Source organism: Vipera berus (genome assembly GCF_964194415.1).
Source record: "Vipera berus genome assembly, chromosome: 1".
Lineage (NCBI taxonomy): Eukaryota > Metazoa > Chordata > Lepidosauria > Squamata > Viperidae > Vipera > Vipera berus.
This window is the reverse complement of record NC_138202.1, coordinates 322,867,206-322,998,789: the sequence shown is the minus strand read 5'-3', so window position 1 is coordinate 322,998,789 and position 131,584 is coordinate 322,867,206. Positions and strand designations below refer to the sequence as shown.

Here is a 131,584-nt window from a genome sequence, read left to right as displayed (position 1 = left end):
TAACTGAATGCTGTGCTGTCCTCTAACAAGATTACAAATTATTTAAAAGATATCTTAACCAAACCCACCCTTGTGTTAAAGGTGAGAAGCAGCTGTCCATATTGCAGGCTGGGGCTTGGAGACATTAAAAGTTCAAGTTGGTAGGTATCAAGAACTGTTCTTAGGGTCAAAGGTAATCAACTCACTATTCAGTCTATTGCCTCACCCATATTAGCTTTGTGCAAAGCTATGTCAGTGTAGACTAACATCTCACTTGGTGTCTATATCTAATACTCAGGCGTGGCACATAGTCATTTCCTTCCCTGTTTGTCTTTAGTAAAATTAGTAACACAGAACAGAGGAATCCTTCTCACCTGACACATATTCACTATTCTCCAAAGCACCTGAAAGCAGGACAAGAAGCAACGGATGGAAACTAGTCAAGGAGAGAAGCAACCTAGAACTAAGGAGAAACTTCCTGACAGTTAGAACAATTAACCGGTGGAACAACCTGCCTCCAGAGGTGGTGAATGCTCCAACACTGGAAGTTTTAAAGAAGAGACTGGACAGCCATTTGCCTGAAATGGTATAGGGTTTCCTGCCTGAGCAGGGGGTTGGACTAGATGACCTCCAAGGTCCCTTCCAACTTTATATATTATTATTATTAAGTATCCAGGGAAATTTTCATTTTTAAATCTTTCTAAGATTCTATTTAGGGAAACTTTAATTAAAAGAGACCTGCTTCTTTATCACAGTGTTTAGGGCGCCATCCTATACTGAGGATCCAGCTGGTAACGGAAATATAGTGTTCAGCAAAACTAACTACATTAATGGAGCTTGAAAGGTGTGGTAGAACACAATACCTGAATTGTTCTTGCAAAGAGATGCCAGTGCAACATACAGAAAGAAAAATGCCATATAACTCATTTAGTCCATAATCAAACCTACTGTAAACTGAAAACAACGTGTGATAGAACTAGTTTAAATGAAGAGACAAAAATAGGAAAAAAATCCATCTAAAAGTATCTAAACTATCTAAAACTTTTCTTGCTATGGCTCAAAAACCCAAGATATGGCTTAATCTACACCCAGATTTGTGGCATGGAATTATATCACTCTGGCATGGCATTACATATCTGGACAGACTTGAACACTGGGCGCTATCTAACAAAACGAAATTCAGTGGTGAAAAAGTAGGGTTCCACATTTAGGCAAGAAAAACCAAATGTACAGGTATAGTATTGGGGTACCTTGCTCAATAGTAGTAACTGTGAGAGGGATCTCAGAGTCCTAACGGACAATCACTTAAATATGAGTCAGCAGTGTGCTGCAGCTGCCAAAAAAGCCAACACAGTGCTAGGCTGCATTAACAGAGGGATAGAATCAAGATCACGTGAAGTGTTAATACCACTTTACAATGCCTTGGTAAGACCACACTTGAAATACTGTATCCAGTTTTGGTCACCACGACATAAAAAAGATGTCAAGACTCTAGAAAGAGTACAGAGAAGAGCAACAAAGATGATTAGGGGTAAAAGGTAAAGGTTCCCCCGTACATGCGTGCTAGTCATTTCCGACTCTAGGGGCCGGTGCTCATCTCCGTTTCAAAGCCGAGGAGCCAGCGTCTAGTCATGTGGCCGGCATGACTAGACACCAAAGGCGTATGGAACGCTGTTACCTTCCCACCGTAGTGGTCCCTATTTTTCTACTTGCATTTTTATGTGCTTTCAAACTGCTAGGTTGGCAGAAGCTGGAACGAGTAAAAGGCGCTCACTCTGCTACGCGGCACTCGGGATTAGGGGACTGGAGGCTAAAATGTATAAGGAACGGCTGCTGGAATTGTATATATGTCTAGTTTAATGAAGAGAAGGACGAGGGGGAATATGATAGCAGTGTTCCAATATCTCGGACTGCCACAAAAAAGAAAGAGTCAAGCTATTTTCCAAAGCGCCCGAAGGCAGGACAAGAAGCAACGGATGAAAACTAATCAAGGAGAGAAGCAACCTAGAACTTAAGGAGAAACCTCCTGACAGTTAGAACAATTAACCAGTGGAACAACCTGCCTCCAGAAGTGGTGAATGCTCCAACACTGGAAATTTTTAAGAAGAGCCTGGACAGCCATTTGTCCGAAATGGTATAGGGTTTCCTGCCTGAGCCATGGTGGCACAGTCGTTAGAATGCAGTATTGCAGGCTAATTCTGTTGACTGCCAGTTCAGTCCTCACTGGCTCAAGGTTAGCTCAGTCTTCCATCCTTCCAAGGTCAGTAAAATGAGGACCCAAATTGTTTGGGGTAATACGCTGACTCTGTAAACTGCTTAGAGAGGGTTGTAAACCGCTGTGAAGCAGTATATAAGACTAAGTGCTATTGGTATTGCTATTTAAAATTCTTTGACTACTGGAGTGCAGGAAGAAAACCTCTGCCGTTGCCCTATCCTGTGGAATATTCTCTCCCTGGAGATGAAAGAGGCCCTCACTTTCCTGGACTTCATGAAAGGAATCAGAACATGGCTCTGCAGCCTTGTGTGGGGAGCACAGAGGATCATACAGTTGTGGGGCTGGCTAGAGCCCTGAAAGCCTTCCTTTCACCTTTCCATTTTATCAGTGTTTAATCATCCTAACTTTTTTCTAAATTTTTAAATTTTATATACTGTTTTTATGTTTTAACATTCCTTTTTCCTTTTTTTTTTTGCTTGATGACAACGCTCATCCATCCAACTGTGTTTGATGGTCAAACTTCAGAGATGTTAACCTTTCAAGCACAAGTTGGAAACCTACATATCAGAGGGGGCACGTTCTATTGAGGAAGACATCAATAAACAAATGAATGATAGTTGGAGTAGCAGTGAAAATCCCAGTTTATGGCAGGTTGTGAACTAGTGTGTGCTGAACCCTGAGTGATTTAGAATATATCTGGCACCTTTGTATTGACTTCTTTATAACATTAAAGGTAAAGGTAAAGGTTCCCCCGCACATGTATGCTAGTTATTTCCAACTCTAGGGGCCGGTGCTCATCTCCGTTTCAAAGCTGAAGAGCCACCGCTTGTCCGAGGACGTCTCCATGGTCATGTGGCCGGCATGACTAGACGCCAAAGGCGCACGGAACACTGTTACCTTCCCACCATAGTGGTCCCTATTTTTCTACTTGCATTTTTGACGTGCTTTCGAACTGCTAGGTTGGCAGAAGCTGGGACGAGCAACAGGCTGTTATGCGGCACTCGGGATTTGACCCGCCAAACTGCCGACCTTCTGATCGACAAGCTCAGCGTCCTAACCCACTGAGCCACTGCGTCCCTTTATAACATTAGCTTGAATTAAATGGTAAATATTATTTGAACCTCTTACATATTTTAAAGAATGATTTTGAAAGCAGTAAATTAATAACGAATGAGCAGACCTTATCAATCTCAAATGAACTGTAAAGAATAAAAAGTTAATATTCTCTTAACATTGATGTTTCTAAGTATGAATAATTTTTACTGCCAGATCTTCAAGAGATTGGACAATCATTTTCTGAAATGATATAGGTCTCTTATTTGAGCAGGGAGTTGAACTAGAAGTCCTCTGAGGTCCTTCCAATGCTATTATTCTATGTTTTTTGACATACGTTAAATTCTCATCCCCAATAGACTGTGTTTTCATTCCTTTCTTTTTATGTGTTGTGTTCTAAAAATTGATAAGAGATAAAGAGACATGAATCTTTACCTATAAGAATACTTCAGAGTCTTACAATGTAGGAGTCATTGATAACTATGACATCCAATGATTAGTTTTGGGTTGAAGAAGAGATGTCTCTTAATTATTGAAACAACAGTGTCTGCTTCCATATTTGTACAATATGTGGTTGTTGTAGCTGGCGGTCTATAATTGATTTGGGTGAGAAGATAGATTGAAGGGGATAGTATGCCTTTTTTCTATTGTTTTTATATACTATATTTTTCACTGATAGGTGAGCTAGCATAAGCTACTGTGGAAATAATATGCTTTGCTTCATCATCATCGTCATTGGTTCCTTTTGTGAAGCAACTCTGCCTGCAGTGAGCACTGAGTGGATTGAGTAACTCATCAGCCACCATAGTGTTATTCCATAATTATTCCTGGAGGATTTCCATAGTTTCTTGAACCATACAAGTTTCTGTGAGATGACTCCTACCTACAACAACCAGCCCTTGATTTACAAAGACGATTGAGATTGGGATTTTGGTCATAGGTTGTTGCAGTCACTAAGCAAGAAACTTACCAAACTGCTTCACACAACAATCACAATCCCAGCTCTCCCACTTGCAGTAGTCAAATGATCCCATGGGTTGTTAAATAGCGTGTGGGGATGCCTTGAGGTGGGAGTATGACTAGCAGAAAAAAACCCGCAGGACTCCTTTACTTTTAGCTGCATAGCATTCTTAAGAATAATAGGCTAATTCTTACAGAAATAAAAACTGTTCCTCTCAACTCCCAAGCTCTTATGTGGAGGTGAGAATATGCTCTTTTGGGGTGATGTACAGAAACCGTATGCAGTCTCTTCAAAACATACATAATGGTTTGGCAAGACATGTAGGCAAGATCATTTCAAATATTTTGTTGCCCATATTGCTCCTCTGTAGACTTTAGGTATTGTTTGTTGAGACTTTTTCTGTCCATATGCTGCAGTTACATAGACAGATACAGAAGACTATTCACAAGGAATAAAAGCCAGTATCAAAATATGGGCCATTACACACCTTCCCCAATCCTGAAAAAACTATCATTGGGAATTCTGGGAACAGCAATCCTAACACATGTTGAGACATTACACTGGGAAAAATTGCCTTTGTTATTTTATGAAAGTAGTGATATGTCTGACAGGCAGTAGACACAAGTCCAATTGTCTTGCCTCATTCTTTAACAGTATCTTCCAGTTTTCATGACTTGTATTAATACAGGCTTTAAATAAGCTATGAAAAGAATATATAAGCTGTAGAATAAATGTAGAACCAATTACAAATGTAGACCCAGTTCCACTCTGTGACTCCTTTCCTTAGTAGCCCTTACAGATTTGGATTAAAATGTATATATATATTAAAAATAATCTGTTTAATTTAATTGCTCTAACTATTCTAGAAAGGCAAAAATTACTCTGCAGTTGCCACTTGAAGACAGTTTTTAATTTGTGATGCAACCAAATTCTTATTAGAAGTAAATGGAAGAGAAAGGTTTAAACTGTGGGCTGCAGTCTAGACAACTGTGACCTCAACAGGAATACAAAAAATGGGTTGTTTCTGCTCTTAAACATGTCAGGCCAGTCTGTCTAAATGTAAAGTTAAAATTTACCACACAAAATGTTAAAGGAATTTTAAAATTGAATTCTCCTCATCAAACAATTGTTGATTAAAACTGCTTGGATGAAATGCTCTTTGTAGCCTTCATTACCACACCACCCTAAAATGCCAAATACATGAAGCAAGTTAAGACTTGACTTGGTAAATAATTTCTATGTTTCAAAGAGGAAGTAGTTGCAAAAGAAGCAAAGGAGAGTTGAAATACACCATTTCTTTCTGTATCAGGAGAGAATAAACTGTATTTCCTGAAACCAGAAGTTCATTAGAGTCAAAGACTAATTTGCAATAAGCTCCTCACTACAAGAAAAGTATACTGACTCACAGGTTATTGTAAAGCAGTTTGTATGTCATGTTTTTAGCTTTTCTATTACTAACAAGAAAACTGCAACAGGGCTTATTTTTTCAGATAAAGTGGAGTAACGTATATGTTGCTATACAAATCAAAATTACAAATAAACTTGTTATACTGTGATCAATCAATTCACCATGTGGTTTGTAATGATTAGTAGCTTCCCAACTGTTTTTAGATCTTAAAGGAAAATACTCATGAATCTTGAAAATATGGATACATATATGCATAAATGTTGTGGGTACTGTTGTATTTCAGCCAGATATCTAGATTCAAATTATAGTTCAGTGATAAGATAATTCTGAGCATCTCGACTGATATTGTAAGAAAATATATAAATGAATGCCACCCTGAGCCTCCCCCAATGGAAAAAACAGAATTAATTAAAATGAAAATAAATGGAGCTGTTCACTGTGGATTGTATTCAAAAATTTCTTCATGTCATTCATAAATGATTGGAGTGAATAAATTAGAACATTTTTCATTTTGTGATTGTAGAGAAGAGCTTTATATCTGAGTTAACATTCTACATTTTATATGCCCAAAGTCCCAAGTTCCATTTCTGGCTTAGGGCTATGAAAACCATTTGGGGAAAAAATCAAGAACATGGGGACATAAGTTTAAATTGACCTGAGGGAAGTTCAAAAATTATGTTAGAATATATTGCTTCACAGAAATAGAGAAAGTGTAAAACCAACTTCCAGCGGAGGTAGCAAGTCATCGGTAACTGAGTTTAAACATGGTTGGGATAAACACATGTCCATCATCCAACAAAAAAATTAAAAATAACAATAAATAAACACATGCACATGCACACACACACACACACACACTGAAAAGGCAAGCTCAATGGACCACTAGGTCTTTTTCTGTCATCAGTTTTCTTAATTTCTATGAAACTATGGAGATCTACAATGCTGCAGTGTAGAATAGTTTTTTTCAACCTGACACTTTCTAAATATGTTAAATGTTGTCTGGGATGTTTGGAATTGTAGGCCTACTGAGTTGGAAGACATCAAATTGGGAAAGGGTTATATAGAAAATGCCAAGCTAAGATATAAGATAGTTTGTGATGCTTCCTGTAGTTAGAAGGTTTTACTTTCAACTATATTGTCTACAATGTCCTTCAGCAAAAGAGAAGTTTGAACTTCTGTTAAAAAAAACGTAATGCTATTTATTCCAAATTATACTTCTGTTGTTATTCTCCCAGTTGTGGGATATCTTATGCCCTTTAAGAAATTTATATAGAACTATTTTTCAACATTACAATAGACAAATCCTTGGAATTTCTGATACCCCCAGTATCATGGAACTTGCCTGTTGCAGTGGTTCTGTTAAGCAGCATATGAAACATGATGTATGTTTACCAAGAACTGAGTCATCCTTTCTGTGGTTAAAACTGGTGATAGCCTGTAAGATAAGTATGTTTCTTTTCTAAATAGAAGGCAAATAAAAGGACTTATCTGTTTATACTAGATGGCTGATATAGTTTATGTAAAATATGAGGCTTATTATTTTTATTTTTTATTTTAATTCCATCTATATCCCGCCCTTCTCCGAAGACTCAGGGCGGCTTACAAGCTTAGCTGTAGCCTTCATTCTATGTATATGCCTGCTTATTAGGGCTTTCACACACCCCACAAGCGGCATTATTACAAAGTCAGCTTAATTGCCCCCAACAATCTGGGTCCTCATTTTACCTACCTCGGAAGGATGAAAGGCTGAGTCAACCTTGAGCCTGGTGGGATGCGAACCTGCACTAATTGCAGGCAGCTGGTGTTACTTAAGGAGGCATTAGCCCACTGCTCCACCAAGGCTGCATTATTATTAGATAGTAGCATTTAAGCTAAAAGAAGAGGAATGAGGCCAGGAAAACAAGAGCAGGTGTTGCCAAAAAACAATTCCCATCTCCCTTATGGATAAGCTAATAACCACAGCAACAGGAATTCCCTCAAGAAGATAAGACAACAAAAGAAAAAATTATGGGAATTCAATTCACAGCTCCGGTTGAAACAGTGGTACTGAATTATACATTGTCTATAGACTAATAGTAGATTGAAAATATTACTCAATTAACCAAAAGAATTCTCATTGATTTCCAGAATAATATTATGTTTTCTAAAGAATGAGCAATGGGGTTTAGTGAAATGCATAAAATATAGAACTTTTGTCTGTGTTTGTATATAGTTAGAAAAGATTCGTATAATAATTCTAAAGAAAAAGAAAGTATTTTTTTCTTTTTGATAATGTGTACAAATATTGTCCAATAAAAAATAAATAAATTATTTTGTTCTGTGTCAATGGAGTTCCACATGATTCAAGCCTGTTTCTTTTAGAAACATCTATTTAAAATAATGTTTTATATTTAAAATAATATAGACTTTTGATTATGAGCTGATTATGCACCAAGTCAGTGTCAACTCATAGCAACTACATGGATTTTCTCCAGTTTCTTTTATCTTCTCCAGAAATTTTGTCTAAAGAAAAAAAGTTATTTTTTTACTCTTCAAGTTCACTATTGTCTTGAATAAATAATCTCTAATAAAAACTTTACTTGCATCCCAAACTATTTTTAAATTGGTGCTTTTACTAAATTATACTCAAAACATTATTTTAATTTCTTTTTACAATCTTCCATTATTGCTTCTTTCCATAACAACTTTTAGTCTTTATTTAAAAGAAATAGATTTTCTTTTATAAATCAAACACATCAGATTATGATCTGAAAAAATCTTTGGTCACCTCTACTTTAGAAACCTTAGTAGTCATGTCTTTTAAAATCCAAATCATGTCTATTCTTGAAAAATATCAGTGTATCAATCAAAAAGTATCAAAAGTATCAACAACTATCAGTCAAAAGGATCGATATCTTTTTGAAAAATAAGTATACGCTCTTCAATTAGCATCTTTCTGTATTGATATATCAATCAACCTGTTCACCAAATCAAAGAATAGAATACAGAATAACAGAGTTGGAAGGGACATTGGGGGTCTTCTAATCCAACGCCCTGCTCAGGCAGGAAACTCTATGACATTCTGAACAAATGGCATCCAATCTCTTTAAAACCTCCAGTGATGGACCCCTCACAACTTCTGGAGGCAAGTCTTTCCATTGGTTACTTGTTCTCACTGTCAGGAATTATTTTCTTAGTTCTAGATTGGATCTTTCTATAAGTTTTCATCCATTACTTCTTGTCTTGCCCTCAGGTGTTTTGGAGAATAGGTTGACCCCTCTCTTCTCTGGTGTCTTCTCTTGGTGTCTCTGCAGACGACACCAAGCTGGCAGGAATAGCCAATACTCCAGAAGATAGGCTTAAGATATAGGAGGATCTGGACAGACTCGAACACTGGGCACTATCTAACAAAATGAAATTCAATTGTGAAAAAAGTAAGGTTCTACATTTGGGCAGGAAAAATCAAATGCACAGGTATAGATAGGTGGTACCTTGTTCAATAGTAGTAACTGTAAGAGAGATCTCGGAGTCCTAGTGGACAATCACTTCAATATGAGCCAGCAGTGTTTAATGAAGAGAAGGGTGAGGGGTGACATGATAGCAGTGTTCCAATATCTCAGGGGCTGCCACAAAGAAGAGGGAGCCAAGCTATTCTCCAAAGCACCTGAAAGCAGGACAAGAAGCAATGGATGGAAACTAGTCAAGGAGAGAAGCAACACAGAACTAAGGAGAAACTTCCTGACAGTTAGAACAACTAACCAGTGGAACAACCTGCCTCCAGAAGTGGTGAATGCTCCAATGCTGGAAGTTTTTAAGAAGAGACTGGCCAGCCATTTGTCTGAAATGGTATAGGGTTTCCTGCCTGAGCAGGGGGTTGGACTAGATGACCTCCAAGGTCCCTTCCAACTTCTTCTTCTTCTTCTTCTTCTTCTTCTTCTTCTTCTTCTTCTTCTTCTTCTTCTTCTTCTTCTTCTTCTTCTTCTTCTTCTTCTTCTTCTTCTTCTTCTTCTTCTTCATTATTAATTAATTAAATATTGGAAGACTGCTATCATGTTACCCCTAGTCCTATTCTAGACATACCTAATTCCTGCAACCTTTCATATCTTTTAGCCTCCATTGAGCCCACTAATCATCTTTGTTACTCTTCTCTACACTCTTTGTAGAATTTCAACATCTTTTATTGTATTGTGGTGACTAAAACTGGACATAATATTCCAAGTGTGGTCTTACCAAAGCAGTATAAAGTGGTACTAACACTTCATGTGACCTGGATTCTACCCTTCTGTTCATGCAGCCTAGGACTTTATTGGCTTTTTTGGCAGCTGCAGCACATTGTTAGCTCCTATTTAAGTGGTTGTTCACTAGGATTCCAAGATCCTTTCACAGTTACTGCTGTCGAACCATGTACAATCTGCTCTATAACTGCATTTGCATTTGATTTTTCTTGCCTGGGTGTAAAAACTGCTCAGAACTGCTGGGAAGTGCTACATTCTGTAAGTTTTGGAAACGCTGCACCAAAAAAGTAGCTAGGGCCCTGATTAGTTTGCATTGTATTTGAACTGCATTTGGGGCCCTGATTGGATCTCCATCGCTTTTCAGCAGAATTTCAACTGCTCAGAGCTGTTTGGAAGTGCTACATTCTGTAAGTTTTGGAAAGGCTGCACCAAAAATGTAGCGGTCCACATCCCCAGGACCAACAAGCACTCCAGCAGCAGGTGCAGGTGGCTCCACTAAGGTTCGAGCTGCCTCCCATCAAGCCCACTTTTGTTGGGGATCCCGAGAAGCTAACCTTCCTAAATCATGTGTGGGCTCATTTAGATCACTATACCTATGCCTACCTGGATGGTGTTATGATGGTGAATGCTGTGGTGGCAAATTTAGAGGGGGAAGCGGCCAACTGGGAGACCAACCTCCACGATGAAGGGGCTCCTGAATTGCACAATGTTAACTTATTCATGAAGCAACTGAGGGGTCGTTTTGAAGATGAATCCCAGGCTGTGCTGGCCGAAAAGGAGATCCACCATCTGAAGCAAAGAGGCCGCCCTGCCAAGGAATATGTTCATGAATTCAGAAGAGTTGCTGGTCAACTAGGGCAATGGCCAGAATGGTCACTGATCAACTACTTTAAGCAGGGGCTGGACAGCGACTTACTTCAAGCCTGCATCATTCAGGGTTTTCCTAACCTATTGCATTAATGGTACAGCATGATGTGATGCTAGACATTGAGTTGGATCAACCCAGAAAGTCAAGCACAGCCAAGTCCAAGTCGCAGTGCATCCAGGAGAAATGCCCTTTTGGCTGACATTTCTGTGACCACCAGTGTCTCCCAAGAGCCAGCCAGGGCTCCTATCAAATGCTACTGATGCATTCGTGCTGTAGAGTGCCCAGCTCCTAAACTCAATCCAGGAGCATGCCAGTCGCCACCGCAAAGCCACGAAGAGCTCCAAGATGGGGAAGAGAAAAGGCAAACTGGGCACATCAGGACTCGATCGTTGAGGCCTCCCCTGATCTGAACCACAGCAGATGCTGGCACCTTATGTCAGTGACGAGTAAGGTGAGGAGGACCCCATGGAGATTCTTTTTTTTGAGATGGGCTGACTGTCAACTCTACAAATGAGCATGGCTGAAGCCATTTTTCTTCTCATTCTAGGTTGCCACATAGAACGGAGGGAGGGGGGGTTGCCCAGGTGCTTCATTAGTCAAAATAATCTTTTTGTCCCATGGAAACCAAGGTCATCAGCTGTTCCCGAGACTGGATGTTGCATAAAAAGCTTATCAAATAATCATACTGGGGAACGTAGTTGCTTGCATAATTTTATGGGTAGGTCATTTAACGTTGTATTGGGAAATTGTTGCTTGTGTATTCACACTTGGTTTCACTCTTGACTGTGCTGATAAGTTGTAACTAATAAACATGTTCTTTCAGGAATTTGCAAGCCTTGGAGTTGTGCTTTATTCATCTCTGTCAGAACCATGACATATACAAAATAACTCAATATATTTTTTGTTTCTGCTGGCATTCTAATTATTTTGAGACTGAACCAGCCATTTTCACATTTTGTTCTTTTCCAAAATGATAGAAAAGAGGTACTTTTACAGACATGTAGAAACCCAACCCAGCTAAGAAATTGGGTGAAAATGTGCTGCTTAAAATGAATTCACTGAGATTTTTTTCCTTTCAGAAAACAGAAATCATATAGAACTTTCAGTCTGGTGAAGTGGTTAGAGACCAAATTCCAGTCCTACCTTTAGGGTTAAAGCCAGCTTTGAGCCAGTCAGATACACTCATCCCTAGAAAGCAAGCAGTGGCAAACCACTTCTGAAATTTTGCCAAGAAAACTACAGGGACTAGTCGGCAATGACTCACAGACCAGCGCATAGAAACTATTTGAAGACTGGTTCATTCTCTGCACGAACATTTTTTCTCTCCTATACTCATCATTTACAGTGCAATCTTACGTTATATTTTGTCAGATTCATCTCTCACGTTTTATAAAGGAACTTTTAAGGCAGCACACATAATACAGGTAGTCCTCAAACTACGGCCACAGTTGAGCCCAAAATTTAGGTTGCCAAGTGAGACATTTGTTGAATTTTGCTCCATTTTACGACTTTTCTTGACACAGGTGTTAAATGAATCTGGCTTCCCCTATTGATTGCTTGTCAGAAGATCGCAAAAGGGGATCACATGACTGCAACTGTCATAAATATGAATCAGTTGCCAAGTTTCTGAATTTTGTTCATGTGATCATGGGGATGCTGCAATGGTCATTAAGTGTGAAAAATGGTCATAAATCACTTTTTTCAGTGATGTTGTAATGGTCACTAAATGAGCTGTTGTAAATCAAGGACTACTTGTATTTCCTCCATTTTTTTTCTCTAGTCAGAAATACGTCCAGGTGAGTTAATAGGTGATTCAGATATTTGCACATCAAGTGTATTTTTGTATATGACTGGGTAGCTTGCATGGTTGTTTTGGTAGTACAATATTGTGTTTCTCAAACCAATGACTTTTCAGTATATGTATCAAAATTTGTATTATCTTCTACTAGAATTTAGAAGGCATCAGTTTGAGGATTGCTAAAATAGAGAAATACATCTGAGAAATATCTATAAGATGCAGACTTTACAGTGATTTTTCAGGAGTCACCATTTACTGCTACAATGTCTGCTGAATACACATCAACAACATGTGTTTTGTTTTGGAGTTTGCCTTAAAGTACTATGAAAGTGGCTGTTTTAAACATCACAAAAGGCAGTGTGCCACGTCACTTAAAATGCTTCTTGCTATTCAGCAGCTCCAAGAAGAATGCTTCTTGCACCCATTGCAGTTTTTTTTTATTCACGTAGCACTGAATAATTAATTGCATTAGTTTTGATAAGACAGGTTTTTTTTGGATAATTTGTGTATATATATGTCATCACACCCACTGCACAGCAATAAAATGTTTTGTTCTCAGAAAGAATTAGCACAGAATATTAAACAGCTTGAGCTCACATTTTTGTTTTTGCTACAACTAGATGCATATGCTACACATGTAAAGAAAAATACTAGAGACCCAGTTTGATGTAATGGTTAAGGTGATGGTCTAGAAACCAAGATACTAAGTTTTAGGCCTATCTTAGATATCAAAGCCAAATGGGGGATTTGGGGCCGTCATTTTCCTTCCACAAAGTAGTGGTTGTGAGGAAAATAGGTGGGAGCATTATTGAATGTTTGGCCTTGAGTCAACACACACATGCATACACAGAGATACAGAGTTGCCTTATTGGGAGATAGGGAGCACATAAATTTAATAAATAATACCCCAAACAACTTTCATAAGACTCTAAAAAATTTGATATTAAAAACCGTGCTTGTTTCATTAGTGCAACCTATGCTTTTTGGTTTTTCAAAACTGAACTGAAATGGGAATCTGTCTTATCAGTTTAAGCATCAGTTAAATCCAAGTTTTGTTTTTAAATTCTTCATTGGGGAGCACTGTTGTTACTGCTTAAAATAAATTAAATTTTTAAGAAAATGCACATTCTTTTGTGGAGCTTGTTTATACTTTGCTGCCTGATAGCTTTAAGATTGCTGTGTGCAAAAACTCCACCTTTTCCAACGGTAATGTTTGGTTTTGGGGTGGAGATCTACCATGAGTCACTAAGTCCAGCTGGATTTTCCAGGGACATGAAACAGGTAGCTAACTCCTTAGTGCCACACACTGTATAACTGCTGTTATAACCAAGTAAGGAAACTTGATAAACCACTTGTGAATTTCAAAGCATATATATACTCAGAACTACTTGGGTTGTGATATTAACTAAACAAGTTATTTTCATACATTTATTTGGTTTCTCCGTCCATGAACGGGTGAGTCTTTAAATTTTGTTCAAATTCTGCTAACATGCCTACCAATTGAAATAGTAGTATTAGGATTTCCTTAGTAATTTTCCAGTTAAGCTTTTGAAACCAAATTCTACATTTAAAAAACTGTAACACATAGAAAAATCCAAAGAGTGCTTGTGGATTTTTAAAATTAATAAAGCAAAAATGTACAGCATTTCCTCTAAATATTTTTATTTAGAGTGTATCTCTTCGATCTTGCTTCTGAGCAATAACAAATTTATTTCACAATCTTTCTGACCATATCAGTCAAAAATAGATTATGCAGCAATATAAAAGTGGATACATGTATTTAGTCCTGACACCTTCAATATTTAGTTAACTTTTATTTTAAAAAAGTGCAGCAGAAAAAATACACTTCTCATTCTGCGCGTTTCCTCTTTGCTAGCAATTTTTTAAAATCAGTAAATTCTGGGTAATTTGCATGTTGGTCAACATGATTCTCATGCCTGCAAGATGCATTTGCCAGAAAAAGGTTTTCCCCTGAATTATGCTGCATTAAAACAGAAGAAAAATAACCTTGATAGGGAAAAGAACTAGTTTATTTATTTATTTATTTTAATTCCATTTATATCCCGCCCTTGATTTTTTTTCTCCCCTTTTTGCATGAAAACACTGCAAGTTCAGTTCTGAAATTGGAAAACATTCTGTTGGGCTGTTCTCAGAAGTACCTTGTTCCCAAAGAGTGGATTTATTTAAGTCAAAACCAAATGAAGTATATTATGGTTTAGCGTATTATGTCAATAGTGCTGGGAATAAAAAATTAAAGCTCTCTCAAGGTTGATGAATTAAAACTCAATATTAGTTGGGACTACTAGGTATTATGGTCAACATTTGGCACGGTACACTTTCCCCCCCCTTTTGCACCATGGTAGATTTCAGGAATGTTTTGTTTGCTCATCACTACTATAAACAGTGATTTACAAAAGGTAGGACTTAAAAGTAGACCAATGGGTGGTAACAAGTGGCTGATCTTGAAATATTGTAGTTAAGCAAGAATGACTTGATTAGTATTGGATGAAGACCAGAGAACATTATTTTGTCAGGTACTGGCATTTTCCCTAGCGAGCTCAAAATTTGTTATCTCTTGCTTCCAAAATCCATGTTTGTTGAGTTATTGGATGTTGCATTTGTTATAATTCCTACTCTTTCCCCTCTTGGTTGCTAGGCAAAACACTGTCCTCTGGAGAATTCTGGAACTCTCACTCCACAAAAACTATATTGGTCTCTACTAGCTTTCTACCCAGGGAATGAAATGGATGTTTTGAAACAATCCTTCCTTCCTCTCACTTGTGTGTTAAGCTCAAATGCAGGACTTAGGAACCATCTGCAACCTAGAAGAACCTGTTTGCCTCTTTGGTTTGTTTGGTTTTTTTGATGTGTGTGGGGGTTTATGTAAGTAAAGCATGCAGGTCTTTTCTGCAGATGACGCTCCCTGTCTGAAAAGCAGCACCAGAAAAATATGCATTCTGAATATGAAGTTCAATTCAACATCCAGTTTATTTTTGTTATCTTTGGATTGTGAGTTCCTCCTGGGCTGTTTGGGGGATGGGAGGGATGTGTGAGATGGAACTGGTCAAATGAAACAACACAATATATGCATGAGTTTTTTTATACTGATTTTTAAATTCTTTATGTTAACATTTTTTTAAAAAAACCGTTCATACATAATGTAAGCACTTAATTTTATAATGCCAAATCTTTTTAATAAAAATATGTTTTGGGTAACCAAGATTAGTTTCTTATCTATCTGAAAATTATAATTAACAGACTTTTGATTAAACCTCATATTTAATATTAAATTAATGAAGTTTTGATCAGCTGATAAGAGGCATAATGGCTTCTTTGGAGAAATGACAATATCCTACATTTTACTGGACTGCAATTTTAAATAACCCTTACCACGTCTGTTGGATTGAGAGCTATATTCAGCAGCATTAGGGGTGTTCCCTTATTTAAAAGCTAGGGCTACTAAATGGATTTATGCAGTTGACAGATAAAAAAATGTCACCACATTCATCTGACCACAGCCCCATCAATTTTTAATATACATAGTGACACACTTTAAAAAAACAGTAGAGCTTTGACTGCATATTATGGCTGCCATCCTGATTTTTTTTACACCACCCCAATATTAAAACTTCCCTCTGTCTGAAGGAGTTGTGCCAATGATTAAATAGAGGAACAACAGGATAGTCGAACCAGATTTTCCTAAATTAGTTACATTAGTCTCAGATTTCCTTACAAGTAATTTCATGTGTTTAAAACCATCCATACAGAAAATAGCATTGACTGGAAATGGAATTATAGCTGCAGTATGTTGAATTTATTAAGACAACTATAAATTGCATTGCTATTATAATGGGCATGCATTATAGTGATCCAAATTGGAAATAAGTTTACTGCATTAGATCATCTAAGATTAGCAACTTCAGAGCAATGATGCATTTACAGGACAAAAATTGGAACTTTGGAAAGCTGACCACATACACATGATAGATTTGAATAGCATTTCTAAAATATTAAATGCAACAAATATTGTTTCATGAGGTAATTTTGTTTTTTATTTACCTTCTGGAAAGGTAATAAAGGTGCTAGAGAGAGGGTACAGTGCACCAAAAACATCTACACAGCCCACCATTTTGAAGAGAATTTAAACAAGGTAATTCACAGGTTTTAAGTATGGCATGCCTAATAAGGACTAATTCTGCACCCTGCTACTTAAACAGTGTTACAGTGCTCATGACTGACTGTGCTTCCATTCTTCATTTTTGTCCAAAATGTATGTTTCATCCATGTCATTTGAGTAAATCAAGGCGACAGCAATAATGCTTTCAACTCAGAATTAGACATCCTTAAGGTCCAACCTACAAATAAAAGGGGATTGGAAAGATCCCAAATACAGATGTCCATTATATTCATGTGCTTCACTTATATGGGTTGCCACCATTCCATTTGGATCGTGGAAGCTTCTTCTGTAGGATCCAGTATCACTTAATTCTACCACAAGGCTGTACTTGGGCACAAATTTTATCACAGTTTCTTGACTGAGCAGCTGCAACACAAACAATCATGTTATAGACAGTTTTCTTTTAATCATCAACATTACAACATTTGAGGTGATTGAATCAATTACTGTCATCTGTTTCATTATTAGATGTTTTAAATACCTGGATATGCATAATGCCAAAATTAAGCACTCTGGAATATAAGTGATAATAATTGTTACTGTTAATCAATGGAAGTTTATTGAAATAGATTTAATTAGAAAAGTTCAATACTAGTTGGAATATTTTTACATTAGGGTTATATTTATGGCATTATCAAATACATAATTGGAGAATACCCTAGGATATTACACAACGTTAAGTACAACTTACATAACTATCACTTGGAATTGTCTAACTTTTTAAAATAATTATAGTAGAAATATGAAAAATAGCAATTTACATCTTACAAAAATTATTTATTATAAGTATGATACACAAAAATAATGTTTAATATATCACAACATTAAGTAGGACATTCTTTTTGCTCCATTTCAAGCTACATGACTTTTGCAGAGATCCGTTATATAGTTCAGTTTATGAACAAAATTGAGCTGGAATCTCAATCAATGACCAATGTGGTTATTAAATGTGATGCTACATGACTGCCCATGAGACTGCTTTGGTTCAACAACTGCAATCCCAGCACTGGTCATTAAGCAATTGTGTGGGTTAAGTGATCACAAGTGGATTGTTAAGTGGACAAGGTGCTTGGGACCTAAATAGAAGAGACCCTAGAAGGCTTTGCTCAGAAGCTGAAAATCCTCTAAGATGAAATCCACTTGAGACACCTTGCACTGTTTACCTTATTGTGCTGGCTCTATGCTTGGGTTTGGCTTCCTCTCATCTCATCTCCAGGGGCTGGCTGAAAGAGCTACCTGCCAAAATCTATCTGAATGCAGAAGGGAATGCCTTCCACAGAGTGATGGGAAGATGTCATCTCTCCTCTGCATGCAGAAGAGGACTTCTGCAGGTGCACAAACAGAGCTGAAATCATCAGGATCCAAGTTCCATTTCTGCACCCTGTGGGAGGATGTCATTTGTCCGAGCAGAAGAGAATACCTTCCGTGGAGTGCAGAAGTCTCAGATCATCTCCACACCAGTGAAGTAATTCAGCTCCCCTTAGTAGGTAGCTCTTTCACTCAGCCCCCACAAAATGAGAGGGGAATCCCCTTGCCAAGCAGCAGCAGCAGCTTGCAACCTTCTCTGCCAACTTCTCCACTGACTTTCTAGGGAAGCCTGCAGAGGATTGAAAATAATAATCACATGACTGGGGTGGGTGGGATTACTTAGCAACCAATTGTAAATGCTAATAGGTTGCCAACTACCCAAACTGCTAAGCTTGTAAGCCGCCCTGAGTCTTCGGAGAACGGTGGGATATAAATGGAATTAAAATTAAAAAAAATCGTAATCATGCAACTGTGGGTGAGGGCAGGGCAACGTGATGTTTTCCAACACTCAGAAGTTGATGCAAAATGTCAGTAAAAGCAACAGAAACATCTACTGAATTAGAGAGTGAAAATATCTCATTTGCCAAACTTTCTTTTAACTGCGATCTTTGTATGGCCAAGCAAGGAGCCAAACAATAATTGCCACTACTGACAAACTGAGTGTCTGGTAGTATGATTTTCATTTTTTCTTCATCCTGAAATTCAGTGTTAAAAATACAAACTCATACAAGCCTTTTTGTGTGTGCATATACCAATTCCAAAGATAAGGAATGCATACTTTTCAGTGTGTTTGCATTGACTGCAACATTAAAAAATGATTACAACGATTGTTGCATTCCTTTTATTTCCTCCCTACTTTTTATTATTTTATTCTTTCTCTCTTGTTCTGCATTATTAAACAAATAAAGTATTTTTAGAAAAATTGCAATGGCTGGATCTGAAACAGGACAGGGAGAAGAAATAAATTCTCTTCAAAGGGAGCCTATTCAAAAGAATTTCAGTTAGAGGAGGCTGAGCTCAGTCTTGTATATGAATACATAAGATTTGTTACTGCTGTTTCTTACCTTAAATATGATTCTTTTAATCCATGGTTTTTCAGCTAAGAAATCCACCATAGAAAATCCAGGATTTGCTCTAATAGCTGACATAGCTACCCAATAACCTCCAGAGCTGCTTAAACGAATGTTGTCTGGAAAACCAGGCATATTTTCGACAAACATATCCTCTCCACCTTTCATCAGTCCGGATATATAATATCTAAAAATGCATAACATTTTACAAATCTGCTGTATGAAACAAAGAATGTATTAATATCTTATGCTATATTTCTAACCTACTACCCTAATGATCAGAATGCAGTTGGAAGTATAAAACATGTATAAAGAACACAGAATACATTAAAGCAATAGCAATCAAGAACAAAGGATGGGATAAATTTGTGCTTACTAAAAACTAAACAAAGATCACAAAACCTACATAGCATCTCAGTTGGCCAGTAACATTCTTTAGAAATTACAGAACACAGTCACTTAGTAAAAAAATCCTCCTTGCTTAGAAAGGACAATACATAAATAGGAACAGTTTCTACTCATTTACCCAGACAAATAAACTAAACTAGCATTTAGTCAATTCTATCCATATAGCATCCTTACAAGCATCTCATCTACCTTCGTATTCTTGCCATAACTGTTTCGGCCACCAACACAAAGTCTTCAGCAGGAGAGAGCTGGACTCCATTTGGAAATCTGAGTCCTTCCATTAAGACTTTGACTTCCTTTGTCACTGTGTCATATTCAAGTAAGCTAAAGACAGAACAATTAAAGGGTATTACTAATCTCTCAATCTCAATATGTTCTTTGACAATCCTATGTCAATATATATATATATGAATTACTCTTATTATGCATAAGAACAAAACTATAGCTGAATATATTAAAAAAAATAGCACTGATGGAACAATTGGCCTCCCAAACTAGGAAGCTTCAGAGCTTAGTTATACTACTAAGAAGGCCTTTTAACTTGCCCAAACCAGATATGCCTCACCAATCATCAGATTTTAAGGCTGACACAGATTAATATGGAACACAGTGGTCCCTGAGGTATCTTGAAAACTACATTTATCTCCAACACTTGAATTGTACCAAGAAACAAAGTGGTATTTAGGGTTATAACAGGGCCAATAGCACCAAACTACCACTTTGCCCCTGCACATACCCATCATATTATTCTCCTTAAGGATAAGCAACTATGTAGAGAATAGAAAATTTCCTGTGTCGAGGAAGGATAAGGAAATATACCTCAATTAAGAATGTCAACAGATGAAGTTTAAACATTACTTCACTATTTTAACATTTTAATAATAACCACAAAATACTTGCTTCTAGAAATGCCATCCCCATCATCCCAAAAAAATCTTCTTGTGATACTTGATCACAATTTTGTTATATAATTTACAACTCAGTCTAGAACATTTACCGTCCATCATCTGAAGCCTCCATGATTAATAAAGAATAATCTTTTCTCTGCCATTTACTACTAGAATCTGTAAAATAGATTTTCCTTCCATCTCGAGTCATTGTAAGATCGTTCACAAAGGATATGTTCTTCCCTTCAATAGGAATCTTTGAAGACACAAGTGGCCTGACTGCACCTGGTCACAGAAAAACAAATTTTTAAAAACTCTTTGCTCTTTTGTACTTGTATGAGTGTATCATTTCTACTTATGCCTATACTGAATTTATTTAATATTAAGGATTCAAAACAATTAGCAGATTCTTAAGCAGAATTCAAAATAGCTATCACTTGCATATCATGGTTTACAGCTTATCATTCAAACTATAATTAAAACCAACTAGGATTTGGTGCAATGTGTATGTGGGGGGAAGGAGAGGTAGACTTGCCTGACATAGGATTTATTTCAAACAGCCCATAATAGGCATCTACAACAAAAAGAGTATTGTTTGGTCCAACACGGATTCCTAGTGGTCTCCCACATGTAGGCTCATCTTCTCTTGTACCTTTTAGAAAATACAAATAAATATAAAGTATGCAGCTTCTAAACAGAAGTTTCTATTGTGCTTCTAAAACAGAATATCAATAATCTTGAATTTGACCAATAAAAGATAAATTTTGAACATTCAAAAACATCTCTGCTTAGTTTATATCCTTTTTCTTCATATAATTAATAACAAAACCCACATTCTGATGTAGTTAAAAACAATGCATCTTGCTAGACTTGAAGGGATGGGCAATGCATTATCTTCCAAATACTGGAATGCAACTCTTTATTACCTCTCTTTCCTGATCAGGTTGGTTAAGTCTGAAGGGAACTGAGTTCAGTATAACACCTGGAGAATCATTCACTGCCCATCTCTGTATAAATAAATATTCTTTTTTTCTTCTGTTCAATTCTCAGATACATAATGATGAATATTGTATCACAATACTTAATGTTAAGCAGAAATATCATCAAGATTTTATTACAGAGGAAGATTCCTATCGTGCTATTTTTCACTTTAAAAGGAGTTTGTTAACCAAATATCCATAGGTTTTTTTCACAACCACACAACCAAAATTACCACTCCAACATGCACAAACAACATATCATGAATTTTTTTTTCATATATTTAAAAATGTTGAGTTGGAAGGTATGCAACAAGTCTGAAATGGTTTACTAGAAAAGTCAAACCACAATATAAAAGAAATAACAAAATAAGTAGTTTGTTTACCACAAGGACCATGGCCAAGACGAGCTAAAGTGGAAATTTTCCCATTTTCAATCTTCAGAATTTTTCCATCAGCAGTACCAGTAAACAACACATCTATAAGAGAAAAGCAGTGACACGAGCTATGCATTTATTTAACACATAAGGCTTATCTAAGACTTCAGAACACTCAAAATGCTTTTTATACAGTGATGTCACAAAACCCTCAAAGTTTGCCTTTCATTATATTTGTATTGGCATATTTTATGTTATAGAATATAACATAGAATTATCACTGAAATGCATTTGTCTCCATCAGCAATAAGCTTTATTTATTATTTATAGACCACCCTGTTTATAGACCAAGGGGGGGCAGCAACAATGCAAAGTATATTACAATTAAAACAGTAATGTAAGTAAGAAGTAATATATGATGGTTGCCTGAACACCAAGGGCCAAAAACTCGCTGAAAGAGTTCTAATACAACTTGCTTCCAGAAAATAAAGAATGGGTTCAGGGGTCTCCTACTTCCAGGGGGAACATATTCACAGAGTGGAAGGCTGCTACTAAGAAGGCCCATCACCTCGTCCATATCTCATATACCTTCCTAGTAGGGTGATTCTTCAACAGAACCTCCCTAAATATTTCCAAGGAATGGAAAATATAACTTGGGTGCTGTACTATTAAGGGCCTTATGACCTTCAGCATTATGAATTGGGCTGGAAACCTACAATAACTTCAAATCAATGGAAGTCTACACTGACAGGATTTATTGATATAGTTCTTCTATTTAAATATTACAAACGTGTGGCTGTTTTCAGTAACAATTAACAGTAAAAGCCCACATTATATAATGTGTCAGTAGTCTTGATGCTACATTTTGTACCAGCTGCAACTTCAGACTTGTTATTAAAGACTGCCTTACATAGAGGTGATAATGAAAGAAAGAGTTCACATATTGTATAAAGTTCTAACACATGGAATAGCGAGTTTCATACATGGAACAGCAAGTCTCAAATGGTCTGTTTGGACCATATTATTAGCATCTTTAATTTTATCAGATGATAATACCTTGTCACTATGATGGCTATTATCTATCATAGTTTTCTAAAAATTACTTTCTTAGCTCTACTGAAATTGCTGAGAAGACTGTTGAGAAACTTGCTGGCTTCCCATAAAACACATTAAAGGGTTGTTATAAAAGACAACTATAATTACTTTTTCTTAATTTTATTTTCTCTTAGTCAGCCTTATCTAACTTCTTTTAATCTTTTTTCAAACAACCAAATCATCTATGGTAACATGGATGAGCCTAGAGGGTGGCATGATGGAAGGTTTCAAGCTTCCTCTTCTGAGAAACCTTGTTTTTTCCTGGCACCATCTGTTATCTTGGAATAGTAACTCGGTAGGTCCCTGCCACTGCTTATCTTTCAAGGAATGCCTTGCCTAGCATTCCTCTAACTACCACAGTGCATAAGACCGATAGTGTTTTTACCACCTGGGCTGCCTTTATGGCAAGATAAAACTAGTGGGGAAAATAACTTCATATCTCTATTGCAGCCTCCCTGCGCTGTAGGGGGAAGGCATGGGATTAGGACATTCATTCAAGAATGGAGATATAGAAGGTTTATTACTTTAAAAGGAAAATTACTTTAAAAAGAGAACATGCAAAGTTCCAGATTACAAGATGAAAAATTACAAATACCTAATACAGTTTTTTGGATAGACATCTTTATCGATGTTGGAAGGACTGTGGAAAGGAAATCAAGTCCTTCCTTTACACGTCTGTTCCTCAGAAATAAATAGATTTCTGAAGCAAAAGTTCTCTGCTTGGTTTCCTGACTTTTCCAGGAAAATAGATGAAATGATCTTATCGATACCTTATGAGAGTCTTTACATTTAGTACACTAACCAAAAACAAAAACTTAATCTGCTCGAGAATTCAGAATACAATTTAAGATTTTTTAAAATGTCAATAGTAAATCTAGAATCTGTATGTACTTTTCTATGTATATCATACTATGATACTTGATTAATTTAAATCTAAAAGCCAAAGGTTTACTAAGTTATTTACCCCCACCCCCCCTTTCAGTATATTTTTCTGGCATAATGTAGTCAAAATTCAGTTTTAGAGACGTTACGTTTATTGAGTTATTGGGCTTGTAATTAGCAAAAATCAGAAACCTGTATTGCTGCACAAGGATTAACTATTACTTTAACTCCCCAAAATATACACTTAACTGCTGCTTTAAAAAAAAAAAAGAATATGGAGCAATGCAAGCTTGAATAATTATTTATACAATATCTAAATTAGAACAATTCTATAAAGCAATCTAAACTACGTGGTTGTTCCCAAGACTGATTTAAAAGATTTCCATCTTGACTGTAATTGTTTAGCAATGGACCAGGTTAGTGCTCAGTTTGAACTATGACCACCAGGGACTAGGGTTCTCCTGCTTCTTGCCCCTCTCATTCATGCACGGAGGGCAAGCCTCACAGAGAGGGCAAGTCTATAACTGCCTGCCTTTTTTAAAGAACAGTTCTCTCTTCACTAGTCCTTCGCCTTTTTCATGGCTTTCCCAAGTTTGCAGGCACTGATTTCTTAACACTTCCTTTCCATATTCTCCCCTTTGACACCATTGCACATTCTTCCTCCTACCTTTATTGCATAGTCATTACTTTGATGCCAGAATGATCAAAGCAGAACAAGTTTTTCTTCGGTTTCTGTGTTCTACTGTGGCTCTACCGAAACTTTGTGGCAATGAGGAACTAATGGCTCAGCTTCACAGAAACAAAGGAAAATAGCTTCAAATATGATAGCATTCCAGTACAAGATGCACAGGGTGAAAAACAAAGTACCGTATGCTTCATCCAGCCTGGGGAAAAACCAAAAGGACACCCTACTGGAAGATGAGAGTGCAATGCAAGTGTGCTGTCAAAACATGTAAAGAAAACATGGTGACTAAAACACTTTACTTGATTTCATGGGCTTTTAGAGTCACTGATAGATCAAATGGAAGGAAAAAAGTGCTGCTGGTCAAATGAGAACACAGCAGCCCAGGATGAAGTGGGTTTATAGGCAGTGACTAACCCCTGGAGAGGAAGGGATATATCTGGTACTGTGGCCAACTGGATTTGAAGATTTCCCTAGAATGGAATGAAACAAGGTAGACTAATTGCTCACAAACACTTCAGATAACTTAGGGTAGAAAGTATTATTTCTGAACCAGAATTTCAAAACATGAGCAACGGGTGCATTTGCAACGGATTGGGAATGCATGGAGGATGGTACTGGCCGATCCTGCACTCAAGATACAGTAGGTAGCCTGTACAGGCAATAATATAAGTAGAATCTAGTATTCCGTAAAGTTGAAACTGAGTTCCTGCTATATTTGTTCAATAAAAACATTATGATTTACAAGCCATACATTCAGGAATTTTTTTATAAGATGTATTTATATTATTGTTCTAAGGTTATAACTTATAATGCATAAATAAGGAGAAAAAAGATATTCATGATGGAAAATTTAAAATAGGCTGAATAATCACTGGATTAAATCTGTACATATATTCCTGCAAAATATTGCACATTTGAAAGCATAATTTATATACGGTGTTATAATTTGGAAAGGGATCCCAGAGTTATGTTCATTTTTCTAGTTATATAATTACATAATTAATTATATCTATAATAATTATATCTAATCATTATATACAAATGCTCAAAAATATCCTGCAATATAAATAAAGTTTTTTCCAAATACCTCTCTCACCCAACCATTCTGCAAGTACTCTTTAAATTATGGAAGAATATTAGTCTCTTGCATAAGAGCAATTTCACTTCCTCTTTTGTTTAAAATGTAGGTAAGATTTGTCTATGTAAGCCCCTTAACATTCCATGTTATAAGAAAAAGTGATGTGAAAATAATTAACACTCATTTTATAATCTAATTAGTATTTTTATAACCTTTGAAATAAAGAGCTTGAAGGTTCTATTACAGTAAATCAGCATAAGGTACTTTAAAAATAAAATTAAGTTTCTTGCTCAATAGTTTGTGTTACAAGGGAAACATGTTCCATATTGTTAGCTCATTCAGTTGTGTCCTTTAGTTAAAAAAAAAGCTATTATGACAGTTTTCAGATCTGGGTAGTATAAAACAGGGGTCCCCAACCCCTGATCTGCAGCATGCCAGCAAGCGGGCCGCACAAACAAGCAAAGCTCCATCCTTGGGATGCAGGCAGTATTCAAACCACACCCCCATGGGTCCGTGGAAAAACCTTTCTCCATGGCACTGGTCCCTGGTGCCCAAAAGGTTGGGGACTTCTGGTATAAAATGTGAATACAGAAATATTATTTAATTGTATTTGACATGTTTGATTGTTAAAAATACAATTCTAGAGGTCAAATATTAATTCACATAGTTTGTGCTTATCCTACTGCCAGATTTTGGACTAAAATTCAAATTTAACAAATTAACATGATTTTAAATTAAAATGCATACTTTCCTCTTGATTGTATCCTCAGTATCTGGACTCTATGAAGACTGGTAAACTCTTTGCACATGAACAATGAAAGGGTTTTTGTTTTCTGTAATATCACATTTAATCAGAAATATGTGTATGATTTTTGCTAATTTGTGTAATACAATAATATTATATCAGCATATATCTGGACTTTATTGGATACAAATTATTTTATGTTACTAGAATTTTTTTATAGTTTAGAATCCAGAAGTGATTTCTAGGGAAAAAATGTAAACTTATTAAGCAGATATTAAAAATACCCTATCAAATATCTGTGCTTACCACCAATATTTGTAATAGATTCTGGTCCAACAAGCTGGTTTTCAAATAATCTTTCTGCTTGTCGAAGCTTAACATTTGGCTCTAAAGCACCAGTAAGAGGAGGAGGTTCTTTAAAGCTGTCAAGAAGAAAGATTTTCATAAGCATACAGAAGAGATTAATACAAATTAATGTTTGGGTTTACCAAGTAACTTAGATGTATCAGATATTTTTCAAAACAGTGTAGTTCAATTTATCCAAAGCAATTTATGCAATTATTGATTTCATATTTGGTAACAGTTTCTGTTAGCTTAAGGATCAAACCAATGAAGTGGGTAACAATTTTAACATCATTAAACATTACAATTAAAAAGATAAAAAGTAATGCAAACTGAAAAAAATAATGAGTAAAAAGAAAAAATAGAAAAGAATTGAAAGAAAAACAGAAAAGGAAAAATATATTAAAGAAAAAATATATTAAGAAATGATTTCTGCCTTCATCACAACTATAAATGATTTTAGTAACTTATCCACTTCTGTTAAAATACAACAAATGATCTCTTCTTCCCGTATCCCACCTCTTATCTATAAACAAATCCTTAAAGCCTTATCATTCAGTCCAGGTCAGCAAAAGTTCATTAAGAATTACCAGAAATAGCAACATATCTACTTTAACCTTGATCAAATAAACCATATTTATATTCCTTCCTTTTACTTTTGACAACTTTGGTTTTTGATCCTTTCACATATTGTCCTAAATTTGATTTCATTTCATTTTTTATTTCTTCTTTCCCTCAAAATCCTTCAAAACATTAATAAGTCTCTTTTGTAAATCCAACATGGAAGAGTTATCGGGTGTTTTTATTTATACACATACATACACACGCACACACACACACATATATATAAAAATCATTTTCCAAATTATTCTTGTCACCTAGCATTTTTAAATCCCTGTTCATATCCAGTCTTGTGTTAATTGACCTCTTGGTGGGTTTTGGTACCAGCGACCGTTGTATCCTTCTGAATAGATTCAGAGAACTGAGGGTGGTTGGCATGCTATTGTGTTGGTTCATCTCCTTTCTTTGGAATCAATTCCAATTGTGGTGATTGGGATCTCACCTTCGGCCCCTTCAGCGTGGTGTGCCCCGGGGTTCAGTGCTCTCTCCTCTCCTATTTTACATCTATATGATGCTATTAGATGAGGTTATCTGTCACTATCGGGTGAGGTACCATCAGTACACTGATAATATCCAGTTATATATCAATGCCTCTTGTTGTGACAGTCTTATGCCAGTGTAAGTCTGTAAGGGTCTGGATGGGGAACAATAGGCATTAGCTAAACTTTGAGTGGCTTTTGGTTTGGGGGCCTATGGTTTTTGGACTGTAGTAGATAGCTATTTATTTACTTATTTATTTAATAATACGCAATGCAGGCTAAAGAAAGTAATTATATTACTGAAAGTAATTATATTACAAAAAAATGCTTATAGTGTTAAAGAGCTGATATCCCCCAAGGTCATCCACATATTTCTTTACACTTTTCTACTGACTTTGGTTGCAGAAAAACGGCAAAAAGTTGCCTTGCTTAACAACTGTAGGATTCAATTAACAATGGAACTACAGGGATTGCTGTTGCTAAGCGATGAGATTGTGCTTTACAACTGGATCGCTTAAGACAGAGATTCTGGTCCCAACTGTTATCGTAAGTCAAACACAACTAGTATCGGATTAAAGATTGGCTACTGAATGCAAGTAGTGCAGGATGAATGAATAATTGAATGCTTAGCAAAATATTCAAAATGAGCAGAAAATAAGAGAAGAATGAGAAGCGTCTCCCGATGATTTAATATATTTATGGATAAATGTACAGGAAATGTTTCTGGTCTCACCTGAGATGCACGGGTGAGGATATGATTACCTTAATTACCTTAATATGGCAGAATGCTCTGTTACTAGGTGAGAAGCTGAATGAACTACAGTGAATGCTACACAGAAGATGACAGTTGCGTTTGGCAGGGAAAATAGAGAGAATGATTGCAAATTATATATAAATAGCAAACACTAGAAAAATATATGAATTTATGTACTGTATGTTGGTAGAATATTTACTGGAGTTGAGAAAATAGATGGAAAAGAAGTAAAATGAAATTTAAAATGCTAAAGCTAATGTGTCTATATTGAGGAAATGGATATTTATTAAAAGAAGCAAAGATTGCTGTGTATAAAACTGCTTCCTCCTATTTTGTTATCTGAAAGTGAGGTCAGGTATGTCAGAAGAAACATAAAAGTAAATTGAATGCAATGGGAATAGGAATGGAGCATTTAAGGTGTATGGTGAAATATAACATAGTGGATGAGTGTGAACTGAATACAAAAGTAAGTGATCCATATGAAATAAATACATTGAGATGGTTTAATCATTACCCATATTGAAAATGCAGGTAGTCCTCAAACTTACAATCATTCATTTAGTGACCATCTGAAGTTACAACAGCACTGAAAAAAGTGACTCAGAACCAGTCTTCACACTTACAACCATCATAGTATTCCCTGTGGTCATATGATTAAAATTAAGGTAACGGACAATCGGCATGTATTTATGATGGTTGCAGCATCCCGTTGTCCTGGGATTGCCATTTGTGACCGTCTCAGCTGGCTTCCAATGAGCAGAGTAAATGGGGGAGGCCTGATTCACTTAATGAGTGCCTGATTTACTTAATTGCTGTGATTCACTTAACAGCCATAGCATAAAAGTCATATAATCAAGCATGAGTCATGTAATAACTGCCTTGCTTAACAACAAATTCTGTTCCCAATTGTAGTCATAAGTCAAGAACTACATGATCTTCATTATAATTGCTCCCTAAAGACTTGTAGTCTCCAAAAGGGGATATGAAGCTTAATAGATCACATTAAAATATACATACAAAATAACATCATGATGCTATTTCTTTCTGGGATAGGTAACAAAAGGCCAAAAAGGAATGAGAAATAATAAGCTGGATTTTTAAAAAGAGAAGAAAATATATTTACAGTGGTATCTCAGTACTCATCGTTAATTGGTTCTGGGAGGCATGATGAGTACCAAAATTGATGAGTGCCAAACAAAATTTTCCCATAAGAAATAATGTAAATAAATTAATGCATTCCGAAACCAAAGACAATGCACATTTTAAGGCAATGTGTAAAAAGATAGTTTATTTCTCATTACTTCACATGAGAAATAAACCTAAAAATTAATATGTAGATTAAATGAAAAACTGCACTTTACCTATATTGATGAGAAAAAAAAGTGCAAAAATACACAAATAACCAGAGAAGCTAAGATAAGACTGCAAAGGGATGTGCACAGAGCAAGAGCTACTACTGTGTGACTAATATGTCACCCTATGTTTTGGCTGGAAAAGGTAGTCATGAGACAACTGAAAATGTCAAGTTCTAGCTTGTACATTGAGTATCAAAGAACATGGTTAAAAACAATGACAACTTTTTAAATTAAATATATTGTATCTTGTTAAAATGTAACGTTTAGGAAGGAGCACCATAAGTTCATCTGTTAATTTAGAAGATACAAAACAGTTGTCTTTTCATTTCTGTACAACTGTAAATAATGGCACAACAGTTTTTCTAAACAATTGACTACAGCACTGCTCTATTCATAAAAACTAAAACTAAAAGGTCTTCGTAACATTGTCCACAGTGAACATTTAAGTCACATGCAAAATTCTGATATTAAAGATGCTTATGTACTCACCTAATAGGCTGAGGGTCTATTGGACATTCCAGAAAAATGAGCGCTCCAAATAATAGGATAATTAATGACACAGCTAAAGTCATGAAAGTTACACGAAATACCCTGCTGCTGTAAGTACTGTAAAAATAAACAAAACCATACATTAGAACATGAATATACAAGAGCAACTAACAATGTAAGAGTCCACCTATATCAGGCCAGTAGCTATTCCAGTATTCTAGTTTGTATCATTCAGTAGCTAACAAGATGCACTCTGCATGCTCAACAAGATGGATAATAGAAAGACAGTGTTGTTCACCAATAAAGTATTTAAATTATGCTATCCCAATTTTTTAAACCATTCTTCTAGCACCCTTAAATATATTTCAGTAAATTGCCTTACCAATTTCAGGACAAGATTACTTTGTCAAGAAGTAAATTTCTACTATGCAAATGTGCATTAGAATTTGCAGTTGTGCATGTTTATTTTTCCAGATGAGCCAAATAATTATCTCAAAATATGCTAAGTAGGAATCTGGGAGTTGAAATGTAAAAAATTTAGAGAACATCCTGTTGGGAAAGATTGCTTTATAAATTATATAATTTGAGGTTAGACTTCAAACCTCAATATAGATGCTGAAAAAGAGTTTAAGAATAAGTGGGAAAAACAGAAATTCTGTGGATAAAATCAGCTTAAATCTCACTCTTCTAAAGTAAATATTCCTTTAATAATTTCAAGATTTTTTAAAAACACCAGCAATCGTTAGTAAATGCAAAAAGTATATAAAATATCCAAATCCTACTTGATACGCTATTTTCTGTGCCTCTAGATACTGTATGGTCACAAAGCTTCCTTCCTTAACAAGTAGTATGCAGTCTTTGTTCAAGTAAAACAAATTTCTCCAATATATAATTTCAGTTCTAAGGCATGGGGGTACTACAATACTTTGGATGCTAGTTTTGTATGGGGTATAATTATGTGTTTGTTGGAGTTTTTTCAGATAAAAATGCAGTCTACTCTGCTTAAAGCATAGTAAAATTGCAAGGATTTGAAGTATAATTAAAAAGTTGAAATATGTGTAGAATACAAGGTGGACAACCTGAAGTCTCAGAACCACACCAGTCTCTCAAATTCTCTTTTTGCAACTGTTGGAGACCACTCTATCAAGACTGCTGAAAACTAATAGCTTTCAAGTATGAAATGAGTGAAAATTTCTTGCAATCCTCAGAGGCATCCCTGCCCAACATAAAAAACAATTTACAAATCTTGTGTTACCATATTTCCAAATCAATAGGTTATCTATTTCACAAACAGCTGCCATTTATAGAAAGTTCAGGGTTGTTTTTTTACAGAGATATATAAATGGAACAGGCACCAAATTTGTAATATTCTGTTAGTGTAGAAGATGGATACAAGCCTATGATACAACAGCTTTAGCATTAGCTAAATATTACAGAAAAATTACAAAGATTACAGCCCTTCTCTTAAGAAGTATGTCTATAAGGTTCTTGATTCTGGGTAGGCTATGAAAAATAGCTTTGAGCAAACTACTTGAGCTTTGAACAAAACTGAGAAGCTTTTCTCAGTTTTGTGGCTGGATTAAAATAGACATAATATATTGAACTATTAGATATGACATTTAAATCATCGCTTTCACAATATGAAAATTGCAAACAGCATAAAAACTGTCTGAACAAGCCAAATATAAAATTTCATTCACAAGAAATATGGTTAAAATTCTATGCATCCTTGGAAATAGTCACTGTCTTATTTCCACATAAATAATGCAAAATTGGCATGTAAAGTTATAACATGGTGCCTGTATTAGTTCCCAAAAATAACAAAGAAAGGGGGCAGGGAGTTTTTAATGTAACACTCATAATGATTATGCTATTTGAGGATTCTGAAAAATTCATATAGGTAGTCCTCAACTTACAACCACAATCGAACCCAACATTTCTGTTGCTAAGCAAGGCAGTTGTTACGTGAGACATGCCCCATTTTACTAGATTTTTTTGCCATGACTGTTAAGCAACTCAGTACAGTTGTTAAATGAATCACATGGTCATTAAGCGAATCCCACTGACTTTGCTGGTCAGAAGATGCCTAGGAATGTTGCAAGTGATAACTACAGAATCCTACGATGTGAATACATGCCAGTTGCCAAGCATCCAAAGTTTGATCATGTGACTGTGGGAACTGGTCATAAGTCACCTTTTTCAGTGCCACTGTAACTTTGGTCATTAAATGAATGGTTGTAAGTTGAGGACAACCTAGTAGAATGTTTCCCTAATTCACTTCTCCCATCTCAAGTTTACAACATAAACAAGTACCAATTAGTAAGCTATTTCTTGCAGATCGCCAAAAGGCAATGACAATGCAACACACAAAATTAACATTTTTGCAAGAACATGTTTACTCTTAGAAAAAGAGAATAGTCCCTCCTACTACCTTGTCATAGTAGCTCTTGATACATGAGTTGGGCTGTGAGTGAATGATTGGTTACCCAACCAGCTTGTGTGTGTAAGAGGATTAGGATTCATAACCCCCCACTTTCTAATCCAGTACCTTTAACACTACCACAAAGTGGCTCCTGATAACTAATTCCATATATTATATTAAGAAAGCCACACATTTCCTCAAATATGTATATATGTATTCTACCTCTGTGAAGATCGGACCTGGAAAGTTAACACAACCCAGGTGGCTAGAAAGGCCCAACAGAGGCTTCACTTTCTTAGGGTCTTGCGGAAGAACAGGGTAGAACAACAGCTAATGACCCTCTTTTACCGGTCTACTATAGAGAGCGTCCTCTCATATGGTATTGTGGTTTGGTATGCTGGTCTGACAGCCGCGGACAGGAAAGTATTACAGAGGGTAGTGAGCACAGCACAAGACATTGTGGGCTGTCCCCTGACACCACTGGATGACATCGCCAGGGTTCGTTGCCTTGGAAGAGTGAGGAAAATTCTCAGGGATGACTCACACCCTGGATGGTATCTCTTTACGGTAGGAGATATAGGAGTATAGCCAGCCATACCAACAGGCTGAAAAACAGCTTTTATCGGTGGGCTGTTAGGCTTTTGAATGGGATATAATCTCTGTGAACTTATGCAGAATTGACTTGGGAGGCCGGTGTGTGGTGTAGTTGGTTCACATGGTGTGGTAGGATGGAGGGTTTGTTGTCACTGTGTGTTGGGGGGAGGGAGCACGGGGAGAGGCTCAGCTAATCTCAATGTACACATGTTGTACTTTGACAATAAAGGTTTATTTATTTAACTGCAATGCAAATTTACACCAGCTGCAACTATATATTAAGAAGCTATTATATGTCCTCTAGACTGAGAAACAAGGTAGTAAATATATTAAACATGATTTAACTTTAATTTTATTATAGCACTTATATATGTACTAAAGTACATAAGATATCACATTCTTCTCTTGAAAGCACAGAAACTTACAAATATCTAATACTACTATTTGAAACACTGAAATACCTAGAGGTTTTAAATACAGTATAATTGTATCCTGCATCTTGATGATCATCCTTTTCCAAAGAAAGGTTTTTTAATAATGCATAAAAGTATTAAATGTTAACTTGTACACTTTTAAAAGAAAACATCTGATAGATTCAGCCAATATTCATAGTTTTGCAAGAAGAAATTAGTTACATTTAGTGATGCTTCAGATACAAATCTCGTTTTTTTTTAAAATCAACTTATAATCGATGCTCTTGCAAAGTAGTTCCAGTTATCTGTACATTAAGTTTCTAAACTTTTCACTTTTTCTATCTAGTTAACCACTCTCTCTATATATTTCCTGTTCAGAAAAGTTTATTAGGTACGATTGCTTAACCCACATCTAACTCCAGAACCTTACCAAGAGAGCCAGTTTGGTCCAGTGGTTAAGGCAACAGATTAGAAAGCAAGAGGCCACAAGTTTGTGTCTTGCCTTAGCCATGAACGCCAACTGGGTGACCTCAGGCCAGTCACTCTCTCTCAGCCCAACTTACCTCACCAGGATTGTAGTTGTAGGGAAAATAGGAGGAGGAAAGTGTGTTGGATATGTTCACTGCTTTGAGTTATTTGTAAAAATAATAAAGGTGGGATATAAATAAATATACTATTTCTTAGTAAATGCAAGTTTTTAAGTACCTATGCAACCACAACTAATTACTGTACATCTTAGAAGGAAAAATTATTGCTTTTGTTAGTCTCCATCGTAAGAAAATTTTCTTTGCATACCATTAGGGCTTTTACATTTTACAGAGAAAGGTGAAGAGAATGGGGGGAAAACAAACTATGAACACTGGCTATAAGTTAAAATTGCTTAATGTAAGAAAAACATTCTACCACCCATCTGAAGGATAATCCTTTTCATCAGCTGTATGTGTATGCAAATATATAAAAACTGTTGCAAGAAAAAAATGACATATGACATACTGCCCTTAAGTGCATTTTGTTTATTTTGTAGAGGTCGTTTTAAAAATAACGGTCAAGAATAATGATATTGACTGTTGTGGGTTTTTTTGCAAAGTCAGAGAAAGAAAAGAAAGATATTTTCATCCTGTGACCCATTCCACTTCTCATAAAAATCCAGACCTACCCTTCCGGACCTCATTGAGTTGCAATTCCCACCTATTTCAATCGAGCCTAGTCACATCAAAAGCCTGTATTGCCCCTCTGGATCTTTGTTGTTGTTGTTAGTTGCGAAGTCATGTCTGACCCATCGCGACCCTATGGACAACGTTCCTCCAGGCCTTCCTGTCCTCTACCATCTTCTGGAGTCCATTTAAGCTCACGCCTACTGCTTCAGTGACTCCATCCAGCCACCTCATTCTCTGTCGTCCCCTTCTTCTAGTGAGTCCTTCCTTCTCATTAGGTGGCCAAAGTATTTGAGTTTTAGCTTCAGGATCTGGCCTTCTAAAGAGCAGTCAGGGTTGATCTCCTCTAGGACTGACCGGTTTGATCGCCTTGCAGTCCAAGGGACTCGCAGGAGTCTTCCCCAGCACCGGAGTTCAAAGGTTTCAATTCTTTGGCGCTCAGCCTTTCTTATGGTCCAGCTTTCACTGCCATACATTGCAACTGGGAAGACCATAGCCTTGACTATACGCACTTTTGTTGACAGGGTGATGTCTCTGCTTTTTAGTGTGCTGTCTAGATTTGCCATGGCTTTCCTCCCCAGGAGCAAGCGTCTTTTAATTTCTTGGCTACAGTCCCCATCTGCAGTGATCTTTAGAGGCCACTTATTTTTATTTTTAATGCCATTCCATTAAAGGCCTTTGACTTCAGCGTGCCTTTTTCCCCCCGTAGAGCATTCTTAGCAGCAAAGGCTATGGAATATTTATTATTCCTAAACGCCAACGGACCTCCCAAGAGACCTAGACCCAGGGGTAGGCAACCTCGGCTCTTTTATGACTCATGGACTTCAACTCCCAGAATTCCTGAGCCAGCATAGCTGGCTCAGGAATTCTGGGAGTTGAAGTCCATGAGTCATAAAAGAGCCGAGGTTGCCTACCCCTGACCTAGACCGTGAGAATCCAGCAGGGAAAGGTTAGCGCTTATCTCGCTCGGTGCCCTCCCGCCGTATTATTGTCGGTAAGCGGGGCGCGGGGGAGGGGGGAAAGAAACGACGCCGCCCTCCAAATCTTCGCCCTTTCCGAAAGCCGCGGTGGTGCCTCCCATCCTCCCCGGCAAGAGGGAACGCCGAGAGAGCAGCAAAGCCTTCCCACGCACCTGCTATCCTTGACTGCCTGCGCCGCGTTCTCCTCGGTGAGCACTCGCGGCCGGGCGGGCCGACGCTGCCGCAGGCCTTCAGCCTCATTCATGTTGCGATGAAGGGCCCTCCGAGATCCAGAGACCGAGCGCGGTGGCTCAACCAAGCTCGCTCCGGAAAGCCGAGGAGCAGCGCCGCTTCCCGGCCCGCACCGCCAAGCCCCGCCTCCGGCGTGCCACAGAGAAGCCACGCCCCCAGCTCGACTTGCGTCCCAAGGCCGCCCTACCGCCCCACCCCCTCGGCTGAGCTTGGCCAATAATTGTCGCGCCACAGAGCCGCCCCTCCCATCAGAAACGCCCAGCCACGAGCTCGTCCTAAAGTAGCAGCGGCGGCAGCTCCGCGCGGCCCACCGAGGGCTTTCATGGGGGGCTACGCAGGTCTGGGCCTGCTTCAGAGGTGGCCCCAGCTTCTCCCGTACCCATCCTCCCCGAGAAGCCACCAACAACCTCCACAGAGCCATGCCCCATCGCTCTTTTGGCGAGTCACTGCTGCCTATACATCAACCGCCCCGTTTCCTCTTTAATTCTCTAACGATGCAATTCTCTCTTGCCCCCTTCAGGCGGACGCCGCCATCCTTAACCGCTCAAGTTCGACAGACGAATCAGCTACGCCCACGTCCCGCTTCCCCGCTCGCTTGGAGCGAGAGTTGCTTCCTCCAGGGGGCGGGGTCAGTAGAACACCCGCTTACTTTCACTTTCCGCGTGAAAAGAACGCTGGAAACGCGCTTGTTCCGAAAGGCTGATTATGTGTGGAGAGAATCCTGTGGTGGAAAAAAAAAATTGAGCGAGGAAGGGTGTCAAACCGCCGGGCCCGCGGGCCGGTTTCATCATACCGCCCGCCCCATTGCCGGCAATGCGAAAAGAGTCGCGATGATACGTTCCGACACGTTACGTGACGAGTTTGACACCCGTGTAGAATCTAGGACAGGGGTCTTCAAACTTGGCCCTTTTATGACTTGTGGACTTCAACTCCCAGAATTCCTCAGCCAGCTGGCTGAGGAATTCTGGGAGTTGAAGTCCACAAGTCATAAAAGGGCCAAGTTTGAAGACCCCTGATCTAGGAGGAAGGGATATTGGCGTGAATTGGAAAGGGGAGAATCTCTGTAGGAAAGACAATACGTGTTTTGCTGACGAGTTTGAAGTGAGGTGGAATGTAGAGTAATAGGGTAATCTTGCTGTGATTTGTACGATTTTGAATGTGTTAGGACATTGTATTGAAAAGACAATTAAGAGACACATCAGATGACTCTAATAGGTGCAGCATTATTGCACCTCTAAGCGCTAAAGATGAAGCCCAAGCTACTAATATTAGGCAAGATAAAATGTCAATTTCCATCACTTACGTTGTAAAAGGTTGATTCTTATTGAGACTGGCATTTGCCATAGAATTTTACCACTGTCTGTGCGTGCCTTTGAGTCAGTGTTGCTTCTTGGAGGTTGCTTGGACTAGTCTCTGCAATTTCCTTGGCAAGGTCTTTCAGAAGCAGATTGCTCTTGCCCGCTTCCTAGAGTTGAAAGAGTGACTGGGCCAAGCTCACCCAACTTGGTGCCCAAAACAGGGACTAGAGTTTTTAGCCTTTAGCCACTACACCAAACTAGCTTGCAGTTTTATCATTGGGGAAGTGCAGTAATGACCTCAGGTGGCAAATGTTGGGGAACAGGATGTTTCTAAAGTTCTCCAGAAATTCCTGCTGAGCCTTTTTCTGAGATAGACCTATGCATGCCATAGTCTGTCTTGAGCTTGCTAAACAAGTCAGTTCTCAATTGAATAGGAATTTTAAGACCTGTTTGGTGGTTTAGTTCTTGTCTTTATGACTGGAAAGTAGAAACCATGTGCTAAATTGTTTTCAGATAGTATTTTTTGTAAATATTGTTATATTGCTAACCCTGAGTTATACTCCTATGAAATGGCTGGCTACCTATGTACATAGTTTAAATAAAATTAACTTATTCCTAGTTTTGGAATGAACTGGACTGCTAATCCAAATGCTTTTTGTACATGGAATGGAGGTATCACCTTGCCCTTCTTCCCAACAATTTAAAAGTTCACTAGTGATGAGCTTCTGGGCTAATAGGCTGTGTTCTAATGATCTGGTATCCTATCATTTCACCAGCAACCATGGCAAAAGATTGTTCGAATTTACTGGTTTGCAAGTCAGAACAAATGTATTGTTGCAATGCTCACTCACCAGTATCAAAACAAACCACCCAATCTCAGCATTCCAGAAACCAATCCAATAATAACTGAGTGTCTTTCTTATACTAGATCTTCCCTTTTCTTCAATTCCATCACATAATTCAAATATGAAGTGTAATTGAGTTGGTTTGGTGCCTGAATTTGGAGCCCTAAATCAGATGTTTTGCACTGAATTCATAAAATTGTTTCTTTGTTACTGTATTGTACATGCTCAGGCTCATGCATATCAGCAATATCTAGACACATAAAAAGAAAGATAGTCTGGTGTGCTGGCCTAAAAAGGTGCTGGCTAGGTGCTGGCCTAGAAAGCAGGAGGTTATGAGCCCCAGCTGGGTGACTTTGGCGCAGTCACATCAGCTCAACTTACAAAGTTATTGTGTGGAAAATAGGCAGAGGAAGGAGTGGTATGTTTACTTCCTTGAGCAATATATGAAAAAATATAAAAATGTACATGTTTAATAAAGAATACTATTTGCCTACTCATAATTATATGCAAATGCAACATTGTAACAATTCAGTTTGTAAAACTGCAGACAAACAGATAATTTCCCACGTTATACGTAAGTAGTGATAAAACAGTTTTGACTTTAATTTGGCTTTCAATTTTTGTAAATTGAAAATTGTATCATACAAAAAAGGTCACTGATTTTTTTAAAGAAATTCACATAATTTAAGGTATGGAGAGCTTCAGTTCATCTGCTAAGACAAAATTAGGAAAAAAGTACAGTAAGACTGATTTTAAAAGAATGCTTTATGTCTGTGGAAAAAATATTAAGGCTAAATTCAAACTTACTCCTTAAGTTTCTACACTCTGTTTAACAAAGGCAGAATATGTCTTAAACAGCAGTTTGAAAATGATTTTTCCATGCTTTCAAAGAAAGATAAAATATAAATTCAATGTGGCAAGAGATAAACTGTTACAATACACATTCCTTTTAGGAAAAAATATTTGGATTTTACATGAATAAGTATAGCTCTTTAATATATCAAGAATAAATCTGATAGTTCCTTTTGCTCCTTCAGCTTCTTAACAGAACTCATCTTCACAATCGTCCTTTCATCATAGAGTAGGGTGCTTAAGTTTGTATTTCTTATACATTTCAAGTATTTCCTCTATGACACTGGGATCGTCTAGTGTAGTAATATCTCCCATATCACTAATATTATCTGTCACTATTCTCCGTAGCAACCGTCTCATGATTTTCCCTGATCGAGTTTTGGGAAGACGTTTCACTACCTGTTTGAGAAATAAAAAATCATTATAAGTAATATTACTTTAAATAAAGACAGCTGAATATCTAAATAGTTACTTCCTTGAGTTTTTCTTCTGTGCATTCACTTATATCAATGTGTGGCTATGCAGAATCTTGTAGAACCTTTCAAAACTAACAAGGTAAACAGCCCGTACCCCAGCTGCTCATTCCTATTCAGCTGTTCTGAAATCTTCACAGCCTTGAAAAAAAAGGAATACTCATTAACAGATGAAAGACAGGATGGACGAGTGAATTTAAAGGTAAAGGTTCCCCCGCACATGCGTGCTAGTCGTTTCCGACTCTAGGGGCCGGTGCTCATCTCCGTTTCAAAGCCGAAGAGCCAGCGCTTGTCCGAGGACGTCTCCGTGGTCATGTGGTTGGCATGACTATACGCCAGAGGCGCACGGAACGCTGTTACTTTCCCACCGTAGTGGTCCCTATTTTTCTACTTGCATTTTTACGTGCTTTCGAACTGCTAGGTTGGCAGAAGCTGGGACGAGTAACAGGCGCTCTGTTACGCGGCACTCGGGATTCGACCCGCCAAACTGCCGACCTTCTGATCGACAAGCTCAGCGTCCTAACCCACTGAGCCACCGCATCCCTTTTGAGTGAATTTACAGATGACCAATTGAAGAATCACTACTAAAAGTAAGTAAAGGCTGCCAAAGCCTCAAATAGGGCCTCCTATCTAAACAAGTTAGATTATTACTATCACAAATTGATAAAGCTAATAGTCCTAACACAACATTAAGTTTATTGAGAAAATTAAGTATCTAAAACAGTATACAAATTGTCAAATCAGGAGGCAAAGCAAATAAGACAGTGTTCTTGTAGTACTGAATCAGCTTTACCATAAGCAGATTGCTTCCTAAATACCTGCTTGAACACTGCTGGCCTTGATCACGTTTTGCATTCTAAACACCAGTTACTCCTATGGCTCTGTTTTCTCAGTTTTATTCTCAGACATCAGCATTCTCAAGGACTAAGTAGAGGAAGCTTCTGGTCTCGGTCAGAGTCTCCTCTGTCCAAGCTAGGGATTAGGGATATTATAATAATTAGCATAATTATTATAAAATGGAAATACTAGTTTGGCTCTTTGGTTATCTTTTCCTGGCTTTTCTCCTAACCTGAGAAGACTATGATAATCCCCCAAGTTAGTAAAGTACAACACCCTAAGGCAAAATGGCTTCCAATAAATGAAATGTTGGCAATGTGCATCCTTCACTACATACAGTAAATGAATCAGAGGGTGAACCCATTGATGAGAAGCTTCATGTAATTTAAGCAAAGCAAAGAAAAACCACAAGAATTGTGGAAGTGAAACTGTTTTCCAGCTAAGGAAAGGTCACCGTCACTGCTACAGAATTGCAAAACAAATGAAATGGACATCCATGGAGGGAAAGGGGTGTCAAAAACATCAAGATGGCAACTGCAACCTCATGATTAAAGCCACCATTTCCACAGCCCCTGGCCTCAACGCAGATCCCTGATATTAAGGCATCTGTACAATAAGAGCTGCAAATTCTACTATCTAATATCATCCTTATATGTGGTGCACTTTTTAAAGATTTTTTTTAATAGCTTAAGACACTAACAGTTCAGATACGCTGGGAACATTTTCCATTTCAAGTGTTTAGATGCTTCAGTCTGCAGTTTGGAATAAAGATCACATATTAACTAAAATCCTATTGGAGTAGAGACTGCAGTTACTCTCTCAGGACAGCCCTCCCAAAGCTATAAAATTCACCACTACAGAATTCTATGCTACCTCCTCAAGTTATCTTCCTTTCTCTTATGTATAGTTGCTATTATTTTAATAATATACACGAAGGCACTTAAATATACCCAGAAGGGAGAGAAGGCTACCATTAAAAAAAGGTAAAGGTAAAGGTTCCCCCGCACATGTGTGCTAGTCGTTTCCGACTCTAGGGGCCGGTGCTCATCTCCGTTTCATAGCCGAAGAGCCAGCGCTTGTCCGAGGACATCTCCGTGGTCATGTGGCCGGCATGACTAGACGCCAAAGGCGCACGGAACGCTGTTACCTTCCCACCGTAGTGGTCCCTATTTTTCTACTTGCATTTTTACATGCTTTCGAACTGCTAGGTGGGCAGAAGCTGGGACGAGTAACAGGCGCTCACTCTGCTACGCGGCACTCGGGATTCGACCCGCCAAACTGCCGACCTTCCGATCGACAAGCTCAGCGTCCTAACCCACTGAGCCACCGCGTCCCTAGGCTACCATTACCCCTACTCAAAATTGATAATAGCAGATTTTCATTACAAGAAATCATGGTTTTCTAAAATTAAAAAGATTGTCCATTTGAACTGGAATGCTTATATAAAACAATCATTGTTTTAATATTAAATATTTTACTTACATTTATATGCCACCCATCTCACTATCCAAAGTGACTCTGGGTGGCTAGAAATAGCATGAAAGCATAAAGCACATTAAAACAATAAAATTAACTATTAAATAAACTTTAAAAACCAAGAGCACAGATGGAATGGAGGTGGGGTTATGTCTCTCATTGAACCAACCACTTCCAGCATAGCACACTCCTGTTGAAGGCAGCCAAGCCAACAGGCAAAGTTAGGTTTTAAGGCCCTTCTGGAAGGCCAGAAAGGAGGAGGTAGATCTCACTTCCAGTGGCAAGATGTTCCAGAGGGCAGGAACAACAGTAGAGAAGGCTCTTCTACACCCTGTTAGCTGGAATTCCTTGGTCATATCCCATAATGAAGAGATTCTTTTCAGATGTTTTTCCTTATAAAAATGTACAATATTGAAATACTTACCAGAACATGTTCAGGAACAGCGTATTTTGCTATCTTGGTGGCAACTATTGTCTTTACCTCTTTGATAATTATATCTTTATCTGCCATGTCATCTTTTAACACTATGAAAGCTAATGCAACTGGAAAAAAGGAATACATTTATTATTTATTTGATTTTAACGCCACCTTTATTATTTTGTAAGTAATTCATGACCCTGAACATACATACTACTACTACTACTGCTTTTCCCCCCAGAAAAACAACCCTGTGAGGTGGGTTGGGCTAAGAGAGAGACTGGGTCAAAGTCATCCTGCTGGTTTTCATACATAAGCTGGTACTAGAACTCACAGTCTCTTGGTTTCTAGATCAACATTTAACCATTACCCCAAACTGGCTCTTCATTAGCTTTCTACACTCACATTTACTATATATTGATGTGCATTAACGTCTATTAATGCATATACAGTAGCTAGATGTAACTTTATCATTATACTAGAGAACAACTATTTTTCAGATTGCACCAAGAATAGTCATCTGATCTGAGAGCTTTAGGTCCAACAACCTTTTCAAGGTGGTTGAAAAGTAATGATACTACAGTACTACGATTATTTTGATTCAAAATTTTAAACTTAAATTACATTCCTTTGCAATACAGTTTCCATGCATGTAATACTGTTATGTATATGCTTTGAAAAAACATTATTCAAGTATCAGTTTCTGCCAAACATCCTTGTTCATTTTCTCTTCAATTGTATCAGTAAAAGTCCTGACATAAACAAAGCAATTCATAAATATACAGTTAAATGTTTTCCTAATTATTTTAAAACATTTCAACCACTTACCTTCCCCTTTGATATCATGAGGATAGCTAATCACAGCTGTTTCTGGAACTGCAGGATGTTCATCCTTTTGAAAAAGATGATTTGGAAAGAAATAGTAAACTGATATAGTAATGTATGCAGAAAATATTTAAAACGCAAATATTAATGAAACCTGAAGCCTTTCTTCCAAGTATTATGGATAAACTGATAGAAAAACAACTTGGGACTTTATTTTTGTACATGGTTACTGCTGCAAGAATTGCATATGCCAAATACTGAGACTTGAAAAATGGATCCTGAAATTGACCAAGCTGGCAGACATGGTGAAATTAACTGTGCTAATTAGAGACAATGATTTGGACAAGTTTATAAAAGATTGGCGACCATTTGTGGAGTTTCTCCGTGTTAAATACTACAATGGACTGTTAATAGTTTTGAAGATTAGTTTAACTTTTGGGTTACCAGTTAACAGCCTTTTTACAGTGAACAGAAACTGGTCAATTTGATTGATAGATAACAGAATTTTTATATTTGGGATATTTGTGTGATTTAAAATAGTAACTTAGTAAGTGTAAATGGGAAAATTTATTAGACTTGTTTCAGTTATATTTATCAACATTCAGTTAGAGTGGACAATGTATGATTAGTGTTAATTATATATCTGTTATATATACATTTTTTCTTTTTTACCCAGTGTTATTTTTTTTCGTCTTGTAGCTTTTGTTATTCTTTATTCTTATTGTTTTTTATTTGTATTTTGTATGTTATCCTATCTTTTGAAATCAATATAAATTTAAAAAATAGTAAACAAAACTAGGCATTGTTCCTGGCATAATGTCAAAGCTTTTGAAAAATGTCTATGAGCTGAGCCAATCTCAGATTCGTATGTATGCATGGAATCATATGTGTGTAATACAAGCTCACAAATAAGGTGATAAATCTGTGATTATAGACCTATAATGTCACTATAGGTGAGATTCACATATCACAAACTCTTGTAGGAATATGCCCTGCCATGCAGTCTGTCACAGTTTGGGTAGATACAGGCCTGCCATACAATTTACCGTATATACTTGAGTATAAGCCGACTCGAGTATAAGCCGAGACCCCTTATTTTACCCCCCAAAACTGGAAAAAGTTATGACTCGAGTATAAGCCGAGTATAAGTATAAGCTTGGCCCCTTCTTAGCAACATACCTATCTATATTCTGTGCCACCACGAGCCGCTCGTTGACTCTGGCAGCATCCCGGAGCTGGCTCGGCCGCGGTTCGCAGGGTCCGCTCATCAGGCTGCCAGGCTTCCTGGCAGCACATCCCGCAGGGAAGGTCTGCTAGGGAGGCGGCAGTCAAGCGTTGTTTCCCTCCTCGTGCTCGCGTGTGTCTGTGTGTTTGTGTGTGTATGTGAGACCTGCGGGAACGGCTGGTAGAGGTGGCGGCAGTCCGGCGTTTCCCCCCCTCATGCATGCGTGCGTGTGTCAGACCTGCGGGAATGGCTGGTAAGGAAGCGGCGTCCCCCCCCCTCCTGTGTGTCAGGCCCACGGGGCTTGACACACAGAGAAACGCAAATGCCGGACTGCCACCACCTTTACTAGCCATTCCTGCGGGTCTGACACACACACACACACACACACACGCACGAGGGGGAGAAACAACGCTGGACTGCCGCCACCTCTGCCAGCCCTGCAAGCCTCTGCTTGCAGGGCTGGAAGAGGTGGCGGCAGTCCAGCGTTGTTTCTCCCCCTCGTGCGTGCGTGTGTGTGTCAGACCCACGGGAATGGCTGGTAGGGAAGCGGCATTCCGGCATTCCCCCCCTTCCTGTGTGTTGAGCCCACAGAGAAACGCAAATGCGGGACTGCCGCCACCTTTACTAGCCATTCCTGCGGGTCTGACACACACACACACGCCGCCGGGCTCGGCTCCTCGGCAGGAGGGGCAGCCCCCGCCGCGCCCCCCTCCCCTCCCGGCCCGCAGCGCCGCGCCGCTGCCGCCGCTTCCTCCAGGCAAGTCGGGGGGGACTTGCGGGGCGAAGGCACCGGCCGGGGGGCAGGCAGGGCGGGAGGGCGGCCGCGCAGCTCAGCGCCGCCCCGAAGCCACAGCCAGCCGCCGCCGCCCGCGTCCCGACGGAGAGAGCCTGCCCTGCGGAGCGCGCTCGCTCGCCCGCTGCCTCGCCCGGGACCAGCGGCGCCGCCCCGAAGCCACAGCCAGCCACCGCCGCCCGCGTCCCGGCGGAGAGAGCCTGCCCTGCGGAGCACGCTCGCTCGCTCGCCCGCTGCCTCGCTCGGGACCAGCGGCGCCGCCCCGAAGCCACAGCCAGCCGCCGCCGCCCGCGTCCCAGCGGAGAGAGCCTGCCCTGCGGAGCACGCTCGCTCGCCTGCTGCCTCGTCCGGGACCAGCGGCGCCGCCCCGAAGCCACAGCCAGCCGCCGCCGCCTGCGTCCCGGCGGAGAGAGCCTGCCCTGCGGAGCGCGCTCGCTCGCTCGCCCGCTGCCTCGCCCGGGCTTCGGGGCGGCGCCGCTGGTCCCGGGCGAGGCAGTGGGCGAGTGAGCGAGCGCGCTCCGCAGGGCAGGCTCTCTCCGCCGGGACGCGGGCGGCGGCGGCTGGCTGTGGCTTCGGGGCGGCGCCGCTGGTCCCGGGCGAGGCAGCGGGCGAGCGAGCGAGCGCGCTCCGCAGGGCAGGCTCTCTCCGCCGGGACGCGGGCGGCGGCGGCTGGCTGTGGCTTCGGGGCGGCGCTGAGCTGCACGGCCGCCCTCCCGCCCTGCCTGCCCCCCGGCCGGTGCCTTCGCCCCGCAAGCCCCGACTTGCCCGGAGGAAGCGGCGGCAGCGGCGCGGCGCTGCGGGCCGGGAGGGGAGGGGGGCGCGGCGGGGGCTGCCCCTCCTGCCGAGGAGCCGAGCCCGGCGGCGTGTGTGTGTTTGTGTGTGTGTGTGTGTCAGACCCGCAGGAATGGCTAGTAAAGGTGGCGGCAGTCCGGCATTTACGTTTCTCTGTGTGTCCAGCCCCGTGGGCTCGACACACAGGAAGGGGGGGGAATGCCGGAATGCCGCTTCCCTACCAGCCATTCCCGTGGGTCTGACACACACACGCACGCACGAGGGGGAGAAACAACGCTGGACTGCCGCCACCTCTACCAGCTCTGCAAGGCTCTGCCGCTCCCTTCTCTCAGCAGCCTGGCCCGAACGAAGGGACAGTTCTTTTTTTTGTTCACTGGAGTATAAGCTGAAGTGGATTTTTTCAGCCCAAAAAGTGGGCTGAAAAATTCGGCTTATACTCAAGTATATACGGTATTTTGAAAACCAGGCCTTCATTTTACATAAACTAAAGAAACTTGACTAAATTGATGAACTGTTTTCACTGTATATACTGCACTTTTATTAGTATCAGATGAAAGAACCCTCTGTGGTGACTAATCCATAATGGTTGCAAGAGGTCTCTCTTAGTGCCATATTCAAATCTAAATTAACCATGGGAGCCAGCCATTCAAATCTTCTCATTGTTCTAAATCAGGGCTTTTCAACCTTTTCACCCATTGTACCACTTTTAGGATAAGGCAATATCCGAGTACCACCAGTCACCCAGCAAGGTGTCAAAAACTTGACCAAAAAAAAGAGGAAAAAAATGATAAAGTACAAGTACCGTATTTTCCGGCGTATAAGACAACCCGGCGTATAAGACGACCCCCGACTTTTAAGAAGATTTTCAAGGTTTTTCGTCTTATACGCCGGAAAATACTTACATGCCAGTTGCCAAGTGTCCGACACAAGCCCGATTCAGCCCCGTCTGATGCAGATGGTGCAAAGCCTCCCTTTTGAAGCCCAAAGGGGCTTTTCCTTCCACCCACCCATTTGAGAGCACATTTGCAGACGGAGCAGCCGCGTGTCTGGAGCCAAGCCCCGCCCAGGAGGCAGTCAGCCAGCTGGGCTCGGAAGACGTGCTGGAGAGGCGGGCTTGGGGCGGCCATGCCGAGGCCGGCTGGTGAGGGCCGCTGCGTGGTCTGCGGGCGAGAGGGGCGCCAGGCCCGCCGGAAGTCCCTGGAAGTTCCTGGAACAGGCTGGCAGACACGCTCTTCCCCGGCCCGCTGGAAGTCCCCGGAAGTTCCCCAAACTTGGAACGGCCTGGCGGCGGGCGGGTGCTCCCTCCCCGATCCACCGGGGAGCGTCTCCCAAAGCCGTCGCGAAGGGAGCGGGAAGGCAGCCAGGGGCGGTGGGCCCCGACACGCGGAAATAGCGACCCTCGGCCGGCTCCCCTGAGATCCCCCCCCGACCCTGTCCGCTGAAGCCCGCTCTCCACAAGGGCAGGTGCCACTACGTTCTCAACCCCCCAAACCCGGCAGCGCTCCTTGATCCGCGGCCACGCCTCCTCCGAAATACCAATGCGTTTGATTGGCTCGTCCCCTTCTCAAGGCGTTTTATATACGAAGCTCTTCCCGCCCGCCTCCAGCAGTGGCCAGTCCGTCGGCCTGGTCGCTGGCGAGCTGGCCCGCGGCTAGGGCCGGGGCCCAGGAACAGGTAGCCGGGTGCGGGTGTGGGGAAGGAAAGCCGGGCGCGGGCTTCTGCGGCTGGTTGCGAGGCTGGATGCGGGCGTCTGCCGGGAGAGATAGCGGGTAGCAGGGCGCGCTCTGCTTATGCTCAGATGCCGCTTGGGTGAGGGGGAGGGGCTTCCTGCCACTCCCGGGGTCTGGCATTTGCAAGGGGGAGGGGAAGGGGCTTAGAGGCTCTTGGGGATGGGAGAGTCACGATGGAGGGGGGACTGGACTAAGGAGGCTTGAAGTTGCTTTGCAAGAACGGGGACGCTCGACTGATTTATGTTTTTTCCCGGCGTATAAGACAACCCGGCGTATAAGACGACCCCCCAACTTTTGAGAAGATTTTCAGGGGTTCAAAAGTCGTCTTATACGCCGGAAAATACGGTAGTCTTCGACTTACAGCAATTCACTTAGTGACTGTTCGAAGTTACAATGGCACTGAAAAGTGAATTATGACCATTTTTCACACTTATGACTGTTGAAGCATCCCCAGGGTCATGTGATTTACATTCAGATGCTTGGCAACTGATTCATACTTATAACATTCAGTGTCCCAGGGTCATGTGATCAATGGCCAGGTCATCACTCAGATTGTGGGGTGCCTGTGGGGGGGATCCGTGGTTCTCTGATGGAGGGGAGTGGGACTGGGATGGGTGCCTTCCCTCTCTCCCATTGTCCCTTCCTTCCTTCCTTCCTTCCTTCCTTCCTTCCTTCCTTCCTTCCTTCCTTCCTTCCTTCCCTCCCTCCCTCCCTCCCTCCCTCCCTCCCTCCCTCCCTCCCTCCCTCCCTCCCTCCCTCCGTCCTGTGCTACACCACTCAGATCCCAGCCTGGTTTTGGCAGGTAGCAGCGCATTCTCATCCACACTGAGTGGCCGGGCAAAGTAAAACCACTGACATCATGGCCCTGCCTGTGCACGCACAAAGGCAGAGGAGAGCGCATGCGCCTCAGCCACTGCACGCGCACACAGGCAGGGTGGGGATGTCACTGGTTTCTCTTCTTTTTTCAGGCACGTACATTACGAATTGGCTACTTCTCCCAGTCATTTTTCCCCTACCGGAGCCCAGCGTTTGAGCCGGGTTCCCCAATCCTCTCCGTGTACATCGTTCTTCCCATAGGTCTCCCCAGCACTGTCAAGAGATATCCATTTCTGGCCGCATTGGTACCGTTCTTAAGCTACATTTGCACCCTCCCAAAGGAAGAGTGACGCTTTTCTCCCTCCTCCAAAGGAAACAAACCCGCATCGCCACCAATTCACACTTCCTTCAGGCCAAGTAATCTCTGGGCCCAACTTTGAGACTGTTTTAGCCGGAAACAGAGAGTCAGAGAGCTGCGTCACTCTCACCATTTGGATTCTACTTTTAGGCCCTGGGAGCAGCTTGCATTCCAAACCTCTTATAACAGAAGGGGAAACGCGCTGCAAAGGCGCGTCTCGCAGTCTTTCCCAAGCGACGCCTGCGCTCCACCTCTGCAGAAAAAGAACCGCTGCATTTCCCACCAGTGCAGGTAGCCCGGGGCCTGTGAGAGGACGAGTGGGAACGAAGCAGCCCTCAGGTCTGTGCTGCGGAAAAGCCGCAAGTGCTGGTGTCGCCTGGGCTCCTGCCCAGCTCACTTGCCTGCGAAAAAGAGGCTGCTTGCTAAATGAGCTGGGCAGCAGCCCAGGATCAGCGTTTCTGAGCGGGATTTCTAAGCGCGACTTAGCTGATCCCGGGCTCCTGCCCGGCTCACTTGCCTGCGAAAAAGAGGCTGCTTGCTAAGTGAGCCTGGGATCAGCTGAGTTGCGCTCAGAAATCGCACTCAGAAACGCTGATCAGGGCTCCTGCCTGGCTCACTTGCTTGTGGAAAATAAGCTGCTTGCTAAGTGAGCTGGGCAGCAGCCCGGGAACAGAGTTCTGAGTGTGGCTTCTGAGCGCGACTCAGCTGATCCTGGGCTCACTTAGCAAGCAGCCTCTTTTCTGCAAGCAAGCCGGGCAGGAGCCCAGGATCAGCTGAGTCGCGCTTAGAAATCCCATTCAGAAACGCTGATCCCGGGCTCCTGCCTGCTGAGACTCCGGATTTGAACCGCAGACCAGAGGAGAACACTGCTGATAAGGTGGGAGGCTGGGAGTCCAGATCCGACACCGCCGGCCAGCTGGAAGTCCCGGCAGGTGGCCCCGCTGCCACTGAACAGCCGGGAGCATCGGCAACCTTCTCTCATGGCTGCCAATCACCTGGGAGTGCTGGTGCTTTTGAGCAGGAGCGGCTGTCAAGCCCCGGGCTCCCAGCTGACTGGCAGCCCCCAGAGAAGGTTGCTGACGCTCCCGGCTGTTTGGCGGTGTCGAGGCCACCCACCAGGACTTCCAGCTGGCTGGTGGCGTCGGATCCGGAGTCCCAGCCTCCCAGCTGATCAGCGGTGTTCTCCTCTGGTCCACGGCTCAAATCCGGTGTCTCAGCCTCCCAGCTGATCGGCGGAGCAACGAGCAGCTGGCAGGCCAGGTAGCCGGGTTGCTGCACAGATCCCCCCCCTCGGTTGATTGTCGAGCCCGGGTCTTGATAGCCGCTCCTGCTTGAAAGGCAGGGTTCGGAGGCCGGAGAGGCGCTCGCGTGGGGCTCTCCCAGGGCTGGTGGGCAATGGGGGAGGAGCAGACCAATTGCCTTACAGGTACCTGGGACTCCTACATGCCTTCCCAGCCATGTGTGCCCTGAAGAAGCGCCGATCAGAAGTCAATCTGGTTGCTGCACAAAAAGTCCCTGGGGAGGGCGGGGCCTCGCTCTGCGCCTGCACGGGCCTTCTGTAGGGTTCCTGCAGGCCGCTGCCAAGCAGCATGCTTTCCAGCAGCAAGTGAGCTGGGAAGGAGTGGAGCGTGGGGGGGAGGAAGGCGACGCCGTGTACCACCAGCCAGGTGCTCGCGTACCACTAGTGGTACGCATACCACCACTTGAAAAGCCCTGTTCTAAATAAATATGTTTCAATTAGTTTACAAGAATACATTATTGGAGCCTACACTTTTCTTTGACCCAATAATTACCATGGCATCTTCAATTTCTGCAGTTCCAAGCCTGTGTCCACTGATGTTTAGAACATCATCCATTCTCCCTGTTAGCTGATAATAACCTTCCTTAGTTCTATAAGCAGCATCTCCTGTGAAATAATATCCTGTGGGAATAATAGGTTTAGTAAATGTGGAGGTTCGCTTTTTCTGAAGAGAAAAATACAGTCAACAGACATAGTTCATTATCTATGGGAAAATAATGTATGTATATTGCATATCACCACTCGCTGTTATGCAATTATAACAGAACATAGCACACTGCATTTACAATACACATCTATTAATTTTTCTGAGTATGAAAGAAACATTTAATAAGATATGCATTATATGGAAATGTGTGCAATGAATCGGAATACTGGGAGTGGAATTCAGGTGCATTGCAGAAATTGATTCTACTTGATTATGGTATTTGCTCAGTGTTATCACTTTAGATGCTTGAAAATAAAAGACAATGTTGGATGCCAGACTTCATTCTGCAGCACGCTGGCTTTCTATTTTTCTTAAATTGAAGTATTTTTAAATATAAAATATAACTGAGGCAGGAAATCTGCGGGAAATAATGGATCAGTCCATTGGGAATATTGTTGAGAACCCAGGATGTGTGTCAACATCTATGGAGATTCATTGTGATTAGTCTTCACTTACCAACAGTAATTGGGATTGGAATTTCCATTGCTAAGCAATGCAATCAGAAAACATCACATATGTGACTGTGCCGCTTAGCAATACCAGTTCCAGCAGTCTCCAGTTACTGTTAAGCGAGGATCTCATGGTTTCATTAAGCAAAGACCTCATGTGACTGTGATTTCCAATTTCCTGCCAGCTTTCCCATTGATTTTGCCTGGGAGAATCTGGAGGGAAAGTCACAGATTGCAATCATGTGACTGCAGGATGCAGTAACAGTTGGAAATCCAGGCTAGTTGCCAAGTGTGCAGATTGCACTCATGTTACAGTGGCAGTAGTAGAACAACCGGAACTTCAAGGGCCAGTCATATAGAACTGCTTGTACAGTACCATTGCAAATTTAAATGGTCAATAAACAAGAGGCTGTTAACCAAGGAACACCTGTGTTATTAATATATTGCAACTATTTTGGAATTCAATTCATTTTTATACTTTAGCATTTAGGCCCGTATGAATGGTAAAGTAAGAAAATTAGCAAAGATGTTCCAGAAAGGTCATTCAATTAACATTTGCTATGCATGTAGAAGTGTGCATGAATACTTCTTTGGTGTACAGACTGTTGCTACACTATTTTTAAATGATGCAAAGAAAGTATAACATAACAATATAGCTATTGTCAATGTACTAAAAACTGCATTTAATATAAAGCATCAGCTTCAGTGCATTAGTTCAACCAATATTACTTTCTCATCATTCTTTACCTGGGTAAGGTTTAAAATAAGCTTCTACAAAACGATGATGGTCTTCATAGATAGTTCGTGCTATACCAGGCCAGGGTTGTGCAATGCAGAGAGCACCAGAGATATCATTGCCTTCTAAAACTTTTCCCTAGGAAATCAAATAAAAAACCTCTCTCAATCCATCAATAAAAGAGAATTTCCCCAGAAATTGAATTTAATTTCATATTTATTCTTTCCCTTAATACTTTGATCAAACCCTTGATAAAGACAATTAATTCAATATGCCTGCAAACACAGGTAGTCCTTGTTGGATGATTGCATTGTTTTAGCAACCATTTGCAATCACACCAGTGATAAAAAAGTAACACGACTAATTCTTGCATTTATGATCTTTGCAGATCTGTAAAGCAAAGGAAAGCTGAAGTAAGATAGAGGTAAGAAAGCTGAAGCAAGCATAGTCAGGGTTTCAATTAGAAACCACTTCACTTAACAACCAAGTTGCCAGTCCCAATTGTGGTTGCTAAACAAGGACTCCTGTATAAATAAGGAAGATTTTTGTGGTGGATAGAAGGGAAAGGATGGGCATTTAGAACTGACAAGCACAGAGCTTCCTCTCTGATGGACCTCTTTGACAGTTTCCCAGCTGTTCTGATAGAAGACTGGCTCATGTCTGTGATTAATTATGCTAACATTAAGAAGCGAAATATGTTTTCTACATAAATCAATAAAGAGCCAATATAACAATTAAGTGGGAGCAATACATAATGCTAATAGTATGCCTATTTATAATGATCCCTAACAGTTATACAACTCACAGTTTAACATTTGCATTTTTAAAGTTTAGGAAAATTTTTGAGACAAATATACATTTTGATTGCACAGAAGTCAGTGATTTTTCTACCATGATTTTAGAAAACTGATGTAGTTTTGGTAGACAGCAGGACAGAAAATTCATATTAGTTTCTTGAAATGAGTACCTATTTATTTCTTGATGTTTTTATCCATATGTCAAAAATTGCACCTCTTCCCTTTTCTGACCCTTTTCTGCCTCAGACCTTATTCAGAATAATGCAGGTCCTTGAAGCTACTCTTTAAAAGTTACCTACTGATTTTTGTAAGAGCCTTCTTACCAAAAGAAGGCATGGTTAGGTGGTTTAACTCTCTCCATAATCTTTTCAAAGCTGTTCTGGACTTTGGCCTCTACAACTATCAGCAGTCTAATAATTATATTTTTTGAATGTTATTAAATTTTTTAAAAATATCCTTTAAAAATATTTAGCAGTTTAGGAACAGTTCAGATCATACTCCAGAACTTTTCAGTATTTTAGCTTACATTCTCGCCCATTAGCACTGGGGTAATTCCATAGAAAGGCCGCATTGCTATAGCTGGAATGATCTCAGCTCCTTCTTCTGAAGGCCGAGGAGCAATGCAAATGCCACCAGTTTCTGGAATGATAAATGAGAAAGAAACACTACTAAAAATGAATGCAATCTCTGTTTTCTGGAATTAAATGAACATAAACAACATTTCTGGACTGAGGGCAGCTTCATTCTCCATTAATATATATATATATATATATCCTTATTTACCCCCACAAAGCCCTAAACTGATTATGTTCAACAAAATTACTTAGCAAGTAATTTCAGCCGCAAATGATAGAAATGCAGGAAAATTATGGAATATATTTCCTTGTGTTGTTTTGATAACGCTTCTGTTTGCTTAAAAGCGGTTTATGAGACTTATGAGATATAAGTAGTTCAAATGTATAGTTATATCCTAGATTAATATAGGTACTAAAAAAATAAGTAGGAAATAAATGCAAACACAAAATTAGGATTAAGACTAAAAGTAAAGCATAAGACTTTAATTTTGTATAATAAAGCAACCCCTTATTGGAGCAAAATCCAAGTTTGTATCCTTGAGGTTCTAACAGACCACAATTCAGAGGTCTACCATGAAGCTTTTCGTACAGAAGGTCACCGGTCTTGATTTCTAAAATCTGATCAAGCTTTATAGGGATACTGGATTTGAGAATGATGCTATTACACTAAGCCTGATCAACTTTTAAAATATATTTATACATAAGAATCTGCATAGTGAATTTCCCCTACCTCTCCCATAATCTCCCTTTCTCTTATCCACTCAAATGCTTTCAAATATATTTGCAAAAAACTGATTTGCTAATCTTTATGCATGTCTGAGTTGATTATTTGTGACATGTCACTGCTTCCAAGAGCTATGTTTGAGAAAGATAAGCTGCAATAATTATGCTATTTTTAAACCAAATATAAGATCTACAACTGGCCCAACACCAGGTAATAAATCAATATCCTTGCAAATTCTTTGAAGAATGATTGTTATTCATATCACAAGAATATAATAAATCTCACAAGTGGATGCATTGTTTTTGTATCAAGTGATCTGCTTTTGAGAAAATATAGCATTATCTGAAAACATCACTAATTTAACTAGAATGACCAACATTATGATGTTATATGGGGAATTTGAATTGAAATGTTCCCAGAAACTAACAGGATTATTTCTGGAAAAGGAGTCTTGTAATATTACAAGTAGTCCTAGTTAAACATCCACTTGTTCAGCAACCATTTGAAGTTAGCGAATGATATTGAACAAGGGGGATCTATGACTATCACTGGTAGTTGCAGCTGATGCAGCAGCTTCCCTGTAGTCATGTGATCAGAATTCAAGCACTCAAGCAACATCCCAATTACAATTTTGCAGCATCTCACAGTCACATGATCATAATTTGAAATCTTCACTGCCAGCTTCCGACAGGCAAAGTCAATGAGGAAGCTGGCAGGAGATCAGAAACTGTGATTACATGACTATGAGAAGCTGTCACCACATGAGGTTCACCTAACAATTGTAACTTGGATTGCCGCAACTGCCATTTTAAGTCAGTGTGGTTATGTGACATCACAGTTTATAACCATGTCTCTTATGACAGGGTTCCTGGTCCAATTTCTGTTGGTAAGTAAAAGCTACCTGTAATTAGACTTTGTGGGAGGTGTTGGAACAAGGCTGCTTCAGGAAAAAGGAAAAAAATAATATTTCTTTCTTTCCTCTTTCCCTATGCATAATGTAATGATGTTTTTGAGTCAAATATTTGATTTTATCAATGTGTAGGTCTCTGTGTGTATGTATGTATGCTAACATTTCTCCTGGGAAATTACTCTTAGAACAGCTTTCAAAAATCTGTAACTTGCCAGAGGATTTCATGCAGCCTTTCACCTAATTACAAAAGTCATATTTAAGTGATCAGTTCATATCTCTGTCACCTTGTTTATAAGCAGTGTCTTGGAGAAAGAAATGTCACAAAGAGAAATGACGTTAGAGAGAGAAAGGAGGGGAAATATAATAGAGGTGATCCTGCTCACTTCTGGCGTTGGCCAAGTTTCTCCAGACCAGTCTTTCTTCTCTCTGGCAACTACCATATACTTTCCAAGTAAAAAAAGTCCTCCCACCCCTTATAAGAAACTAATATTTACACCTGCCAAATTCAGCAAGAAACACATCCCTAATTTTCTCCCTAGAATTTGCTTGCTACAAGTGGCACCCTGCCATGCCATGAAATTCAATGGTAACAATAGAGGCTCCAAAGTCACATTAAAGAATGAAGTTCATAAGTTGATGATTGTGCATATTTCCCTAGTCTGGTGTAATATTAGTTAAAAGATCACTTACATGTGTGTGAGCTTGTCAAAGAATCAATACTGGAAATTTTACTTGTTCTACCATATTGTCACCTTCTACTAGAAGTTTTTTTTTTATGATGAATTCATATATTTGGAATTTTCTCCTCATGGAGATATAAATGTATGATCTCAAGATTGATGGCATAAAAACCTGAACATTTATTTCAATCTTCCATTCAATATTTAAAAATACTATGCCTTGGGGTTTTATTCTTAGCTGTATTTTCACATTTTGAATTCTTTTAGGCTGCACTGTCTTCAAATTGTTAGCTTATTTGTGTTTGGCTGAGCAACTCTACGTGAACAGGGAAGAGTTAACTGTAGCAGCTAATACCATGTTAATACGTGCAAGTTAGGTGATCCCTTGGTGATTGTGAGTGTTGTGTTCGGATCGGCAACATTAACAACGAGACAGATTGTGACTACATTGTTTATTTGATTACACGTGGAGAGAACTGAGAGTGACCAGTCCAGGGTAGCTTTATATATGCCCAGCAGCCGCTGGACGCTAGCCAACCCCCTGGCAGGAATCTCCCGCCTTACCACAAACACCCAACCCAGTGTCCGGGAATTCCCGCCGGTAGAATGACCACTCCCAGGCTGATTAACTATGCAGGCTGGTTACTTCGTACATAACAGTGAGGTTCTGGAAAATTCTATTAACCTTGCTCTGTTTGTTGACCCTGTTACTGTTCCTTCATTTTCTCTTGTGGTATGTGATCACACAGAATATTTTTCTCCTATCATAGGAACTGTAAGTAAATATTTGCTTATATGAAGATGGTGTACTTTTTTTAAAAGGTTCAGTTGGCTCAAGGAGGAGGAGAAAAGAGAACAAAAGAAATGAAAATCAAAAGTGGAGCTGAAGCCAGTTAAAAGTAGTAATCACAAGACTGTCCAATAATTTTGGTTCTTTGCCATACCTTTTGCTACATAGAATAATTTATACCATGCAAAGACACTAGCCAAAAGCAGAAGAGACTATGGCTCAATAAGGAATGGAGGGGAAAAGTCAAGAATGACATAAAACTAAAAAGGGAAAGTCTGGGAGAGAGAAAAGGAACCTGCTTCTGAATAGTAAGGCTTAAAGAAATACAGATTTTATTTTCCTGGGCTCCAAGATCACTGCAGATGGGAACTGTAGCCAAGAAATTAAAAGACGCTTGCTCCTCGGGAGGAAAGCCATGGCAAATCTAGACAGCACACTAAAAAGCAGAGACATCACCCTGTCAACAAAAGTGCGTATAGTCAAGGCTATGGTCTTCCCAGTTGCAATGTATGGCAGTGAAAGTTGGACCATAAAAAAGCCTGAGCGCCAAAGAATTGAGGCCTTTGAGCTATGGTGCTGGAGAAGACTCCTGCGAGTCCCTTGGACTGCAAGGCGATCAAACCGGTCAGTCCTAGAGGAGATCAACCCTGACTGCTCTTTAGAAGGCCAGATCCTGAAGCTAAAACTCAAATACTTTGGCCACCTAATGAGAAGGAAGGACTCACTGGAGAAGAGCCTAATGCTGGGAAAGATTGAGGGCAAGAGAAGAAGGGGACGACAGAGAATGAGGTGGCTGGATGGAGTCACTGAAGCAGTAGGCGTGAGCTTAAATGGACTCCAGAAGATGGTAGAGGACAGGAAAGCCTGGAGGAACATTGTCCATAGGGTCGCGATGGGTCGGACACGACTTCGCTACTAACAACAACAACAAAGAAATACAGTTGTAGCTCTTGAGGTGAGATTTTAAAGAGCAAAAAGCAGATTATATATGAACATACTCAGAAAGGTCAAAATTCAGAAGTCATTAGAAAAAAAATGAACATAAGATTTTTGAGAAATTAAATCTTATTACAGATAATACAGTTACAGGAAACCAGATCAGATAGGGTAATGTTTCTTAGCCTATTTCTATGTTACAGCTAAACATAGCACCATATTTTAACTATTTTGAGTTACACATTGCATTTCTTTTTTCAGTGTCATAAACCTATCTAGAATCCAAGGCCCAGAAATTCTTATTTGTAAAATTTATGTGTTTTAAAAACATATTTCACACAATTCTTTTACTGAAGATTACAAACATAAATGAAATAAATGTGCAGTACATATACAAAGCATGAATGTAAATGAATGCAATTCAGAACTTTTTAAGAAGATACACATGCAATTATTTTAGTTTGGGGAAAAATGCCACAATTATCAATCTGCAAAATCTTTAGCAACCTTAATGTCTGAAACCAGACTATACTGTTACTTTTGTGGTGATATCTTTCCATTCACTATATTGATTTTACCTGTTTGCCACCAAGTGTCCACAAGGGTACACCTTTTGTCCCCTACCACACTGTAGTACCAGTGCCAAGCTTCATGATTTATCGGTTCTCCCACTACAATTCAAAACAGCAAAATAAATAATTATGATATTTACAGTATTAATGATATTTTATAGCTGGTAACAAAGCAACTTAACTTGAAGACTGGTTAAAGAAACTGGGTGTGACCAATCCTATAAAATAAATGACTGAGAAAAGGATAACCTGTTGACACTACTCAATGCTATGAGTAGTGGGGGGGGGGGAAGAATAACAGAAAGAAATAACAGCTTTGAAAGGAGGAACAGATACTACAAAATCAACAGTCAGATAAAATAACCTAACCCTGGTCAAGAAAGTAACGTAATAAAATGTGTCAGACAAACCCCATTTTAGTCTTGGTCTTTGCAAGAATCACTGAAAAGGAAAAGAAATTTCCTGCAAAAGGCTCAGTCTTCCTTCCGCAGAAAACTAGCAAATGCCTTGATTTTAAATAGACATAAAATTTAGTTTGTTCATTCTCACCTGATCCAAGAGTAGTAAGAGAAGATCTGTCATATTTCTTCACATATTCATCACCATACTTCAGCAACAAACGTAATGCAGTTGGAGCACAATAAAATTGGTTAATTTTTAATCTTTCTACAGTTTCCCAATAGCGACCTTAAAACAATATATATTAAGAAATAAGCTCCAGAAGTCTTATAAGCTCAGAATATTTCATTTTAAATGAGAATGAATATCTGGAACACACACACATTTTGAAATAAACAACTACCCCCTTATTTTCAACCTTCCAATTCAAATAGTAAAGAAAAATAAACTGTCACAATTAAATACAACTGAAAAAATACTGTTTCTGTGTTTCACATTATTTTGAATTATCAGGAGATGGAAGCACCTGGCTTATTTTTTTCTGGGCTGAGAAGCTAAAGAAGCATAAACTTAAAATACTTTGGTGGCAGATCCCAAGGGAATATTAGTGAGGGAAGTTGAAGAGACATCTTGGAAGAAAACAGCAGCAAGAAATATGAGAGCTTAATTTTTATTCATCAAAATAGCTTTTAAAAGCTATTGAATAAAAAGCTCCTTCAAATTGAGCTCAGATCTCCAAGTCAAAGTGAATTTTAATTTAATTAATTCTGCCAAAAAATCTGATTAAAATTCAAACTGAACTTTGGCTATAAGTATTTTTATAATTTACTTATCTCAATGGTCTAATAATGTGTATTTTTGAGTTGCTGAAGCAAATCAATATATTATATATTAAATATTTTGTATAGTTCAGATTTTAGGCCTGAACAATTAATCTACTAATTTATACAAGGATGACATCGCTCTTCCTTGTATAAGTCCAAATAAGGACTTTTGGGATTTCATTTATATTTTTAAAAAGTGTAGCAATAAGTTTACTGTGTACAATCCAACTCTTAAGACTAAAATTTACTCTTTGGCCTTGCATGCTATCTTTTCATTACAGGTTCAACTGAAAATATTTTGGGCTGTTTTGTAATTGCTGCATCGTCCATAACAATTTGCTCTATTCTGGCCCTGTCTTTGACCATCCATACTTTCCATCTTTAGCCATGAAAAATAATTGGTCCACTGCTGCATAGTGAAAGGAAGGGTCTGGAAAACCAAAAATAGCACTGCTATCTAATATAGCTGAAAACATCAGATTGGAGACGGCAAAACAAAAAGCAGTCCCAGAGCAATAGCACCAAAAATCCCCTTCACATTGCTAAAAAAGGCCAAAAGCAGCCCCAGATAAACATTTAAAAAAAAAACCTCTTAGTGTTGAGGGAAAAAAAAACCACACAGGACTTTTTGGTGCATTGCAGCTCTGTGGCTGGTTTTCACTTTTCAGTGTGCAGCGCAAAGTGGTTTTTTGGCATCCCAGCTCTGGGGTTTCTTTTGGCCTTTTTTCCTCTCCTGCGGCAAAAGCACAGCTCAGCCCACCCAGCAGCCAGGCCAGCCTTGACAGCAGCAGCCACAGCAGCAAGAAGATGTCAAAGGTTAGCAGCTAAGACAGCAGAGGGCAGGGAGCCAAAAGGGCATAGATTTTTTTTTTTGGGGGGGGGGAGAGAGACAGTTAGGTGCTGCAATTGAAACACCCCTGCAGTTATAAGTCCAGGCAGACTGCCAAGCCCGTATTTTGATCGTGTGACTATAGGACACTGCAACAGCCATAACTTTAGGCATCTGTTGGATGTCTCTTTGTTTAGGACTGCTGAAAACAGTTGTAAGTCAAGGATTTCCTATACTATTTGACACAGCAGTCTTCTATTAGCAAACTAAAGACAGAGACGCAATTTTTAGTCATTCCCCAGCCAACCAGCAGCATCTTCAAGATATTTTTCCCCTTGACCTGCTTAAGAGGTTTAAGGAATTCTAGTGTAGAAGGCAGAGGGAATGGCTTTGAAAGGAGGAACAGATACTACAAAATCAACAGTCAGATAAAATAACCTAACCCTGGTCAAGAAAGTAACGTAATAAAATGTCTCAGACAAACCCCATTTTAGTTCAAATAAAATTAAAGGGAAGGAGGGGGAAAGCACATTGAGACTTGCAAGATTCTGTTACAATAGAAGTAGTACTGACCTACATGCCGTTGATTTCTTAGTCTACTTTACTTCGTAGGGCTGACACCTCCAAAACAATCCTAGTTATTAGGATAATATTCTAGCATGCCCCAATTTGTACAGTTAAAGTACATTTCTGGGAAACCTTTTCTAAAAAGCAGTGTGAATTCTTGTCCTTTTCTTATTTGATATCCATACATTTTCTGATATATAGGCTTTAAAACAAATAATTCCCAATGTCAAGTCTTTTAAAAAAATAATCATACAATTTCCAATGAGGATAAAGTCTCAAGAGTTTTGGCTGGGGAAAGATTAACTAGTATCAGTAGACTTTATTTGATGCTAGAATTCGTTGTGCTTCAAGGTCCAGTAGGAATAGAATATCCAAATTTTCCACAGTGGAATCCAGAGTGAAAAATAAATTACAAAGAGGAAGGAAAACTGTCCCCCCCCCAAAGCAAATATTAAGCCTTTACTGAAGCAAATACTCTCCTATCCACAGAAAGCTAATCTGGATGTTACCCAGGTTAATAACATAACAAACCTAATGTCATACTTATCATATACAGCAATCATAATAACCAAAATATTTAGAAAAAGATCCTTTTCAATATCTGGCTTCTGTTGTTGATTTTGTGTTATTAGCTTTAATTTATTTTCATTTTTTATTTCATATGGCACGAGTATTCAAGAAAGAAAAAAGGGCTGAATAAAAAGCAATACATATGCAGACTTGGTCCCTACTGACTGATACCAGTAAACTAAGGTTGCAGGCAGGATCTTTTTTTTTTTACATTGAAATCCCACCTTATTATTTTTTATAAATAACTCAAGGCGGTGAACATACCTAACATACCTTCCTCTTATTTTCTCCACAACAACTCTGTGAGATTACTTGGGCTGAGAAAGAGTGACTATCCCAAAATCATCCAGCTGGCTTTCATGCCTAAGGTGGGACTAGACTTCAGAATCTCCTGGATTTTAGTCTGATATGTTAACCACTTGACCAAACCAGCCCTATGTGGAGAAGCAAGTGGTTAACCTTTAAAGCTTCACAAGAAAAAAATGATTGTATCACGACTAATTGCCCTTTCTTATGTCCAGTGCTGTTTCTATATATTATATTTAAAAATTCTACCTGGATCTGGATAAACAGGAGTACTTTCAAACAAAACTGTGGTGCTTCCATTGCAAAGTGGTCCATAGACAACATAGCTGTGTCCTGTGATCCAACCAATATCTGCTACACATCCAAAAATGTCATCTTGTTTGAGGTCAAAAACATGCTATAAAGACAATATAGCTGGTTAGAATCATTGTATACTAATGAAAAATTATTACAATCAAGAAATACTTGTCAGTAGTCAATATACGATCATCCTTTTGTGAAGAAATAAATCAATCACAAATTCAGGCAAATCACTTTTCATGGCTTCCAATCATGGATTCAGAATTTAAACCTTGTATGAGGAAATTTACTCCACCATTAATTACAGAATAAACAGAGATTTTGTTACCTGCTATTTTATTAGATGAAAGCAATTTCAAGTAATATTCTTCCTACAATTTATTTTTCTTTCTTTCTTTGAATAGTAAAGTATATATAAAAATCTGTTATGAGATACACGGTATAATTAACCAACCTTGTAACAGGTGCATTTGCCTTGAAATTTGGCCAAATAGCCCAATTTTTTAAAATGTAGCATTCCAAAATTAAATTAAAAAGTCTGCTTGAAAAGTATGTTTTAGATTAGATCTGCTTATGTATCATTTTTAGGGCTCTGCAGCAATCCAAATTCAAAGGAGGAAAAGTGACTAAGAGCATGTGATTAAAGAAGATGTATCTTTTCCAGATATGCAGCTTTTTAAAAAATTGCCCACAGATACTTTGTGAACACCTTTGTATATTTTGCATCACCCTTTTCTCCTCAAATCTAGATTGTTGCATAGTTATAATAAATTTCATACTAGTTGAGAAATCAATTTTTAGCCTCACATCATATTCAAAATGTCCAACTCTGCCAAATTTCATTATCCATGTGATTTGCACACTATTGACAGTACTAAAGTAAAAAAATAAAATCAAGGATTCTACTGATACCTTATGTGTTATGGCAGCATAAAGCAGATAGCCAGCCTGGGTATGAACAATTCCTTTAGGCTTTCCTGTGCTTCCTGAAGTATAAAGCATAAAAAGCATATCCTCACTGTCCATAATTTCAGAGGGACAAACCAATGCTTCCTTAGCCATCTCCTAAAAAAAGCATTTTTTTAAATTGACAATTAAATGAAAAGTGGAGCAATAGTATATTAAATACCGGTATTCTCAAATACATACCAGAGGTAAGTTTTTCCTTCTTCAATATTTTTCACATTTCACAAAGAAATAACAAGTGCACAATGCTATTTTGGCATTTAAAGCACCAAAGGCAATGATTATTTGAAAACTCAATTTAAAATTCAGGTTCCATGCCTTGAAAGACGTTCAGGAATACTGAATTCAATGCTTCTCCTAGAATCATGTCCATGAATGGTTTTTATATATTACACAGTAAAAAACTACTGTATACTCTTATCCAAAGACATTTTATTTTGCTTCAGCAATTCATGCCTGAGTCACATTCCTTTTGGATTCATAAGTATTTATAAAAATAATAGGTTTGGCATACAATTGCTAAATGTGTGAGCTAGAACAGAGAAATAAAAGCATCATACAACATATTTTATCAGCTTCATTCATTTCCAATTTGATTGGAATTTATCTGATTAGAAAGTATTATGAACACAATGAACCTACTTCTTCAAGGAGAATATCATGACTGCATGTATGGATTTTGCTGTCAGTTCTCTGGGCTACAAAGACACACTTGACACTTGGACAGTTCTTTACAGCTTCATCCACGGTGTTTTTCAGTTCTAGGATCCGTCCTCCTCTGATTCCCTGGTTACAGGTGATCACTGCTTTACATTTAGCTAGCAAGAAAAATAATTTACAGAGACAGCAAATTTTAATTTATTCCTCTGTTTTGCATCATAATCTAATAAATAAAAATAAAGAGTACATAATATATTGTAGGGCATCAAATCCTATATAGTAGTGAAATGCTCAGGATTGTTTTTCTGCTACAGAAAAAAAAAACAAAATACAGTTATGAAAGTAGAATGGCATGTAAAAACTTATGAAGACTCCTTGCATACAACAAATTATCTGTCCAACAACAAAGACCCTTGGTGGAGCAGTAGGCTAATGCCTCCTTAAGTAACACCAGCTGCCTGCAATTGGTGCAGGTTCGAGTCCCACCAGGCTCAAGGTTGACTCAGCCTTTCATCCTTCCGAGGTAGGTAAAATGAGGACCCAGATTGTTGGGGGCAATAAGCTGACTTTGTAATAATGCCGCTTGGGGGGGGGCGAAAGCCCTAATAAGCAGGCATATACATAGAATGAAGGCTATTGCTAAGCACATTGATTTGTGCTTTAAATTGTAAGCCGCCCTGAGTCTTCGGAGAAGGGCGGGATATAAATGGGATTTTAAAAAAAACAACTGGTCTATTGTTGACGTGTTGATTTTCTAATGAAAAAGTTGCATTTTCCCTGCAATAACAAACCAATCCATGAATTATTATCTAAAAAGTTTTTTCCCTAAAAATTACCTACCATCATTTATTCTCCCTGCTAAAGATTCTGCACTGAATCCAGCAAATACAACTGTATGAACAGCACCAATTCTAGCACAAGCCAACATGGCAGTCACTGCGATTGGAGATACAGACATATAGATAGCAATTCGGTCTCCCTTTTTTATACCATTTCTCTTTAAGGTATTAGCAAGGCGACAAGTCATGTCCAAAAGTTCCCTGCAATGTAGAAACAAATGCCTTGTCATTTTGTTTAACTTTGTAAATATTATATTTCAATCTACAAAAAAAATCCAGATAAATATTTATCAAGCAAACTTAAACATAAATCTAATTCATTTAAGTTCAGCTTTGTAGACTTAATTTCTGCTCTTTACCAAGATAATCATAAATTAAACAAGCACTGTTACAATAGCAACAATTTTAGAAGCAATTTAAAATGCAGAGATATTACAAAAATAACTTTTAGATATAATAGTCAGTTGGATAACTAACTTGCTGAGTTAAAAAAAAAACTAGTTGAATTTCTTAAATTACTGATATTATGAGAAATATCTAGTATTTGTCAGCATTCCTAGCATTAAAACTACATTAAAGAATACTTTGTAGGAATCATGTTTCTTTGCTAAGTCTCAAGATCTGTTATTTGCCTATTTAAATTCATTTTGTGAAAGTAATAACAGCCTAATGCCAAATCAAGAATATCATTTAAAGAAAAATATTATCTCTTCTTTTTCTTGTTCTCTTCACTGTTTTTAAGAGTTACCGTACTTTTATAATTGAAATGGATTACCAAAAGAATGAAATAAAAGCACATTATTTGCCAAGTACTATATAGTACCTTTATGACAAAACTACTTTATTACCTGGAAACCCCATCAGTCCAAAGCTGGGTTAGTGAACTATCAGTCCATTTTTATTGCAACTCTCTTATATCAACATTGTTCAGAACTATGTTTAAAGTCCACAGGCTTCTACATAGTAAAAGATCATTTTCATAAATAATTTGTTGAGGTCAGAATTATACTTCAGAATTCTGACCTGTGCTTGTCTCACAATACTAATGTGGATATCAGAAGGCATTTCCAGGGGAAGAGATAGAGAGAAGAAGGTGTTTAACTCTTGTAAGGTCCGTGGATTTTCATCTGCAACTGTGCTGTGGCCATGCCTGGTCGTCTCACTGTGCTTTTTGATCAGAAGAAACTCAGCTGCAGGGGAAAGAAAAACAGCCTAGAAAGGATTCCAGGAAAGGCCTGGCAAGTGCAGGAGGCATTTTATATTTTGCCTTCTGCATACTACTTCTTTGAGCAGATTTATATTAATCAGGAAATACCAGCAATTCCTGTTTTCATGAGGATTTCCATAGATGAAACATAAGTCTTAGTCATCTCTCCCAGACTAAGATGTGAGATGTCATGGTTCTGATTAATGAGACAGTTCAAACAAAATTCAGGCATAGATTGAACTATTTTGCTTCCATTAGATCAGACATGTCAAACACAAGGCCCGGGGGCCAGATCCAGCCCACGAAGTGGTTTCATGCGACCCATGAAGCCATCCTGGAAACAGTGAGGGAACGGCCCCCACTGCCTTGGCCCTGGCCCAGAGACCCTCCTTCTGCCAGAGACCCTCAGATCTGTCCCACTCCTGCCCAGGCCCCCATAGGCACCCTTGATGTGAATGATGCAGAGCTGGCCACGCCCACCCAGTAGGCCATACGCACTCTAGCCACACCCACCCAGTAGGCCACGCCCACCCAGGCCATACCCACCTGGCCCCCTGAGGGCAACCGCAATGCTGATGCAGCCCTCAATGAAATTGAGTTTGACACCCCTGCATTAGATAATATATTTTATATTGCTTGATAGTTCCACTGATCTTGTAAGAGTGAGCTAAATAATATGAAAGCAAGATAAACTAGTTTGTATACAAATTTGTAGTTTGCATACAAATTCTCCATATTTATTGTATAATATTTTCATTACAAACTCCATTGCTATTCATGACAATAGGTTCGTATTGCTGTTTCCAACACCTTGGAAATTGTGAGAGCAATTTCTCATCATAATTTACAGTGAGTGAGTATGGTAAGATGGAATATCTTTGAATGATTTGAAAAGCTTCTTCTAAGCTTTCTTGCTACTTGGTCTAAGTTGTTTATTAGATAAATTGCCAACAAACATAAAAGTCAACATAAAAAACTCATTTCAAAATAATCATTCAGATATTTTTGGATTGTCAATCACCCCCTTTAAAAGAAGTCTTCTGGAGTCCCAAGCAAAAGGTCAAAGTCCTCTTACAGCACTACTGTATCAGAGCAACCAGAGAATCTCTGTGTTCTGGTCCCTGATCCTTCACAAAGATAGTGTCATGGCCTAGAGTTCAGATGACTCCAAATCTGAAGAAGCTCTGCCACTAAACGGGAGTGCCAGCCTTAGGAGATACCAAGCCACGAATTACCTGAAGCTGATCAAACATAGGCAGCATCAGAATAGCTGGAGGAATCAAAAGATGAAATAAGGCCTCCTAGTCTTCAGACATGGCAAATAGAATGGAGAGCAGTGTCAAAGTGCTCCATAAGTCTCCTTGCCAAGCAAGACATGCTTATCTTAACTAAAAACAACTGGCTGCGGTCTTATTTAAGAAATAGCTCTGGCTCCTATCTCTTCTCCTTCATGTTTCTGATCTTTGCATGCATACATTTCATTACCCAACTATGTAATATGATCAGTAATGAAAGGTCTGCAAGCAAACAATCAAGCTTACAGAGCACCAAGGTTAGGTGTCTTGTCACTCCATTTTTTCTACTTCCTCTGAAAACTAGGGAGCTACTCTGGATCAAATACTGGGACAAATCATCTAGGGCTACTATAGTTATGAAGAAAGCAAGTTGCTCCTCCCTAATCCAATAATGCACAGGTAAGTGTGTTGTAGTAGTGTCCATTATGTGCACATAAGTTAAAATTACATCCAAAGCTAAAATTGTGCATTACTTCATTGTAAAAATACCTGTGGCTTTCAGTTCAAGGCACATGCAGTTAGGCTACAGATGGAATGCACCCCACTAGTTTGCCCTTATCTAGAAATCCTTGGGACTGAATAGACGAGCCAATTCTTGAGCAGCCAGAGGCCTACTAATTTAAAAAAATTTTTTTATCTCTCCTCATGTCTACATTGCATAACTTTTTCCATTTATCCTTCCAAAAGGAGAGAGGAATACTGATACTCTAAAAATGTTAATAGCTCCCTTGTGCTAATAGTGCCTAAACAAAAGAGTGTTAACAGCATAAATGTTTTCACACAGTATTTATTCACTTGCCAATGTTATAATATAAATATCATCACACTTCACAAGAGTACATTTTACTCTGCAAATCAAATATTCTTTTCAATTAATGTATTATATTCAGATGCAATGTACTTATGCTGAGCATAACAAAGGAATTTGTTAGAATGCTAATCCTTTTTGATTAAAATTGCACATAATATAAAGGTAAAGGTAAAGGTTCCCCCGCATGTGCATGCTAGTCGTTTCCGACTCTAGGGGGCGGTGCTCATCTCCGTTTCAAAGCCGAAGAGCCAGCGCTTGTCCGAGGACGTCTCCGTGGTCACGTGGCCGGCATGACTAGACACCAAAGGCGCACGGAGCACTGTTACCTTCCCACCGGAGTGGTCCCTATTTTTCTACTTGCATTTTTACGTGCTTTCGGACTGCTAGGTTGGCAGAAGCTGGGACGAGTAACAGGCGCTCACTCTGCTACGCGGCACTCGGGATTCGACCCGCCAAACTGCCGACCTTCCGATCGACAAGCTCAGCGTCCTAACCCACTGAGCCACCGCGTCCCTTCAGCACATAATATATATGGGCCTAAATGCTAACCAATGGTTAACTAAATTGTATGGTTTCACGCACACTGAACCCTAAAACAGACAATAATACTTTATCCTGTTGTGCAAACTCAGGCAGTAAACTGAGAACTTTATTTAAGATAAAGAAAGCTGATTCTTATTTTTTAAGGAAATAGCTTTTTAGCAGCTGTTTGATTACAGAAATAAAAGTACAGTTTGATCAGTAGTATTTAAATCTTTGCGAACCTTTGTTGATCATACTAGTTTCTATCCTTTTTTGGAGGCCACTTCAGAAAATGCACTTCAATTATAGTGGTCACTAATCTATCAATACCACTTTTAGGTTTAAAAAAGGTATACTGTATTAACCTTCAGCATCCAAAGTGTGCTTTCCAGCAGCAACCATGTTAATTCCTGCATGGATTAATGGACAAGATATTCATGAAGGATGCCTTCACAAATTATATTATCCCTATATGGAAGATACTTCTATATACAAAGCCAAAACAATTGTACATCCACATCAATTTGTTACTGTAAGTCTAATCAAGTAAGGTACTGTGCTATAATAAAACAAAAGAAAATCTTCATGCTGTTGGTGAACTGTGCATACTAGCTAAACAACCTAAATCACTTTTCCCCAACCCCGTGTCTCCAGTAGAATTTGATACATAACTCTCAGAATTACCAGCCAACTAAAAGTTAGGAACTTGAATTATAATCCAATGCTTCAAAAGTAAACCAGATTGAACAGGCTCAGCTGGCTATATAGTTTTTGGTTTTGCTCAATTAATTCAGAATAATCTGGTAGCAATCAAATAAAACATCAAAATGAGCTCTGTATACAATAGCTGAATTCAGTCAACATGCTAAACTATAATGTGGTTTGTTTAGTACTGGTTTACTATATTGTGTGAATTTAGTCATTCTGGTTTATATATGTATCAACTCATGACTTAGAATGTTGAATGAACCCGTCCCATTGTAATTTATTTTATAAGCCCAGTTAAGCAAACCATAGCTTAGTGGAATGTGTTAACCAGAAGAATGTGATTCTTAACTAAGAATGTCATTTTAAAAAAAGACATACAAATAAACAGCAATAAATGAAGTTTTGTAGGTTCCCTACTTTAGCTTCCAGTAAATTCATAACATTTGGTTACTTGAAACCCAATAAACTGTAATTTGGTTAGCTTATTATAAACCAGCTAACTAGGTGGCAGTGTGCATCAGATTACTATTTGAATAAAACACCAGGTACATTCCAGGTTTGGAAAGTAAAAATAAAATCTCAGGAGAAAATAATGGCAGACCACTTATGCACTATTGTGAAGAAAATTATGTGAACAGCTAAGGATTCAATTCAAGAAAGACTTGACATTAACTATGGCTCAATGTCTTATGTGAATACAACCAAAATAGTAACCTTATCTATGTGTAAAGTCACAAAATTATGGTATTTTAGTAAACTATAGTTAAATTAATGATGCATCAGAATGTAATACAAACATACCTAGTATATATGTGTGTGTGTGTATGTATGTATGTATGTGTGTATGTATACACACACATATACAGAGTGCCTGTTAACAATCTGAAGTAGTGGAAGCAAACACAAACTTACCATTTCATCAGATGCTTGTTAAAGAAGCAAAAGATTAGCAATAGATGAAGAAGAAATAGAAACTATTTTGTTGATTTATTTTTGCTGCAAATTCTTATTTTTCTTTCTCACTTTGGATTATTATCTTCACATTTTGCCACCCAAAGTTGCTTAGGTGAAATGCGTGGCCATATAAACTGAAGGTTGTGGAATGATATTCTTATACATACCAGACTAAACTACTGATTGTTAATGCTGAAATAACTATGCAATATAAATATAATTCTCACCGTTCCTCAGATAGTCGGGTGTGAGTCTCTCTTTGTGAGATTTGGTTCTGAGGCGCAGTTGGGCTTGCTGCTGGTGTACATTTCGCCTAGTCGCACAGCGGCAGCCCTGCCCGAGCTGCTCGATATCCTCTCGGGGTTGGTGGTTGAGTTTCCCAAACTTATTGTTTTGGGAGACTTCAATCTACCATCCCTGGGAGGCTCATCTGAGCTAGCTCGGGAGTTCATGGCTTCCATGACGGCCATGGACCTGACGCAAGTAATTTTTGAACCTACTCATGAGGGAGGCCACACCCTTGACCTGATTTTTTTATCTGGACGGTGGTTGGATGACCTTGGTGGGGGCTCTCCATTTATTATGCCCCTGTCATGAACCGATCATCATCTCCTGCGGCTGGTCTTCCGTTTTGCCACCCCCCGCCATGGGGGTACGGAGCCAATTAGATGGTACCGCCCCAGACGCTTAATGGATCCTGATAGATTCCAAGCGGCGCTGGGGTCCCCACCTGCCTCCACTGCTCACAACTCTGCGGATGCCTTAGTGGAAGCCTGGGAAAGGGCAGCCACTGAGGCACTTGACCGGGTTGTACCCTTGCGGCCCCTGACCTGGTGCAGATCCCAGCGAGCTCCATGGTTCTCCTCGGAGCTCCGGGAGATGAAGCGTCGGAAATGGGGCCTAGAGAGTTGTTGGAGGTCTAGCCGATCCGAACCCGACCGGTTGCGGTTAAGAACCCATATTAGGTCTTATCTCGCAGCGATGAGGGTGGCGAGGTGTAATTACTTCACCCTCATCGCGTCCGCAGATAATCGCCCGGCCGCCCTGTTTAGGGTGACTCGCTCACTTCTTAATCAGGAGGTGAGGGAGGATCCCTTGCAGGGTCGTGCCGAGGAATTTAGTCAACATCTGTCGGATAAAATCGCTCGGATTCGGACCGGTTTGGACTCCAGCTGGGCAGAGTCTGGCGATCAGGACGCGGGCGGTCTTGTCAATGTTATCTGGGAAGAGTTTGATGCTGTGACCCCTGATGAAGTGGACAGGATTATGGGGAGGCTGAGCTCTACCACATGTTTATTGGACCCGTGCCCTTCCTGGCTGGTTTATGCAGCTAGGGAGAGGACACGAGGCTGGCTCCAGGCGGTTATATCTGCTTCTTTGAGTGAGGGTTGTTTCCCCACCGTCTTGAAGGAGGCGGTGGTGAGACCTCTCCTCAAGAAGCCTGCCTTGGACCCAGCTGTATTGAACAACTTTCGTCCAGTCTCCAACCTTCGCTTTCTTGCGAAGGTTGTTGAGAGTGTGGTGGCACATCAGCTCCCTCTGGTCCTGGATGAAGCGGATTATTTGGACCCCTACCAATCGGGTTTCAGGCCCGGGTACAGCACGGAGACGACATTGGTCGCTCTGGTGAATGATCTCTGGAGGGCTCGGGATAGGGGATATTCCTCTGTCCTAGTCCTATTAGACCTCTCGGCGGCTTTCGATACCATCGACCATGGTATCTTGCTGCGGCGTCTCAGGGGATTGGGAGTGGGAGGCACAGTTCTTCAGTGGTTCTCCTCCTATCTCCTGGGACGCTCGCAGTCGGTGTTGGCAGGGGGGCAGAGATCGGCCCCTAGGTCTCTCGTTTGTGGAGTTCCTCAGGGGTCGGTTCTCTCGCCTCTCCTGTTCAACATCTATATGAAACCGCTGGGTGAGATCATTCGTGGTTTTGGAGTTGGGTATCATCAATACGCCGATGATACCCAACTTTTCTTTTCTACCCCAAACCACCCCAGTGATGCCCTCGCTGTGATGTCTCGTTGCCTGGAGGCGGTTCGGGTCTGGATGGGGAGGAACAGACTTCAACTCAACCCTGACAAGACTGAGTGGCTGTGCATTCCGGCATCCCGGGACATTCAAAATGTTCCATCTCTTTCTATGGGGGGTGAGCTTTTACCCCCCGTGGATAGGGCGCGCAACTTGGGAGTCCTCCTAGATTCACGGCTTACTCTGGAAGACCACATAGTGGCCGTGACTAGGGGGGCTTTCGCCCAGGTTCGCCTGGTGCGCCAGTTGCGGCCCTATCTGGACCGGGATGCTTTGTGTACGGTCACTCATGCGCTCGTGACCTCTCGCCTTGACTACTGTAACGCTCTCTACATGGGGCTTCCCTTGAAGACCACTCGGAGGCTCCAACTGGTACAGAATGCGGCCGCGAGAGTTGTCCTGGGAGTTTCCCGGTACTCCCATGTTACACCTTTGCTCCGCGAGCTGCATTGGTTACCAGTTGTCTTCCGGGTGAGGTTCAAGGTCCTAGTCATGATCTTTAAGTCCTTACATGGCATGGGTCCGGGTTACCTCGGGGACCACCTGCTGCCGGCGTCAACTTCCCTCCGCCCAGTACGTGCCCACAGAGAGGGCCTCCTCAGGGTGCCTCCGGTCAGGGAATGTCGACTGGTGGCCCCCAGGGGGAGGGCCTTCTCTGTGGGCGCTCCGGCATTATGGAACCAACTGCCGGTTGAGCTCCGGATGGCATCAGACCTCCGATCCTTCCGTCGCGGGTTGAAGACCCACTTATTTGAATTAGCTGGTCTGGCCTGATGGGGAAATATGGGTTTTTAAATTGATTTTTAGTATTTATTATTGTTGTTTTTAATCGGGCACTGGTTTAATTTCCTTTTAACTTTTGTATTGTTATTTATATATGCCCTGTGAACCGCCCTGAGTCCCTAGGGAGAAGGGCGGTATAGAAATCAAATAAAACTAAACTAAAACTAAACTAAACCTTGAACACGATACAGTAAAAACAATTTAATTACAATCAGAATTTTGCAATACTCACAGTGATCTGTCATAACAACTGTGACTCTCTAAAAAGGGGTTAGCAAAATACTGCAAGATAAGCAAACTGAAACTTACTACCAAATCGATTCACTAAAATATTACAACAAATGGACTAATGTGATGAAGTCACATTACATTGCACTTTACAACCACATTACTTACAGATGGTAATTCTGGTCCCAATTGCTATCATAACCTGAGGTCTACCTTTATTAATGGACGTGAGCTCATTTTCAAGCCAATTTATGTCTGGCTCTCAATTCTAGTTGCTGAAAGATATTATCACAGGGACATCCTACTTGCGGGCTTTCCAGAACTTTTAATTTGCCACTATGAATGCAGAAAGGCTTTTGCTACATCCAGTGGGTTCCTTTATTTTTAATCATCCTAAACTATTTTGATGAAATAAATATTTTCTTTTCTGGAACAAGATGTCTTTTCTAAGATTAGTATTATCACAAATTTTATACAAAAGCAAGCAATACTATATGACTTTTCCAAAATCTGCACAGATAATTTTGAAACAAAGTAGGAGGAACATGTCATACCTGTAAGTTATTTTTTCTTCAGTACCAGGCTCATCTTTTTCCCAAATCAAAGCTACTTTGTCTGGGATATGTTGCACATGCCGATCCAAACAGTTAACTGCAAAGAAACAAATTGTGAAAAAAACAAAGCATGTAGCTTGTTACTGATTGAAAGTACTTACCATCTTGAGCTATTAAAAAAAATCCTCTGAAGCTATTACTGTACAAGCCAATCAAGAGAGATAGTGGCAACTATAGATATTACCCTAGATTCTAGAACTATTAAGAGGCACAAAACATTGTGTGTTTTGATCACCACTACAAAATAGAGGAAAATGTGTATTTTAATCTATAACGTATGACTTGGAAATGTTTTGCATCTGAATGTGCATTTGGACTGAGAAGCCCTTTTGACAACAACCAACATGTTCATCATCATGTTGGTACACAACTGTAATACATGTGTTAGGTTGCTTTTAAAGATAACTTGGAAAACCTGACTGGTCCAAAATGTAGCTAACTAGGTGAGTAGGTCTCGAAGCATAATACCTATATTTCAGTTGCTGCATTGGTTACTGAGAGGTTAAAGTACTGGTGTTAGTGAGAAGATGGTTGTAAAAGAAAAAAGGCACTATGTTTCCTGGCATTTCCCTCAAAAACCAAAAGGAAAAGCGAGACATTCCCTCTAAAGGGGGACTTCCTTGATGGCTTGGTTATTTTCTCAATTTAGGAATGATGCGGGATTTCAAAATGCCAGAAGACAGAAGGAAAACAAAAATTGGAAAGAAGAATGCCAAAGGACTAAGGTTAGAAGAAGAAAAGAAAAAAAAAGAAGCCAAAGATGCTGTGTGAGAGATAAACTTGCAGCTGACAGTGTATACATGTGTTTTGGGAAACTGTGCAGACCTATTGAAGAACTTGTTGCAGAACAGGAAAGGAGATAAAGGCTTTTGAATTGGAGAAACAATTCCAGAGGAATTTAATTACAGCAGATCCAGACAAAGCTAGAGAAGGAGAGGTCACAGCCCAGATAGCTAGTGCCAAAGTAAGCCTAAACAGGAGTTCTCTGGACAGCAGAAAGTTTAGTAGTGACAGGCTGTGTCCCTATAACAGAAGTTCAAACCAGAGAAAGAAGGAGAGAAGGGGAAATGGTTAGCCTTCCTACCTGTAGAATTTCAAGTAACCGGTGTTTAAAAGATCCTGGAGGCTTAGCAGTTGTCAGAAAGGCGGAAAGGTGATGCCAATGGTTGTCTAACCATAGTCTAAGGCTACAGGCAGTCATGCCAGCAGCTGTCCTAGCTAAAAATAGAAGTAATAGAGTTCAACAGAGTGCAATGGGAGAGAGAGAGAAAGTTACAGCCTGCCAAACCTGGTTGGTGGTAGCAATAAGAAGCCAGGTAGCAGCCATGGTAGCAGCCAATACTGTCAGCCACATTACTAAAAGGTGCAGAGAAAAGATCAAAGCAAAGCATCCAATGAAGAGGTCAAGTCAAACAGGACCAGGTGCACCAAATGATCAAGAAAAGCAAATACAAGGGAGGAGCCAATACTGAAGGATTATTACCACAGAGCTAAAGTGAGAATAGCCAAAGTCAGGCAAAGCAAGAACCAACACTATAGGGTGTGACACTGATGGTCATGCCAAGCAACATTGGAGCAGTCTCAACATTATGATGGTCAAGCACAAGTAAATCAATTACCAGCCCAATAATAAAGAAAGCCAAGGCAGAAGTGGTTGGCAGAGTGTAAGTTTAAATAGGTTAACATAGAACTGAAGCTAGTACAACAATAAAATACAGCTCAGGTAGTTAGAAAGAATAGTGCAAGATAGCAGGTTGTAGCCCCACATGACAAGATCAATACTGTCAAAGTGTTTATCACTATCTTACCCTAATCTTTCTAAAATGCTTTGTTGCCAACATTTGCTATACTCCATGAATCCACATAAGCCTATGTAAATAGCTTTTCCATTCACTCTATCTCATTACTCTTTTCAATATTTCAAAAGTAAACAGTGTTACATAAACAGTCTTGCATTGTATTTCAGTTTAATTCACAACCATGCAATTATACACAGCCAATAAATAGGATAGTTTTATCTGATGAGTTACTATATGCTTTTGCTAATCAAATATTTCTTTCTGTAACACTAATTACACTTACATTGATTGCTTTATAAATAACAAGTCTGACAGGACATTGACTAAATTAAGCTATTGAGTACAAGGGCTTGTCCATGTATTCTTTCTTGGCAATAATACTGAAAGGATTGTTACTGCCTTCTTCAAGGATATTTTCCTACTTCCTCAATCCAACCTACAGCTATACAATTTCATTATGGTATTGCATTTCAATATTAGACATGACTCTACCACTATCTATGAAATGGAAATGGAATAAAAGGGAGAAAAACAGAAGCAAACAGAGGAATAATTTACATATATCTGGGTTCAGTTTATTATAAGGTGCTTGGGTCAAGAGTTCTCATAAGAAAAAAGAAAAAGATCTTAACAAAATAGATCAGGAGTGCACTACTTCAGCCTGTTGCACTTGCCTACCACTGATTATTCTAGAACACAATTTCTTAAATTGTTTTATGGAATACCAATATTTTCTGAACTACTTGAAGATATTCCAAGATTTCTATGTATGTATTGAACCCATTTAATTACATTAGCCAAACAAATGTACTATTCATTAATGAAGAAAATGTGTAGGGATAATTCTTAGACATTACAACGATACAAGTGAAAAAAGAATGCACCACTAGATTTTGGATGAAAGCTCATTGTGAATGTTATCATTTAGATCAAAAGACACTAAACCTCCTACCACCTTTTATTTACATATATCTTTGTGAAAGTAAATTTCTAGCACTCATTACAATCAAGATGAAATGTTAAGGTGAATTTTAGACTAATTCTAAAACTTTTTAAAGTAAAGAAACACAGATTTACTACAATTTTGACAGCTCTTTGGACCTAGAAAGACTCAAATCTGACTCAGCATTTTTCAGGAGGAACTTCATGTCAGATTTTAATAGCCTGTAGCGAAAGAATTCTAGAGCTGAAAGCATAAAATGAACATTTTTTGGCAACATACTTATTAAGGGTTTGCCATTGGCTAAGAATTTTGGCAGAATGATAGGAAAAATCATCTTTTCAGGAAAAATGAGATAAAAGCCATAAACAAAGACAAAAGAGGAAGTAAGTATTTTCCCCCCTTTTAAAAAAGGTTGTGTGGTGATATTATGCATCTTTATCAGCTCTCAGAGCCTCAAGCTTATCTGCTAATGGAAGCTAAGTGTTTTGAACCTGGATAGAGAGGTGGAGAGAAGCATCTTCACTCTGTACTGAGTAGTGGAGCCAAGTGAACTGTTATACCGGAGTGCTGTTGGTTGCTTCCAAATCAAAGAACCAGAGATACTTTTCAACACTCCTTTTGAATGAAGGCTTGCTGATGAATCAGTGACAGGGAAAACAACCAGGATAAACTGCCAGCTCTGGCTGACATATTAAAGATTTGGTAGAAAAAAGCTGCACTTCCAATTCCTTCCCAACATAAAGCAATTAACAAGAAGGTGGTAAGATAAAATCTATTATAGATCAACCTCTTTAAGTAGGTACTTGATCTCACACAGACTGGGTTCACACAATCAATTGGAATAGAGCTGAAAGGGACCTTGGAGGTCTTCTAATCCAATCCACTGCTCAAGCAGGAGACCCTATTCCATTTCAGACAAGTGACTGTCCAATCTCTTCTTAAACACCTGCAGTGATGAAGCACCCACAACTGCTGATGGCAAGCTGTGACCCATTGTTAGGAAGTTTCTCAATGCCAGGTTGCTTCTTTCCTTGATTGGTTCTCAATTCCAGGTTGCTTCTTTCCTTGATTAGTATGTATATCATTATCTGCAAATTACAATGGCTACTGCCCTTCAATATGCTGGGCCAAAAGGGAACCATATTATGATTTATTTTAAATCAGGTCACTATCTTCCAATTGTAAACACATCTGTTCTCCCATTCATAGAGGTTAGTACAGCAGCCCCCAATTTTATGGGAAGCAGGGATCAGTTCTGTGGAAAAAAATAATTTTCATGGACGGGGGGCGGGGACCGTGGTTTCATGCACTATCTAGATCCCACACATGAGCAGAAGAAGTTTCGCTTGCTTGCACAGCCCAGTTCCTAAATGGGACTGCTATCAATCCATAGCCTGGGGGTTGGGAAGCCCTGGGTTAGAAGATTAGACTAGCCTCCAAATTATTATTTTTGATGGTTATTTTTGACTGCTATTTCAGTAATTTTTTGTGTATTTTGCCATTATATTGATGTTCGTACCTGTTCTCCAGATTTGCTTGGCCTTATGAGTTAAATACATTCCGTAAATAAATTAGGATTGCACCAGTGGGCAAAAGCACTGTTTTGCTGTTTAATTTAGGGTATTTATATATCAGTTTTAATGTTCTAACATTTTAAGTACAATTTTATTCTATTTCTTGTTAGTGATCTTAAATACTACTTCATGAAAAGGTGTTACGTATTTAATAAAATCATAAATGAAATAGAAATCATATACTAAATGCATATATTCAATGCAACCTGCATTTATTTAAAAAATATTTTTTAAAAATAAAGTTGTTGAATGTAAAAAATTCTGAACTATATCTAATGAATGATTACAATTTAACAAGATATAGCAAGAAGTTGGAAAGAGTACTATAAAAAGGTAAGTAAAGAATCAAGAGAGTTACATTCAGTCAGCATAATACTGGTATACACACATACACACACACTTAAAAACTAGGGCTGTGCACACTTTTTGAAAATAATCTGTAATATGTTTTAGAAGTGTCACAGAGTCCCTACTCATTAAAGAAGCTGCGTCTTTAAAAGGTCTCATAAAAGCAGCCATGTGTTTTTTGTTCAAGAATAGAAGCTTCAAAAAGGAGATAGTTACTTCAATGTATAGAACCAGAGAGAAACTGTAAGGTCTTCTAAATCATTACAAACTATGTTAACAATAGAATACATTCTTTTTATCATCTGGGCAATCCTTTGTGACTGTACTCTAAATAAGGTGATCTGAAATACAGCATTATTTGTTGTCAATCTTCTGTATGTTTATATATTTGCTGAACAACATAAAGCCACCATTTAACTAACAATAGAGTGCTTAAGGGTGTTCTTTATTAAGCACATTTGTAGGGCACTCATTCAAAGCAATTCTGGTTGAGTATTTTAAAAGGACTGTGTTCCTAAACTTTGTTTTTATCAAGTTTAAATGGGCTGATTCAGCAAATCTATTAATATGCATAATTATTGCAGAATATGATATTCTGCATTCTTTTTCATTTACTTTAAAAAATTCTATTTCAAGACTCATTTTTATTGATGACTGAATTTTTACTATATTGTGACTGCATGCTATTAAATTTTCATTTTAGACTGCTTTAGTCTTGCTTTAATTAAAAATATGCACAATATTCATAATATCCTGCTATTTAACATAGTATTTATTTTCTTATTAATTACATGTGTGTATATTCTCTGTAGTATGTTGGGTGTTCCTTTAAATATGTATGGTTGCATTTCATTTATTTTAATTATAAAGATTGGGTTTTACTGGTCAGTTGTTGTTATTATTGTTTAACTAAAAATAATTTACTGCATTAATTTTTGGCACCAGTTTTGTAACTATTCTGGTTTTATTTTAATTTGTACCATGCTTACAAAAAGGCATAGAATATTTTTTTATTATGGTTGGTCAGATGTCTAGGCTGGATTTGGCATTTTTATCCACCTACTGAGTTCTTCCCAAGGACCCGGGATAGGCAGATGTTGTTGTTTCATGGTGTTAAAGAGTTTCGTTGCAGGATGTAAGCTGTTCCAAATAAAGCAGACTTTTGCAATTGACTGGTGCTGATTTTGCCCATTATTATTATTTCTCTTAGTCATACTACTATTACTATTATTTGACAATTGCCAGAGTGTAACTGTGCCATTGGTATGAATCCAACATAGTGCTGGAAAAAAGGAGAGTAATATTATGGCTTCATATAAGGGAAACGTTCTGTATGATCTAAAATATTAAATGGCCAAAAACTCACTGTGAAACAGTATTGCCATGGTACAAAATCTGTATGAGCATATCTTGCAGCCACGACCCATAAAAAAATCATGTTGATTGCTGATAGATGACAAAAGTGGCTAAGAAAACTATTCTGGAAGCACCATGAGTTAACAGTACAACTGTATTTCCTATGTTAGGAGCATAAGCTCAACTTAAATATACAATATTGCATATTGTCAACTTAAATATACAATTTTGCATATGTTACAATCTTGGGGGCATTTATGAAAATTTATGAAAACTTAGTTCAGATAGCTTTACTTACCTGAGATTCTCTGGGGGGGGAAAAATAGACCCCACTACAATAATTAATGTGGCAGATATATCCAGACTAAACTATATTGGAGGTATTCTGAAAATCATTTCAAAAGCTTCAGAAAGTATACTGTGAAATTACTCTATTGCTTATAGGGCTAGCTAGGTAATTTTATAAGAGCTGTATTCATGACAAAGGCTTCCAGAGCCGAATCAAATTCCACACTGAGATCATGTTATCCAAAAAGCTGCCTGTGTTATATAAATCTGCTTAGGTTTCACCAATACAATCTGTCAGAATAGCAAAGAAAAAAATGTGGTTTTTTTTTACCATATTCTTGTAGAATACCCTTCAAGAAATATGTGTTCCTCTGTGTGTGTGTGTGTGTGTGTGTGTGTGTGTGTGTGTGTGTTCATGAACATACAGTACATGTGTGTTTACTTCTATATTTTTTAAACAGGCCTCAAAATCTGAATATTTCAGTGTACTTTTAAATTAAAGGTTGCCAATATTTATTATCAATCAGACCTTTTGCTATCACATTTAATTATTAATGTTGCTGTTTTAGTGAATAACATTTTATACCATTTCACTCTATAATTTCAATTTATAAAGTATGTTGAGATTTTGCCCCATACACCTACTTTAAATAAAAAATCCACAAATACTGTACTAAAAATTCATTTATTTGTTCTACTAAATTAAGTAATAATTATTGTGATGACACAATTCCCTTCCCTCAGAATAGAAATTCATCCTGTAAGCTCATTCTGCGCCTCAGAAGGGTCTGCTTTCTTTCACTTCCTATTTTCTCATTACTGTACAGTATACAAGTTCAAACCAAAGATATACAAAATGACTTTTCTAAATGTGCACGTAGATATATTTAACAAACATTTAATTGTAGATTACTTTGTATATACATTTATACTTAAATAGGTGCAAGGGGAACCTTTCTAAGTTCTTTTTTTAATCACAGGAACACCACTACAACTGTCATCACATTTTCAGTATCGAAATAAATATGTTAGAGTATCAGGAAAAAATATAGAAAAAATATGAGGAATTTGGACCCTCCAGAGACAAGACTCTTGCATTTTTTAGCTCTAGATGGGGTGGCATTACTCAGAAAGACCTAGTCTGCAATCTGGGGGGGGTCTCCTAGACTCACAGCTCCTTGTTGAATAGTAGACGGGAGCTGCGGCTAGGAGACCCTTTGCACATCTTCAGGTGGTGCATCAGTTGTGCCATTCCTGGCCAGGAGGGTCTGCTCATCATCATCCATGCCCTTGTAATCTCTTAGATTACTGCAACACACTTAACATGGGGCGGCCCTTGAAGAGCATTCAGAAACTTCAACTGATGCTAAATGTGTGGCTGCACAAATATAATGGTACTGGCTACATGGTACAACACCACTATTATGTGAGCTCCACTGGTTGCTTGTATGTTTCCAAGTGCAGTTCAAGGTATTGGTTGTCACCTTTAAAACTGTACATGGTGTGGGACTTGAAGACCATCTTTTTCCGAGAGTCTGCTCATTCAGTTCGATACAACTGATTAGGCATGCTGTAGCTCATATCCGCAAAAGAGTGTTGACTAGTGGGAACTAGAAGACAGGTCTTCTGTGCTGTAGCCCCTGCCTTGTGGAATATTATCCCCATGGAGATTAAAATAGCCCCAATCCTGTTGACTTTTTGCAAGGCTTTAAAAATCTGACTATGTACCCAGGCCTGGAGCTCAGAATGTGTTAAGGGCCCTATTTCTTGGCTTTACTGTTAGTTGATTAATTATCTTGCTGCTGTTTAAATTTATTTTCCAGATGTTTTTACTGTTTTAAATGTTTTAGAATTTTAGAATTGTAGGCCAGCCATAGTGATTTGATTGAGTTGTGCAGATACAGAAATTAAGAGATAAGTAAATAAAATAAAGAAGACATAGGCGAACATGCTGTAGATAGGGCTATCCTTGAAAAGTATTTAGAAGCTACAGCTGGAGCAGAATTCAACCATGGCAACAGTTCTAATGGCTCCTAGGGTGGCCCATGTAACACCACTGTTGCATGAGCTACTCTGGTTGCCGATCTGCTTCCAGATCCACTTCAAGATGTTGGTTATGACCTTTAAAGCCCTTTTATTGCATGAGTCCAGGCTGAGAAATTTTCTCACCCCAATGGGATTGCTCACCCCACTCATCTCAGCAGAAGCAACATGCTGAAGACCTCATTGGACCTGGTGGGTCCAGGAAAAGGGCTTTTCTGCTGTGACTCCCACTGGACGGGCCGGACACATCATCAGGAAACCGCGCCCACTCCATTGCCAGCAATGGAGAAAAAGCTCCGATATGTTGCGCGACATCACATGACATTGTGAGTTTGACATGTCTGCTCTAGAGTATCACACACCCACCTTCTTAGCCTTCCCTAACATCTGGCTCTACTGATTGGCTTGGGGCCCCAATGGGGGTGTTCCATGTTGGAGGCAGTTAGTGGACTAAGAAAAAAATCCCACCTCCAGCAGTATTCTGGTTTTTTTTACTTATTTAATCTCTGTTCATTTTAACATTTAATGTTTTAATATTTTGTACCTTGGTTTTTACATTTGTAAACTACCCAGAGTCACCTTGACAGTGAAATAGGCAGCATATAAATTTAATAAACAAAAATAAGCAAATAAACAAATTAATATTTATTGTAAGTAATGCCATAAGCCTTCTCCAGCAAGGGAATGAAATTAAAATCTTAAGAAATGTAGGACGCATTGAAAGTTCCTGTATTACAAGAAGTGAAAAGCAGTCTTAATATAATTAAAACTGATGAAGTTTCTTAAATATCTTGATGTTTCAAATTTTAAGTAGTTTCACATTTTCACATTTAAAATGTTAGCAGCATATTAAAATAGTATGTTAATACTTACTACTTAATCACTAAAGACTTTAAGTAAAGTCTTTTATCAAACTAGACAAGCTGCTTTTTCAGATCTTAATACTACCTAAGTATTTTAGGTTCCATTTATTTCCACGTTTCATTTTCTGTTTCAATAATAGCACTTCTCAATAATAGCACTTTATTTCCTGTAATTTTATAGAAATTCTTTTTGGGGGTCTATAATTTTAGCTGTAAGACCATATAATTACACTGGTAAGTGACACAATAAAGGCTACGCGTTCATTCTATAACAGTGGGTCATTAATGACATAGCGGGTGTTAAGCAACAGAGAAAATGCTCTCTATGCTAGAATTTCGTTTTCATACAGGGTTTTTCAATGTTGACATTACTTAATTCGCAACATTTTGCCTACCGATTTATATCCCATCTTGCGAACATAAGAATATTATCTTACCCAGCGAATCATGTTGGCTCTAGCGCCCATCAAGCAATGGGGAACTAGTATTCAAATCGGCCCAATTCAACCTATATTGTAACCGAGATCAATTTTTTCAAGTCGCAGTCTTGCTCGCTCGCTCTCGCTCTCCCTCCCACCCAAGGGTGGAGTGTTTTGAGCGAAAACTACTGCACATAAAGTACAGCCTCGGCTGCAAAAGTCAGGCCTTCTTAGCATGTGGTCGTACCCCCACCCCAATCGGTTATGGCAGGGGTCTTCAAACTTGGCCCTTTTATGACTTGTGGACTTCAACTCCCAGAATTCCTCAGCCAGCAAAGCTGGCTGAGGAATTCTGGGAGTTGAAGTCCACAAGTCATAAAAGGGCCAAGTTTGAAGACCCCTGGGTTATGGGAAGGAGAGTCTGATGAAACCTCGATGCTGTCCCTGCGTTTTCCCCATTTTCCACCGCACTTATCGCTCCGCCAAGTATTCTGGCTAGAGGGTGGGGGGATTCCAGATCACTCGGAGGTGGCTTGCCTGCAGACAATTTGGGCGTCGCTGCCAAACGCCGGAGAGGAGCAAGAGCTTCCACCGTGCCTTTCTCCTTCGAAAACCTGGAGACTAAAATATAATAATAACCGACCCGCCTGGAGAAGGAAGGGCCGAGGGACTCGAGGCAGTCTCCAGGTCGTCGTCGCCGTCCCTTACCCAACCACCCACCCCCGTCAAGGAAAAAGCGCCTCTTACCCGCCACATTTAACCGACCGCCTAAGAACCAGCGGATCCGGCCCTGGGCGAAATCCCCCTCGCAGTCGGTGTGGTGCGGGGTCTCCCATTGCAGCGTCTCCCGCGCCAGCGCCCCCCAGAAAGGGCCGGGCTCCCGGGCTGCCCGCTCGCACAGCTGCCCGTAGTTTCCCTTCAGGGAGGGAGCGCGCGCTTCAGCTCGCCTCCCGCCATCGCTGCCGCTGCGACGGCCGCTGCGACAGCGGGCAAGAGAGAGGGGAGCCCAGGGGGCGCTGAGGCAGCTGTGCCTCCAGAGCGGCTGCCTGCCTACGGCGCTCCGCAGGTGGCTCAAGGCGGCGAGTGCCATGGGCGCTTGGGTCCGCCACCAAAAACCGGAGAGGGAAGGAGCCGAAGGCGGGTAAAACGCCAGGAAGACCCGCCGAGTGCCGCCGCCTGACCGGTGAAGAGTCTTGGGATCGGCCCGAGCCTCACGGAGGGCTCCAGCCAGCTGTGTTAAGGGGGCGGAGGGGGGGGGCTCGCGCGCCGCCTCTGCACCGCACTGCGCCTTTCCTCCCCTTCTCTCCTCCCCCAGCGTTTGGAGGAGTTCCTCGCAGAAGTCTCCAGCTTTGACAAGGAGGAAGGAACTTCTCATTAGTTGACAACACGTTGGCGCTGCTAAGTAAGGCTCAGGGTAGCCTGAAGCTTCATTTCCCCGTAGAAGGACGATCCTAGATAACTTGGAAATGTCAGTTAAGGTGACTCGAGGCTAACGTATCCATCCATTCTCCAAGAGCATTAAATGGTGCCAAACGCGTGCACATAGTTGAGGTTTATCGAGGACATAACAGCCACGCGGTGGGAATCGTGGGTTGGGGGGGGGTTACCTCGGAAAAGCCCCCTTCCTCTTGCCCAAAATATTAGAAAATAACTGTGGGCAATTTTCAAGTTTAACTAGCTAAAATATAACCAATAAAAAGAACACAACCAGCAAAAAACGAAAGGGGGGGGAGAGGGAGAGAGAACCAAGAAAATAGAAGAATTTACATCGTCTATTTTATAGCAAAAGAACACAGAACTTCCTAGAATAGCTAGAAACAATGCTGAAGGTAATTAGCACAGACAGTGTTATTTAGTTACCCCCTTTTAGGTACATGAAAGAATAAAATAGAAAGTAGGACACCAGGTGATTCTTTTGTTCTGCAGCATGAAGGAAACAATCTGATGGATCCAGATAAAATATCCAATTTCCCCTTCTCATCATTGCAGTACCCCAGACTGTGTTTCAGAATGGATTATACCACTGTTATTTCACAACCCTAGTCCCTGTGTTTTTTCAGCCTGAGGAAGCAATCCCTGGACAATGACTTTACAAGGCATGTGTCATCATATCATTAGTTAGATAATACTTCTGTTTCTTTTCTCTTTTTCTTGTATGGCCCTCCCCTACTGTAAGTTTTTTTTATTTTTATTTTAATCCCATTTATATCCCGCCCTTCTCCGAAGACTCAGGGCGGCTTACAATCTAAGCACAAATCAAATGTGCTTAGCAATAGCCTTCATTCTATGTATATGCCTGCTTATTAGGGCTTTCGCCCTCCCCCAAAGCGGCATTATTACAAAGTCAGCTTATTGCCCCCAACAATCTGGGTCCTCATTTTACCGACCTCGGAAGGATGGAAGGCTGAGTCAACCTTGAGCCTGGTGGGATGCGAACCTGCAATAATTGCAGGCAGCTGGTGTTACTTAAGGAGGCATTAGCCCACTGCTCCACCAAGGCTCTTTTAATATCAATGTATTTCAAATTGGGTCCGCACTGCTTTGTGTTTACAATCCTAATCACTTAATGTTATTCTGATGTACTCTGGTTCAGGTTGGTTGTTCCACGTGTACTTTACTGACTGATTCATTTAGTGAATGTTTGAAGTTACCGGTAGAATAGCACTGAAGTAGTAGATTTATAACCAATCCTCAAACTTGCAGTCATCATAGCATCCCTACTATCATATGATCACGACTTAGGGCATTTCAAAATGGAGCACATTGTAGCATCCCGTGGTCATTTGATAGCTATCTGCAATCTTCACAGACAGCTTCCCACAAGCAAAGTCAATAGCGATAGCAGTAGCACTTAGACATATATATCCCTCCACAGTGCTTCACAGCCCTCTCTGAATGGTTTACAAAATCAGCATATTGCCCCCAACAATCTGAGTCCTCTTTTTACCAACCTTGGAAGGATGGAAGGCTGAGTCAACCTTGAACATCAAAATCAAACCCCAGACTGTGGGCAGAATTAGTCTGAAATACTGTATTTTAACCATTGCACCACCATTGGTTAGATGTCAATGAAGAAGCTGACAGGAAGCTGTCACGTGTTGTTGACCTTAGCAACGTGCAGTGATTCACTTTATGAGTGCAACGGAATGAATGTCCTAAGTCCAATGTGATCATGTGATATTTACCTTAAGAACCATGTTGCTTAGCAACAATTGCTGGTCCCATTTGTGGTCAGTAAGTAAAGATCACCTGTATTCCACCTTTGTAAATGACAGGATTACAGAGCTTCATTTCTTGCTGCACTAGGCAAAGGGTATGTTCCCATTAAAGAATATATATCCAGTGATAGATTTCCTGTCAGATTTATCTTCAGCCAATCAGAATCTGTACATCCAAAACATTTTGATTATTTGTTATAGGTTGTTTTAAATTAAAGTCCATAGTTCCTTTTAAGTATGCTTAATCTTTTTACAGCTGTCCAATCAGCCCATGTTGGCTCACTGCCTTTCTGCCTTGCAGTCCTACTTCAGTGATTCTTGCATATTTAATACTTTGTCGTAATCCTCACCACATTTTTCATGAAGACCTTTGCCATGAAGTTCCATACAATGTGTCTGTGAACAGTGTGCCATGTTTTGAAAAACACTTCCAGCTTTTCTTTTCTTTTTTGCCCTTTGGTAATTTCACAAGAATCCATGTTTTATTTTTATGTAAGGATTCAGTTTCTTCCTATGCAGTTACTATCCACTTCCGTGCCTCAGTTGCTAGTAATCCTTGTACTTATTTCCATGAATTAGAATCAGGCACATCCTTGGCTCTGTGTAATACATTCACTCAGATAGGATTTATACATATTTATATATAATATAAATATATTTCTCAAACTCATTTTTGATAATCCTGTCTGATTCTGCAATGTCATTGTTGTTGTAAAACTAGGCCGGTTTGCACTATTATGTAAATATTGCAGCTTATTTTGCATTATCCTTTCTTCTGATAAAAATGAGAAGATGTTTACTTCTCCAGTTTTTAAGTTCAGAATCTTAAAGCCTTTTGTTCCTATTTAATAACTCAGCATTATTCCTGGTTTAGATCTGCACTTTAGTTTTTCCTTCTTTTTCCTTAGGAATATATATATACACATAGGTTTTGCATCCAGATAACTTTTTTATTTTCTCCCATTCCATAATTTAGATGGGGCTTTATCTATACCTTTTTGTTTATAAACAGTCTTGCAAATAAGTAGCTGTGTTGCTTCTCCTCCAAGTTTGTCTGGCAGTCTTGTATCTAGCAAGAGGTATCTCACCATAATTAGAAAGCATTGACTTTTTTATTTAATTTTATTTTTTGCTATCCCATTTTGCTCAGGGCTGAAACTCATTTTTTATGTTTTATATCTTTACTGTATTTTTCAAATTCTTGGTTGCAATATTTTTCCTGTTATCAGACTATTATTATTTTTCTTTTTTTTCAATTTATTTTCTACATGACACAGAACAATTTGAATTTCTCAAATACTTCATTCTTACTGATTAAGAGATAAGTGCAAATAGACTCTGAATGTTATAAAGTAGTTTTTCCTGTCCTTTGTTTTTTGTGTCAAGAGACCACAAATATTTTCACCACAAATGTGAACACATCAGTTCAGATACCTGGCTAGATTCTTAAAATTCTAGCACAGTAACATTTTTTTGAGTTTTTGCCTTTAAAGAACATCATATTTTAATTTTCTTTGTTTCTTGCAAGGTCTAACATTAACTCAATTTGTTAAATCTTCATCTTTCATTTTCCTAATTATAGATTAATTTCTGTGAAATCTTGGATGTGGAGGAACCATCTCCCACCCCATCCTCCCAAGACTGAATGGCTGTGGTGATTGGGCCACCCAAGTCTGAGGATATTCCATTTTTGACCTTGGATGGGGTAACTTTATACCCTTCAAGGTAGGTAGACAGTCTTCAGGTCTTCCTAGACTTACAATTCCTGCTAAAACAGCAATTGTCAGGTGTGGCAATGAAGGTCTTTTCCTAGCTCTATATCAGGGGTGTCAAACTGCCGGCCCACGGGCCAGACGCGTCACAACAAAACTGCGCCCACCCCATTGCCGGCAATGGGGAAGAAGCTCCGATACGTTGTGCAACATCACATGACGTCACAAGGCTTAAGATACAGGAGGATCTGGACAGACTCGAACACTGGGCACTATCTAACAAAATGAAATTCAATTGTGAAAAAAGTAAGGTTCTGCATTTAGGCAGGAAAAATCAAATGCACAGGTGTAGTATAGGTGGTACCTTGCTCGATAGTAGTAACTGTGAGAGGGATCTCGGAGTCCTAGTGGACAATCACTTCAATATGAGCCAGCAGTGTGCTGCAGCTGCCAAAAAAGCCAACACAGTGCTAGGCTGCATTAACAGAGGGATAGAATCAAGATCACGTGAAGTACTAATACCACTTTACAATGCCTTGGTAAGGCCACACCTGGAATACTGCATCCAGTTTTGGTCACCACGATGTAAAAAAGATGTCGAGACTCTAGAAAAAGTACAGAGAAGAGCAACAAAGATGATTGGGGGACTGGAGGCTAAAACATATAGGGAACGGTTGCTGGAATTGGGTATGTGTAGTTTAATGAAGAGAAGGGTGAGGGGTGACATGATAGCAGTGTTCCAATATCTCAGGGGCTACCACAAAGAAGAGGGAGTCAAGCTATTGTCCAAAGGACCTGAAAGCAGGACAAGAAGCAATGGATGGAAACTAGCCAAGGAGAGAAGCAACCTAGAACTAAGGAGAAATTTCCTGACAGTTAGAACAATTAATCAGTGGAACAACCTGCCTCCAGAAGTGGTGAATGCTCCAACACTGTATGTTTTTAAGAAGAGACTGGACAGCCATTTGTCTGAAATGGTATAGGGTTTCCTGCCTTAGCAGGGGGTTGGACTAGATGACCTCCAAGGTCCCTTCCAAATTATTATTATTATTATTATTATTATTATTATTATTATTATTATTATTATTATTATTATTATTATTATTATTATTATTATTATTATTATTATTATTATTATTATTATTATTATTATTATTATTACCCCTGCTCTATATGATGCATTAGTTCCACTCTTTCCTAATTCAGGGAATGCTTCAGACAGTCATCGTGCTTTAGTATCTTGTGGCTAAATCACTGCACACAGTTTACATGAGTGTGTCCTTGAAGATCTCCTGGAAGCTTCAAGTGGCCCTGAATGCAGCAATGTGAAAAGCAGTGGACAAGCCTTGCTATGCCCATGTAACATTTCTGTTCCAAGAGCTTTATTGGTTGCTAGTTCATCATATTTGCCATCTTTTTATCTTTATGCTTATATGTTTTATTGATTTTAGTGTAATATTTTTGTTGTGAGCCATCCAGAGTCATTCAGAGTTGTGTGTGGCATACTTTAATAAATTATGGTTTATTAAAGATGTTTATATTGGATCTGGCATTTTTGTTCTCTTACCTGGGATACTTAGAAGGTGTTTAATAATATTTAGGTTGCAGGATAGGAACTGTTCCAGGTAAAGCTGCCTTTTGCAATTGACTGATGGTGATGTTGTCAATGCTGATGATGTTCAAGTGGTGTTCCAAAAATTTTGGAATTGCACTCAAGGTGCCTATTACAGTTGATATTATTTTTGCTTCATTTTGCCATAGTTGTTCTATTTGCAGGTCTTTATATTTCGTTGTTTTCTCCAATTCTTTCTCTTCTATTGTGTTGTCTCAATTAGCAATTGTTAATCTGGTGTATTGTGTGGCAGTTGCTTCTCTTCTCAATTCTGTCTTTGTATGCATTTGTCTTAAGACATGGTCTTGTGCAGCCAGAATTTGCCCCTCTGTCTCTTTCTTCAACTTTCCTGCTCTTAGCCATTGTTAGATCGTGTTGTTATCTGCTTAGCCTTTTTTTTTTTGGCCATGTTATCCTTTACCTTGCCAAGTCTTATTTGTCTTTCTTGGAGGCCCATTGTATCTCTCCAGTACTCAGTAAGCCTTCATGGTGTACTAACTTCAGTGCATTTTTTTCCACTATCCTTGAGATAGACTTTCAATGCGCTCTTTTCTTCTTCATCTGTCTGGTGTCTTTACAACCTTCCACACCTATCCCTTTTCCTTGGTAATTATTGTCTGTCAACATTGCTGCATGTATAAAGGGTATGATTCATTATCATTGTTTTTCTGATCTTTCTGTCCAAGGCTTTTAATTCTCTTTGAGTCCACTCCACTATTGTTCAGGTGGAAATGTTGTCAATGCACAGATTTTCTAAGTGCCATTTACGATTTTTGGTATGAAATTCAGCATTGCTATTGTAGCACATTTCTCTAGGTCAAATTCCATTGCTATATTTGTGCTAAAATTCTTACAGTGTTTGTCAGTCAAGATCTGTTTTCTTTCATAGCCAAGATTTGTCTTCTTAAAAAAAATAACTGAAATTGCAATCATATTATTATTACAGGGCCTAGCTTGTTAAATTTTACTCAGAAACGCATTCATTATCACAAAATGACTATTAAATGATTTTGTCTACCCCGAAAAATAACTGGGTTACAGTTGGAAACAATTGAAACTTGCAAATCTCTCTGAAAGTACCCCATGAATTCTGCTATATCTTCTTCCCTTAGCAATAAAGATGAAAACTAATAGCAGTAAAAAAAAAGACTGAATAGCGCCCTCTTCTGTTCATTATATGCATGATATATTTTAGAAGCACTGTTACATCATGGGTTTCATGCAAAACCCTAGGCCACGGGTAGGCAACCTCGGCTCTTTTATGATTCATGGACTTCAACTCCCAGAATTCCTGAGTCAGCAACTCAGGAATTCTGGGAGTTGAAGTCCATGAGTCATAAAAGAGCCGAGGTTGCCTACCCCTGCCCTAGGCTAAACCCAGCTACCTTCTGATTTTGTGTGAATTTAAGCAATGTGGTTAATTCTGTTATCCACTTTGACTCTTGTTGGTTAAGTAGACATAACTATGCAATTTTCTTGGTAATGGTACATAATATTCTTCCAGATCATTTTAGTTTCCCAGCCTAACAAGGCTGATATTCCTTGGTGATTTCCCACCAATGTATTAAATAGGTTTGTTCCTGTTTCCAGCTTCCAGCTTCCAATCCAGAGAAGAACAGATAGCTTCTGATATTGTTATGCAAATACAGGCTATATTCTTCAAATTTTCTTCTCTTCAGACAGACCTATTATTTATTATAGATAAGGCAATAAGCATTACTTTTATTTTAATTGATACACAAAACAGAGAGAAATGGTGTTTTATATATATATATATATAATTCTGACAAATAATCAAGGAATAAGTAAATTTAAAAGCTGATCAGTGTTAGCTTTTTTGAGAAGTTAGCCTTTAAAAAAATTAGCAAATGTTATGTTTTCATATTAGAATTGTTCAATATCATTTGTCAGCTATTAAAGCTAGGCTGTGGTTCAAAAGAGACAGAAAAAGGATGCTTTGGAGCCAGCAGAAGTGCACACATAGAAATTATTTGCAATTCTGTAAAATAGCTAGTTTTTTTTTTCTCAGAGACTAAGTAGCTGTTCTCTGTAGCTACAGTGCTGATTAAAAGAACTTCATTTGGTTTAAGGAATCTCATAATTCAGCTACACATCTCCATTCACATCTCCACATGCATCTTTTGGTCTTCAAATTTGAAAAGCTTACTATCAATTAAGCCCTTATCCAATTCCTTTTGCTTATTTTTTTAAAGTGTCATATGCACAGATCAGGAAAAAATAATTCATAGGTAGTTACAAACTTTAAAATTGAACTAATTAAAATAACAAATAGGTTGTACTGACATAAATTTATTACATTAGATTACATATGTTTCCGTAAGTTTGGCTTCATCTGTAATGTCTGTTTTAATACTTTATAGTGATTAATAGTTGAAGACTGACTAATATTGAATGGTAAAGTGAAATGGAAATGGAAACAAGCAACAATTTGTCTGTTTAGAAGAGAGGAAAAAGAATTGTAAAAAAGTAATCACAAGTACTGTTTTACCTTTGAAATCATCCTCTGTTTCATTTGATTACCAAATGAATTCCGATAACTAAAAGAATATGGCTCACAAAATGGAATGTGAAATTTATTGTTAGCACCTATCAAAATATCAAGATATTTTTTGCTATGTTCCTGTATGTATTTATTGTGAATTTTTAGGAAACCAGTTGATTTACTCATTATTATGGCTATTTAAAATGTTTTCAGTAATAAATAGCCATTACAGATTTTTGAATCTATGGACATCAGCTCATGTGTCTGGACTTTGTTACCCGCAGAGGCAGCATTCAGCAAGAATATGAGTATTGTTATGCTGTATTCTACTGATTTGAATAAACAAGCATCTGTGTTTCGCAAGAAAGCCTGTATAATTAATAAAATAAAATAAACCTTGAGTACAAATGGCGGACCTCTCAGGGTGAATCAGATATGCATGGATTAAAGCCCATTAAAGCATTATTCCCTAATGGAAGAGTTAACAAAGAAGGCCTGGTTTTCTGTTTCCTTTGTGTCAGTATTATGGTTTTTTTTCACACTGTGAGGAATCTCCTTTTCATATGGCACCTGCTGTGTGACAGGAAACATGGGATAGAGCAATCAGAGGCTCACTGTAAGCACTGTGTCACCCCTTATGAATAAGTAAATTGGATCCACCTTAATTTATATTTTAAAGACACATTGAGATAACTGAAATGACCAATTTGTCCTGGTGCTTTAAATTATTTTCAGCTTGGGAATCTGGAGAAGAAGTCACCTCCCCTTTACTCAGTTTTTGCCCTTTCTAGCTAAATCTCTGCCCTGGTAAAGAGAATTCATATTTCCTTGAAGGAGCAATTATGTTCCAGTGATCTAATCTGTTAATACCATTGTTAAATAAGTCAGCTAGTCCCAAATATACAATTTAACTTTAAGGACATCATGAAAGAAATAGTAACTCCAGGAACAGCTAGAGGATACCAATTAACTGCATCCATTTTAATCAACCCTTTAGCCAGGTCATTGATTGATTATTATTATTAGCAGATGATGTTGTTACATCAGCCAGGAGACCACAATGCTATCGCAGAGTAGTAGTTTGGCTGCCAATTGACCAGCTCTGTTGTATGACACACTTGCACACTTCCCAGGGTGCATCACAGGAGGCCGAACTGGCTCACACCAGAAAGAAAGATGAGTGGCTCTCCCTTCAGTGTCATCCTAAGCCTCCTCCCTCCCTGGAGCCACCTCATAAACAGGCGCAACAGCAGGGAAGGTTCAGAACCAGCAGGAATTTGACTGCCTGCATGGAGCACCAACTCGTCTCCCCACCAAAGTGATACATATTTATCTACTCACATAGAACATGCTTTTGAACTTAGTGGACAGAAGCTGAGCGAGTGATGGGAACTCATCCTATCATACAGTGCTAGGACTTGAACCGTTGGAGCAGACACCATCTTCAGCATCATTAAGCCACTGAGCCACCGCACCTCTCGACTGATTGATTGATTTTTAGGCCATGGTAATCCTATGCATATCAGCCATTTACATGAATACAATATCCATGGGCCAAAAATATATTAAAAATATGGAACTGAATCTTATCTCATTCTTCTCAGGCAACTAAAGATAACAACTTCTACATACCATTCAAAAGAGACAATTGAAAGGCCAAAACAAAACAAAAAGACCAAAACACCTCCTCACTAACAATCAACATCCAGGTGAACAGGGATTAACATCCAGATTAACATCAGACAACAATCAAAAAGTAAAAAATACATCAAACAAGGAACTATTAACTCAGGCAAACAAGCTAACATTAAATAACAGACTAATCAAGGAACCATCATGACCAGTCCTACCAATACTGCCGGCATCAAGTTCCCTTTGTCCAGTGCGCTCCCACAGGGAGGGTCTTCTCAGGGTCCCACCGGTAAGAGATTGCCGGCGGGTAACACCTAGGGATAGGGCCTTCTCAGTGGGGGCGCCTGCCCTTTGGAACCAGCTGCCAGTGGAGCTGAGGACTGCCCCCGACCTCCGTTCATTCCGCCGGGGCCTGAAGACCTGGCTCTTCGAGCTCTCTGGCCCAGGCTGAGGATTAATTTATTTTAATTGGGGTTTTATTTGTACAGGGATAAATTTAATTTTTTTTAAACTTGGTTTTTAACTTTTGTATTTTTGGTTTTTAATTACCCTGTAAACCGCCCTGAGTCCTTCGGGAAAGGGCGGTATATAAATGTAATAAAATAAATAAATAAATAAATAAATAAATACTGAGAAGACAAGGCACTAGTATATAAAATGAGAGCAAGTCTCACTCCCTTCTAGCACTGATGATGTTATCTAGTTTGGTAATGAAATGTCTGCAAGAAAAGAAACTGAGAGCACCAAGGACCCTACATATTTAGTTACCTTGGTAGATAACTTAAGGCAAGAATTGAATAGGAGTATAGCCATATATGTTTTCTTAGACTACTCAGTGGTGTTCAGTTCAATAGGTTCAAATATATTGGATCAGTTCTGGAACTCCTAACTGGCTAAGTATAGGTATTGAGAATATTGTTCAGGAGTAATGCTGCCAGTCCTGCTGGGTCATGTCCAGAAGGTGGTGCAGTGAATTCTTTGGCTGTAGTAAGATATAGAATACCATCTTATCCTTCTGTTGTTTAATAACGTTGGGTGTCCAGTGTAAGTCTGCTGCTGAAATCTTCCAGTCATACAGCAAGAACAACACAGAGTAATAAGCAAACTATCCAGGACAAAAAGACTAGATGACCATATAAACAAAGCAAAGAAAATACAGGAAACAAGATAAAACTATTTGTATCTCAGAGTTGAACTGTGGGTTTCTTGGTGCTCTCTGAACTTGATGGTTTCTTGTAAATGTTTCATTGCCAAACTTGGTAACATCATCAGTGTTAGTGATGATGATGTTACTTAGTTTGGTTAGGAAAAGCCTGCAAGAAAACTACTAAGGTCAGAGAGTACCAAGGACCTAACAAATTGTCGACCTGACATTTGGTCAAACTATGAACACTAGATGGCACTAAAGAGTTGGAGTTTTGTATCTTTTGAGTGTCATCCAGAGGTTATCTGGATTTTGCAGCCAAGAAGCAGGCACAGAGCATTTTTAAAAGTTGTACTTAAAGAGTTGTACTTAAAGTTGTACTTAAAGTATTGCTGAGTATTTGTAGGATAACAGGTTGAGTTACCCTCAAATGCAGCAAATAAAACTGCTGCAAAAGCCAAGGTTCACAGCCAGAACAATGGTAAATGTAGAAGAAGGCTTCCTGTACATTCTCCATCCCAATGCATAGACAAAGACTCTCGGACCACTCATTCCACTGTATAGCACAAATGCAACCCTGTATTCTAGCATTGGTGTGGTTGTGTGCAGCATCCACCTATTGGGTGCTTTGGATTTTATAGTTTCTTGGCAGAAGTATAACTCATGTTATTTGATCCAACCATAACAAAGGGGGAAAAATGAGGACCACAAAAAAGTGTCTGCAAAAATAACAGTGCACTCTCTCTCTCTCTCTTATAACTGAGTTGTTATTGTAAAAGGCATAGAGGCAAATGTCTGGTCAGAAGGGCTATTGTCACAAAACAACCACACCAAGAACTGAGTGGATCACTAACTCCAACATTTCAAGCCTCCGCCTTCTACACCCTCCCTAGGTTATTTGCATACAATACTGTTTCCATACTAGAACACCTCAAGCCCTCTTCAGGCTGCCTTGGCAGTGGGTTGAAACTAAGTAGCAACATCAAGAGAATAACTTTGGCAAATGATAAGTAGAACACCTTGCCAATCAGGCAAAGAGGCTGTGTCAATGTGTTCAATTCAACCATGATGAATAAGGGTGAACAGGCTGAAATTAAGTCCAGACAAGAGACAATTGCTGTAAACTCATGAGGAAATCAAGCTATGAATATACAATTCAGCTAATTTGAAAAGCGACTGTAGTTTGCTCCTAGGAGAGCAAGCCAGAGTCTAGCTACACTCCTTTAACTCCAGGTATCTCTCAGATCTCTGGATGGCTGAAATACCAGGTAGGACAGCTGCTTAACTACATTTTTGTGCTCCAGCTGTGATCATTCCTAAGGAGACCAGAAAGATCCTTCGTAAGAGACTTTGGAAAAAGTGCAAAGAAGAGCAACTAAGATGATTAAAGGCCTGGAGACAAAAATATGAAGAACGGTTGCAGGATTTGGGTTTGGCTAGTCTAGAGAAAAGGACTAGGGGGACTTGATAGCAGTATTTGAGGAGCTGCCACAAAGATGAGGGGGGTCAGATTATTTTCCAAAGCACCAGAATGCAAGACAAGAAATAATGGATGAGAACTAATCAAGAAGAGAAGCAACCTGGAATTAAAGAGAAACTTCCTAACAGTGAGAACAATTAACCAGTCAGAAGATGTGGGTGCTTCATCACTGGGGGCTTTTAAGAATAGACTGGATAGTCACTTGTCTGAAATGGTATAGGGTCTCCTGGTTGAGCAGGGGGTTGGACTAGATCAGGGGTGTCAAACTGCTGGCCTGCGGGCCGGGTGCGTCATGGCGAAACCACGCCCACCCCATTGCCAGCAATGGAAAAAAAGTCACGATATGTCATGACGTGTCACATGACATTGCGAGTTTGACACCCCTGGACTAGATGACCTCGAAGGTCCCTTCCAACTCTATTCTGATTTATTGATTGACTACAGTTATAAATACCTTGCCTTCATCACAGTTATTCTACTTGTATTACCTATAACTCATGTGCTGCTTCCCTTGAGAAGGGTCAAAATCTTAAATTGATGCAAAATGCAACATCTAGGCTGGCAGCTAATATGCAGTACTAGGATCATATTATATATGCTAATCCTGCGCTGTCAATTATTTTCTTCCCAGTTGAATATGTGGTTTTTAACTTGAAATCAAACAGCTTTAGTCCTATCTAAGGAATCCCTTTTTTCAACAGAAAACTTTTCTGGGTATTGAGACTGGCAGGAGACACTCTTAAAAAATAGCCCCATTTTTGCCTCTGTTTTGCCAGGCCTGTCAGAAGAGCAGATGGAAGAGTATATTCCCAATATTACTCCCAATGTATGGAAAAGTCTTCCCTGGGAATTGCATTTACCCCCAATATTTCCCCTTCCTTTTTAGACAGTCCTTTTAGGATTTAAATTAATATTTTAACTGTTAATATGTTCTCATTTGTTTTTAATTATCTTATTTTAGATTGTTATATACTGTAAGTGCTCTATAGGCAGAAATACAGGCTATAAATAAAACAAAATTAAACATATTAAGAGGAATAACTATTTTTGTCAAGAGATGGAACCAAGTCTGACCCTTACATTCTTGGAGCTTCCCTTTGTCTGGCTCAGTTTTCTGTCATATTTTTAAATTTTATTTATTATTGAAGTATTGTTACTCCAAAATGTTAAATATCAGTAAAAGAAAGTGATATTTTAAAAAATATGTAATATATAATACATGTAACCTTTAGCAGCAAATAATCTACCACTTCCTACATATACACTCCATTGCATCTTTCAAGTTTTTCACTTTTCTTATCAGTAAACACTGCAGAGTATTGAGAAGTCTTTTTCTGTCGCTTTTCCCACAGAAGAAAATTTAGGATAAATATGTTAATCAGCAGCACAAACCAAGATTGCATAAAAGGGTTCTCCAATCAGAGCCTGCAATTCACACGTAGTCTTAAAACAGAATATAAAAAACTCTAGTCTAGCATGTTTTTATACCATTTTACATTTTTTTTAAAAAAATGTTGTTGTTAGCTGTGAAGTTGTGTCCGACCCATCGCGACCCTATGGACAACATTCCTCCAGGCCTTCCTGTCCTCTACTATTTTCTGGAGTCCATTTAGGCTCACGCCTACTGCTTCAGTGACTCCATCCAGCCACCTCATTCTCTGTTGTCCTCTTCTTCTCTTGCCCTCAACCTTTCCTAGCATTAGGCTCTTCTCCAGTGAGTCCATCCTTCTCATTAGGTGGCCAAAGTATTTGAGTTTTAGCTTCAGGATCTGGCCTTCTAAGGAGCAGTCAGGGTTGATCTCCTCTAGGACTGACCGGTTTGATCGCCTTGCAGTCCAAGGGACTCGCAGGAGCCTTCTCCAGCACCATAGTTCAAAGGCCTCAATTCTTTGGCGCTCAGCCTTTTTTATGGTCCAGCTTTCACTGCCATACATTGCAACAGGGAAGACCATAGCCTTGGCTATACGCACTTTTGTTGACAAGGTGATGTCTCTGCTTTTTAGTGTGCTGTCTAGATTTCCCATGGCTTTCCTCCCGAGGAGCAAGCATCTTTTAATTTCTTGGCTACAGTCCCCATCTGCAGTGATCTTGGAGCCCAGGAAAATAAAATCTGTCACTACCTCCATTTCTTCCCCATCTATTTGCCAGGAATTGAGAGGGCTGGATGCCATGATCTTGGTTTTCTTAATGTTAAGTTTCAACCCAAGTTTTGCACTCTCCTTCTTCACCCGCAACAAGAGGCTCTTTAGTTCTTCTTCACTTTCTGCCATTAAAGTGGTATCATCTGCATATCTTAGGTTGTTGATATTTCTTCCAGCAATCTTAATTCCAACTTTTGATTCATCTAGCCCTGCCTTTCTCACGATGTGCTCTGCATATAAGTTAAATAGGCAGGGCGACAGTATACAGCCTTGCTGGATTCCTTTCCCAATTTCAAACCAATCAGTGGTTCAGCGTCCAGTTCTCAGTGTTGCTTCTTCGCCCACATATAGGTTTCTCAAGAGACAAATAAGATGGTCTGGTATGCCCATCTCTTTAAGGACTTGCCACAGTTTGTTGTGATCCACACAATCAAAGGCTTTAGCATAGTCAATGAAGCAAAAGTAGATGTTTTTCTGGAACTCTCTAGCTTTCTCAATGATCCAGCGTATGTTGGCAATTTGATCTCTAGTTCCTCTGCCTCTTCGAAATCCTCCCTGTACTTCTGGTAGTTCTCGATCCACATACTGCTGGAGTCTAGCTTGTAGGATTTTAAGCATAACTTTACTAGCATGAGAAATGATTGCATTGGTGCGATAGTTTGAACATTCTTTGGCACTGCCTTTCTTTGGAATTGGAATGTAAACTGATCTTTTCCAATCCTGTGGCCACTGTTGAGTTTTCCAAATTTGCTGGCAAATTGAGTGTAGCACTTTTACTGCTTTGTCTTTTAAGATTTTGAATAGCTCAGCTGGAATACTGTCACCTGCACTAGCTTTGTTGTTGCTCAGCTTTTCTAAGGCCCACTTCACTTCACATTCTAGGATGTCTGGCTCGAGGTCAGTGACCACCTCATTGTGATTATTAGAGACATTAAGCTCATTCTTGTATAGTTCTTCTGTGTAATTTTGCCACCTCTTCTTAATCTCTTCTGCCTCTGTTAGGTTCCTGCCATTTTGGTCCTTTATCATGCCCATTTTTGCATGAAACGTTCCCTTCATCTCTCCAATTTTCTTGAAGAGATCTCTGGTCCTCCCTATTCTATTGTTTTCTTCTATTTCTTTGCACTGTTCATTTAAGAAGTCATTCTTATCTCTTCTAGCTATTCTCTGGAATTCTGCATTCAATTGGGCATATCTTTCTTTTTCTCCCTTGCCTTTCGCTTCCCACCTTTCCTCAGCTATTTGCAAAGCTTCCTCAGACAGCCATTTTGCTTTCTTGCATTTCTTTTTCTTTGGGATGGTTTTGGTTGCTACCTGTTGTACAATGTTGCAAACCTCTGTCCATAGTTCTTCAGGCACTCTGTCTATCAGATCTAATCCCTTAAATCTATTTGTCACCTCTACTGTATATTCAACAGGGATATGATTTAATTCATAACTCAATGGCCTAGTGCTTTTCCCTACTTTCTTCAGTTTAAGCCTAAACTTTGCAATGAGAAGCTCATGGTCTGAGCCACAGTCAGCTCCTGGTCTTGTTTTTACTGACTGTATAGAGCTCCTCCATCTTTGGTTGCAGAGCATATAGTCAATCTGATTTCTGTGTTGACCGTCTGGTGATGTCCATGTGTAGAGCCGTCTCTTGGGTTGTTGGAAAAGAGTGTTTGCTATGACTATTGTATTCTCTTGACAAAATTCTATCAGCCTGTGCCCTGCTTCATTTTGTACTCCAAGGCCAAACTTGCCTGTTATTCCGCTTATCTTTTGGCTTCCTACTTTAGCATTCCAATCCCCCATGATGATAAGAATATCATTTTTGGTGTTAGTTCTATAAGGTGCGGTAGGGCTTCATAGAACCGGTCAATTTCATCCTCTTCAGCACTGGTGCTTGGGGCGTAGACTTGAACTACTGTGATATTGAATGGTTTGCCTTGGATTCGAACTGAGATCATTCTGTCATTTTGAGGATTGTATCCCAGTATTGCTTTTCCTACTCTTTTATTGACTATGAAGGCTACTCCATTTCTTCTGAGGATTCTTGCCCGCAGTAGTATACCTGATGGTCATCTGAATTAAATTCACCCATTCCTGTCCATTTTAGTTTGCTGATACCTAAGATGTCAATGTTCAGTCTTGTCATCTCTTGTTTGACCAAGTCCAGCTTTCCTTGATTCATGGATCTTACATTCCAGGTTCCTATGGAGAGAAAATCTTTACAGCATCGGACTTTCCTTTCACCACCAGACACATCCACAGCTGAGCGTCCTTTCGGCTTTGGCCCAGTCGTTTCATTCTTTCTGGCGCTACTAGTACTAGCCCTCTGCTCTTTCCCCGTAGCATATTGGACGCCTTCCGACCTGAGGGGCTCATCTTCCAGCGTCATATCTTTTTGCCTTTTGGTACTGTCCATAGGGTTTTCATGGCAAAGATACTGGAGTGGGTTGCCATTTCCTTCTCCAGTGGATCACGTTTTGTCAGAATTCTCTGCTATGACCTGTCTGACTTGGGTGGCCCTGCACAGCATAGCTCATAGCTTCACTGAATTATGCAAGCCACGACAAGGCAGTAATCCATGAAGGGGTTTTAAAAAAATAACCCTTCTTTTATCCTGTCTAGGGCAATTTTGTAAAGCATCGCCATTGCTTAATCTTCCAATCCAAAACTACACCAGACAGCAAGGTAGGATAAATCTAGATAAAATGTCAGTCACAAATTAATATTGTTAAACTATTCAGTAATGACAGAATACAGATGTTTCTGAAATGAACATGCACACCCTTCCCCTTTGGAAAATGTGTCTTCAGATGCTAGAACCATTTATTATTAAAACATGGGAGGGTGCCTCTTTATGAAAGCCAATATATTATCCAGATAATGTTGTAACATCCTCCCCCCCCAATTCAGATCTAGATAATTTAAATTGTCACATTTTTAAATGTCCTCCCTTACACTCCCTGCTACCTTTAATTCAGTAAATACTTTTAAATCCAGGGATCTAACTGTCCATATGGCAAAGTGAAAAGATGTACATATGAGAGAAAATGTTGCTGTAACCCAGATAAATTAAAAGGAATGTGGAATTACTTACAGCATTATGCATGTTTCTATTTTAAACATTCCAGATTGGGGTGGGGGAGAGTGGATTTTTCTAGTCAAGGATTTATAATCTTTATTCTTGCAGTTTATATAAATGCCTTTCTGGTTGTACCAACCAGTCCATACTTAGTACAGCACAATAATAATTAGTTGGATAATATGAATATGTCTCTAATCACTGAATGGTTTTTCATAAGCTTTTAGTCCCACTGTATAGGTAAACAATCTTTTCTGACCTGCTAGTCATACAGGTTGTCCAGCAGCAACTCCTAAGCTGCATTCCTGTGAAGGAAGCCTATGGCTGCCCTGCCTGAAATTGTTCCTCTGCCATTTGGATCTGCCATCACATCAGCATCTTATATACTGTATTAAGTCAAAAAGGAATTATTTTAGTTTTCCAACTAATGTTTCAATTCCCTCTAAAAGGATCTTCCAAAACTAACATCAAGTCATTTGCAAAAGCCCTTAAATTATAAGTTTCTGTTTTAATCTTTACTCACACAATCCTCTCATCTTGTCTTAAGTATCTATTCAGTATTTCAAGAACCCAAATAAATAAAATAGGAGACAGTGGACATCTCTACCTTGTTCTTTTTGTATCTCACAAGGCTTTGTTAGATCTTTATTAACAGTTATTTGTGGTTTCTGTGAAATATAAATTGACCTTATCCATTTTATAAAGTTCTCTCCAAAGTTCATATCTTCCAAAACTTTGAACTAGCAATTCCAGTTCAAATTGTCAGTGGCATTCTCTTCTTCTACAAAAATCAATGCAAGTTATTTTTCATTATGTTGCTAATATTCCAAAATGCCCAACACATTTCTAATATTGTCCTTTAACTATCTTTTAGGTAAAAGCTCACATTGGATCCTCATGAATCAATTCTTGCAAAATTATTTTCAGTCTATCAGCCAGAATTGTGGTAAACAACTTGTAGTCATTATTCAATAATCATTAGTATGCTAATGATATCCATCTTATACATCTGCTCCTGCTGAATTAACAATGCAGTGGACATCCTATCCCAGTGTCTGGAGGCAAATAAGGTGTGGATGGGAAACAACAGGCTCCAACTGAACCATGGCAAAACTGAGTAACTTTGGATCTTGTTCTAGTTCTAGATCTACACCATTTTTGGTGATGGATGACGTTGCACTGCCCAAACAGATCTTGCAAGCAATTGGAGGGGGGTGGGGTTCCTTTCTGGATTCACAACTCCTGCTTGAGGAGCAAATAGCAGTTGTAGCTAGGAGGGCTTTGTACAACTTCATATTGTTTGTCAATTGCACCTGTTTCTGGATCAAGAGCCTCTAATCACAATCACTCATGCCTTTAATTCAGGCTGCCCCTGAAGAGTATCCAGAAACTTCAACTACTGCAGAATGTAGCAATGCAAGCAGTAATGTGTGTTTCATATAACTGTTACAGCACACATCACATCTCTGCTGCACAAACTACCTTAGTTGGCAGTATGTTTCCAGGTCCAATTCAAGGTGCTGCTGTTCACCTGTAAAGTCATGCAAGGCATTAGGTTATTTGAGGGACTGCCTCTTCCCAATTTCATCTGCCAATCCCACCAAATCCAGTAGAATAGATATAGGTACAGGTTCCATTGTCTAGAGTAGAGGTTTCGAACTTTTCTGGGCTCACGGCCCGGAGGGAAGAAAAGCAGCTTCCAAATTGGTATGCTCACACGCAAACGGCCATGTGCACTGGTGCGGCACTAGTGGCTCCATTCATGCATGCATCATGTGCTGGTGTTGTACGCATGTGCCAATGGCCGCGCACCCCCCACGGCAGCTAGCGACCCCGTTCACGCATCCACAAATGAGCTGTGCACACATGCCTGGCGCTAGCGGCCCCCTTAGCACCCGCACGCATGTGCAAACAAGGCCATGGGCACTAGTGCAAATGGGAGAATGCACACCCATGCATGCACGCACCAGCCACCTATTTCCATGGCCCGCTGGCCAAGATCCTGCAGCCTGGTCCCAGGCCACAGCCCATAGGTTGGGGATCCCCGGTTTAGAGAACTACATGTGGTAGACTCTAGGTGGCAGGCATTTTCTGCTGTGGTTCCCGCCCTATAGAATCTTCTCCTTCCCCCCTCTAAGATGAGGTCAGCTTCATCATCCCTGAGCTCCTCAAAACCTGGTTATACCAGCAGGTCTGGAGACTCTCGGAGACAGGCAAACTTGTGAGGAGCTCTATTATTATTAACATCTCTTTGTGTACTGTATTATTTTCCTTTCTAGTTTTAGTTCTACTGTTATAGTTTTTATGCTTTTTAAAAATATTTATTGTATAAATACTGTATTTTAGGTAATTAATTATTGTTTTATATATTTACTATTGGATTGGATTGTTGTATGCCATCCAGAGTCACTTCTCGTGCAATGGGCAACCATATAAATTTGTCAGTCAATAAATAATGATACTGTATAGGCCTATGGTTTCTTTTCTTTTTTAATAAAGATTTTATTAGTTTTTTTTCCTTACATACATATGTTAGTTTTTCAACCAGAGTGCAGTCTGGGTTCAAAAGCACTAATACATAGCCAAATCCTAATCTTTGGTTCTCTCCTCTAGCCATTTGTAGAATGACTCCCAGGTTTGGTAGCATTCTGTTTCTTCTTTATCTTTCAATCTCATCGTTAATCTGTCCATCTCTGCACATTCCAATATTTTTTTAATTACTTCTTCCTCTGGTGGCATTCCTTCATTTTTCCAGTATTGCGCGAAGGTTATTCTTGCTGCTGTTGTGATGTGTAGAACCAAATATAAACTTTGTTTATTAATGTTTTCTGGTATCATACCTAATAGGAAAAGTTCAGGATTAAATTCTACGTGTTCTCCCAACATTTTTTCTAACCAGGCATGTATTTTTTTCCAATAAGCCTTTGCTTTACCACATGTCTACCAGATATTGTTAACCTCTGATGAGAAATTAATTAAGAAAATGTATATATATTTAATTTATTTTGGAGATGGAAAGTGAACAAACCAAAGAAACAATGAGAAGGTGGGCGAAAAATTTTGGTTATAATATAGAACTAGAAAAATGGCAAAAATTATGGGAGAGAAATTATAAATTGACAATGTCAACTTCGTATAAAGAAAATCTATATAAAATGTCTTATAGATGGCACTTGCCACCAGCAAGATTAGCAAAAATGTTTAAAAATATGTCAGATAGATGTTGGAAATGTAAACATAACTCAGGCACTTATTATCATATCTGGTGGACAGGCCTGTGGTTTCTTGTTAACCTCAAATCTCGTCCCTCTTTAGGTATTGTTGATATTTCAGTCTCTTTCCAACTCTCTGGCATCTTTCCTTTCCATAAGATAGACTTCATTGTATTTTGCAAAGATTGTAAAAGTTCATCCTCAAAACATTTATAGTTAAGAATCTATAATAAGAATAAGAATCCATCAGGTCCAAGCACCTTATCTAGTTAGATCTTTTTTATAGCTTCACAAACTCCCCTTATTATTATAAGTACATTCATAATCTGTTTCTGCTCTGTAATCCTCAGTAAATTTTGTTTCTTTAGGTATTCATCTATTTTCTCCAGAGAGATGTCACAAATAAAAGCTATTATAAATAGGACAATTCTGTCATTTACTTTGTGTCCAAAATCCAAAAGTATTTGAAAGTTTAAACTGAGTATTTTTTTATTTTGTGTTTTATCACCTTTTATATTTTTACTGAGAGTCGGTAGCTGTTTTCGAATGTAATAAGCAAAAGAGACATGCCATCTGTATCATTATAGAGGTTTGGTCATACTGTACGTGCAAACTATTGCTGGTGCCAGCATTACACAGCCCAGATCAATTTGTCTGCAGATGTTGTTGAATCAGGATTAGGTTTTAAATGTGCCAAACTTCTGCTCTTGTAAAGCCTAATTTCTGATTAAATAAGCTTTTGCTAATCATTATTTTATCATATATCCTGCAGTTTCACTTAGAAAATTAACATTTTAGTTTACACAAATAATTTTAAGCTTCTATTTCTTGCTATCATATCCAATACATCTGTGTTTTGAGAGCAATTCAAACCATTCCTTGATCCTATTATTTTTTTTATCCTATGAATGTTCTAAAAATGCTTCACAGAACTATTCTGGTTAACATTTTTATGAAAGATCTGTCTACACATGCTCATCTTTATGCACAACTGGAATTTATACTCTAAATAACAATCATTGCTTTTTGGTGTTTTGATTTTTAATGTTTTGAAACAAAATTTCCCACAAGATTGCATAATAGAGGAATCTTGGAGCACACCTACTTTTCTGGAGCATACAGACTAGGCAGAAACAAGTGGAGACAAGCAGTCCATCAGATGTCTAAGGAGGCTATCATATAGGGCTATACTTTATAGGTAATAATCTGCTCCTGAAATTACATTTAGACACTGATTGGCAAAAAGCATAGCTAAATGTCTATGGAGATTCTTAGTCATCCAGGTCATGGTTGTCCCGAAGGTGTAAAAGAATGCAAATGACCAGCTGTCTTCAAGGAATATAAATCCTTCCATTCCCTACCATCTAGTCAGAGCTGAAGAAGTTTCTTGCATGAAAAGCGAAACATCTTTAAAGAAAAACAAGAAGTCCAGCTGGCTCCTAAGAAAGCACCTTTGGGGCAACCATGACCTGGATGAACGAGAATCTCCATAAACAAGTACAGAGAAGAGCAACAATCATGATTAGGGGAATGAATAGACTAAAACATATGAAGAAGAATTGCCGGAATTTGTTATGTCTAGTTTGATGAAAAGAAGTAATAGGGATGACATGATAGCAGTCTTCCAATATCTCAGGGACTGCCACAAAAAAGAGATCAACCTATTCTCCAAAGCATCTGAAGGCAGGTCAAGAAGCAATGTACAGAAACTAATCAAGGAGAGAACCAACCTAAAACTAAGGAGAAATTTCCTGAAAGTGAGAACAATTAACCAGTAGAATGACTTGGCTACAGAAGTTGTTGGTGCTCCAACACTGGAAGTTTTTAAGAAGAGATTGGACAAGCATTTTTCTGAAATTGAATAGGATTTCCTGCTTGATCAGGGGGTTGGACTAGAAGACTTCCAAGATCCCTTCCAACTCTGTTATATGTTATTCTGTGATAATCTAATCATGAGGTGACGGGGGCATGAGGGTTTGCCAATCAAGGAATGTAGTGATATCATAAAGAAACACTGGATTCTTAATCAATTCTGTCTGGTTTCATAATCAAAACAGTGTACTCAAAACTTGATCACCTATCACAGATTTCAAAAGGTTGATTCTTGAGTCACACTGGGCTCTAAACTATAATACAGTTTGATGAATTTTGAACTGGATTGTTACGTGTACGCAACTATTATAGATTGCAAATCATCATTTATAGTTAGTGCATTACATGAACTCACTCATGTATATAAATCATGATTCCCAGAACATACTCAGTTTGGTTAAAGCGATCAGATGATCCAGACGTGCAATTTCAGAATTGAAAGAGATTATTTATGCCCCTGATTGCAATGGGCTGCCATCCCCTTCAGATAGCTACCAACCCTCTCTTTCAAGACATTCATTGAATGGGAACATACCACCTCTCTGGACAATTGATCTCATTGTTGAATTCCCTTTACTACACAGATTTTTTTTCCTGTAGCATTAAATCAGAATCTGGCTTCTTATAAATTATTCCATTTTCAATATTTTGGAAAGGTAAAGAACAAGAACAGGACCTTCTATGTGGCATCTTTCCTCATACAATGTTATCATCATTAACTTGTTTTACCCAGCTAGTTTTTGGAGAAAAAGTGCTGAAAAGAAAGAACAGCTGAAAAAGGAGGCCTTCCTGAACTCACTGCTAAGGACCAAGAGGACATAGCATAACTTCCAAATAGTGATTGTTCATTGTATCCAAGAAATGGCTGCCGTTGTCTTCCTGACTGAAATTAAGTTGTATCAAATATCTGGTATCTCATGAGCATGGGCTCATGAGATACCAGACATTTACTAGGGAACATGGGTAGGTTCTTTATAATCCCAAAGTGGTAAGTTTTGACTAGATACCGTGATTGTATGCTGACAGAACCATAAGCAAGGAAATTTGATGGGTTTAGTGTCTGATTGTATTAAATATGTTGTTGGGATAGGTTTAGTGAAAAGGGTAAATCCCACCTCTTTCTTATCTCATTTTAATGTTCTAAACTTTTTGCTCTGTCTTTGCTGACAATTCATCCCATCTCTAGTCTTTTGTTTCCTCAACCCATTCATCTTGCCACACGAACTGCAAAGGAGATATTATTTTTCTTTCTGGTATGTTTCATTTTCTGCTGGTATCAGTTGTTCTGGTTTTTCATTCCTTGCATTTAGTTTGTTTCTCACCTTCAGTGAAATGAACCTTTATTGTCAAAGTACAACTATGTATACATTGAGATTAGCTGAGCCGCCCTTTGTGCTCCCACCCCCCAACACACAGTGACAACAAACCCTCCATCTTACTACACCATGTGAACCAACTAAACCACACACCAGCCTCCCAAGTCAATTCTGCATAAAATTCACAAAAGTTCACAAACGTTTCTTCTCATTCAAAAGCCTAACAGCCCATGGATAAAAGCTGTTTTTCAGCCTGTTGGTGCGGCTGGCAAGGAGATCCTCAGATACTGCTTGGTCACAGTTCCTTCCACCTTTAGCCAACATGTTCAGAGGAAAAAGCTTTTGCAGTTTTTTTCATCTCATCCCTGAACCTTCCATTGTTTACGAATAAATGTATGCTTTATTCTTTTACTATACTCCTCCATGGCCAACAAAAATACCAGGAGATCAGAACCATAGAAGCAAAAATAGATACCTCTTGATATCTCTTCTGTTATCTCTTTTGACTAATTCCTTGGGTCATTCAGAACCCCGTGTTTTGTGGCATTTATTTTCTTGCCAGAGAAAACAACAAGAGGAGTAACATGGGCTCCAGCCAAGAAGTAAGATCCTTTTCCTTTCTCTTCATTATATAAATATACTGTATGTGTTTTAATAAGATGCTGAGGTTACTATTAGTTCCCAATACCTCCTTTGCCCAAAGGGTTTAATAATTCATTCAGTAAACTCAGCATGACTCTAAAGTTAATATAATTCTACATTAATAATAGGACTATCATACATATATTTAATGGAAGGTTGGATCATTCTTTCATATTTAGTAGTAATGTTACAAAGCTTAGCAATTGGGGGAACAATTATTTAAGGATGAAACAAAGATTCTTTTTTGGCTAGTTGTTTTTCTGTTGCCTCATCAACATTTTATATTCTTACAAAATATGCTAAATTGGCTTTATATGTAACTGCTCCTTAGATACTCTGCCTTCCACTGGAAATTACATGTAATCCCAGGAAGATTATAGAATATATTTTACTGTCAAAAATAATTTCATATTTTCAAGCCTGGTGCTAACTTTAACTTGGAAACTATGGAGTTTATAAAGTTTATAATTCTGCAGATAAACTTCTTCTACATCCAAACTTTTTAATGTTTTATAAATACTTCATAGAATTTTTATTTGTACATTTTAATGTATTCTCTTTTTTCCCTCCTCGTTGTCTTTTTTCTATTTTCACTCTTCAAATATATTTAAAAATAAACAAACAAAAATGGATGCAGATACAGTATATGTATCTCATGAAAATGAATTCCTTTCTATGTCCCTAAGCCTCTAAGTAGGACTGGCGGATTGCATTTTAACATGGCCATCTGGCAGTGTCTTTAGAAGTTAGCACACTATCCAACAGCTAATATACATCTCCAAAAAGCCACAAAAACACTAGCATTTATTATGAATATATAAATAAATAGTTGACAAACAAAGCAGGTAGATATCCAAAGTGCTTTTTAGATGTACATATAAAAAGACCAAAGGGAAAAGATCAAATGTTGATACTCTTCCATGCAGAATAAGTACAAAATATTTTTCTATTACATCTTATAAAATAATATTTTCTTTCTGGATTCTATGGCTTTTTTCTCTATAAATACAGATTTGTGTTCAATTATGCATAGCGCGCCATATAACATAAATTGGAGTTATTGCATATTTTTCCCCAATACAGTTTTGTAATAAAAAGCCATACTTTTTACTACATACTTTATGCTGAAAACATTGGTAAAAAGTATTAATTTCCTTAGTTTTTAAAAATAATATGTAATGAAATCGTGTAACTGGGGATGAAAGAAATGTATGTTTTTGTAAGCTTGCAACAGTTGGACTATTGGATGTCCTAATGTAAACACCAAAATCTATAATACGAGTTCCTGTAAGAAAAGGAGAGCAACCTGCAAACATTTTCATCATTTCATTTTCATCAAGGTTCTTCATTTCCCTTGTTCTGTATGTCACGTATACTGTACAGTACATATGAGACATCTAACTGCACTAATAAATACTGCTTTTACAATACAGTAGGAATAGCCAGACATAAAATTTATAGGAACTACTTTACATTTTACAAGAAACCTGAGTTTCTCCAACTGGAGTCTAGTGCAAAAAGATACTTGAAATTAAATGATATTTATTATTAATAAATATTTTCACACAGAGATCTGTTTTTTTATCCAATGTATATTAGCATTTTAATGAAGAAGGAAGAGAAAGTAGCTTCTGCTTCTGTTACTTTCTGCTCCTTTGGCCACTGTTAAACTAGCTGAAGCCAGACATGCTTCTAAGTCCACTGCAAATGACTATCAGGATGGGCTTATCTGAATTTCCAAGTTGGTAGAGAATTCTAGGAATTGTGTTTCCAACGTATCAGGAGTGTATCAGATAATTTCAGAAAAGTGTTTCTTATTATTTGCTTTATCACATACCGTAAGTATTCCAATTTATCCTTCATTATTAAATAGCCATACGCAGGTAAGGAGAATGATCATTTCTGGGGGAAAATCAAATCTTTTTATAATTTTCTACTTTGGTTTAATTTAGCAGAAATGCATTGCAAATTGTTTTCATTGATAATTGTATTTACTTGATGGAGTGAGATTCATTAAGTGATTGGGTACGTATTTGCCTCTCTGCCAAAAATGGAACCAAATGCTATTTTTAGACTTTGGGTGAAAGGTGACTTAGTGAGACATATAAAGAAAAAATATCCAGCTACAGCAAATTATCTTCTTTACAAATATACAACTTTCAATTTGTAAAAATAAATTTTATTCTGCATATATCCCACCTCAGAAAGTCCCCTTTGCACGTAAAATGAATGAGTCACTTGAAAAAAACAAATAAGCATAGAGCAATAATACTCATATTTTGCCAGACCATTGGCCAATTTAAATGTGTCATGTTGTCCAGGTCCTTAGTGTTCAGCATCTTTCATTTTGGGCTGTGGGCTCCCACCAAAACTCAGATTGCTGATCTTCTTTTCCTGCTTTGCCGTACTAGAGAGGTCAATTGCAATATCTTCTGAACTGTCCATTGAGATTAACTTATTAGCGGGGTTTCGTTCATATTCTGTCTGCTTAATTTTGAATTCTTCCTCAGGATGTTCAGATTTCCAGCTGCTATTTCCTTTTTCCTCATTTTCAGGCTTTCTTGTAATATTTATTGATTTTTTATGCATTCCTAAAAGAAATAAAAATTCAGTTTTATTATACAATCAGCCTGTACACCTAATAGATCAATGCAATTGTGCAGTAATTCAATCTCTGGGCCACTTGCTATAATACTGAGAAACAGGGAAAGAAAAATTCCTTTTTGCTCCATTTTTTCAGACCCATAAATGGATTGGCACCAACCACACTAGAAGAGACACGAAATAAATGCAATAGTTTCCGTTTCTCATGGATGAACAGATCTAGTTTTGTGTGAAAGCTAAAATATCAGTTTTCAGGAGGGGAGGTCTTCTGGCTATAAATATCAGTTTAAGCTATGATCAAGAGGAAGCTCGCTCTCACCCAACCCACTTCACACGGTGGTTGTTGTGGGGAAAACAGGAGAAAGGAGTATTATGTATGTTTGCCGTCTTGAGTTACTTATAAAAGTAATACCAGTGGAATAAAAATAATAATGTCTGTCTGTGTGTGTGTGTATGTGTGTGTGTATATGTGTGTGTGTGTGTGTGTGTGTGTGTGTGTGTGTGTGTGTGTGTGTGTGTGAAATGTTTGTTAAGCATTCAGAATACACTTGCTTGGTCCCAGACATGGGACAAATCTTATTTCCTGTTTCAGCCTAGCCCAAGGCCATCTACAGGCAGTAGCCACAGTAGTGGCAGCTCATATTTGTATATATTCATAGATTTTCACGGGTATAGGTATGTAGGTCTTCACACAAGCACGAAACCGAAGACACCAGCCTGAAGATGATGATTGGGACCTCGTCGAAACGTCACCAAGACACCCTCAATCCTACATGGGAAAAGACCCGAATACGCCAAGACCTACATATATATATTTCTGTATCTCACTCTATATTTATATTAAATTATGAAGATCAGTTAATGTTTCTCAAACCTGAAAACTGCATGTCAGATTATATGAATGGTAAGAAATATCAAATTCCACCACTCACAAAAATTTAGCTTTCTTAGAACAGAAAATGTTATGGGTAGCTATAGGCAGAAAGTAAGAAATTTAAAATCTCTGTGTGTGTGTCTGCATGTGTTTTTGCACAGACATGTATGTGTGTTATGTATATATTGAATAGGCACTCACATGCACAGATATGTGCAGTTAACTACTATAATCATACACATACAGGTAATCCTCAATTTACGACCACAATACCGACCAGAAAATTAATCATTAAGCAGCAAAGTTGTTAAGTGAAGTATGTGTTGAGCCCCGCAGGCTCGACATTCAACGAGGGGCGGTACACCACACCCCTCCAGCCGTCACGCTCCTCTCGGCCAGCCGACCGGTGGCTCCGGCAGCCGGGAAGGCGGCCCGGTGGTCACTGGTGCCCACAAGCGACCTACCGGCTCCCAGGAGGCTGCGCCGACACTCCGGAGGCCACGCCGACACTCTCAAGCCCAGCAGGACGCTCAGCCCGCCGCCATTGCCGCGACTGCGCGGAACGGCTTTGCTGGCACAGCCGGTGCCGTGCTTCTTGCCCGACATACAGGCGACAGCCCGGGAGCCCCCTCCTCACCAACGGACGGATGTCCTGGGCAGAGGGAGGGGGCCTGCCGCTGGACAGACAGAGGGGGGAAGGCGCACGCACACCAGGCGTGCACGTGGTGGACTGCTGGGGCCTTCTGGCTGAGCTGGAGTGAAAGGACAATGACGGCCTGTGAGGGGACGGGGCCATAGGGGCACAGCTGGAGAGAGGGGGGGCTTTCTGGGTAGGAAATGGGATGAGGGGGGAGGTACCTGGCACAGGAGGGCAGGCTGTGAGACACCGGGCAGCTGAAACAAAGAAAGGAACGGGCGGGAGGGAACAGGATACTTATAGGGAGGCGGGCGGATGCTGGCTTGAAGGGAGTGGTGATAAGTGAAAGGCGTGGTGATAAGTGTTGTGTATATAAGCAGCGTTGGATGCACCGGGCAGCCAAGAACTGACTTTTTTCCTGCTTTGGTTTGCTGTATTGAGAAAATAAATCGCATTTCCTTTGTAGGTCATCTCTCGTTCCTGCTGCAAGAACCGTTGTTCCATACACTTCAGGATGAGCATTTGACAGTATAATGTGACCACACCTGATTTTTAACCTTTTGCGGTATGGTTGTTAAGTGAATCACAGTCAATAAGCAAGACATCAGGCAATTGTGACTTACAAATGAGACACTGTGACTATTGTAAATGCATGATGGTGGCCAAGCACCCGAATCATGATCACAGGACTGCAGGGATGGTATGACCGTTGTAAGTGTAAGGACCAGTTACAAGCCTCTTTTTTCACTGCTGTCCTTGTTGCTAAACAAATGGTCATAAGTCAAAGACTACTTGTACAGACACAACGTAGGATTCTAGTTAAGAGAAGACCTGCTACCCTCCATTAGTATTAGAAGGCAGATTTAATAACCTCTGTAATGATGTTACCAAGTGCAACGTTTTAAGGGGTCATTCTACTGCTAGTCATCAATTTAGCCTGTGTGAAAGAAGGAAAAGGATACTTTCAACAGGAAACAGTAGTACTTAGTCATTTTCCCATGTAGTCAAATATTAACCACCTGTACACTGACAACATTATAGACACGCTTACCCAACAGCCAAGGGGCACAGGAACCAACCATTCCACTTTTGGCAGAATTGATAATTGATTCTGGAAGTGGGATGGAGTGCCTCACCATGGCACCGTAGAGACCATATTCGGCCATCACACTACTGCGGCCCCAACATTTCTCACGCTTTCGCCACTTGGCTCTTCGGTTTTGAAACCACACCTTTTAAAAGTAGAACCAGAAACACACATTTAGCAATAATGTTCATGAGTGGGATTGAAAGGAGGGAAGAGAACAGCATATTAAACAAACATGGTAGGTGAACAAAGGTTACTGATCACTTGGTCAGCACAAAGAAAACAGGGATTTTACAAGCCTTTTGTCAAGTCAAAAAATTGTCTACTTCATTCCTACTGGAATAACAATGTTTTCCTTATTCTTTCATTGGTTTTTCATGTGAAGATATTGCTTGGAGAAGTCAACTAATAGGTTGATTTCCATTTCCTGTTGCTATTAATATACTAAACCCTGATGCTTATTTTTTTTAATTAGGCTTGTCCCAAAGGTGCTTTTCAAAAGGCAACTGGACTTTCTTGTTGTTTTTTTCCTTGAAGACGTTTCACTTCTCATCCAAGAAGCTTCTTCAATTCTGAGAACTCTTGGATGAGAAGCAAAACGTCTTCAAGGAAAAACAACCAAGAAAGTCCAGTTGCCTTTTGAAAAGCACCTTTGGGACAACCATGACTGGATGATTGAAAATCTCCATAGACACTTTCATTAGGCTTCTTTCTCCAAAAGTTTAATCCTGCTGGACAGTGAATGCATAGTGTCAATGTTTGTATACAGGACTGGATATATTTTTTTCAGGCCGCTAAGGCAACATGCAGCTTTTGAGTAGTATGAAGAAAACAGCAATCGAAAAAGTGAGTGAGAATGGCAAAAACTATTGAATTATTTGTAATTTAATTCAATACAATTGATGGAAAGCCCCCCTGCCCGATGCATTGAATACTTCCCTTTTGGCCAATTTTCAGGTAAACACTCAGTTTTGGAGGGTCGAGGGTGCATCTCTGCTTTGTACCAAACAATAAACAGCCGTGTGTACATAGAGAAAGTTTGGCCTCTCTTTTCAAACCAGGATTCAAATGAGAAAATTTTAAAGAACAGTTATACTTAGGATTTCATTATGATAGCATATTAATATTTAAGTGGGCCTCTCCCTCTGTAAATATACCAAAAAGTAGCCAATCATTCTGTATTTCCAAAAATTAGATTCACAGGGCTATTTGTATTTTGTCATTTTTCAAGTCAACCCTGAGATAAAGGATTGACTTGAAAACCCTGAGATAAACTATGTTACAGATTGCAGCTAATATCTTACCAGTGTTTTTCTGTAGATCTAAAAAGTTTACTCAGTCAAACTGTACTCATGTTGAATAACAGTCAAATGACCAATAGATTATTTAGCCTGGCTTTCTGTACTGTGACAAGATTTGCAAAGGTAGCATAATTTCTTAGAGACTTTCATCTAGCCTCCCCTGAACCCATAAATGTCAATTTCAAATGGTTCTGAACTGAATTATCTCAAAGAGAGAAGAAAAAAAATCAGTTCTAGATGCGAGTTGCAATAGCAGCTACTATAGAGCAAGCCCTTCTCCTGGAATGTCTGCATGATACAGTCAAAAAAGTCATGATGGTTCATTCAAATCCCTGTGTCACACATGTGACACACACATAAAAACAGAGTGTTGATTGCATGGTCACATCTTGCTACCATCTTGCTAATTTGACCACATCTTATAGATACCCCAGCCTTTCTCTCTGCCAAGTTTTCAAGCCCTGGACATTCTTCAATATTTTCTGTAAAACCATCTTGGAAACGTCAAACCTAGATAGGTCTGGAAGGGTCTGGGCCTTACATTTGTCTGTTGTATCAAACAAAACCAGTGGGACTGGACACAAAACAACCTACCTGTATTCTATCCTCAGGCAATTCAGTTTTCATTGCTAACATTTCTCTGGAATATACATCAGGGTAATGAGCTTCATTAAACGCCTTTTCCAATTCCTCCAGCTGATGGGCAGTGAACACAGTCCTATAGGGACAAAAATAAAAACAGTCCAGATTAGGTTGCCAATGCAGCATCTTAAATGAGAAATATGTTCCTGTAGAACCAGATGTATAAACTAAAAGTTGTATTTAATCTAGGGGAGCCCTTAGTGCTCACTGAGCTTGATTGTTTTCTTACAGACATTTCATCATCATAAGGGATAACAACATCAGTGCTGTAGTAGGGAGCAAAAACAGTCTTTTTTTAAAAAAGTGGGACCTCTCCTCCTCAATCACCACCAACTGGAATTGATCAGAGAGAAAGGTGATGACTTAGTACAACACTGTTCTACATACTCTTCTGAGTGCCCCTTAGTGTTGAACAATGTGTGCTCCATTGAGCCATCCCAGAAGGAAACCATGTTCAGTGGTATAAAAACCTGCCAAGAGGTTAAATAGGGCAAGAACTGATGTAGAACCCCCATCCCACCCACACCAGAGATCATCCAAAAGCATGAGCAATACTGTTATAGTCTTATACCCAGGTCTGAATGCTGACTGAAAAGGATCAAATTAATCGGGTTCATCCAAGGTCCTCCAAAACTGTTTTACAATCATCTTCTCAATCACCTTCCCCAAACACGGGAGGTTAGATACTGGACAAAAAATATTCACTCTGGTGGGCTTTAGTGATGGCTTCGTGAGAAGGGGCAAACCAAATCTTCTTTAAGAAGTAAAGGAAGCCCTCACTCAAAGAAGAGTTAACCACTGCTGAAACCCACCCACACAACACTCCCCTGGGCCATTTTAACAAGCTAGTAAAGGCATGGATCTAAAGAACAGGTGGCTAAGCCCCCAGTTTTAAGGACCCTATCCACTTCCTCAAGTCCAACAGGTTCAAACTGTTCCCAGATAACTGGGCAGGATTCCTTTCCAAGCATCTCCTATGAACCTGTAACAAGGCCAGTGTCCATCTGCAAGCAAATCCAAGTTACTTTCTCCAGCTGATTCTGAATAAATTCCTCTGCATACTCCTGCAAGAGGTTCACTAAGCCTCCCTTACCCAAGATGGTTCTTATTACTGCGGGGCGGCTATCTGCAGATGCAATAAGGGTGCAGTACTGACGCTTCACCACCCTTAATGCCACAAAGTAGGACTTAATAATGGTTCTGTACAGCTTCAGATGGATCATGCAGCAGATCAACAGGAACAATCCCCAGCTCCCTCTGAAACCCATCCAGGTCCATCAGTAACTGGGGGCAGGCAGCGGCACTAGAAAATCACATAGAAATCAGGGTGTGATCTGACCGTGACAAAGACGACATCTAGAGCTCACCCAATTTCAGATAGCCACTGCGCTCTGACAGGAACAGCACATCTGGTGTATAACCATTGTTCTATGTTTGGTTCTGGATGATCTGGGATAAGCCCACGGTCATCTTGGTAACCATGAATTCCAGAGCTACCTCAGATCTTCCGCGCAGGGAAGGTGGATTGAAGTTCCCTAGAACCAGAGGTCTAGGGAATTCTACTGCCAACCAATAAATGAAGTCACTTTGCTCAGGCAGGGATGTTGCTATACAGCAGGGAGACTTGTGAATCCCAACCGATCTCTAGGGCCCAATTTAATGAACAGGGTCTCACATCCGGTGACCTGTGGGTCCAGCACTCTTTAAAGCTGTAAGATTCCCAGATGATCATCATCACACCCCCATCCCTGCCCTACAGTTTTGGCTGATGCCACACCCAAAACCCAGCAGGGCATATCTCCCAAAGGATTGTCCGCCTTTTGGACCCTACAGTTTTGGTAATACAAGCCAGGTGGGCCCTCTTATCAATGATTAAATCATTATGTGGGACTTCTTACAGGCTGACCTGCCATTAAAGGCCTGCTGAAAGGGTACCAGGATTGAGACCGCAAAATGAGCTGGAATGTAAAATGTATAAGGCAACTGTCTCGCATTCCCTGAGAGCAGCCCACCCCATCTCCCACCATATCTCCCCCTGCCTTTCACATTCATAATTCTATTTCTCACAGCCACACCCACCCCAAAAGTCAATGTAATAATAATAATAATAATAAACCTTTATTGTCAAAGTACAACATGTGTACATTGAGATTAGCTGAGCCTCCCCCCATGCTCCCCCCCCAACACACAGTGCCAACAAACCCTCCATCTTACCACACCATGTGAACCACCTACACCACACACCGGCCTCCCAAGTCAGTTCTGCATAAATTCACAGAGATTATATCCCATTTAAAAGCCTAACAGCCCACGGATAAAAGCTATTTTTCAGCCTGTTGGTACGGATGGCTATACTCCTATATCTCCTACTGGATGGTGTGAGTCATCCCTGAGAATCTTCCTCACTCTTCCAAGGCAACGAGCCCTGGCGATAATTATAATATAATCATATATTATAAAGCTATTGTAACAATTTTTGGAATATTAATGCAACATAGGTAAAGGTAAAGGTTCCCCCGCACATGCGTGCTAGTCGTTTCCGACTCTAGGGGCCGGTGCTTATCTCCGTTTCAAAGCCGAAGAGCCAGCGCTTGTCCGAGGACATCTCGGTGGTCATGTGGCCGGCATGACTAGACGGCAAAGGCGCACAGAACGCTGTTACCTTCCCACTGGAGTGGTCCCTATTTTTCTACTTGCATTTTTACGTGCTTTCGAACTGCTAGGTTGGCAGAAGCTGGGACGAGTAACAGGCGCTCACTCTGTTCCGCGGCACTCAGGATTTGACCCACCAAACTGCCGACCTTCTGATCGACAAGCTCAGCGTCCTAACATCCTAAAGCTAATACAGAAGATGTTGCAGCTGTGCTCCCATATATCCAGCATGAGTTGCTTTTTGTACCTGTGCCGTCGTTTCTTTCTCTTGATCTGAGAGTCAGATGTCTTCAGGTTGTTCTTTTCTCCTGACAAACTATCTTCATCTGTTGAACATGTTGGTGGACAGCAGGGGAGGAGAAGGGGCAGGGGAGAAGAGATGTGTCAAATCTTTTTTTCACTGTAAGCGGTCCATACAGTAGGATTATTTTATATATTCTTGTTTTCCTTCTATAGTCCTACTTTTAAAAATATTTCTCAGTTTTCCTTTTTCTTAGACAAATGAATCAGGATTACAATTACATTAAGTTTTTTTTTAAAAAAACTCAGTTTTAAAAAATCTAACAAGCATTCAGCAGTAAAACCAAAAATTTTTTTAAAAAACCACACACACATACTAATAATGTCTTCATCATTCCTGATATAGCAATAACCAAGAAACGAAGTTCATCTTGGATAGCAACCAGGATTGGCAAGTAGCCAGCACTGATTAAAACTCTCTTCCCAGTCCTTAGGAATATAGGTCAGCCAACTCTACCCATGTCCATGCTTAGGAAAAAGGAGAGGGCAGTGTTTTTCAACCCCCACAACTTTAAGATATATGGACTTCAACTCCCCAAATTTCTCAGCCAGTATTTAGGGAGTAAGGAGTACTGCCAGAAACTTTGGCTGTTCAGCACCAGGAGAACAGCTAGAATAAATGAGCCAATTTCTTCAAAGCTAGTGTAAGAACAGAATTGGAGGCAATCCAACCAGTCTACCGAAAGATCAAGAAAAAGGAGAAGAAAATAGAGTGAGCCATGCTGATCCCACCAAGAACCATCCCCAAGCACAGCAAGGATATCATCCTTTGCTTTTTCATATTAATGAAAGAATAAAGATATTCATAATCAGAGATGATATGAAAATGATCATTCCCTTTACTGCAACTATTTCCACCTGAATTCCCTTTAATCCATAACTGGTTTCTCTTCAATATATGCCGACAGGTTTTACCAAATCAGAGATAAAGATCTGTCTCTAATGTAATATTTTCAAGACTCAGTAGTATCTTAGTATTCTCTTTTCTTCACACGTACACCCTTTAATTTCTCTGTGATAGCCTAAATTTTTCAGTGGTGAGTTCCATAACATAGTGGAATTTGAATTTGTTTTAATTTTTCCTAAATATCTGGCATACCACTATTCCTCCAGAGTCCAGAAGAACCGACATGCCTATTATAGATGTTTGACAAGAAACATGGGAAGACAGGATGCATGAGGCAAAAAAAAATATAATTTACAAATTCTGGTGTAAATATTTAATATCTTGTTGTTGTTGTTATTGTGAAGTCGTGTCCGACCCATCGCGACCCCATGGACATTTAATATCTACAAGACTAATTACCAAAATATGTCAACATATTTTAATCCATTGTCCCCTGCACAAATGCTCCTATCTTACCCATTGATTCTTTTATGTTGAATATTTTCACATATCTCCATATCCACAAGTCCTTCATAAAAACATTCTCCTTAGAATTGCCCTTTGATGAACTTATATAAATATATATATATAGTGTGTGTGTGTGTATATTCTCTTATATGTAAATATCTTGGTGTTTAGAAAGTTATGAAGTTTTCTAAATAAGATGTAGTGTGGGAGATCAAAGCTAAATAGATTGCAGATGAGATAAGGCTATCAATGGCTAATGAACATAACAAGCTATATCTTACTTTCAATATCAGAGACTTTTTTAATTAATCACTTTGAGTTGGCAGTAAAGAAAGTAAACAAATGAATAATAATAAACTGTTTCTGAACACCAGCTGCTGGGAAACAATAGCAGGAAGAAGCTGCTGGGCTCATGTCCTGCTTGTAGACTTTCCATGGATATTTATGGAATACTGGGTTATTTAGATCTTTGTTCTACCTTATGTTCTACAGAGTGGCTGTATATCGGTCAGACAGCTTTTTATTCAAATTGATTCTAGACTAGATCTAATTTTCAGTACTAAGCCCTGAAATTTGTGAAGGGGAAACAGAGAGAGACAGAGTCTCTGAACATGTAGCTTTTCACTATCCAAATCCTAAACATTTCCTTGTGTATTTTTATTGTCAGGAATTGACTTCCTTGTCAAAAGGGACTAGTGTTGGAAATGAACTCTAGATTACGTACAGACTTGACCACCTGCAGACATGTGAATCATATGAAGTGGCTTAAGAATGATAGTGCAGAAATTGGTGGAGCAAGTCATTAATTTCTCAAACATACACTCATATGCATTGAAGATCAAGTTTGTCTTGGAAATATTCTTCTAGAAACTTGGCCTGTAAACTATGTGCATGTTTTCCTAAGTACACAGATTCAATTGAAATCAATGGGCATTGCTTCCAAACTGACCAAACAGGACTGTTTTATTAATTTCAAAATGGCAGGTGTTGACTATAGTCACTCAAAAGCAAGGTCCATTCTTCTTGCCTCAGACTGTTTATCACCTTTATTGCCTTCATACTTCAGAAGACGCATATCTCCATGATTTTAGATAGCACCAATGGGGGAAAAAGATACTTAGATCTACATTTATTAGATACAAGAAGCACCACCTTGAAATCCCTGTTCAAAATACCAAGCTCATCCTCCGGCTATTGTGAAGGCCATACTTCTTGGCCTAAAACTCAGGACAGGAATTATAAATTTAAAATGCTTCTCTTGGATCTCATTCCCGCTTACAATTTACCATGATACAATCACACCCAGACAACACATTAACCTTGTCTCTAGCTATGAGTGAAACAGATTTAAATTGTCGCTAGACATACTCATATGCAAGCACTATTTTCCCCCAAACACTATACCAGCACAGCTCCAGTGTGTGTGTAATGCATTGAGATGAACTGACTTATTCTAGGTGTAACCAAATGTGTACTTTGGAAATAATGATGATTTTTCCTCTGTTTGGTAGCTATTATTTTCTTGGGCCTTTTTTCCTCCTCTATTTGCTGTTTGTTTCTCGAAAATTAACCTTTTACTGTCCTCATTCCATTTTTTTTATGTAGCTCAATTTTGCCTCAGACTAGAGAACTCTTTTATTTGGGGGAAAAACAGGGGGTGTTTTTAAGCACTTTGTTTTAACAGTACATTCTGAAATAAATATTTATCTTAAGATGCAGCAAACCCACTTTTCCAGATTTCAGTGTCCTCAGAATAATGAGTGTTGCACTGAATTTTTGTTATTTGTTTGCCAGTTTGCCTGTATTTGTCAGTTTCAATCTCTTCCCCTCTTCCCATGAAATGATGGAGCTGCTTATTCAGCAGCTTGTCAATTTTTGTTATCCGCTAGACCAGACCTAGCTAGTTGCAAAACAGGACAAGGTCTGTCTTCCTCTTCCTTGGGTAATTTTTGCTCTGTTGTCTTCCCATATGTTTCTTCATTTTGCATTATTTTCAGCTGGGAAATGCCCAAAGGGAATATGGAAAGAAAGGCAGACAAACAGCCTCCAATCTTGCTGCAGTAATCTGATTTTTCCTGTTTAGTGATTTGTTGTAAGGCAAAAATTGATCATCTTGCCTGACACAACATATCATCTTGCCTGATACACAATCACAAATATTATCACATGCAACAGAAGCAGGACAGGAATCAGCAAGGGGGACAGTAAATTTTGCTCCAGCATTACTTTAAAATACAGGTAGACCTGAGATTAAAATGGCAGTTGGAACTGGAATTTAATGCAGTTGTAAAGCATGATGTCATATGACTGCATCACTGAGTAGCAGCAATTCAAGCAGTCCCAGTTGCCTTTGTATCCCCAGAATGGGGTTGTTAAGCAGGAAGAAGCAGGAATCCCAGGCATGCAGGTTGGTGAGTGAGAGTTATGGGTGAGCACTAGCAACAGGAAGGTAGGTGCTATGCGTGGACGCAAGAGAGCGTGGGCAGATGCCATGAGCAGGAATGTGCTATGGGCGGGCACTAGGAAACAAAGGTGGGTACTGCAGGTGAAGAAGTGGGTGTAGCAGATAGGCATTGGGGAATCAACAGTCACAAATGTGGGCTGGCCTGAATTTTGATCACATTATTTTGGAGGTGCTGTGATGACTAGCACTTTGAGAACTGGTTGTAAGTCCATCTTTCAGCCCCATTATAACTTTGAACAGTCACTTAATGAATGGACATAACTGGAGGACTACCTATAGTTATTCCCTACCCCACATTCTGACATAGCTGGGTTTTGTCCCCTAGTGGCAAGTGAGGTGTTTGGCAGTGACAAAAAACAGAAGATTGGTAATGGCAGATTTTTCCCCCTGCTGATTCAAGAATAGGTAAATAAAATTTTATCAGTGGGGAAAGGTCTGAGACAGAAGGGCAGAGTTCAGAGAAGCTAGCCACACTTTTATGAGCACAGCAGGCACAGCTGCCAGCATCAACTTCCCTCCGCCCTGTGCGTTCCCACAGAGAGGGCCTCCTCAGGGTGCCACCGGTCAGAGAATGTTGTCTGGTGGCCCCCAGGGGGAGGTCCTTCTCTGTGGGCGCCCCGGATTTATGGAATCGGTTGCCGGTCGAGCTCCGGATGGCGCCCGACCTTCGCTCCTTCCGACGCGATCTGAAGACGCACTTATTCGAACAAGCCGGCCTGGCCTGATGGGGGGATGGGTTTGGGATTTTATTGTTGTTTTTTAATATATGTATTTACTGTTTTAGTTTGGGCATTGTATTTAATTCTTTTTTAACTTTTGTATTTATGTATTTTTATATACTTGCCCTGTTCACTGCCCTGAGTCCTTCGGGAGAAGGGCGGTATATAAATAAAATTATTATTATTATTATTATTATTATTATTATTATTATTATTATTATTATTATTATTATTATTATTATTATTATTATTATTATTATTATTATTATTATTATTATTATTATTAACAGGCCTACGATTCACAGGAATCAACAGAGTACCTCTATGCCACTATCTCAGGTATGCAGCAAGTACTAGATATGCAGCAGGTTGCATAATTCATACTGCTTTTAAAGGCACACATTGTTTAGGCATTTAAAAGCACTCCTTTTACTTTTACATGTGAGATACATCCATTTATTGTGGAATTTATGAATTAAATTCCCATGTGCACTAAATACTGAAAAAGAGTTTTTTTTTGCGGCAGTAGCAGCAAAGGACACCATCTAAAAAGCATGGGAAATGTACAGTGTTCTTCTGGAGAATATCCACGTTTGTTTGCCAGAGCCTGTATGCATTCTTTTGCCTCACGCAAACATGTACTTGTGCCATGGATTTATGGTGCCATAAAATAGGGTTTCTGAACGTAATTTTGGAATTTAGCGATGTGGTATCCAGATTCGCATCAAGAAGAGCCTTGTGGCCCTTTAAAAGCTAACCAACCGATTGAGCCATGAGGCTTCAGGCAGGACAGAGTCCTTCCTCAGACACCAGGGAAACTGGCCCTAGGCTGCCAACCACTATGCTTACTAGAGGCTGCAAATAAAGAACAGCAGATCATTAAGGCATTATTTGATCCCGCAGGGTTTTTTTCTGAACTCGCGGTGTGGGGAGAAGAAACCGATTCTCTCCAGCTATTGTGAAATAGTTGTCCCCAACAGGTCCCTCCGAAGGGGTCGGCTCCAACCGACTTACGGGCCGGGCGCCCGGTTGGGGAATCAGGGCTGCAAAGTTGCTCGGCAAGTTGGGTTTCTCCGCCAGCGTGAGACCCAAGGCAGAGGCGGAGTCGCTTACCGGAGATGGTCAACTTGGGCTTCTCGGCTTCCGGTCCGTACCGGGGGTGCTGGTGCTCCGAGCGAGGCTGGAGGAAGGGGAGGTGCGCGGGCAGGAGACGAGGCGCCCCCGCGGGCTGCTGGGTGGCAAAACTGCACAGGAAGCCCAAGCCCAGCGGCAAGGGAGGGCCTCCTCCTCCTCGCCCCGCAGCTGGCCCGCCGCCTTCGCAGCTCGACCCGGCCGGCGGCTGCAGCTCCGCCTCCAAGCCCAGGAGGTCGGTGATGGCGAAGCCCTTGGAGCGCAAACCGCCGCCGGCCGGGGCCCCCAAGCGCGCCTTTTCGTGGCCACAGACGCTGCTGGGCGCCAGCGCGCTTCCCTTGGCTTTGCCCTCCGACAGCTCCTCGCGGCCCGTCATGCTGCCGCCGCCGCCGGTTGGGAAGGGGGAAGAGGCTCTGGAGCCGGAGCTTTATATCCCGCGCTCATCGGCGCCTGGATCCAATCAGAGGGGAAATGTGGGGAGCGACGGCGAAGGGGGGCGCGGGCGGGCGCGCGGGGCAGCAACTGGTTCCCAATCCCGGATAATTAATTGCCACCTAGTTGCCCGCAATCCGATCACCCTTTTCTCCCCGCTCCGCCCCTCCCCGCCCCCCCTTGCTGCCGGGACAGTTTTCACTCCGCGTCGGAGCCGCTCTGAGCAAGGGCCCTCTGGACTTTGGGGGGGGGGGTCCCTCCGGCTTTGTGGGAAGGCGGGCAGAGCTCGCAGCCGCCCCAAACACGAAGCGCTGGGCACGCAGGGGCTATCAGTGGTAATGGTTACACCGACACTGGCCTTTAGCAGCCCTGGATAGATTCACCCGGCTGAATAGATTCCAGTCTCGATCCTTCCTACCTAAAGAATAGCACATGTCTGCAGCAGAAAAGCAGAATAAGTTTTGGGCTTCCTCATGACACCCCCAGAAAGATTTCTAATTTCTGTTTTTCATGACATTCAGTTTTCAGGCTTCCTCAAAGTGAATTCAATGACCCCACAGTGGAAGTTTTGGGGGAGACCATGATAGCATCATCTTAGGCTAAACACTGGGGATCAGAAGAAGTCTCTGGTTGGATTTGTACAATACATGAACTCAAAACCAAATCAGGTTGTTATGGATAAGTTTCCATAACATACTTGGTTGGGCTGTATTGAGTAAACCCAGAAATTTGTGAAGTTTAGCAACACTAAGCAGCAGCATACAAAGGAGGTGTCAAAATGTCAGGCAGATGAGACCACATGATGAAACCCTGAACCTTTTAAAAGGCTCTCACAGACATTTCAAAGAGTTGGGATCTCACATGGTCATACCTGCCATCTTACTTCTGAATTATTCCTTTTCAAATTATCCTAAAAAAAGGGGAAAGCATTCTATCCCAAAGTACCCTGTATGTTAGTCAAAACATTTTTCCTTAATCAGAGTCTGTAATATGAACCATATAATTAGTCCTCCAATGAAATGAAATAGATACAGAACAGCTGAATATACAAGATAAGCTATTACCAAAGTCATATTGAAATGGTGGTTGTTATTCCTTGTACACCATTCAGAGTCGATATAAGTTTGGTAACCATTCAACTCACTTCCCAAACTCCAATTGTTGTAGCATTATCCCCACTGCTATTTGCTCAATTATTGGGCAAGAGGAATAGATATCCTGGTTCCTTGCCACAGCCCCTTGTTTCTGGCACAAGAATTCATAAGATATCAGTCAGAAATAAAGGAACTGAATGAGGATGCTAAAATAGTGATTCATGATGCAGATAGTGTGATCATTCACTACCAAGAGAGGAGTTAAGATTCATCTGCAAATTCTATCTATCCAAGTCTGCGCCAAAAAAGTAGGCAATTCAGAAAGTTATCCCAAACAATTGTCTCATACTAAGCAAACAATCAGGGCAAGGCTTGGCAGACTGGCAGTCAAGGAGGGGAAAGAGAAAGACCCTGGATGTAGGAATGGCTAGGCAGGTTCTTCAGGACCTTGGACAGTCCCATGAAAAAGTCTCAGTCTGGTCCTTTTTCATACAACATCTACCGTATGTCCTTTCCCACTTTGCTAGAAAATTAGAGATCTTTCAATAGATAGCAGTTTAAATAGACCAGGGATGTCGAACTGCCAGCCTGCAGTCCAGTTGCATCATACGGAGACCGCGTCCACCCCAGCTCTGGCAATACAAAAAAGTCGCGATAAGTCGCCACACCTCACATGACATGGCAGGTTTGACACCCATGAAATAGACAGTCAGGAGTCATGCATATTGTCATCTTCCCTGCCATGCCCATCTATAGTGGTGAGTGTGACCTGGATTGCAAGACCTCAGAGTCCCATTCTTCTCCTAAGGAGTTGTGGATGGTTCTGTTTCCAATGGGCATTCCTACCCTTCCTTTTAACACATCACATAAACTTCTCTGTCTAGTAGAACTTCCACATTGTCCATTCCTTTCAAATGCATATATTTCACATGTATATGTTTTGTTTTGGGAAGATTTAAAAATATATAAATAGAATACTAAATTCAGTCAAACATCAGTTAAAGAATAGCATCCATGAAAACCTGGGGCTATGCTCTTTTTTTAATCCCTGGAATTTTCAGTGAGGCATAGATTACTAGAAAAATGGCATACATATAACAAAACTATTTACAATATTTAACCTGTTCAACCTGTTCATTGTGCTCTGGTTTTCCATTTCTGTTTTCTCTTCTCTTTTTCTTTTCTTATATGATGGATAACACCTATGCATAAAATTATTCCTGTCTTCAGGTCACTACAAGTTATGTCATTCTAGTACACAGAGTGAAATAGCATTTTTAAAAACCCCTTAATTCTTATTGGTAGAAGGCTTGGGGACATGGAAAAGCTAAAACACAGAAGGAAAAGATGTTTGTCTTACACATTAATCTCCAAAAAGAGAAATGATGTATTATTTGCCATCTCCTATGTTCTTCACAGTCAATGAAGATGGAATTAGTTTTCAAGTAAGCAATCTTGTTAATTGATTGTCAATCATTTCATTATATTCCACAAGGATCCAGTACAGTCGAAGCAACTTGCTTAGCTGTTCTCCTTTGCTTTCTCTGCAGTACTACCTGTGGTATTTACACAAGTAACCTAGATTCAACTTTATTCCTGTTTCAAAATTAAATGTAAATTTTACATTAGCTGAGATATACATTAACTCTCTCCTTTTTATCTGCATTAAAGACAGAAATCTCAAGTACAAGTGGAACACACCAGACCAAAAGGGTCATTTATTTTTTATAAACAGAACATGCTGGTCCTCCATGGAGCAGCTTTTGCTTTGGGTGCCTGAGGAAATGAACCTGCCAAATCTTTAGTTCATCTTTGAGATATGTTTATATGAGCCGTGAAGCTGCAATTCCTTGACAAAGTTATTCTTAGTTCTCATGGAATCCATTAATACTAAAATCTGGTGGAACTCAAGATGTCTTATCACACAAAGGGAAATGGAAAAAGGAGTTTTTGTGTTAAACCTCTGGACATGGGTTAATAAACTCACAAGGTAGAGGAATCTAGTTATATATTGACTTCCATTTTTTGCACCTGGATTGCATTTCACTGTTTCACCTTTTTATGTAAACAATTGACAAACAAACATCAAGTGTTCTAAATCAGATCATTTTTTGATTTGGTCCTTTTCTGCTAAACATGCAGATTAAACAGGGTTTTCTGACAAAGATAATTACAAGAGCACTGTGTATTAACTTTACATTATTAAAGAAAGACTCAAATCTCTCCTTGCAAGCTGTTCCTGGGATTAACAGAACAATAACTTTCATTTAAGATAATTGTGATGTGAATGGCTTGGGTTTATGATTTTGCTTTTGACTGTTACTCTTTGATCATTATTATTCTTTGTTTATATGGAGAATCTGGAATCTTGTTTTGAATTAGTCAGGTGTGAAAAATGGAAAAAAGCAAAAGGAGACTTAGTAGCTTCTATACAGGCTCATTAATGATAACACTATATTAGGGCTCCTAGTAATGTTCCTAGCAGCTCTGCTTGCCCCAATTGGGGAAAAGGAAATAGCTGCAGAATTTTAAGAAGTCACATTAAAGAACTAACAGGTTGCAATAAAATAATTCATTAGATGAAATATAAGGATCGGTGGTAACATACTCCATATTATATCATCTCAAGACACATTTTAAGAAGAGATGTCTATGAAGGAAATGTACTGATCCATATTTTATACAAGCAATCCTCCAATTAAAAAATTAGACATGCCTCCTTACCTATTTATATATAATTGTGTATTAACACAATTGCTGCACTGAATTTATATGCTAAGTTGAAAAGTTAATTTAGGACAGTAGTAATTATCTTTTTTTAGAAAGAAATTTTAACATGACCTTTAGTCTATCCTTCTAGCCATATTACTTGATACACAAAATTGGTTTCAAATACATGTGCCTTCGGCCAGTCTAGATAGTCTCCCTAAATCAATTGAAATTATGCAAATTGGAAATGAGGGGAGGGCAGCCTAAAACTAAGAATGGTTATTAAAATGGTAACCAGAATGTCTGATTGTGTACAGGAGAATATCATTTTTGGTGGGTTGGTTGCTTTGTTTTAAAAAAGCATCTTAAAGTATCACTTTTGTGCAGGGAATTAATTGGTAGATTAAAGCTTCATACAATAAGTATATGTTTGCAAATATTCTATACATTGCCCTGATATTTTTTTAATTAGGTTGGTTGAAGTTATCAAGTAAATGTTTCCAAAAAAGACACACACAAGACCATCACTGAACAACCTAAAAAATAACCCTTTTCATTTTTTCAAAAATATTCTGCAGACATGTTTGGTGAGTCCTTAGTCCTTAGAGAAAGAGTCACAGCTTGTTTCCCATCCATCCGCCTCTGCTACTTCCACAAAATCTTCCCCAATGTGGATTGGACCCTCCAGAGTTGGGCTTCTCATAATTCTAAACAACGATGGTTGAGTATTGTGAGAAGTAAAAGTTCAACACAGCGCACCATCGGTTTGGGTAGATTTATTTCACGACGCAACGGATCGCACCTACTGTACAGCTTTTTTTTATCCCTCCCGCGCTTATCCCTACTTTAGACCATCTTCGGCCTTATTTTAAGTCATATCATTCATATACCTTCTTTCCATCTCTCTTTCTAAAGAAGCGGACACGCACTTTTGCTCATTTCTGCAAGTACAGCCACGCTCAGTTTTCCAGTCGTTTTGTGGAAACAGACTTTCACTACTAGCGCGTGGGAGCAAATCCGGTGTAGTAATTAGAGAAGCGGTAATCCGACCACCGGCCACAACGAATTTCCTATCCGACCAGATATTAGTGGATAAGGATTTCTTTTTTTTAACGTGCCACCAGAATCAGCTTAATTTCAGTGTTTTTTACGTTAAAGGCTGAGCTCCAGGAGGGATGAGCAAGCCTTTAAATATGCATATGGCCAAGTCATTTGGAAAGTTGAGGGATAAGTACATATAATTGCTTCTAATCAGTTTATAAAACATAAAAGCCTAAATGCAAGAGAAAGCCGATAGATAGAGGAAAGGGAGGAAGACTTTGAAACCTTCTCCAGCGCGTTAGAGCAGCGTTTCCCAACCTTAGGAACTTGAAGATGCGTGGACTTCAACTCCCAGAATTCCCCAGCCAGTTGAAGTCCACGCATCTTCAAGTTCCTAAGGTTGGGAAACGCTGCGTTAGAGGGAGAGAGATGTGATTATATCCACGCGCCGGAGAGCCCGCCCACCCACCCAAATTACGCCCCTCCAGAGAAGTTAACAAAAGTTACACCCGGCTTGCTGGCTCTCTGGCGGCCTTTCGCTCGTTTGAATTCCTCAGGTGGAGTTTTGTGATCGTTTGGGGGGGGGGGCAAGTCCTGGCATCTCCTTCGCCAGTTCCCACGAATTAAAATCCTTGTTTTATTTTGTTGCCGACAAAACAGCGACAGCAATAATTGATATGAAATTGTTTTGTCTGTGATTGTTCTTATTGGGTATTATTGATATTATTGTGGTGGATATTAAATGGATGCTGAATTTAACTATGGCAGTAAGATCTCTAGTAAAAAGGTAGAATTACTGATTACAGAAGAATGGATTGTAAAGTTTTTCATTTCGAGGATATGGTAAAGATCTTAGTGCACCTGAAAGACTATTTGCAACAGAGAGATACTACGGAGCAAATATGGGACTAAAAAGTATTATTTTGCATTTGAATCATTATTGATATGATATATATACGTTTGGAGTTTATCTATATGAGTTAAAGTGCGATAGTTTAAATAGTTTAGGATTGTTTGCATAAGTTAGATTATGAATGTTTGTATTTTTATACCCTGTACTCAGCTCTGGGAAGTGGGGGGGAGGGGAAAGGGAGGGAGGGGTTGGGGAGGGTTGGGGAGTGGGAAGAGGGTGGGAGGGTAGGGGGTTGGGAGGGGGTTTGTTTTGCTAAAGATAAAATGTATTGTAAAACTCTTCAATAAAAAAAAAAGCGACAGCAACAGAACTAAAAAAAGAAGAAGAAAAAAGACAGAAATACGTTGCGCTCCGACCGGACCATTTGACAGTAAATCGGTTAAAGGCTATTCTCGATATACGCTCATCAGATCGGATTATCCCGAATTATACTAATCAGTAAATGTTTCTCTGCTCATTATTTTGCAAGCGAAGATTTCTCGGCCTCCTCCCCGGCCGCAAGATTGCTAATCCCTTAAAGAGGAGAGAGCATCAAAGCGCGTTCTAATTTTCTACAGTCCCCGCCCTCCGGGACACGTGGAGGGTTCACGTGCGCCCTGGCGAGGCGAGGCGAGACTAGACGAGACGGGCGACCTTCGGAAGCCCGGCTGAAGTCGCCTCGGAGGGGAAAGAGGCGAGGGGCGCCTTGCTCTCGTCCTCCGGTTCTCCAGGAAGGAACGTCTGGAACAACATTGCCTGCTGCACGACTGGTTAGAGCAGGGGTCTTCAAACTTGGCCCTTTTATGACTTGTGGACTTCAACTCCCAGAATTCCTCAGCCAGCAAAGCTGGCTGAGGAATTCTGGGAGTTGAAGTCCACAAGTCATAAAAGGGCCAAGTTTGAAGACCCCTGGGTTAGAGAGCCCATTCCCACAACTCACAGTTAAAGGGACCGCGTGTTGTGGAATCCAGAAGCCCACCCCCCCCCCAGGCTCTAAATACCTCCCGCCATAAATCTTATTACTTGAGTCACCCTGTGCTTTATCTCCAGGAATATTCACCGTGGCCTCCCTCCTGAGGAATGCAGAAGTAGAAATCTCGGCTGATCTAAAATCAAGGCTCT

At 39.6% G+C, this 131,584-nt stretch overlaps 3 protein-coding genes across 5 annotated transcripts; all 3 read right to left on the bottom strand.

The window, feature by feature from the left end:
* Positions 1-16,288: 16,288 nt before the first annotated feature.
* APMAP (adipocyte plasma membrane associated protein) lies at positions 16,289-36,159 on the bottom strand. 2 transcript variants are annotated; one of them, XM_081313852.1, is made up of 9 exons: positions 35,941-36,159; positions 30,226-30,342; positions 26,492-26,607; positions 21,710-21,802; positions 20,882-20,998; positions 20,457-20,631; positions 19,649-19,783; positions 19,046-19,238; positions 16,289-17,039 (listed from the first exon to the last, which is right to left on the bottom strand). In XM_081313852.1, the coding sequence occupies exons 1-9, from the start codon at positions 36,030-36,032 to the stop codon at positions 16,830-16,832; spliced, it is 1,248 nt and encodes a 415-aa protein (XP_081169978.1). In that variant the 5' UTR covers positions 36,033-36,159; the 3' UTR covers positions 16,289-16,829. The 2 variants fall into 2 exon arrangements, with proteins under 2 accessions (XP_081169978.1, XP_081169979.1); XM_081313853.1 differs by lacking the exon at positions 35,941-36,159 and adding an exon at positions 34,811-35,000.
* Positions 36,160-38,741: 2,582 nt separating this feature from the next.
* ACSS1 (acyl-CoA synthetase short chain family member 1) lies at positions 38,742-84,215 on the bottom strand. Of its 2 annotated transcripts, XR_014026978.1 has the most exons (15): positions 83,723-84,215; positions 73,283-73,379; positions 64,194-64,393; positions 63,336-63,511; positions 62,640-62,792; positions 61,677-61,824; positions 58,482-58,619; positions 57,939-58,031; positions 53,272-53,384; positions 51,960-52,086; positions 50,551-50,678; positions 43,047-43,110; positions 42,225-42,343; positions 40,306-40,459; positions 39,275-39,413 (listed from the first exon to the last, which is right to left on the bottom strand). XR_014026978.1 is itself a non-coding variant. In XM_081331705.1 (14 exons), exons 1-14 carry the CDS (start codon positions 84,063-84,065, stop codon positions 39,237-39,239), a joined length of 2,076 nt encoding a protein of 691 aa, XP_081187831.1. In that variant the 5' UTR covers positions 84,066-84,190; the 3' UTR covers positions 38,742-39,236. The 2 variants fall into 2 exon arrangements, 1 of the variants encoding a protein (XP_081187831.1); XM_081331705.1 differs by lacking the exon at positions 40,306-40,459 and having other exon boundaries at positions 38,742-39,413; positions 83,723-84,190.
* Positions 84,216-110,854: 26,639 nt separating this feature from the next.
* On the bottom strand, positions 110,855-124,670 carry VSX1 (visual system homeobox 1; the record flags this gene model as incomplete). Its single annotated transcript, XM_081312920.1, has 5 exons — positions 110,855-111,120; positions 113,696-113,876; positions 115,627-115,750; positions 118,574-118,652; positions 124,277-124,670. The coding sequence occupies 5 exons, from the start codon at positions 124,668-124,670 to the stop codon at positions 110,855-110,857; spliced, it is 1,044 nt and encodes a 347-aa protein (XP_081169046.1).
* Positions 124,671-131,584: the final 6,914 nt, after the last annotated feature.

Bases quoted from the DNA above. Each gene is read 5' to 3' on its own strand.
- ACSS1 (XM_081331705.1), bottom strand. From the start codon at position 84,065: ATGGCACTCGCCGCCTTGAGCCACCTGCGGAGCGCCGTAGGCAGGCAG. The intron at 58,620-61,676 runs GTAGAATTTTTA...TATTGTTTTAAG, and splicing joins TCCTGTTTATCCAGATCCAG to GTCGCTATTGGGAAACTGTA. The intron at 42,344-43,046 runs GTAAGTGGTTGA...CCTTTTTTCCAG, and splicing joins TCATGATATCAAAGGGGAAG to TTGCATTAGCTTTCATAGTG.
- APMAP (XM_081313852.1), bottom strand. From the start codon at position 36,032: ATGAATGAGGCTGAAGGCCTGCGGCAGCGTCGGCCCGCCCGGCCGCGA. The intron at 26,608-30,225 runs GTGAGTACATAA...TCTTCTTGACAG, and splicing joins ATAGACCCTCAGCCTATTAG to CTTTAAAGAACCTCCTCCTC. The intron at 20,999-21,709 runs GTAAACAAACTA...ATTTTCTAAAAG, and splicing joins TCTTGGCCATGGTCCTTGTG to GTACAAGAGAAGATGAGCCT.